This window comes from Hoplias malabaricus, chromosome 16 (assembly GCF_029633855.1).
Source record: "Hoplias malabaricus isolate fHopMal1 chromosome 16, fHopMal1.hap1, whole genome shotgun sequence".
In the NCBI taxonomy this organism is placed as follows: domain Eukaryota; kingdom Metazoa; phylum Chordata; class Actinopteri; order Characiformes; family Erythrinidae; genus Hoplias; species Hoplias malabaricus.
In genome coordinates this window covers 19299589-19443767 of record NC_089815.1, presented here as the reverse complement: position 1 = coordinate 19443767, position 144179 = coordinate 19299589, and the positions used below count along the sequence as shown (strand labels likewise).

At 39.4% G+C, this 144179-nt stretch overlaps 7 protein-coding genes across 8 annotated transcripts; 2 read left to right on the top strand and 5 right to left on the bottom strand.

The window, feature by feature from the left end:
• Positions 1-4026: 4026 nt before the first annotated feature.
• rgmd (RGM domain family, member D) lies at positions 4027-14136 on the bottom strand. The gene is made up of 3 exons (XM_066648385.1): positions 13853-14136; positions 10063-10574; positions 4027-6325 (listed from the first exon to the last, which is right to left on the bottom strand). The coding sequence occupies exons 1-3, from the start codon at positions 13944-13946 to the stop codon at positions 5618-5620; spliced, it is 1314 nt and encodes a 437-aa protein (XP_066504482.1). The 5' UTR covers positions 13947-14136; the 3' UTR covers positions 4027-5617.
• A 56000-nt stretch (positions 14137-70136) lies between these two features.
• hsd11b1la (hydroxysteroid (11-beta) dehydrogenase 1-like a) lies at positions 70137-78847 on the bottom strand. Its single transcript, XM_066647617.1, has 6 exons — positions 78644-78847; positions 75952-76082; positions 75276-75479; positions 74988-75081; positions 74726-74891; positions 70137-73404 (listed from the first exon to the last, which is right to left on the bottom strand). Exons 1-6 carry the CDS (start codon positions 78729-78731, stop codon positions 73221-73223), a joined length of 867 nt encoding a protein of 288 aa, XP_066503714.1. The 5' UTR covers positions 78732-78847; the 3' UTR covers positions 70137-73220.
• Positions 78848-81534: 2687 nt separating this feature from the next.
• Positions 81535-85460, top strand: micos13 (mitochondrial contact site and cristae organizing system subunit 13). The gene is made up of 4 exons (XM_066647927.1): positions 81535-81801; positions 82643-82799; positions 83097-83148; positions 84082-85460. Exons 1-4 carry the CDS (start codon positions 81773-81775, stop codon positions 84177-84179), a joined length of 336 nt encoding a protein of 111 aa, XP_066504024.1. The 5' UTR covers positions 81535-81772; the 3' UTR covers positions 84180-85460.
• Positions 85461-85708: 248 nt separating this feature from the next.
• LOC136671994 (granzyme B-like) lies at positions 85709-87920 on the bottom strand. Of its 2 annotated transcripts, XM_066647925.1 has the most exons (5): positions 87544-87920; positions 87288-87438; positions 87056-87188; positions 86448-86711; positions 85709-86248 (listed from the first exon to the last, which is right to left on the bottom strand). In XM_066647925.1, exons 1-5 carry the CDS (start codon positions 87599-87601, stop codon positions 86093-86095), a joined length of 762 nt encoding a protein of 253 aa, XP_066504022.1. In that variant the 5' UTR covers positions 87602-87920; the 3' UTR covers positions 85709-86092. The 2 variants fall into 2 exon arrangements, with proteins under 2 accessions (XP_066504022.1, XP_066504021.1); XM_066647924.1 differs by having other exon boundaries at positions 87288-87920.
• A 502-nt stretch (positions 87921-88422) lies between these two features.
• LOC136671996 (granzyme-like protein 1) lies at positions 88423-91139 on the bottom strand. Its single transcript, XM_066647926.1, has 6 exons — positions 91053-91139; positions 89696-89866; positions 89461-89611; positions 89247-89379; positions 88871-89134; positions 88423-88613 (listed from the first exon to the last, which is right to left on the bottom strand). The coding sequence occupies exons 2-6, from the start codon at positions 89751-89753 to the stop codon at positions 88455-88457; spliced, it is 765 nt and encodes a 254-aa protein (XP_066504023.1). The 5' UTR covers positions 89754-89866; positions 91053-91139; the 3' UTR covers positions 88423-88454.
• A 16535-nt stretch (positions 91140-107674) lies between these two features.
• Positions 107675-120158, top strand: LOC136672334 (mast cell protease 1A-like). Its single transcript, XM_066648340.1, has 6 exons — positions 107675-107717; positions 115292-115375; positions 116779-116929; positions 118210-118351; positions 119353-119580; positions 119971-120158. Exons 1-6 carry the CDS (start codon positions 107690-107692, stop codon positions 120121-120123), a joined length of 786 nt encoding a protein of 261 aa, XP_066504437.1. The 5' UTR covers positions 107675-107689; the 3' UTR covers positions 120124-120158.
• A 6806-nt stretch (positions 120159-126964) lies between these two features.
• Positions 126965-130023, bottom strand: LOC136671368 (granzyme B-like). The gene is made up of 5 exons (XM_066647041.1): positions 129986-130023; positions 129609-129788; positions 128323-128464; positions 127288-127539; positions 126965-127027 (listed from the first exon to the last, which is right to left on the bottom strand). Exons 1-5 carry the CDS (start codon positions 130021-130023, stop codon positions 126965-126967), a joined length of 675 nt encoding a protein of 224 aa, XP_066503138.1.
• Between the last annotated feature and the right edge of the window lie 14156 nt (positions 130024-144179).

Here is a 144179-nt window from a genome sequence, read left to right as displayed (position 1 = left end):
ATAACATATATATGGTGGGTATTTGAATACACGGTCAGTGAGTCCCGAGCACAAACTCAATGTGGATTTCCCCAACAAACCCTTTCCATACTTTTTTGTACTGGTTTTGAATGTGAACACACATTAATCCAGACATTAATAGTTTATCTGTTTCTCAGTTTCAAGACAGGACCACATAGTGACACAGTGACCAGTTTCAAATAACCATCCATGTAGACTACACTGTATGTCCAGAAGGTTGTAATCTACCCTTTTAATATGTTGTGCAAGTCAGCTTTTATAACATCCACAGAAAAAAAAGTATGTGTAAAAATACAGGTGCTGCCAAATGTTCTTTGAATAATGCCTTAGAAGAACTCAAACAACTCTTTATTTCTAAAAATGTATGAAATTATATGGGATGCTCTGAAGTAACTGCCCGTGACCCTTCGTTCATCACACCATGCTTAAGCTTAATAGCTATAAAGCCAAAGTGGATGAAGTTATTATTATAGAATATGAACGTTTCTTCTTATTATTATTCATTCATCCATCTTCTATAACTGCTCCATCCTTATCAGTGTCTTGAAAGCAAGCCTACCTTTTTTATGCACAGTGCAAAAAACAAACCCTGGACAGGGAACCAGTCGATCACAGAGCATCACACATTTACCCAGACACACACACACTCACACCCCTGGAGTGTTTTAGTTAATCAACCTACCAATATGTATTTTTTTTATTATATTTTTTATTATTTTTTGGACCAGACCACAGCACCCAGACACAGTGACCCACAGCCAGGAATGAACCAAAGACCCCAGGACCCTGGATCTCTCCGACAGGGACTAATCCTGCAACTCAGGTTCCCCAACGCTGAGCGCTCACCTATACACTCATTGTCCATTTTATCCGCTACACTGACCATACAGGAGAACTTTGTAGTTCTTTAAAATTATAGACTGTATTCTACATGTTTCTGTGCTTAACCCCTCTTCAATGGTCAAGACCCCCCACCAGACCACCACAGATCAGGTATGATTTGTTGTGCTGGTAGAAGTGGATCAGACACAGCAGTGCTGCTCGAGATTTAAAATGCCCTCACTTTTACTGCTGGACTGGAAATAGTCCACAAACCAAAAATATCCAGTCAACAGGGAACTGTGGGCGGCGTCCAGTGTCCATTGAAGACTACTGTCTCTGGCTTTACATCTACAAATTAGGACAAATGAGTGGACAGTGTTTAAAAACTCGAGCAGCACTGTTGTGTCTGCACACCTCTACCATGTTAGTGTCACAGTAACGCTGAGAATGACCCACCACCCAAATCATAACTGCTGTGTGGGAGTCCTGACCATTGAAGAGCACGGTGAAGTTTGCAGAAAAACATGTAATTGCAGAACTGCAAATGTTCCTGTATGGTCAGTGGAGCTGAGAGAATGGACACAAGGGGAGACACAAGAGTGTAGACACAAGGTAGGTTCCTAACGCAGGGATCCTTCAGTGTAAAAGGCAATACATATTTTTGGGCTTCCATACTCAGTGGATATTTTACAGTGTGTCACCCCATCGCCGATTGCCAAATGACTATGGAAGAATGAAGATGGTGGTTGTTTTCCAAGTTTATTTTAGTACAAACAAAATACTTAACATTCTCAAATAGAAGAGAAAAGCAGGTCAAGACCAAACTAATTAGAGAGATACATAATTAGAACAAAGTTAAAGCACAAAGCAGTGGAAAAACATCGCCGTCCATCTAGCAATTATCAATCAAGGAGGAGACATCAAGTGGACCATCAATTTATCTTGCCAAATAACCTATTAGTATTAAATTAATTTCTTCATTGTGAATATCAATCACTCCAGAGGGGTTTTATATCATTAACACAATGATTGCCCTTGTTTATTAAAGGAAAGTGAGGATGTTATGAAGGAGATTTTGATTTTTCTTTTTTATGACCGACCACATGCATCCACATCCTGTTTGAGGTCATGGTTGTCCCAGCGTTTACCTGGAATCACAGAGCACAAGATAGGAACCGAACCATTGCAGGGCATTACACACTCACACCTGTGGAGAATATATTTTTGGATTCTGGTAGTAAACAAGAGCACCTGGAGGAAACCCACACAGACACAGGGAGAACACATCAATCACTTCAGCAACCCGAGGTAAGGATTGGATCTAGGACCCAAAGGCTGTTGAGCTGTGCTAACTGTAGCATAAGCGAAGGGAACCCTATGATTAGCTAGAACCGTATTCAGATTGGAGAACACATCTAGAATAAAGGTTCTGTATTGGACGGATAAAACTGAAGAAGTATAAGAGAGGAACACTGATCTGTTTATCTTCGTCACGTTTAAAAACTGAGCTCAACTTTTACAGTCAGTAAGCGGAGTCCCAAATAGCACCCTACTCCCTACATAGTGTGCTTCAATGATTATAAAACTAAGACTACTATTACTTCAACACCCAATGCACTAAACCTTAGGAAAACCTGAAGCCTGTGGGCAGTGCACTATTTTGGGTACAGAAACTTATTTCAGATCATGACAATTGTGCACTACATAGGGTGAATGGAGATGTTTGATGTGCAGCCTGATTCGTAGCTCATATATTCAGACAAGAACTACTTTGTTCAACTTAACGCTCACAAAGAACAAAACATATCCTTCAAGAATCTGTTAAGCAAGCTGGTGTGAAATAGGCTTTGGGCTGTCTCTCATTGGCCTGGCTCACTGCTGTCCAGACAGAATTATTTCTGACAGCTTCTCACTCCTGAGAAATGGCCTCTTCTCCTCTCCTCATGTTGGACGACATTAAAAGAGAGAGTGATGAAGCGCAGTGGAGTCGAGAGAGAATGACCTCGCAGGAGCAGATTTAGCTTTAACACGATGAATGAGGGCTGGAATTATGAGCCATTTAAACCTTTACCTTGAACCTGCACTACATGGGCAAAAGTCTGTGGACACTCATTTACAAAACCCATTTCCACACAAGTTGGGAGACAGAGTGCAATGATGTGCAAAATCATTTAAACTTTATTTAATTGTATGCAGCACAAAGGCAAGATTTCAAACGTGGAAACTGATTTTTAATTTTTTTTTATTAAATAATAGGCCATTTTAAATTTGATGAATGCAACACATTACAAAAATATGGGACAGGGACTTGTTTATTGCTGTGTTGCATCACTGCTCTTAACATTTGGGAACTGAGGAGACAAATTGCTGCAATTCTGAAAGGTAAATGGGAAAAATGCTTAGCTGTTGGGGGTCTTAGGTGTGGTGTTTTTCCATTCATAATGCACCAAATGTTATAAATGGTTCTGAACGACTTTAGCACATCTCTTATTGCTACTGTAATCCATGCTGGCTCTAGATTGGCAGTTTATTATTTTTTAAAAGGCCTTGCCTGAAAAAGACAAGGTCTGGATGGTAGTAGTCTCGCATCGCCAGACTCTCTAGGGAAGCCAGCACAACACACCACCATCATGTTAGTGTCACTGTCGCGCTGATAATGATCCACCACCCAAGTCATACCTGCTCTGTGGGATTCCTGTGGGAATCCTAACCATCAAAGAGCAGGCAAGGGTAACAGGTGGACTTTGTGTGACCATAATATTCAACTACTGCCTGCAGTTCTCGATCTGTGGGCACAGGCTTTGCTCTTTTCTTCTGTGAGGGCAACATTTCCTGTGGATCCACCCCTTGGCAAGTTTGCCACAGTTCCAGATGTTTAAAACTCTTTTTATTGTCCCCTCTGTGGTTTGTGGTATACTCAAGCATTTATGTATTTACTTCCCCATTACCTGCTTGAGTAGGTAAACAACCATCTGTCTCCTGATTTGATTTCCCATGATTCAGTCGTGGCAAACATTATTGTCCTTGGGCAAGGTCCAGAGGTGATTATGTCAGTTTCCAGTGCATTGTACAGCTATTATAACTGTAAATAAGGCAAGATTCCACACAAACTTCATAAGGCGGCAGTAAAACATCAAATAGTCTTGCAATTTTTCATTTTTTTAATTAGGAAAAGAAGGGGATTACATATGTTAGTTTTTACAAAAAGATCTAAGTAAAATAGCTGCAAAACATCACATTTAAAATCATCTATACACAGGACAATGTACATTATAAAACACATATATACACTCTTTCAATATATTATTATATAAAGAATTTGTTTCTTAACCTTTAACATTAACGTTGGAAGTAAAGCAGCTTGACAAATGTGTTTTTTTTTTTGATACGGTATCTGTAGCTTTCTTGATGGAAGTCAACTCAGAACTAGACACATGGGTAGGTAGTATTTACGATCAGTTGTTGGATCAGGTTTGGGAACATAGTTATTGTAAAAGGGTGGGGTTTAAGTGCCACAAACCCCAATGTCTGGCAAAGACCCCGTTTACACCTGGTGGTTTCATGAAGACTACTATTTGGATTGTAAACTGATTTACCCTTGATATTCATTTACACATCCCCAGTAATTCAGATTGAAATCTAATTGCTGTATATTATGAAATATATGCTGACATGGATCATTTTTGGTAAAATATAATTTATTAAGAGGGGAATATGAATAATGTCAAGGTAAAGATTGCCCAAACATGCACTTAATCTTAATTAGCCTCGGCCACTGAAAGCTATTGAGGAGCTTGAGTGAAAGAACACAGAGGCATCTATTTATTGGTAACAGTCCAGCGGGCATTTAATCCTCATGCAGAGCACGAGGAAGGGCTCACAACCTTGAGTTGTAGTTTTGGTCGTTGTTATGAGTACAAATAACTTTTAAAAAGTGTTTGCGTGTAATGAATAATTGTCATGAAAATTCAAACAAACATTCTCCAATTCTTTTCATTTTATTACATATTTGTTTAAAAACGTAGTTTGAAAATTTCATTCGTCACTGCATTCGTTATAAGTTCCATCAAGGAAAAAGCATATGCACTGATTTGTTGTGTGTCAGTTTTGGTTTCGACCATTTAAAAAGGGTGACTTTGAAGCTGGCGATTGTGAATGTAGTGTATTAATACTTAATTTTTAATAATTATAATAATTACTATTATTATTTTTGTGGAACCAAGAGAAATTTACCTTAAAATGATGAGGGGGAGAATGTTTGTATTTACAATTGCGTTACACAAAAATGCCTTTAAAATGATTTGTACACTAATTTTTGTTTTTTTTCTATCCAGTTTGGACACATGAAACAATCAAATGTCAACAGGGTCACTGAGTCTTAAAATCAGCCCACCACTGAGCCCTGAACATATTTCATTTGCCTTCCTCTTGTGGGCTGACATTAGCGAGCATCACTTATAAAACATTAAAACAGTGCTGTTGCACCTGTCCAACCCACAGAGATGTACTTGGTAATGAGAATCAAGAAGCTATTCTCATTAGCTGCCCTCAGCGTTCGTAGACTGTAATACACCCTTCAGGAAACTAGAGATATATTCCAACATCATCCCATGAAATATCAAGGGCCAATAGGGTCTTTCAGTCTTGAGAGTTCCATGGCGTAGTCGGATGGCTATGACTGTGAATGTGAACATTTCTCCTAAACGGAATTGACCGTAAGAAACCGTACAAGAAAGTTCAAGAGCTTAGAAAGGCCAAATAATAAAATCAGTCACTATCCCTTCAACAGGAGAAGCAAGATGACAGTGACGAAAAGGCATGACGACACTGCTGTAGCTCTGTTAGAGACATATGGAGTCCTTGGTGAACTTTGCTTCAGCGTGCTGGGAGGAAGTGCCTTCAGATCCTCCAGGGCCCCGTACGCAGCCATGGAGAACTCCAAATCTCCAGTGGTGAGGATGTCGAAGACGCACGACTGGAAGTAAACGTCCTCCACTTGCAGGGTTTCCCTGCACTTGGTGGTGGCGCGCTCCAGCAAGTCAGCGTGGGGAGTGGAGCCCGGTCGCAACTCCCCTCCGGCCCCTTGCTCATCCTCCTGTTCGTACCAAGAGCCGAGGAGCCTCGGTGGACGAGGGGCTTGTTGCCGAGTCAGCACGTGGGCCTTGATGACCTCACTGCGGGGGCAGCCGTGCAGACACAGCTGAAGGCCGCCGTTCTCCTCCGCTAGCTCCTCTGGGATGCGGATGGCGAAGGTGAGGTAGCGGCCCACCTGACGGACAATGATGGAAGCACCCAAGTAACGAGCTTGGATCATCACCTGGCGGCCCCCCAAGACCCTACCACTGGCTTCTACGATCAACAAACTTCCCCCCTTCCCACCACTGCGTGTGCCATCCTGGAAGGCAGAGGGTAGGTCCTCTGTGGTGGCCTGGTACACCTTCTGTTCAGTGCAGTCGTGGTAGGATTTGAATATGACGGTTATCTGTGAACAAAACGTTTAGAGTCAATTAAAATTCATATTCTTCTTTGAACCCTTAATAGATTATTCAATTATTAACTTCAATAGGAACTCTGACTGGATTATGACTGGTTTTTCCTTAAAAAAATGTACATGCAGAAAAAGAAGCAAATATCTAGACTAATTTTACTCAGATATATCTTTCCTTTTCCTGCTCTAACTTTACAGGGACATAGCGTAGGGAGAACAATTCAGTGCACTTACACATTAAATTTGAGATTTGGAGCTGACCAACCCTCAAACTGTGAAAAAAGACCACCTACTCAGCGTACAATGTTTTGTTTGCTGCCCAAGTCTTGTCATTTTACGCTGCTTCTTATATCAAGCACAGAGACTTTAGAATTGTTCCGCCTCCTCGCCCGAATCTCACCAATCACATCACTCAGCTCGTTTGTGTGAGTGAAGAAAATATAAATAAATAAAAAAAATAACCCGAACAAAACAAATCAACAAGGGCTGAGAAATGTGTACTGAATAAACACAGCAAAAACTAGAACAGAGAACAAAGGAGAACCAAATGAAGACTGAAGTCTGCTCCTCACTCCTGGGCGCTCGCGCTGAACTGAGCTGTGGCTCACTCCCACATAAAGGAAAAGGTGCTGTAACAACTCGTTCTGAACAAGACTGTTTAGACAGGGGGAAGAAAGGTGCTGTGTTTGATGCTTGTGGTATTTTGATTAATATGTTACAAATAAATAAATAAAACGTCATTATGACCCCAGGGAACTCTTTTAATTTTTGGAAAATTGGTACACAATGTGCTTGTTAAAAATGATAAGGGAATTTTAATAGCTGGATCTTTTGTTTGCTTATTTAGTGTTTGGAAATAATATCAGTCTGAGCTCATCTAAAGTCTGTAACTAATAAAGTACGTAGTTAAGTTTGAGGAAACCGAGACCCACAGAAAGGCCCTCAGCGATCTAAGGCCTTATGGGATTCCCACTCCAGGTCCTGGTGCTCCCCGTTTTTGTGCTGACCCTAAACACAGAGTACTTATGAAAGAGGTATCTGAATGAGATAAAAAGCTGGCTGCTATGTGATACATGAGATCAAGCTTAGTAAATATTTGTAGGGTTGACTGATCCAAATTAAAAGGTTTACAACATCATCACATTTGAACTTAGGGTCTACCTAGGTTGGAGTATCATTTCCCGCCACAGTGTGGCAGTACGAGAGAAGAGACTTCAATGAAAGGAGAGGGATGATATCTTAACCCAAGCTGGTAATTCCGAGCAGAGCTATTCACAGCCGATCTTCATTTCGCAACCATATTAGGATTTGGAAAATTGGATGTCATAAAAAGAACATACTTCACTATTGAGAAAGAATGGCCACTGATTAAACATGATCTAATGGCTGTCATCTGTAAACACAAGCATTTGTTAAATGGCACAGCCATTTGTTTTGTTTTAATCTGTGACAACTACACTGATTATTTTTCAGTCAGTTATGGCTTTCATTAATTCATACCCCATCCCACCATCAGGAATACATCAGTGAGACTTGGTTTATATGCAATATGGCAACTTAGCACCCCCTAGAGGCCTCTGTCTTTTGATTTAGTCAGTTAAACAAGACAAAACATTACAAGGAAAGCTGTAAGAATTTTGCCAACAGAAGAGAAAGAACTGGCCAACCCCAATCAAAGACATTTTAATCCACCAATCAAAGAAATAAACACTACACAACACAGATGTGGCTGACCAGCTCAAGAATTTCATGGCTGCACCTTTATTGAACCTCTAGCTATTCTGCTTTCCTGAAAGCCTTATTACACACAAAATGCTTAAAAAAAGAAATTGAGTTATTTATAGACGCCAAATAGTTTTTTTCTTACGAGCAGCACAAAAGAAGCTTGTGCTTCAGACCACATGATTAGGATCTCTCAGGAAGTAAACAGAACACCTGGGCACCAGTCTTGCTGCACACATCTACAAAACAAGCCGCTCCTCTATAGACGGCAGCTGATATTATCCATGTCACAAACTGGCTGTTACAGGCTGTCTACTATATTCATACATTAATATACCATGACTATAAAGAAAAAACATTATGTAGTAAATTTTTACTGTAAACTGGATCTTTTGATGTTTTATTTATTCTTAAAAGGCAAAAGTATTAATGAGTCTTTTAAATATATGACGTTGCATTAGATCCATGTTTCTCTGTAGTGACTGAAATTTATAAACCCAAGAAATTTGGAATTAAACTATCGTACAAAATAACTAATGACAGCTGTTATGTTTTGTCTTCTATTTTTGCCCTAAAGGCAAATCAATGCTTTTTTATGTATTTAATTTAATTGTTAAGATGTATGTTTGGCCATTTATATACTCTACAAGATATATAAACAGTTAACACCATGGTTGCACAGTGGGCGTATTCAGACAGATGGGTTTCTTACATCATAAACCTAAGAAACTAATACAGTAAGACTTCCACATACAAACCTCCAACTTGCAAACTTACAAAGATTGAACCCGACATGTATGTTTGTTTAAAACATGACATTAGAGCCACTCATGAGGCTGCATCGTACCATCTCATCTACAGCCCCTTTCACACATGCATGGGAACCAAGAACTCTCCTGGACATTACCCAGAGGAGCTATATTTCCAAACGCAAATGTACTTAACAGATCTATGACATATTACCTGCACGTAATTCTTCCAGCTACAAAGTCTGGGTAAATGTCAGAAAGAGCACATGTGTGAACAGAGCCTTTAATGTTCCGGAGTATTCACAATGAATTCGTGCCATGCCTCCTGCATACCCTGTACAGGTGCCGCCCCACACCTAAACTACAGAACATGCCCAGCTGTAAGAAGGCATCTGACACAGAAAATCTCAATCTTCCATTACCTCCTCATTTTCCTCCATTTAGCTTTATCTTGCCACTCCAAGCCAGTGTTTATTACCATACAGCGCTATATATGCCTCATCTACAATGCTGAAAGTCTAGACAAACTTGCTTGCCTTCGAATGAGCTCTCAGAAGTGAACTCATTCATATGTAGATTAACCATACTTTCAACTCTTGGGGTTGGGATTTTAAGCTGTCAGCAAATGGTAGTATGGCAAGACTAGATTGCAGGGACTAATTGCAAATTCATAGGTCCACTTGTTCTAAACGAAGGCAAAGTTGTATGGGGAATGTGTACAGTTCTGGGGAAACGCTGTTCTCTGGTTTATGTTCAGAAGCCTTTATGTTCTGAGATTTTAAGGTGAAATGAAGGTGACAAAAAGACTTGTTTGGGGTCTCAAAACAACAAATAAATCAGCATTACTCACATATAGAGCAGGAACAGAGCAATATCCTCATGCTTTTCAACATTTTAAGGTTTTGCCATTTTCTCTGCTGTAAGCCTAACATACCGGTCCGACACCCTTTTATTTTTTATTTCCCCCCTCCCCATTTACTGACACTGGGGATTCATAAACACATTACACCAATTTCAGGCATGCAAAGAGACTAGAGAGCACCAAACAGTGAGGAAACATCCTCAGAATTTTAGTGTTTTGTGATTAAAATTGTGAGTCACCTTTAATGCATTAGAGTTTTATTCTACAAAACAACAACTAAATCTGTAATTTCAATGCACATTACGTTAAAGAGGTTGAACTGATGACAGGAGGGATTTCACATACGAAATGTATCACTTTGCAGTGCATTTAGAACAAAAACACTGCTAAAGACTCACCTTATTGGTGGCTGTTGCACTTGATCCTTCCACAACCGGAACGTTTGTGACCTGTACGGACAGGTAGCGATTATGAATGAGTGGCCAAGCGCCCTCCACTCTACATGTCTGGAACTCATCTCTGAATGTCCGCAAGTGGGGGTCCCCAAATAATCCACAGTGGCCATACTTCTGCTGCTGTGCTGCGGGGCCTGAAGCCAGGGCCCGGCTCTCGTAGTCACACACGTCAACCACGACGGGCCTCGAAGTGCTGGGGGCTTTGGCCGAGGACGTGGGTCCGTCACTGGAGCAGTTGTGCTGGGCAAAGAGCTCCTTGATGCGGAAGACGGCCGAGTGGTACACCAGGTCTCCCCTGCAGCCACGTGCAGTTCGTCTGGTGCACAGCAAGTACGCTCTTAATGCAATGCAATGGTCACTGTCTGGAAGGACCTCTTCTTGAAGACCACCGGAGGGAGAGAATGAGGCCACGTACTCAGTGTTACACCTCTGGATTCGACATGTCTGACAGTACACTACAGGGAACAGAGAGGAAGTAGAGGGTTATTGAAGGATGGCAAATATCAGAGTCAGAACTAAAGATGTCCACCTCATGCGATCTGATACATTCAGAAGCTTTGTCTTCTTTACATTAAAGAGTTGACCGTCCTCTATTATTTACCCATAAATATGTCATTTTTAAGTAATATTTTTATCCAAACAATTTTACAGGACAATCTCTTTATTTGCATAAGGAGGGAAAGGTGTTTTCAAAATGAGGTTTGAGGACAAATTTGAGACAAAAATCAAGTGTTTTCCCTTCGCAGCAGATTTTTTTTTTTAATGCTAAAACAGTCTGGAGTCTAAAACAGGCAGATTCAGACAGCCAGGGATTCCCATGTCACAAATTTAATCAACTAATCCTGTCACCTGGTAGGAGGGGTTTTCAAGATTCAGGCAAGAGGGTGGAGATACAGAAAGGGACAAACAGCATATTAATAGACATTGAAAGTGTAAAGCTTACACCCTTTCTTGTAAGAGTCTATGAAAGCAGCAAATAAAACACAGCAATACTGTAGTCTACAGTAATCTTGACTTAATTCTGTACTTGGGACCAAAATGGTTTAATACACACACAGCTTGAACTAACCATTATTGATTGTGAATGTACAGACATAGCAGGAGTATCAAGCCATGAAAGGCCTAACCTTCTATTAATCAATACAGATTTTAAACTTTATATAAAGTCATCAACCTAGGAACATGTATACACACACTGAACCTAACCTGAAGAGAATATATGGGCACAAATGTATTCGTTAAAATGGTAATGTAATTATTTGTGACTATATAGCTAAACAAGTCCCACTGCATGGGATCAGCTCGACTCACTTTTAGATGGTTGCTTTTCCAATAGCTTATCTCTAATGGGAACCACATGCTTTGAAAACCACAACAACACTGGCGGTAAAGTTAGGCGTTGTTTACTTGTTGTGTATACGCATGTTGTTTTTGTTTTCTAGACTGAACATGGCTCTGTGCCCCAATTCTCACTGATCAGTTTTCCTTGTTGCAAGTTAATCTTTCACTGGAGATTTCCTTCGGACACCAAGCCAAGGAGCGTTTGAACCTCTTCAAAACACCTCAGAGTAACGTTACAAGCTGCCGTTGTGAGTCGGATGAAAGCAAATGTGACAGCTGCTGTAACTTCAGAGATTTTACAAGTGGCTTGTTTGTGCTGGAGATTTGCATTTTGTGGTGACTGACAATTACCTCTGTCCAATCAGCGCTCACAATTTAGTACCTACTTGGCTTGGCTGAAACCGTAATCAAGCAGGGACTAAAAAAGAAAAAGTACGTAGCTCCATGGACCAGGTACCAGATTTCGCTACTGGAAAAGTGAAAGATCAGAGCTGACTTGAGTTGTGTAGGTCCATGCAGCGGAAAAGCACCAAATGTGTACAGATATAGCACCACAATTAAGTACAATGGAGACTTGTTTACAAAAACATTACATATTTTTGCTTAATATGTTGATAGCCATGTTTGTGGTACTTTTGAGAGATACATCTTCAAAGTTAGAAGAATTATAAAAAGATTTGTAAAAAGTTGAGCACTTGGTCCTGAAACAAAGCCAAGCCAAACATTTACAACATTCAGTGTGTGAACTGAACAAGATATCATATTGTTAAGATTATCTCTGAAAGATAAGACACCACCACTGGGCTGAAAGTAAACATTTCTTCTACTGGGGAAACCTGCTCTAAAAACATAGTAAGGATTTTAAAGTGCATTAATCATTGTTTTATGAAGAGAATCCCAAGATAATGCAGAACTGTCAGGAGTACCACTAAACCCACAACAAAACAAAGCATTTGAAATGGAAGAAATATGACCCTGACAGCACCCACGACCTCTGGAGAGGTTTTTTTTTTTTTTTTTGCAGCAAGCAATAAAACAACTCAAGATGCATGTCAAGAGCAGTGCTTAAAAGGCAATAAATATAATGGATTTGAACACAATTACAGTTTGTTTCCTAGAGAGTGAAACATACATATATGTACATATACAGGAGCTGATTAAAACTAAAGAGCAAGAATCACAATTTAAAACTAACCTTGCAGAAATCTAAGATCCTTAACGTAAAACATAAATACGTAATTACTGGAAATATTTTAATCCATAAACAGCGAATATAATAAGCTAATAATGTATTAATTGGCCTGAATTATGTACAGACAAATAGTGCTGCTTGCTTACAATAAAATTTGTGTTCAAGCATTCAACGCTATCAAATGACTTTGTAAAACAATGTTGAGAGGTTACAATTTAGTCTGAAACTTTAGTCTTTAAACACATTGTTACATTGTCATAGACACATCATGGAAACATTGTTTCTATTTTAAAATGACCATTATAACTTATATAAGCAGATAAAATCCAAATAAAACATTAACGATACAGAGAAACAGTTTAACGCTTTGTCCTGGAATGCTGGCTTGTGTTTTGCTACTTGGACTTTCGCATTAATGAGAAAATAATATTCTTGGCTAGCTGTTTGGTTTTTAGAATAAATAGTTAACATTTAACTTGAGAGAAGAAAAAAAACATTAACAGTTGAGTAATGTATGTGCCAAGTAAGCTAGCAGAAGTAGCCCAACTTGAATGAAGTTCGTGAACAGAAAAACGTAAGCGACCAAGCCATAAAGTTATTTTCGTAGCAACACCAGCCATTTCGAGTTAAACAAGGGAACGACGACATGTTTTTGGACAATGAAACCTTGTACCGTTAGCGAATAAGTTCTTACAGAAACATTCTCAGCGCACATTCGGGCTTAGCTTAGCTTAGCACGCCAGCTTTGTTTGCTAGCTGCATAGCTGTGCAGCTTTATGTTTGGTTTGTTTGGTGATAGTTTAAACTTTTAAAATGTTCTAACGTCGAATTGTTTAGCTTTTCCACATGACGTGTTTGAAAAGAGAAACTTGCACAATGTACTTCAGTTGTTTTTCAAAAGGGGCCAGTGCGCTGGGTGTAAAATTGAGAAGCTGTTTTCAAACTTCGAGGCTGCAGTGTTTAAGGTGGAGCGGAGCACGCACGCAGTGAAGAAGTTGGAGAGAAAGGGACACGTTCAGTCTCGCAGCCCATAAACAAAACATTCGATCATTCGAACCGTTTGAGTACGAACCGAATTTCAGTCTCTTCGCGCGCTGTGTTTCGAATTCATTTGATTCGGATTGACTTTATTCGAGAAAGAAAGCATCTTCGACGTGCGCGTCTGTTGTTTTTTCGGCGAAATCAAGCAGCGTGTCTCACCTGGTCGGAAAAGCAGACACAGAGAAAGCATCAGAAGACAAATCCAGTTCCAAAGCTGCAGCTTAGCCAGGTTGAAAGGTCCGCTTCTCCCCATGCCAATCCATTCAGTTTGAATGGGGCTCTCTGGCTCCGGCTGCTGCTGATCTTCGTCGCTGAAGCTGCAAAAAGCCACACAAACTTTTCATGTCCCTCCTAAAGCAGCGACCCTCAAACAGCTCTCAGAGCCTCACGGGTGGAGCCTCGAGTCTGCCAGCCCCCTCTTGGATGAATACTAGACGAGCACTAATCACACACACTGGGCTGCATTAAACTTCACAGTTACTGAACTTTTAAATACTACTTTTCTGTGTCAGTCTTCTATCAGGAGTTCATTTCTCTTATCTAAGGCAATTTATAATTGTTACAGACATAATGTAGTGTTAAGAGTGCTGTGTGGAGGGCAGAGGAGTAAATAGAGGTGGGTATTAGTTGCTTCTACTCTAGTTGGTTACACATACTCAAGTACATTTCTGATATACATCTACTTTTAGGGGCACTCATTTTGAACACACACACACACACACACCTTGCATAACACAAGTTTGTTTTCCTGATCAGACATTTACCAAATCCTGGATTAAATTTTCCTGTGGAGAAGATTCATTCAGAATGTTGTGTAATGTTTAATTGTTGTCCAAAAGACAAAAAGAGTCAGTGTTAACTACAACGAGGCCACACTCAATATTCATTTATGTCTCAGCCACAAAAAAGTACACGAATGGCCATTAAATATTTATTGATTAATGTATTTAGTTATTTATTAATTGCTCAAACTGTTAAGGCCAAGTGACATTAATTTGAGGTAAACAGCAGATTTTTCAAACTGTTTAATAAAAAATGGCACATAAGCTGATGTATTATATGTATATCATATTTCATATATGACCAAATCCACACTGTAAATATTAATAGCTAATTCTATTTTGTAATAACTAACTTCTGAAGATGATATTGTGAGTTTAACCCTTATATCCTCACTGTCCAATGAAAATCTCCCAAAATCATAACTTTTCAAGAGAAGGGAAAATCCTTCTTAAGTTTCAATGAAAGTTAATGTGAAGAGCATTTCTATCGGGCCATTCCTCATGAAATGTTCACACTGTGTGGAGTGAACAATAAGCCTTATCATCAGCTACTGAATTATAAGTCAGTCAGTGAACGTTTATTACTTTTTAGTGTTTTAAAATAAACATTTACTGTATTTTATTGCTATTAAAACATTTAAAAATAGGCTGTTATTTCCTTTACCTCTTTAAAAGCAGGTGTCTAGTGTCCATTTGAAGCAGGCTGATATTCTGTAAGACAGAAAACAACAGCGTCAGTTTCACCACTGAATATTTTGCCTTCAGTTTACGTAACAAATCTGTATTAATCACAAACAACCATCCTTTTTTTGTCATATCACACATGCAAATGTAACAGACAATTAAAGCTAATAGCTTGATAATGAACATAATGGTAATTGGTGGTTGTATTTTTCATTTATTGTTTAGCAGCATTAGCTTCGTTGAATGGAAGTAATCCTTTAATCATTAGATAACCACCACATGGGATTGTTGCTAAAGGCAACTTTTCAGACTTTGCCACAGTAATAAGTACATTAGTGTTGTCTGTGACAGAATTAATTACATGCTTGCTCTAGTTTGAGAGCGCTGGCTGCTTCCGAAAAAGTCATTCCTCTCCCAGGCCCATAAGGGTATTGATACTACAGAGGCATCATTCAGATACAGACCAGTGAAGCAAACATTTTCATTCACTCAGGTGGATGGATGGGTGAGTCTTTTACGAGCAACTCCTGCCAGCGGATGGACGGACGAGGCTGATGGGCGGAGAAAGAGCCCTTTCTTTCTCCTGAGCTCGGGACCATATTACATTGCATGATCCAGTGAATATACATATTGGAAGGGTTGGGGACACGGAGGGAGCAGGGGGAGGGCGGCAGGTCAATTACTGAGAAGAATCAGGTTAAAGAGAACGAAGAAGAAGGAAGAAGAAAAAGAATAGGTCAGTGCCTTCCTCTTGACACTGACTCACTTGTTCTTTATACAATAGAGGAGTGATGTCAGACTGGTAAAATTAGCCCTTCGCTTCACGGCACGTCTGAATGCCAGAGCAGTGAGAGGGCAGGGGAGCCAGCAGAAGAAAGAGCGTGGAATGGATGGACCACATTTATGGCTGGTAAAAGTGAGGAAGACAGCGGGATAAGGGATTTGGCCGCCAGCCGGGAATGTCATCTCTTGAGTAATCATGAAAAAATTGGACAGAGGCTGAAGTGGGATCAGCGAGTATTGACAAAGCACAGCTGAATGTGACAAGGCTGACCAACTGTCCGAACTTTAACTCGGCCCTTAAATGGTAGTGCGAAAAGGAAGGCATATAAGGAGGAAAGGAGAATTGAGGGAAGCAAACAGAGGAGGAGAGAGATACAGAGAAAAAAGTAAAGAAAGAGGAAAAAGTATTGGGTTTCCACTGACTGTATGTCTGGGCAGCTGCATATGGTCCTCATTATGGCGCTCACACGGCGGTGCAGATCCACACCGTTTGGCTTGTTTTTGTTATTAGGGCCATCACACTGTGGAATGGAGGCCAGGCGCACAGGTTTGGTCTACTGACTACACCCAGAGGGCCTTAAAGGGATACTGCAGCATGTTTGAGCTGTGATAGATGCCAATGGGCAGATGCTTCAATGTTTTAGTCAAACATTTTAGTGCCCAAGGAATCTTGAATGTAAAATCCACCATTTAATACAGATGCTGGTGATTTGGAAGTTTATTATTGTTCAGTGTAAACATCATTAGAAGCAAAGGCTGGCTATAAACATAAATAGATACTGTAAATATCCAATCAATGAACTCATCATTAATTTACTTTCTGGTCCAGATGTCTGTTAAGTACAGGTCAGTAACTTCTCAAGAGTTATTTTCCAATATATTATATTTAATATTTGACAAACAAAGGGACACACCAAGCTTAACCCTTGCTCTTGTGCCCATTCTTCAGGTGTGAGAAGAGTAAGTAAATGCTATGAGGCTGAATGCACTAAATTTGTTGGGCTTCTGTCATTTTATGTTATGTTTTCTAATATAATTGAACATCTTTTGCATAATTTCAATATTAAATAAACAGTGGACGTTCTCTAACGTTTAGATTGATTATCAGTTTTACAATCCTTTTTCAAATGATGAATCTGTTGAGCTGGTTGTGTGTATGGTATGTGTAGTACTACTGTGTAATTTGTTTTTAATATTTGACAGGGAGACATACAAATGATGACATTTTTTATTAATAAGAACAGAGCTGTGGAAGGCTCTATAATAACAAGAGGGTTGTAATGTGTAAGGAAATCTGGATGGCCTCATGTCATTCATTCATTCATTGCCTGTAACCGCTTATCCAGTTCAGAGTCGCGGTGGGTCCAGAGCCAGTCTACCCATGTATTATATTTGATTTCCAAAATAGTAGCTTTACAAATTCTTAACTTTTGACGGAAGTCAAAATAAATAAAATTTTATCATTTTGTCATTTTGGAGCATTTCTGTTGGTCCATTCATGATGAAATTTCCACACAATGTCAAGGAGAGCTGCTGTGTTTGAATGATGTAGTTAACTAAAAATCAAGAAAAATGGAGATACATATTTTTCTTTGGACAGCGACAATAATCAACAAGCATTTGCTAAATATTTTGACTGGCTGATATTATCTCAAACTACGTCATAGGAGTTTTTTTAATAGAAAACAATTATCACTATGACCACAGAATCCAATTTTTGGTTTGTGAGGTCAGGTGACCTTCAAAGTCCTGGGCTTACAGTAATGTAGTACATCTGCAAACACTGAAGAAGCCAAAGAAGGGCTAAGATGAATATGCAGCAATAAAGTCTGGGCATGCTACAATAAAGCTGTGTTTATTTTGCATTAGAGAGTGCAGGTTTTACTTTTATGTGTCTCCAGTACAGCTGATTAACAACAGCTCCACCATTAATAAGTGAAGCAAAGAAAAAACAAAAAAACAAATAAAGCCAGATACAACATGTGATGCAAAATATGGAAATGCACACTTGTTCAAACAAGCTTCATCTCGTTTCAGCCACTAAACAAAACTGGACTGGCTGAGTGACTCTGAAGTATAGCTCAGGGATTTGCTTTAGAGGGGAGTGGAGAGTGGGTGTTCAGGGCAATTATCATCGTAGATAACAGAGACAGAAGTGTGAGAGCCTATAAGAGACGGCGCCTGATAGCATCTCGGCTGAAGAATCCCACTTAAACACTTTGATTGATGGCCGACGAGGCTCTTGGGTCTAGGCAAGCTACGGGAAGTGGGGCCTTTTGGGGGTAGTTCAAGTGGCTCTTTTAATCCTTGACAGCAACAATTTGTTATATTCTGATTAGCATACATTCGAAACCTCCACCTGGAAGACAGCTTAGCGTTAGTAATGCTAAATTGTAGAAAAGAGGATACTTTCTAAAGATGCCAAACTTTAAAATGAAATTAGCGTCATCTTCAAAATACACTTCTTATACTTCTTCACTAGTTTATTATTATTGAATTCAGCTATACATTAAGGAGCACCAAATCTGGACAAAGATGTACATAGTGTGAAATGAAATGAGACACTCTGGAGTAGTGGTACATGAGCCTAAGGACTTCTGCTTTGACTCAAAGCAGAGCCTACACTGTAGCCTACACCACCAAATCACTAGGGCTGAATCACAAAGATCTTCCTCTACAAAATGTAGTGGTGTAGTAATATTAGATTTATAATCTGTGAAGTGCACTATTTAGGGAGTAGGGTACTAATTGAAATAGAGCATAGTTTGCATACAGTGCCAGGAAAGAGACATGTCAACATTTATTTATTTATTTATTTTTATTTTTATTTTACCACTGCTGCACCTTTTCTATTGGCTCCATTACATCCAAACCAAACCAATGTCTGATGAAAATATCTCGCCCAGAATCTACTGCAGTCTCTGTAGTGTGGAGGAGTTCATACATTTGGACTTCCTTGGTTCACACTGGTCCACATTGAACCATGCAGTCATCGTGGGATGTGTCAATGTGATGAGTCGATATATTATTGGGGAGCTCTCGCTGGAATGTTGTGTTGGCCGCAAACCCAGAAACGTTAACCTTTTCCTAAGATGATGGCATAATTTTATGACCTGTCATTTTGAGTGGGATAAAAACAAATCTACTATTGTAGCTTGTAGATTTTACAAAGGTCTAGTTTGTGCTATAGATGTCATCGTGAATTTCATCGTGATTTACAAGTCGCTCTGCAAGGTTTACAAGTCATGGCTAAACCCCTTATTTGGTTCGCTTGGAACCAGGAGTGAGCAGGTCCTAAAAATGTACCTGGTTCCCGGTACCAAATTTATCGAATGAAATAGAAAAAAAAAGCCAAGTGCAGTCAAGTAAAACAGGTACCATGCAATGGAAAAGCAGCAGAATTTTCCCTAAGCAAAATTCCATGGAAGTTTCCAACATTTACCCTGCCAACATGTACTTCCATAACCATATTTAAGGATGATACAAGTTGCTACCGTAACTTTGCAGGTGATTTCTAAAGAGTATGAGAAAAGCATTGGAAACCTATTAAATAGTACTTTATACAGTATCACAGCATCGCTGCCCTGTATTTTAGAGCCTCTAACTTAACATTTTGAAAATTAATAATAACCTGTAGGTAAATAATTTGCATGAATGCATTGTACATTTTCTTCCAAATTCCAAAACTCCACAACCATTTTCTTTTTTTATTTTTTTCCTGTATTCTTTTTTCAGTCACGTTCTTCAGTTTCTCTGTGGGCCACAAAGGAAGAGCAATCGGAGGATGAGAAGCAGTGTAAATTCTCCTAAATTCCCTCTCTCCCACTCCAACACCTGCTCTGGATCTCATTTCAAAACCCTCAGCTGTTGCAGGGCAGTGTGTGGGAGCACACAATGGTCAAATAAATCCCTGGAATCAAATAGGACTTCACTCTCTGCTTCTTTTTTGTATTTTTTTTTTTCCTGACCATTCCAGAAATTCAGGCATGGGAACACAATGCACTCTTCACTTCTTAGAGTCTGTAAGAAAATACCTTCGTTATTTGTTCATTTTTGGTTAGTACGTGTGATTATGTTGTAATCTGTAGTAAGTAGAAGGTTTATCTACAGCTCCCGGGTTTCTCCAGTTTTGAGATTCAGTTTATGACCTAAGAATATTTCACTTCTACATCAGTTGTTTTTCAAATTTAGTAAATTTGTGTAACTTATGTAAGCAAATTTAGATTATTTAGCTTCACATGACTTTGTGAAGTAAGCGTTTGATATTTAATCATGCACTTGGCAAAATAAAGGCTAAATGTCCTTTTTTTTGTTAGCTACATTAGCTTTAAAACTCAGTGCAACTCTGTTTGCATTTGTTTGATCTATTTGGGTCGAGTTGAATCTGTCTACATTTTAATTTAATCCAAAGTTTATTTTTTGAAATATTAAATTATAACAAAAACATATCTGTACATGTTGTTATTCTCAGGTTAATAATGGCCCTGGGTAGGCTGGGCATAAGCAGCTGGTGGTTATGAGGTCAGGCCGTAATTCAGTGTGGCTGCAGAAAGTTGGCATCTCAACTCAACCTCAAGTTTAACCTCAGACCTGGAGCATGTTACAAATTACAAAAGGCATCACAGCGAACTCAGAAATGCCCCACATACAAAGTCTAGTCAGTCACCAGGAAAGATGTTCAATTATGATATATCTATTTACTTCATCAGTAGGAGCATGTTAAGACTCTTTTAAACAGATCTGTCTGAACCCATACCAACAGTACTTTTCCAATAGATTTAACATGAATCTACTCTGAGACATATCAGTTCCAGTCCAACATGACAAACAGGTTCAGTAAAGTCAGGAAATCTGAACGGAACTTACCTTGGATTTCTGCATCTGCGGTGTATGGTGTAAAGGCCAGTGGACGAACATTTCACTTGCGAGAGGAGAATTAACCCTGCTTTCCCGGCTGATTATGCCATGCGTCTATGTCCAGCTTTGCTCTGACCAGAGAGATAGCTCCAATTTAATACACATGACAACAGCTGTCTTTTTAAAGAATCGGCACTTTGATTAGCCTCTGCCTGAGCGATGTTCTCTGATTCCTGGTTATTGGCGAAGGGAGATTAGAGGGAAGAGTGAGCGAGAGAGAGCGAGAGAGGGAAAAAAAATTCAAACACATTCACATGCATGCACACAAACATGCACCACAACACACACACACACACACACACATTTGTAGGCTTTAATAACATGTGTCACCCTTGGCCAGCGTCCATGTTCTCCAAAGTCCAGAAAGACAGTCTGAGTGAATGTGCTGTATGGTAAAGCCATGCTGTTAATAGGAGTATGTGAAGATATGTAGCAAATGAATGAGGCGTCTGTACACTATCTGGGTGTTTAACATACTCCGTATGTCGTATAAGCCAGAGGATCAACATCAATCATAAAAATCTGTTTCAAATTTCATGTTTATTTTGTTTATTTATAGCTTTAAAAAAGTTTCCCAAAGTGCTGTACAATAAGAAGTAATGCATGATATTAAGAAGACTGTATAATAAATGTCTATAAATCCGAGATAATATGAAATACACATCATTGCACAGACACAACACAACAAAAAAATATAAATAAATATCAGCTAGTTTCATAGGCCAGAATTAAAAGTATGTTTATAGTTTCTAAACAAGCCTGGAATGTTCTGTTAAAAAAAATACAACCACATTGTCAGTGCATTAGCATGACCAACCCCCAAACCATGAAACAATACCACATCCCAAACATGGGATAAATTAAATAATTCTAATTTTGTGCTGCGGTGAGGAGTTGGTGTGTTCTCCCTGTGTCTGCGTGGGTTTCCTCTGGGTGCTCCAGTTGTCTCCCACAGTCCAAAAACACACGCTGGTAGGTGGATTGGTGACTCAAAAGTGTCCGTAGGTGTGTGAGTGTGTGTCACCCTGTGAAGGACTGGTGCCCCCTCCAGATTGTGTTCCGGCCTTGCGCTCAACGATTCCGGGTAGACCCACTGTGTCCCTGAACTGTGCTGCATGTAACATAGAGTGCAGGCACATTGGAACTGTCCGAGTCTCTCCAATCACAGCACTAGACCTGTGTTTATGTGAGGGCATAACGCAAACCAAACAAAATTGCGGAGACATAATATGGAGAAAATGACAACAGAAGAAAGAAAACCCAGCAAAATTGTCTAAATCCCAGAGGTTCTCATCACTCTTCACTCCTGGGCTTTCACACTGAAACTAAACTGAGCTGTGGCTCATTCACATTTAAAGGAGCCAACACTGAACAAGCCTGTTTTGGAGGGGTGGAGGAGAACAGTGCTGTGGTATTGGATCCTTATGGTGTTTTGACCAAAGCATTTCATTAACACTACAGAACCGAGTACCACTTTAAAATAAGACTCCATTTATGTACGTTTATAAATGGTATAAAATCCTGTTTATTACATGGTTATTAATTAGTTTGTAAACACTTTAAATGTCATTGATAATCATTTATAACCCAGAGATAGGAAGTGAAACAGTGACCTTTGTGTTGTCTAATAGTGAAAGTGTCAGAGAATAACTGAGACCTGAGAATGTGTATTAAGTCATTTCACATGTTTAAGTAAACACCACATTATCATTAAAGTATAAAAATACATTCTGTAAGTTGTTAATTCATTTAATGGTTAATATTATTAACAAATATGTGCTAAAGCCAACATACATATTAACAACCTTATTAATAACTATTCTTAAACTGATTTTAAACCATTTATAAACCTTTCTAAATGCAGTCTTATTCTAAAGTGGTACAGAGAACTGTGTTCACATGTGAAAAGGAATAGAATATGTCCTCTTTCATGTCCCGCGGTAAACTGCCCCAAACTCTTGGGGGTATTCTGCTTATAGAAATGTAGACTAACTCTCATTCTTTAAACCTAACATACTTTTAATTTCAAATTAACAAACAATTTATAGTAGTTTATAATTGTATCAAATCACTGATAGTACTGTAACTACATAATAAACCTCATCTTAAAGTGATAAACCTATGGAACTGAAACTCCTTAGGGGATCCATTTTGAGGAATTAATGTTGGCCCTTTTAACTCATTTCAATTTGCCCCCATAGAATTGAAAGGGGATTCATATCCACCTTTACCACAGTAAATTCTATCAGCGTGTAGAGTCACAACCACAGTCAACGTCTGTGTGTAAAAGATGCACAGGGCTTCCTTTACGGTTGGTTACACTGTGTATTTTGCATTCTGCTGTAATGGCGTCTATGTGATGGGAAAATGCAACACCAATGAGTAATATTGATAATGATAACCCAATATATTCAGTGAAGAATTATACTAAGTCGTCCTAACTAAATATTACTAATAAACTATTAAGAGACATAGGACATATTGTGCTTGTGACCTTAAAGTACTTGTTACATTGTGACCCAGGGCACGACCCAGGGGAAACTGTTGGAGGGGGGAAAGTGCTGAACATCGTACTTCTGAGAATAAAATGGGGAAGCTGGTCCCTAGATAGAAGGAGAAAGCAAGTTGAAGTAAAATTGTCCCATGGCAAAGATCGCATCTAAAGGGGCTATGGTAGCTGCCATACAACAAAAATGTTGTACCAGTTTTTGTACACCAAAGGGTTTACAATCTTTGCACAACGACATTGTGAAAAATGTTTCATATGCGCACAGCACAATGCAGCCTGAGGCATCACAGTAACACCAGGGGCTCACCCTCCACCCAATGAACCATTCGAGCATTTGCAGATGGATTGCACTCACGTAATGTGAAGGGAAAAAGTATTGTCAGGTGGTAGTGGACATGGGTTGAATGTTTCCCTACCAGCAAACAAGACGTTCAGGCAGTAGCTACATTTTTAATTCAGCACATTATTCCTCGTTGGGGTATAAAGGACTTGTTACATTGTGACCCAGGGCACGACCCAGGAGAAACTGTTGGAGGGGGGAACGGGGGAAGTTGGTCCTTAGATAGATTAGAGAAGAGAGAAAGTCCAATCAACAAGTTGAAGAACATCTTGAGCACATCCTGAACCTAACCGTCTGCAATCATTTTGCTGACAGGAGTAAAATAGAAAATAACAGAAATATGCATAGCATAAATGCCAATTAAGGGAATGGGTTTGTGAAATGAGACATGATGTAATAATGTCCGAATGGTACACATGATGCTAGGTGTACGTGCAGAAGGTGCACATGACAGTGGGGTGTACGCGACTGGGGTCCTATATGTACTGCATCAAATATTCAAATAAACTAGAGATGGGAGAGAATTATTGACTTCTTGAATCAATAATGATTGAATTCTTTGAGCATCAATCTTCCTTCCTGGTGACACTCTGACAATTGCCATGACAGTCTACACTCTTGGCAAAGAGTTTGAAACATTTCTGTGAGGATCTGATTGCACTGAGGCTTAAAGGCATTTGTGAGGACAGATACAAACTTGAATGATTACATTTGGATCACAAAAGCCACTCCAACTCACTCTAGATGTATTAGAAGGAATACAATTACTCAAGACATACCTCTGAGGAGGATTTATGTCTCTCTGGACCACTCTTGGCACTGAGCATCGTGACCTTAGGACGGCCAGTTACATTTCATGCTTTTCTGTGGTAATTTTACACACGCTGTCTGTGCACAGTTGTATACTCTGTGTTGGTGGAAGATCCTAATATACATCACTGGGAAAGCAGCTTAAAACGATTATTGAAATGGCTGTATATATACACACACAGGCCCAGTGATATGCTGTGTATTATTGTAATGTCATAAATCTCAGGCACTTGACTGCAGCTCGTCAAGTATTAACTTGACTCAAATGAACAGTTGGACGCCTGCGTGTACGTTAAAAGGAAGGCCATTGGCTATGCCCACTTTGTTCAGATTCCTTTTTGTTTCTGTCAAATATTTTCAAACGAGCAGCTGTTCAAATAGACAGCTGCAGCGGCCTTTCATTCCAATGGCAGTGATTACAAATCAAGCCAATGTTGTCTTTGAGTTGATCCATTGCTATTTCAACAAGTAATCCTCCCTCTCATGCTATCATGCGCTCAGACGCTCACTTGGACACACACACACACACACACACACACACACACACACACACACACATGTTTGTTTTAATACTCTGCTTTTGGTTCATACAATGTCAGAAAAAATCTAATCTCCTGTACTAAGTTTTTCATAAAGGTACAGAGAGAGAAATGTCCATTTAAAGGTGCAGGAGGGGTCTTACAGTGCAGTTGTGTACCTCACAATTATGTTACTTTCTCTCCTCCAGATGGGACGTTGACATATTTGTGTTCATAATATATCTCTTTTAAATACAAAAAAAGAAAAAATGTCTGTATCACTTTATATTAATTGTCTTTAATAACTATGTAATTCCATATTAGCAATGCATGTAACAACGGTGTAACTACTGCTGATATATACACTCTTACCGTAGGACAGACCCTGTAAATGCTCATATTGAATTAAATTTAGCTTTTACTCATTTAATTTGATGTAATTACATGAGTAACTCTGGTACTGATGCATATTTGCATTTACATCCATCTGCTGGAAACATCAGTAGAAGGTACACATTGTTATTGCATGTGTACTTAATGATTAATAACACAGTTAGTAAAAACACAACACAAAGTGCAACCATAAAGACTGAAGTTGGAATGACATATAATGGGTATAATTCAACTTTAAAATCTACAATTGAAATGAAACCCGGTCCCCAATTATGCTCCTGTATTAAAAGTACTAAGACATGCTACTGACGGTCTCACCACAGTGACAGTAAAAGCTACCACTAGTGTGATTTGTTTTTATCTGAGAGTGTGTATACTGTATTTTCCATATGCATAATATACCACTTATTTCTAATACAGTTAGAGAGGGTCCTTGGGCTAGACTCCTAATAACACACAAAGTGATGAAATAGGCTCAGAGTGGCAATGCTAGAAGACATGGCAAACATATTTTCCAGAAACAGAAGGGTCCAGATTGCGGCATGCTGGCACCACTGGCTTTGGGCCATTAGTGGACAGTAATCTCAGCCTTGCTCTACACATTTTTTCCATATCTCACTGAGAGAGAAGAATGGGATCATCCAAAGCCCCCCGGCGACAACCTGGCTTTCAGGAGAGGGTTAAAATGAGCTGAGACCATTTACATACACATCATATGTATGGCACTCCATTCACCCACCCACACACACACTAACATTCTCTAAAGATCAGAAAAAGAGATTTGTTTGTGTCTGTTCTTCCACAGAGAGAAGATGAGAAGATGAGATCCTCTGGGTCTGAAATGATGTGGAACATGAAGATATCGCAGAGAAAATAAACGAGAAAGAAACCTCTGTGCATGTACCCTACACTTTATACTTTATACTTGTGCATTTGATTCTGTGTTGCTCTGCAATTAAACTGCCAAAACACTCCTCCACCCTTTGTAGTGCACAATGTAGTGGTGTAGTACTGTTCTATAATGTATGAAGTGCTCTATTTAGGGAGTAGGGTGCTAATTGGAACAGAACATAGTTTACATGCACTTCCAGGAAAGCTACAAATACAAAACCAGAACCTTTCTCCTCTTTTTTCCACTTTTTACCCCGAGGTGTCAGTATTTTGGGACATAGAAACATAAATTGGCCTTAAGACTGAAATTTGGAGCTAACTCACCCACACAAACACACACTGTATAACTTTGACAAATATATCTGTGTTTTCCACACCCTGAAGATTACCCCACCCCGTCTCCAGTTGTTGCTCAACCTCACTGCACACAGCAGGTGTAGGGTTAATCCTGACACTGCTTCTCTCTCTCCCTTTCTCTATCTCTGGAGAACAGCTCTGCTATTGTTGCGTCTGTGCGTTTGTGCTGTGATGAGGATGGAAGTGTGTATGGCGCTGTTTGCTGCTGAATGGAATGTGGAGAGAGCACAGCTGCACAACAGTGTTTGCAACAATGCCAGCCAATTCCTCATGTGTTCCTCTCAGGCTATAAAACACTGTAGCTCTCCATACAAGGCTTTCTCTTTCTCTCTGTCTCTCTCTCTCTGAGTAAGTTTGGGTTTTGTGTGATGAACTGGTGCCCAAGAGTTTCTAGGCCAGACCCTGGGAGGCCAGCATAAGACATTGATGTAGTACTGAAGGTCAGAGTCTAATTGCCCCTCCGCAGGGGGATATCAAAATGAAGATTCTAGAGGGCATAGTTGTTCAGAAGTATTCCACACTTTCAGAAAAAACTATCGCTCCGGTGGTATCCCCAAGGGCACACGTTCAGTATCTTTAGTTAGGGAACATGATTTTACCTTATTCTATTACAATTGTAGATTTTGAAATTGTATTGATTTTATATGCAGATTTCACCACCAGGACTTATATTATGTTCTTTTATTTTACAGACTTTTGTAATGAGATTCTCAGCTCCTCTGGAGAAGAGAATGTAATGTATATTTAGGGAACGCCACTGGACTTTAATACCACTGCTGTGCCTTTAAACGTATATTTATTACACTGTTTGTTTGTACCTTTTGTGACCATCATGTACCTCTACTGTACCTTTTTGGGGGTTTTTCTCTGTGTGCACCAGGCCATACACCTTGTCTTATCAAAAATGTACTTTGGATTTCAAAATGCTGTTTCAGATCAGTGCTTGTTCCCCCGCTCTATAAAAAACCACAGGTTTTGGGCAAGACTCCTAAAGTAACACTAGGTAAGATTTGGTATTTTTGCTCCTGGGCTCCTCTATACTGTAGCAGAGTGTAATTTACATTCACAGCACTGTTCTGAAATCAAGTTGGACAGGAGAGGGAGTGGGGATGTTTTCCTACCCTACTCTAAAGTTACATAGTGCAGTTTCTGCAGTGTTGAGCTTGCAGAGGCTCTGTTCTCCCTGTTACAGCTCAGTGAAGAATCACAATGATTTGGAAGCTTTCTAAGGTAAAAATTCAATTAGAAAATGTGCACTTAGAATGCCTGGAGTGCTTTGCAGAAGCGATCAAGTTTTATATAAAATACAAATTAAGACTCTTGGAATTTAACATATTTAGCATAGTATTCAGAGGGACTTGTAATTCATGTGATGTTATACATTTAGACAATGCAGTTTAAAGAGTCTTGCCCAAAGACCCATATGTGGAGTGCTTGAGCTGGGATTTACACCTATATTTAAAGGGAACTATTGCTATTGTGAGGAAAAGCTGTTCTTTCTGGTTTGTTTAGGTTCAGAAGCTCCGGATCTTGTAAGTTTGAGGGAGAATAACAACATGTTTGTACATGGCTGAAGTTGAACTTATCTGTAAGCTTTTATTCACTGTTTGAATTACCACAAAAACTCTTTAGTAATTGTAGCTTTGTAGCACTTTTCTTGAATTTGGACTTTTCCACCTTAAAGGTGTATGAATGAATAAAATGCTATGCTATGCTAGTTTCTCTCTCTCTCTCTCTCTCTCTCTCCCTCTCAGCTAATGACAGAGGTATCTGGAGTTTTAGACAATGCAGAGAGCTCCAAACATTGAAAAGCAAGAGGCAAATTGAGGATTGCTTCTATTCCTGCTCTATAGGTGTGTAATATTGGCTTTTTTTTTTTTGCTGTTTCTAATCACTTAAGGTGGAAACGTCTCACCTTTCCACCTCAACAGCTAACTGCATTACTGAAAGTGCTACAAAACTAAACAAATGAGTTTCTGTGGTAACACAAACAGTGATCCTAAACAGCAAAAATAAGTCAATATTACCCACCTATGAAGCAGAAATAGAATAATATCCTCATCTCAGCTTGTTTGAAATGTTTGAAAATCAACTCTCTCAGTTGTCAAAAAAACTCCAGATGCCACTTTTCTTTCATGAACAGAGAGAGAGTGTAAGCCTAATATACCGGACAGAGACACTTCGAGCATGTAAACCGACTGGAGAGCAGCAAATTATAAAGAAACATTTGCAGAATTTTATAAAATGTATTTTTTCATGGCAAATGTTAAACTTTACTTTCCAGTTGCATTTGTGGTGCAGCACAGCTCCAGAATCTCAGAGTCTTGGGTTAAAACCCCACATTGGGTCACTGTCTGTGAGGAGTTTAGTGTGTTCTCCCCAAAACTGTGAAGTTTTCCTCTGAGTGCTCTGGTTCCCCCTCACAGTCGGTAGGAGGACATGAGGGTTCCAATGACTGGCAGAATGTGTGATGCCCTGTTATGGACTGGCGCCCTGTCCAGGGTGTGTCTCTGCCTTGTTCCCAGTGATCCTGGGTAGGCTCCGGACCCACCGTGACTCTGAACTGGATGAAGCAGCTGCAGAAAACTAATGAATTAAAAATGTAATAGGTAATGTAATCCTGCTATAATCTGAGAAGCAATTTGTAATTTATAATTCAGAGTAACAACCCTACACTACCAAAAAAAGCTCATATGCCATGGAGAAATCATTTACTTCTCTCTCAGTACACATGAAGAGCCAGAAGGGCAGATGTTTGAGACATCAAAAATGACCACCACCTTTCTCAGCAAAGATGGACAAGGGGAGAAGGGCAATCACATGAACAAACACACACCAAACTGAAGCAGATGTGACAGGAACCAACATAAAGTGGGTGGGGGGTGATCTTATGAGCCCCCCGCACCTGTTATTATTTAACAAACAATAGAAGTGCAAAAATGAAGGCTAACAGAGTGCATGGGTGACATCAGGGCTGTGTAATGGGTGTGTGGAGGAGGCAGGAGCTAGGGGTGTAACGGTGGGGTCTGCTGAGGGGTTTGGTAGCATGTTGGGGTTGAGGGCAGGAAACGGGATGATGGAATCTGAAACCTGAGAAGCCCAGCAGCTGTGTTGGAAAGGCTGGGCCGGTCAGCTCTGGGCCCATGAGCGAGGCTTTTTGTCCTTGTGGCTGCTCTGAGATGGGGGAAAAGCTGAGGGATGTTAAATTATGATGTCCTTGGTTTAAGCATTTGACTTGCATCCGTCAAACAAAGGGCCCAGCCGTGACTGCATTCCTTTGCTCAAAGAGGACTGGTATCCACATTGCAAAAAATACTTTTACAGCAGACACTCTTATACACAACCACTTAAAATTGTATTCATGTTACATGGGGGCAAAATTTTTGTTAGGACTATTGCCCAAGGACTCTAAATTTATAGCATGGGGTCCTATGATGCATCAATGATGAAAAATATTCACTGACAACCTTTTTTTCACAACAAAACTAGACGAGAACTAATTAAAACCATTTGAAAAATCATTTGAAAATGTGAACTATGACAAAATGTTTTGCCTGTTTTGTCAATGAATATAAAAATTTACAAAAATGTGAAGTACATAAATGATCCATTATTTCTGATATGAACACTGAATATCATGAGGAAATATAACCAGGAAAATGCTCCGTTTGTTTTCTGTTGTCAGGGCAACAGACAACACTCATATAGTAAATGGTCTTGCAGTCTACTCACTTTTTTCCGCCATTTTCAGGAGCCTTGTGCAGCACATTTTGAAAATGAAATGTTAACGTTAAGGAAATACAAAATGTATTTGTACAAATAAAGTGGCCATGTTTCTTCCATAATTTTGGATGTTGCGATTGAAAATTTTAACTTACATTTTAAGTAATTGTTTATGAAAATAGTAATAAATAATACCTCTAAAATAGTAAAACCTAACTTTTCATTTAATGAACTTGATTAAACATTTATGTGTTTACTTCAACTAAAACAAGATTATAACAATAATTAAATGACTAAAATAAGACAAAAACTAATACACATTTTAATCAAAAGATTAAGACTAAATTTGAATTAACATCATCTGCCAAAATTTACACTGAACCAAAGATATTTAATGTACTTTGTGTGAAAAATCTGACCACGTTGTCTGGTTGTTTGTTGTAGTGCTGTGGTGCAGTGGTGAACCAAATGTGGTACCCAGATAAAACATAACAATGATTCTGGCCCTAGTCTGGCCCACATGCCACATTTACATGTCCACATGAACCCCCAGAACTATGAACACATGCCAGTGAGTCACTGTTTGGATGCTTTTGGCTCATGTTCAGTTGGCCAAAACCAGCAGAGCCACATCTTTGCAAGTAATAGTCAAGGTCTGTTTTGTGACATTGAGGCCGGTTCACATTCAGTTTGGCTGTAGCACTGCATGGTACTGACCCTACTTTAATCTACTCTAATAAAAAAATAAATCAATGCTCTGCAAGGTTACATGTCACAAAGTGAACAGGTACTGAAATGTGCCCAGTTCTGGGTACCAGTTATCAAATTTTCCAAATGGAAAAGCAAAAATTGGCACTTTTCTGATGAGAAACGGCAGCCAAATGCACACAGCATACTCTCAACCAGGAACAACCGTCCACCTGGATGACAGCATCAGGCACTAGGGTTTCATCCAGGATAGAGCACCAATCCCTATCTGGGCACATACAGACATTCATTCAAATCAGATCATCAAATCAAATTTATTTGTAGAGCTCATTCACTCACACCAGAACAGTTATTTCAGAAGCTAATTCACCTAATCTCCATTTTTTTGGACTGTGGGAGGAGACCCCAAAAGAAACCCACACAGACAGACAGACAGACAGAACATGGAAACTCCACCCAGATGGCACTTGAACCCAAGATCCCAGTGCTGAGAGGCGAACGTGTTAACCACTAAGCCACCATGTCACCCCAGTGTGATTGGCTTGAGAGACTTGTCAATCCCAACAAAATACAAATATCCAGCATTACTTGTTTTACAAAACAGTAGAGATTACATTTGTTTTTATTTTTTCATTCATAGTAGTAACTCTTATTTTACACCATGGGCTTTTGAAAATGTTCAAACAATCCTTGTAATTGTGCCTGATGAAAGCATCCAGTGAGAGCTGGACTGTGCAGTAAGGAATGTAAAAACTGATGTGTGGCTAAGCTGTGTTCAGTACCAAAAACTAACAACAAAACACGAATGAACAAGGTATAGCAGAGTAGATTCAAGTATAGTGTAGGTACCATGCAGGAGTTTAGCACCATATGCAAGAAATGGCCCACATCTGCCTTGTTTCAGGGTTTGATTCAAGTCAGTGAAGAAAAACAGAACAAAGAAACTCTACAGTAATCCTAAACTCTAGCTAGCGTTCCTATGGCATTTCAAATATTGTATTAACACTGAGCTAACACACGCGACCACTTTTTGTCCATTCTACACTGTCAGAAAAACTTGTCTCTCAAGTGTACATATTCAGTACCTTGAATTAGGGAACATAAGTGTATTAATTTCTTATATATATTACACATTTCTGTAATGAACTCTTACATGCAAATCTCATCTGGAGAAGAGAATGTGATGTACCTTTAGGTGCATTTTGTACTCTTGGGCTAATTTGTTATGGTTGATCCAAAGCTCATCACTCAACATCAGTTTCAAACTTCTTTTATGACTGAATACCATCATAAATTCACAGCAATGATCTTACTGTAAGCATTTCCAGAAGAGTAAAAAGAGAACACCCCAATTTCCAAAGAAATGTTGGCTGAGCAGGTGCCCAGAAACAGTTTTGTAGTTACAGCTATCCAGGACCCAACAGAAGATTGCAACAGCATGAGTGCGCATGGCATCTCAAAAGACCTCCCAGTTCGGTGACTTAAAACAGAGCAGATAAAAGATGCGCAGATATTGTTGACGTATTTGGCAGCACATTGGCCCATACTCAAATGATTAGGGCTTCAAAAGGCCTAGACACCACTGACAGGCTAATGGAGGCTGCAGGCCCTCTGGGTATTAGGCTCCATGGCTGATTATGTGACTTATGCACCAGATGACTTCATGCTCGTGTTTGTGCATTCTGATCGTAGCTCTGAGCTCTGCTGTGCACTAACACTCATTGTTCGCTTTATTAGAGCATTGTACGAGCAAACGTTTACATTCGAGGAGGCTGAAACATCTGTTTTTAGCTTTTCTACACACGTCACCCACATGATTTATAAAGTGCAGTACAAATACTATGAAAACAATCAGATCAGATATTTGTAACGTTTCTAAGAACTGATTCATTGTGGTTTGTGATTATTTTATGAAGACTAAGTGAGCTCCCATCCTCTGGTGGTGCTGTTTCAATAAACCCATAAAATCTATGTGTTATGTAATTGGAGAAAAGTTCCACTCCTGTGGTAGACTTTTACATGAAAGTCCTTCCACTTCTAAATTTGGGGCAAGGCAGAGGCTCTGTTCTCTCCATAAACAGGTCAAAATTAATTAATGTATTCATTCATGAATTCATTTGTTTGTCCCTTCTTTACTTCCTTCCTTACTTCACTAATTAATTCATTCATTCATCTTCCACACCTGCTTCATCCTATACAAGGTCACGGTGACTTTGGGCACACGGCAGGAATGCACCATGGACAGGGCTCTGACCAGTCAAACTTGGGCTCCCCACCATCATCATATTGGACACAACAGAGAGAGAGAGAGATGCCTAGCATACTTTTTTGTGCCATTTACAAACACCAGGGCTTCGTAAACACAGGTTATTTTGTTTGTACAGTATAGAAAAAAAAGAAAAGAGAAATTTTTAAAAAGAGAAAGAAGAGTTAAATTTACTACAACAGTAGAAAGCAAAATAATGTGCAGGGAAAGTATAGTTTCCGTAATAAAATGATATGATTGGCCATATTGAATGCTTTAGATAGGTCAATAAAGACTTCAATGGCTATTTTGTTATTATCAGTGCTTTGAAATGTTGTCTATTAATTGGACCAGGGCCACGGAGGTAGAATGCTTTTCCCTGAACCCATACTGATGATGATGTAACAGTTTGTATTTACTTAATTGACAAATGAGTTGGTTGTACACAACTTTTTCATAGACATTAGAAATGCAAGGCAGTAGAGATATTGGTCTCTAGTTTGGAAATGCAGATGAATCTTCAGATTCAGCTCATCAGGAAATACACCAAGTATGTAAAGATGTTTATAAAGTGAAGTAAATACTCTGCAAATGATGGAAGACTGTTCTTTAGTAACACTGGCTGGAAATCATCCAGAGCAGCAGAATCCTTCTTGAGGTTGTTTCTAATATCATTCAGTTCCATTAGGGCTACAGTATGAAATTTATTTAGTCATTAAGTGTCAGGTAAGAATGTGGTAGTAATAGAGGAGTATCTGGTGTATTATCAGCTATTGAAGGCACAAAAAACATTCTTTAGCAGATTCACAATGCCTAATGATAACTGTATTATGTTTGTGGGATTTAAACTCCTTCACATAAACAGTCTGGCTGCATTCATTTGTGAGTTCATTGATGATTCGCCATATACTCTTCACATTATTATGCACTCTTTGGAATTTATGGTAATAATGTTGTTCAGCTTTCCTGAGCGTTTTCTGGAGATTACTATGTAATGAAGTGTATTTTCTGTGTATTAATGGGATGGGATTTGTTTGTAGTCTTTATAAAGCTTTTGTTTCATTCTGATTGCTTTCTTGAGTGCATTTGTGATCCAGGATCTTGCATGTTCTATTAAGATCATTAGACCAGTTCCGCTAAATGGAAATGGATAGGTCTTAAGGTAACTCTTCCGGTGCTGGGGCCTTCAGGAGTAGGATAGAAGGCCTTAAACCTAGATGATAGGGTCAGGTCCACTGCAGCTCCTCTACAGGCTGAGAGGAGCATGGAGGAACACTCATAGGAGAACATCTGCCAAACCCCAAACAAGAGAGAGAGAGAAAAGGAGAAAAAGAAACAGATAAAGAGAACAAGAGATAAACAGAAAAAATCTCAGATATAAAGAAAGTACAGAGATAGACACCTGGAAAAATAAGAGAGAGAAAGGCAGAGTGTGAGTGTGTGTGTGTGTGTGTGAGAGAGAGTGAGAGAGAGAGAGAGAGAGAGAGAGAGAGAGAGAGAGAGAGAGACATAGTCTGAAAATGAGGAAGAAAGTGTGGTAAAGCTGTGAGGAGGAGAGTTGGGGGTAATGGCGGTGGGAGTAGGTGGGTAAGGGGGGTTGAGTGCTCTTTAGAGGATCCTTTGTGCCCAAATCACATCCAGATGCCGTGAGAGCGTCCAAACAGGAACGAATGCATGTCTGCAATTTTCGGCAATTTGTCAGATTTCAGGGTTCACCCCCTGATACCACCTGATAGACAAATAAAATCCTCCCCGCACCCGCACGCTAATTTAAAACACGCGGGAACCCCCCCAACAGCCACCTTCCAACCCCCACCAAAAATACCTCTGCAGTGTCACAGTTCTGGGACCTTAAACATGGTGAAAGAACAGGTCCAACATTAGCGGCTAGACCCAGAGACTGTAGCCAGAAATGGACTGCAGATACAGATAATGATATAATATACATTAGTTATAACAAATAAATGTTAACATATACACAGCTGACCTCCTTATTTCCACACTTCCAAATGGTGGTGGTGTGTTAGTGTGTTGCATTGGTATGAGTGGATCAGACCCAGCAGTTCTGATGGAGTGTTTAAACATGGTGTCCACTCACTGTCCACTCTTTTTAATGGTCAACAAAGTACAGGTAGAGTATCTCATCTATTTCTGCAAAGTTTGTGTTGATCATCTACTAATACTTCATCAGTGGTCGCTGCATGCTGCCCACAGGACACTGTCAGCTGGATACTCTTGGTTGGTGGACTATTCTCAGTCCTGCAGTGAGGCTGAGGAGTTTAAAAGCTCCAAGACCAATGCTGTGTTTGATCCTCTTTTATCAGCACAACACACACAAACACACCGCCACCACATCAGTGCCCCTGCTGCCCTGAGAATGTCTACTGGTTCTGTGTAGGTCCAGACCATTGAAGGACAAGGTGTAAAAGGGCTAACAATGTATGAAGAGCAACCGATAGATATTGATGTTGGATTGAAGTTCTAGCTCCAAAACCTTGCTTCAGCTCATGTGTTGCTGCTCCATAGCATTCCATTTAGTTTCATGATTTTCTGGGTTGAGAACCTTTTGATTATTAGTGTGAGAGGTTTGATAGTGTGTGTGTGTGATTCAAATCTGAATTAGGGTTTAAATAAGTGGCACAGCAGGTAGTGTCACAGTTACACAGCTCCAAGGACCTGGAGGTTGTGGGTTCGATTCCCGCTCCGGGTGACTGTCTGTGAGGAGTTTGGTGTGTTCTCCCTGTGTCCGCATGGGTTTCCTCCGGGTGCTCCGGTTTCCTCCCACAGTCCAATAACACACGTTGGTAGGTGGATTGGCGACTCAAAAAGTGTCCGTAGGTGTGAATGAATGTGTGTTGCCCTGTGAAGGACTGGCGCCCCCTCCAGGGTGTATTCCCGCCTTGTGCCCAGTGATTCCAGGTAGGCTCTGGACCCACCACGACCCTGAACTGGATAAGGGGTTACAGACAACGAATGAATGAATGAATTATGGCTTAAATGTCCTCTCATACATCTTAAAATCTCTGAATTCACTCATTATGATGGGTGCCTACAAACGTTTGGACACATAGTCTGTGTAGCACTGACTCGCACAAAGCTACTTAATCTGAGACAGAGTCAAAAATCCCATTCCAGCCTCTTGAAATCCCCAAAAATTCACACACACTAAATCCATCATACACCACATGAACTGGATCCACATGTGCAAAATAAAAAGAAGCAAAAACCAAAACAAACACAGGGATAAATAAATAAGACAGCAGAGTTCACTTAATCCCTCCAGCAACACTTCATAAATTCAGCACCATATTTTTTTGGCCCTGGGACGTTATATACATATGCGCTTTCTCTTTTCCACTCTTTACATTTTTAGTTCACATTCATTTTTTGGAGGAACATGTAAGCACTACAGTGCTCGTAAATCAGCATCTTTTTTTAGTGAGGGAAAGAATGTGTCTCATGCTGCTAGATGCTTACAACTCAGTCAAAGCACTTGGAACATTAAGAGAAGTGTGGTGTCCTTGCTTCAAGGTGAGTCAGTGTTGTACGTTGGTGTTGAGTTTTGTTTTAAACAGATCTTCTCTAGTTCCAGCTCTTTGAACCTTCATGCCATTGAAATAGCGCTGGCACTGCAGATCAATAATAAAAGTGTAATGTATGGTAATATAATGGTTTTAAATAAATATATAAATAAATCCAGCTGAATTTTTTTATTAATAAATGAATTATTTTACAAAATTCAAAAAGTGATAATAAGGTGTAATAAAACAGTAGAAAGTGGTAACCATTGTTACCATTATTTTAACAATGTATTACTCATTTATTACTGCTTCATTGCTTAGTTACAACTACAAGGTTTTTATTTAATTAGAGCTTATGCAGTTTCTTAACATAATGTTACATACATCTATAAAGTGTTACCCCAAAAAAATTATTTCCTTCATTAGAACCGCTATCTGACAGGTAGGGTCATGAGAGGTCATGGAAAAAATTTAAAACCAACAAAAAGTTTCAGGGCTAGAATGGCTCTCCATAGAAATGCCATAGAAGAAAAAGCATATTTATTTACAGCCTTTGGCTCCATTGCTATCCAAAGTGACTTCACAATCCTATTACAGATATGGAAAAATGCAGTATTAGGATTCTAGCACTAGACTCTTATTATGATAATGTGGTGTTTCCAAGGTGCAAAGTGAACCCTAGTCTGATGTGTGGAGAGCATTTATGTTACACATTATGCTCCTCCTACTTCTTTTTGGAATCACAATTTGTTCCCCTTTAAAAAATCTAATTAGAGCACCACGTTTGCAAATGCTATGTGCTGGTGTGAGGAAACTTTCTAATAGTCAATTTTATTCCAATGTATACGGGACTGTGCTAATATTTGGCAACCATGGAGTTATCTAAGTAACCCACATATGGAGCTTACACAACGTTGTGGTTGCTACAGGCACAATTGGTAATTTAATGGAATGTGAAAGATGCTGCAGAGCTCAACATCTCAATCTTGTGATGCTCAAAGCAGTGCATACTCCGACTACACTAGTCTGGGTCTCTGCTGAAAGTTCAGAAACTGCCTAATGCTCATAAGAAAGCAGGTGACTGGAGCAGCAGCAACTGAGCCTAAAGGCTGGTTTATACTTCTGCGTCGCTCTTTAATTGCACTGCCACAACACTAGGGCTGAATCTCATACATCTTCCTCTACACTGTAGTACGCCAGGGGTCTTCAAACTACTGCCCTGCTTTAATTTCACCAGCCTCTTTAACTACAGCAAAGAATGAGGTTTGGCCAAGGGCATAGATTCTGTAGAGACAGAATGGACATGTCTCTATATCAATATAGCGATTACTGAATTGTTTCTCACAATAATTTTGGGTGAAAATTATAATACAATGCCCCATCTGTGTCTAGTCAATGTATTTCGTACAAACAGTTAAGATTTCATTCTGTAGTTTGTGCCCCGCCTCCTGAGCCCTGCCTCTTGGGCCCTGCCTCCCCAGCCCACGCAGCAGGAATGGCTTTGTCGTGTACGTAAACTATACAATATATATATATATATATATATATATATATATATATATATATATATATATATATATATATCAACAGTAGAGATTAAAAAATAGTTAAATTATATTCTATAACTAAAACTACTCACGGACATGAAAAGCAGCAGCCCAGTGATGGTACCACTACAGTGACATTGTTTCTGGAAGTGTATATGTTGTTGCCATCACATGTTTCTATTTCTCTTCATGGTTTTGTCATTATAAGCCTTCACCCGGGGCAATGCACCTCCACTGCAGCAGGTCATAGGGAATCTGAGTGGGTGTGAGAACAGGGGAAGGCAGCTTACATTTATTTTCCACACTGTTGAAGGGTTTGTGTGTGTGTGTGTGTGTGTGTGTGTGTGTGTGTGTGTGTGTGTGTGTGTGTGTGTGCGTCTGTGTGTTATGTGTGTGTATGTGTTTGAGAGGGACATGCAAGTATAAGACCAGGTTGTTTTCAGACTAATAAAGACATTAACATTTATCTCTGGTTATATTTTTGGTAGCTCTTAATAAGAAAAAATGGCTTTTCCTTTAAAAATAAATAAATACATAAACATTCATGTGTGTGTGTGCGTCTGTATCTGTGTATTCCACATTTCCTTATGTGTGTGTGAGTGTGTGCTGGCAATTACTGTGCCCCCACACTGGATTCTTTGTTATGTCTACCATGTCTCACTAACCTAATACCTTATTAGCGGAGCACTTTCATTAGTGCCCCTAAGCAGGGGTGGGCAATATGGCCCTAAAATAATATCACAATATTTTAGGGTATTTTGGTGATAACAATATTCTTGGCGATAAAACAAAATACTGAAAAACACTGGAACACACCCTGGAGAGTGGCACCAGTCCTTCACAGGGTGACACACACTCACACATTCACACCTATGGACACTTTTGATTCGCCAATCCACCTCCCAATGTGTGTTTTTGGACCGTGGCAGGACAGCGTGTACACAAGTTCAGAATATGCAGAATGTGCAATCAGGACAGAGTCCTGGAGAGTTCTGGTCATGTTACAGTTTACTCTAAACATGTCCCACTGAACATTTTTCACTGAGGCACTTTCTTGTTTATATATTTACTCTAAATGCATTGATACATTTTTTCAAAAGACATATTTAGAGGTAAAAAAAATAAAAAAATTTTTTTACAGTCACTATTGTGACCGATGGGATAAAATATTAAGAGTATATATCAGTGGGCCTCATGGCTACAACAGGTAGTGTCGCTGTTACATAGCTCCAGGGACCTGGAGGTTGTGGGTTTGAGTCCCGCTCCGGGTGACTGTCTGTGTGGAGTTTGGTGTGTTCTCTCAGTGTCCGTGTGGGTTTCCTCCGGGTGCTCTGGTTTCCTCCAATAGCACATGTTGGTAGGTGGATTGGTGACTCAATAGTGTCCAGAGGAACACTGCATTGAGAATGCTTTGCGTTTTAGTGCTGGTCCCAAAGCCTGGATAAATACAGAGGGTTGCCTCAGGAAGGGCAAATCAGTGGTCTTCATATTTTTATGTTTGGCACAACCTCTACCATTATTTTTTAAAAACTATTGATTCAGTTTTGTCGATTTGTAGTTTACTACATAAATTGAACACCGCAACTACCCTTCACATTGCGTGAAAATGTCATGATGAATGGGCCATTAGAAATGGGCCAAAATGCCTTGGAATACTTTTTGTTGTTGTTGTTGTTGTTTTGTTTTTTAACAATGACTTCCACTATTACATGTTTTATTTGGACAGCAATGATATGATTGAAGCCAGCCCCTGCTTCTTTTAAATATGTAAGCAACATAACATCATTGTAGCTCAACACACTCAGAGGAGAACTCCAATTGTGACTTTTCAGATATTGGCTAACATCATACTCAGTGTTGCAGGGAAATAGAGCCACCTTATACAGCCAGAGGAAGCAGTGACAATAGAGCTGAAGGTTTTTATGAGCCTTCATTAAGAATACACAGCGGCGTATGAAAGATATTGCACAGTATAAAAGACTTTTACTGTGGCATGCCTAAAGGCTTATCACTTAGCATTACCAGTTATCCACTGAGGGAATAAACACTCACCCCTTGCCACAAATAAGCGACTGTTTGTCAGCTAGGCCAAAGCTGGAACAGCAAGGATTTATAGCTTCTGTATTTATTTATTTTTTTCATATTTACTGAATATGCTTACACATATATTTCTGCATCAAAAAATACAATCAAATCTGGTGTGCATGTACACATAGAGCACAATGAATTCTTTATCTTGAGATTGTTTTCCTTTGGGTTCCCTTCTCACACCCAGACTGACAGACATCTATCACTCCTGTCACTAATCCCCCTCCATCCCCCACTTTAAGGAATGGGAACAGGTATTTGACCCCAGAGGTGGCCAGGATCTTGTTCAAGTCCATCACAATTGCACTTAAGTAGGTTACATATCCTACTTAAAGGTTCCACTTTGATCTCCTGGCATTTTTTAAAATATTTTTGTTTTATACAGTCATTGTATGAACATATATTAATAACATATATTCACTTTAGGGCCACTCTTGTTTGCTTGATTCTACATTTACACTCTTTGTACATTTAGTGACTAAAATATACCAACACAGTCACTGACTTTCTGACCATTCCTGGCCAGAACAGCTGAGTCTAGGTGGAATGCTCTTGGACGGCTACAGAGAAAGCAGTGCCCTGGATGTGTTAGTAATTTCAAAGTTGTGGGGGTTCAGCTCCTACAACGCACTGCTGAATTCCTTTAACATATGGCGCATCAGGAAAGGGGTGGTTGACCCCTGGCTTCCAGAGGGTCCCAGGAGAGGGCTGAGCCTGGCTATGCCATCATCACTCGCATTGAGACTGTTTGTGACTGCTGGAGCGATCATTCTGCAGCTTCTACTCACACTCCCCCTCCCACAAACCATTCCTCAGCTCCCCCATCCTATAAATCTAGAGCTTCACTGCAGAAATGAATATCATATCAGGTCAAATCATTGTAAATGAATATATCTAATATTTGTCATCCTGAGATTCTTCCACCTAAGGTATTACACACTGATTTCTGCGTTATTTTGCTTGAAATCCAGCTTTAAAGAATGCAGTCACAATAAAAGTCACATTATTTTGATACAGGTTGCATAACCTTATAATACTTCTCCAACAATATCATAAGACAAAATGAGAAACATTATATTTGTTGACTAGTTTTAAGAGGTAGCTTTATATTTCTTCCAGTGGACTGTTGCTGTCAACAACAGAGTTCTACCTTCTTCTTTGGAGCCGTCATGTAGCCACCGTCGCTCTTTCTTCTGGAGCTATATATCATTTCCACACATGTGATCCATTAAGGTAGAGTCAGGAGAAAGCACAGGAAGCCGTAGCACCAAAAAACCTGTTAGCTCACTTTCAACTGTTTCCAGAGGCAGAGAATCGCCCCTCTGGAAAACCCCCTCCACTTCCTACCCCTGCGATTTTCAGAGCGTTTACGCATGAATACTGTCAGATGTCAATGAATTCTGCTCTTAGCCAGACTGCAAAACAAAGCAGGAGTCCGACCAAGAGTCGAGGAGCGAAAAGCAGGAAGAGGATTCAAGATGGCTGGAAGTCAGAAAGCCTCAGGGTGTGTTAATTAGTACTGATATGACACGTTTACATTATCATATGTATTCTTGGTTGTTTTACAATCACTACGTGTATGCTTTTCCACTGATAGAGCTGCTTCACTAAATGCATTCAAAGTTGGGGCCTAATGGTTAGAAAGGTGGGCTCGGGACTAAAAGAACCCCATGGCAGTTGCCCTTGAGCAAGGCATCTAACATCCAGCTGCTGATTGGCTGCCTGTCATGTTGGGTGGGTATGAGTATAGGTGCTCTCTACCCAGCTGTTGTGGGAGAATGTTATACAGGAGGATGGCAAAAGAAAGTCCTGTCATTTTGAACATAGAGTTCGACTTTTGGCTATGGTTTATGATTATGGTTAATTTTCAGTTTTAAGGGCAGCTCTATGCACCCACAAAGTCTGTTTGTACACATTGTACTAATCCTGGGAATGATATTTTAGTCAAACATGTTCAACTTTGTCTTCAGACCAAGCTGAATTTGTATTTCCCTTGTGGTGCCTTTCCATTGTATGTTGCTTACGTTACTTGGCTCTACTCGCTTTTTGGTCTCTGGTACCGGATTGGTTTGCCACTACAACAGCTCTCCCGTTAAATGTAACTGGTTGCAAAACACTGTCACATATCAGAACTGTGGGCTTTGGAAAACACAATGAGGTCGGCGGGATCGTTAAGCGTTGTTGACTTATTATGTATTTAAGTGTTGTTGTTGTTTATTTGGACTGAATATGGCTCTGCGGATCAGTTCAGACAGATCAGTACAGTTTTTCTGATCCTTGTTGCACTGTTCAGCTCTCACTGGATTCTTTCTTCAGCTACTAGTCCAAGCATTTGAACCACTTTAAAAAAAAACACAATGTATTTTTAAGTCGACATTGTGAGTTGGATAAAAGAAAATGTGATCATTGTAGCTTGGAGATTTTACACAAGGTTTTTTTTTTGTCTACTGAAAATTTGATTTAGGATAAATTAAAATATTGTTATTATGACTAAAATCTTTTATATATATTTTTTAAATATATATAATTTGCTGTGCCCAGTAATTCTACTTGTCATTAAAATACTGATTTTTACTTAGTTGGTAAGCTACTAGATTTTGGAACATTTCTGTGAGTATCAGATGGCATTCTGCCACATAAATATTACTGAGGGCAGATACTGATGCTGGATGATTAGTTCTGGACAAATTCCACTCCAGCTCCTGTCATAGGTATCAGATGAAGCTTGAGAGAACACACGTTTACGGCTTCCCAGCCTAATGCAAGACTCTGTATCCCTGCCTAGTCAACGCTTGGCTTGAAGCATATTATACAATTGTGTGGCTTATCATAATGAGGGCTTAATATTTCTGACAGACATTGTACATGCATTAAGGCAACAATAGCAAAGGTTTTCATCTTTCCTCATTTGAATATAAGATAAATAATGAGTCCACCATTCAAGACTCCAACAGTTAGTTCCTCTCTTCACTTCATCCTTAACAACCTTAACCTCTTCATCTAAAGCCTGGCAGTTTAAACCTGTTGGATCAGCTTTAACCACTCCCTAATGGCTCATGAATCCTTGGTCAGGATAGTCATTCGTCCACCAAAATATAACCGAGCCAAAATGACCCTTGTCAGTGATGGCCCTCGATCGACATGCAGCCGTTCCAACAGGTGCATTTCTCAAGGTGGCCCAGTGGCCTCTAATTGATGACTGCCCCTATATCAAAGGATGGACTAATAACAGCTTAGGGCAGTCTACTGAAGCGAAGGGACCCTGGGGGTTGGAAGAGGTCAGGGCCAGGGGAGGGGGCAGTGAATGGAGCTGTGTTTTGAGGGGTAAGTCCAGTCAGTGGGAGAGGCTGAAGGGGTAAGGCTGTGCTGGAGGCCTGTTAGTGGGGTGCACCACCCTGGGCCTGTGAATGGGACAGCTGCATCAGCCTGAATAGGAGATCTCTTTGTTTCCTGAAAAACAAACAAAAAGAAAAATCTGTGAGCAATTATCTGCGTCCGTTTACCAATAGAAATTCCCAAGCAATTTTCAGACTGTGTTGGACATGGGTGGAGGTGCCCCGTGTGATTTTGGGGATGGGATAAATGGGTGGGGGGGGGTGTAAATCACCAAGCTTTAAGCTAAGGATGAAGTTCAAAACACATATCTCTCCGTAACAGTACAAGATCGAACATGATAGTTTTGTGCAAAAGTCAGACACAACCCTTTATTTGTTCATTTCCTTACTGGTGTGCTTTATTTATTTATTTATATCAGTAACGTACAAGTAACATACTTATGCATACTTTAGCAGACATTTTTGAAGGGGTTAGAGATCTTACAGTGTAGATCAAAAATTGCATTTCAGAGTTCCACAACTCGGGGACCTGGAGATTGTGGGTTCAAGTCCTGCTCCGGGTGGCTGTCCATGTGTTTGGTGTGTTCTCCCTGTGTTTGTGTGGGTTTCTTGTTGGTCAGTTGGTCACAGTTGGATTGTGGTGGCTGTAGTGGTAAAAGCTGGTCAGCGAGGAGACTTGTGGATGAGGTGGTCTGGCAGAAAGATGTGCTTTCACCCATGTGCTAAGCATTAAGTGTTAATTGCGGTTAAAAGCAGAGCGTTTAGCACTGCATCGTTAAGTTGACTTTACTGTCTCCGCTGAAATTCTTCATCTGTGACAGGCACCGCTGGCATTATGATCATTATTAATGAAAGACTGAGTGCTCATGCTATACATCCTTTTAAGAATCACGGCGGACTAGCATTGGACACAGTTGTAAAGCGGTGTTTTTAAATGTTATTACAGTCTTAGAGTTTAATTATCTACTAGAAGTTGGCTGTTGATAAATATATGGCAAAATGTGTTACCTATAGGTAACAGTGAGCTAATGAAAAAAATGACAATGCATATTTTTCAAACGATGATACATTTTCCCCCATCCTTTTCATATCATTTCATTTTTTAATTTGTTTGTATTCCATTGAGATATATTATGGAAACCCACTCAGAATTTAGCATCTCATGATAATGACTCACTATACTGCAGTCATCATTTCTCATTTCTTTCACGTTAAGTCAAAGTTATGAGATACAAATCATAGGTGTATAAAATGACATTCAAAATCACAAATATAAGATTCTAAGACATGAGATTATGAGATACTACAGCATAAATATTGGAGGCTTAGGATCTCATAAATTTGACAGTCATAATCCTAAAATTATCCTTATAAGATTATAAGATGCTAAGACAATATTATAAGTGGTTTAGTCATATGAGATGCAAGGTCAAAATTGTCTAAGCTAAATTGTTATTATAAAAAAAATAAGTCATTGATTTTGAATGTTATATTTATTTATTTATTTATTATTTAGCATTATTTCAGTTTTGAAATTATAACCATTTTGGTGATGTGGGGTATTAAATGTGTCCCTGGGCAGTCACCGGTCAGTAAAACTGGCCATGGCACTGTGTACACACACTGAACTTTAAATTCCAATGTTGGAAATGAAGCCTGGCTGGAGGCTTAGCCCGTCTGTACCTTTTTTTTTTTTAAAGACATGTTAAATTTCCTTTTCAGCGCTCTGGAAGCCACTGTTGTGTCTTTGTCCTTTAGCTGAAACTGACCGCGCTTTGGTGATCCGCAGCTCCTGCTTTTTGGAGAACTTTCCGGAGGGTAAGGTATGTTGTGTGTAACCTCTGAACCCTGAAGAGGGGGTTGTGTTATTGAATAGGTATAGAATGACGGAGCTGCCGATGACCCCATTCTGACCTCCGCTATTCAGACCCACGCGGTGGACCAATAGCAACAGCTCTGGTTGATCTTCACCTGTCAAAGCAAAGGATCCTGACTGAAGACCTGCCGTTTACTAGGAGGAAACCAAAACAAGAGAGAGAGTGAGAGAGAGAGAGAGAGAGAGAGAGAGAGAGAGAGAGAGAGAGAGAGAGAGAGAGAGAGAGAGAGAGAGAAACAATGTGAATAAATTGGTCCCCTGCAGGAATGCAGGAAGAATATTTAGGAACTCAGGTCAATACAAGTACTTCAATAGTTCAATAAAATAATTCAATGTTTGGGCTGTTTTAATTAGTCCTTCAATTTGTAGTGTAGTAGTAGTAGGAATTGTGGATGTAATTATGCACTGTTTTAACCTTATACAAAATGTTTATGATTTGCCATCTAAATAATTTTATCTTTACAAATACTATCCTTGTAAATAAAAAAATTATATATATATATATATATATATATATATATATATATATATATATATATATATATAGTTTAGTCTTCTGTGCTTGTGTTTAAGGCAAATATATTTTTTTCTTTAAAGAAGCACAAAGTAATTTCCTTGAACAGTGTTTCTTCATGCTATGGAAGCCCATTTCCACTGACACCTAGTGGCTGGGATGTTTCAGAGATTATATACCAAACCTATTTTTGTCATAGCCATCCCAATGGGAGACCGTCCCTTAGCCTTTTTCCACCAGTACCGAACCAGTGCAGAACCATTTGCAAAACTAATTTGAAACCGTTTGGCCCAATTCCACCAACATAAATTGGCTGATAGCATGAAAACATGACAAAAAACATCAAATAAGGCATTATGAAGTGAACAGTGGAGCTAAACAAAGTCTTTTGCATTGTGTGTATTTTAAATAAACAAAAGGAAATAAAACAGTAAAGTGCTCTGTGTGATTCTAGGGCTGGGTTCAATGTGTTGGCTACTTTTCTCTTCTGTTCACAAGCTCTATCTATGGAGCAGCAGCTGGATCAACCAGGAAATACAAAGCAATTGGTTATTTATCTCATCAGATTTGTTTTTTTATAGATAATGTTAATATTTACAATATTTTTGGTTGTAAAAATAAAGGATTGCTTCATTTCCCTGCATGCTCTTACTCACACACATTCAGTATGAATTATCTAAACACTTTTGGGATTCTCCAGCACATTCAGTGTAATGTGAGACTCCGGCTGATGACCTGAAGAGCTGTTTGGTGTTATGAACGGTGTTGCCTGTCTTTCACTAAGCTCCAGCTCGCCTTTGAAAAGGGAGTTGTGCACACACACGGTCGGCTGAAAGATGAGTAGAGCTCTGTCAGTGTGGACCCCGCTTCCTCTCACCTCCTTTGTTCCTCTCCCTCTCTTTGTTTGTCTTGGGGCTTCTCCTGTGCCTGGCCTTACCTGTTTAAAGCACAGTGACAAGAAAAGATTTGAGTTGAAATGTAAAGACCACCTTAGGTGTTACTTTTACAGCCAGACTGCCTTAAGCCTCTGCAAAAAAAACAACATAGGCTTTCCAACAAAAGTATAGCATGTTTTCTTGTGTTTATACCATCACTATTTTGGATACATATGTTAGAGTTTGTTGTGAATGAGTATAAATACGAATGTATCAAACACAGCAGTGCTGCTTAAGTTTTAAAAGCCCTCAGTATCACTGTTTGACTGAGAATAGTCCAATCAAAATGACCCAGCCAACAGCGTCTCTTGGGCTGCATCCTAGAGGATGACCAACACAAACTATATGCAGCAACAGATGAGCTACTGACTTTACATCTACGAGGTAGGTGTCTCTAACAGAGTGGACAGACAGTGGACCCAGTGTTTAAAAACCCAAGCAGCCCTGCTGTGTCTGATCCACTCATATCAGAGACCACCTTATTTCCATATATTTATATAGAACATGTTAAATGAACAGGTATCTACAAACTTTTGGCCATGTAGTTTATAGTGATTTGACAAAAATTGCCTTAGAAGACAAAACTTTATGGCCTTAGGTTTGTAGACACCTGTTCTTGGGATCTTGGGGGTTAATAACTATGTAATACACAAGAAATTAAAAGCATATTTTTTAGAAAGTTAAAGGAAACACATTTTGTCCTAAATAACATGATCTCATTCATGACCTGCCACAAAGAACAAAGGACAATGACGTGGACATTGGAAGTGACCAGGCTTGTTTGGACACAATGAAAAACCTCAATGTAAAAAACTAAAAACAGTAATCCCTACTGTTCTGCTTGACTAGCTTAAGATTTACTCTTGATTTCTGAGAGGATCAGAATCAGACATTCCAATCAATGCTGTTCCAAATGGATAGGTCCTTTCTTAAAATGTTGCACATCTGACCCATATTTACACCTATGTTACCTTAAAAAATAAAGACTGAATGCAGTCTTTAAAAAAATGAGAAATATATTTTGATAATTAAAGGCTGTAACAGAATGAAACAATTTACCATCCCCTTCTTAAATGTGACACAGCAAAATAAAATTCTACTCCTTTTTGTGTTCATTCAGGAGCTCTTAATCTTTTAAGGTGGAAGGGTATGTTTGAGTAAGAAGTTGGTTGTAGCTTTTTGAATTAACCTGTTTTTATCCACTTACCATAGAAATTGTTTGTAACTTGAGCTGTTAATTTTGTAGCACTTTCAGTCTGCTTTTGCTTTTATGCAAGGTTGTCCCCTAAAGTTGCAATCAGTTCCACCTTAAGTAATGTAATTTGGGGCCTTTTTTAATGGGGAAAAGTATGTTTGAGTAAGAAACTAACTATAGCTTGTAGGTGGTTGAATTCTAACATGTTTGTAGTTTTTTTAAAATCACTGTCTGATTTACCACAGAAACTTGTCCATAACTCAAGCTTTTAATTTTGTGCATGCATTTCCTTTCTTGCAAATTGAGCAGTGTTCTGAGTTTTGAATCAGATTCACCTTAAATAATGCATCTCAAACAGCAAAAGTAAGTCAGTGTTACCCACCTGTGGAGCAGGAATAGACCAACATCCTCATCTATTTTCATGCTTTTCTACATTTGAAGGTTGGTCCACTGTCCAAACACTTTCAGATGCCATTTCTCAGCAAAGAGAAAATGTTTGGCTGAGCAGGTGTCCATCAAATTATAGTTTACTGATAATGTCTCTAATGGTGTATATACAGATGTTGTGTACAGGCAAAGTTCAGAAGACTTCCAGCTTGTTTTGTCTGTGAGATTGAGAGGTGTGTGTGTATGTGTGTGTGAGAGAGATGTATGTGTGAGCGCAAACACCCGCAACATTTGTCCCAGACTTAACGCAGACTTTTTGCCACTAGCCTATAGTAAAACCTCTGAGTAAAGTCAGAGTGAACACATGTGTGAGTAGAGCTGGTAATGTCCCGGAGTGTCTCAGGCACTCCGGGACATGCTGCACAGGCACTACCCCATGCTTAAAGCATGTGGAACATTTCTAGCTGCAAGAAAAGGCCTGACACCTCGGTGCACCGTGGAAACTACTCCAGAACCTGCTCCAGACCTGATACTCTAGAGTTTCTCTAAAGTTTATCCAGCGCTCATATTGTTGTTGTCCAATTAAAAACATGTATCTCTCAAAATAGTAACTTAACAGGAGAAGGAAAAAAACTTCTTAATCTTCAATAGAAGTGAATATAAAAAGTTTTGTTCCAAGTAATTTTGGAGCATTTTTATTGGTTCATTAATATGAACCCTATGCATATAGCTATTAAAGATAAAAATACACAATGAAGATTTATTTAAGCTTTTTAGTTTATATTTGTTAATCTAATGCATTATTATTTGATGTGAAACCAAAAAAACCCCTTGAAAACCTATAAATCAATAATAGGAATATGTTTTTGCTGATGACTCAGTTTTCTGCCCAGAGACAGCGTGAGATGACGTCATTTGAGTCAAAACGAAACTGAAAGTAAACGCCGTCTGTTTGTTCCTTCGCAGCGTCGTCTTTCTTGATAATAGCGATTATAATTACACCATTTCATGACGAATATGACACACAAATTTTGAAGGAGCACCTTGGTTTTTAGGTGTTTTTTCACACTGGATTACTCCCAGAGGCTTCACAGCACCGCGATGAGAGCGCTATTTTTAGAAACGGTAGGATCTGCGCTTTCTAACGCTATACGGAGCTCACAGACGCATTCAGACATTCAAGACTTACAAAGCTGGTTATATAAGGTGTGTTCTACCCCGCAAAATGCGGGGTTAGACGTGTTTGGGTTAAACATTAAATATGTACATGATATGGTGAGGATAGCTGCTGTGTTCAAATGACATAGTAAACTAAAAATAGACCAAAATGGAGATACATGTTTTTAATTGGACAACGACAATATGTGAAAGTTGCTATAGTGGCGACCTGTCCCCATGATGTCAATCATTACATTTTAAGGTGAAGATGTGTTAGTTATGAGTTATGATTATGGTAGTTGTAGTTAAGCAAATTGTCAGAATAAGTCTCCATTAAATTAAAAGAAGTCTATATAATGTCCCTTTAAATTATAAAAACAAGACCTTATGTGTTTATATTCTGTCTGTGTTTGTGGTCTAGATATAAACCAACATTGTAGGACACACACATTTTTATGGTAAAATTTGGTGTTAAGGTTGGGTAAGGGTTAGAGTAAGACTAGTGTAATCCTCAACAAACTGTATGGAAGTCTATGTAATGTCCCCTGAAACCATGGAAACAAGACTGTGTGTGTGTGTGTGTGTGTGTGTAGAGAGAAGTAGGGAGGGCTACCTGTTGCCTGAAACAGTTGTGCTATTATGTGAGTGTCCCCTGGGGAGGGAGCAGGCTTGTTCCGCTGCTGCTAAAAGACTTGGCAGTAGAGCCAAAGGCACATCTGGTCCATTTGAAGGGTGCAGATGCTTTTTGGAGGCTTCTCCTCTGTTTGAAAAGAATGGGCCTGCACAGAGTAAACTGCAGGAACTAGAGTATGAACAAAATCCAACATCTTCAGCAACTTCCAAATAGAGCAGGCTATTAGTCAAGACTCAAACAGAACATTTCTGTAAGGATTTGATTACATTCATTCATTAATTGTCTGTAACCTCTTGTCCAGTTCAAAGTCACTGTGGGCCCAAAGCCTACCCGGAATAACTGGGTGCAAGGCAGGAACACACCCTGGAGGGGGTGACATGTTGGATGATTAGAACTGGATCACAAACACCACTACATTTGTGAGCGTTACACCCTTCAAACACCATTTATCCTTCTGGTGTTTTTCCACTGCATGGTACCTACTCAACTTGACTAGGCTCTGCTTTTTTGCTTTTCCATTAGGCAAACCTAGTGCCTACAACCTGGAACCTTTTTAGTTCCTGCCCATTCGTTGTTCCAAGTGAGCCGAGTAGAGGCTAAACATGACGTGTAATCCTTGCAGAGCCCTCATTGGTCAGACAGACTTGCAAATCATGATGAAATGCAGACATCCAGCACAAACTAGCTATCTGTTAAATCTCCAAACTACCGTAGAGACCACTTATATTTTTATCTAACTCAAAATGGCAGCTTGTAAAATTACATCATGGTCTTTTGAAGAGGTTCAAACGCGCCTTAGATTTGTGGCCTATGCAAGAGTTCAGTGAGAAATGGATGGTTCAACAAGGAACTAAAAAACTCTATTGATCTTTTTGAACAGATGGCTGCAGCTGTGTTCTGTCCCAAAAAACAGCAACAACGCACAAATACACAATGAGAAAACAAGATTAACATTATAGCCATTGTTCTTTTGGTTTCCAAAGCCGTTTTGTGATATCACCGGCTGCAATTCAGAAGACGACACCTAGGAAAACCAAACAGGTACCAGGTTACCAATCCAGTGTGTCGGATGCACCCATACAAGCACACCACCACATGTCAGTGTCACTGCATCGCTGAGAACCCACCACCCAAATATTACCTGCTCTTTGAGGGTCCTGGCCACTGAAGATGTACTACAGTCTATAACTAGAACCACACAGTGCACCTGTATGATCAGTGAAGCCAAAAAAGGGACTGATGTTCATATAATGGCTGACCAGTGTTTATGTTAACATTTCTAAAAGCTGTCAATGCTATCCTCCATTATCCATTATAGAGGCCATTAAAGTGTCACACAAACATAACTGTGTACACAGTATGAATTTAAACATGATATGATATTTTATGTCTGTGCTTATGCCCATATAACTGAGTTTTCATCAGCTTTCCAACTTAAATAATCATCCTGTAAACAGCAGCTTTCCAGGCCCCCACCCCCAGCCATGCACACACACACACACAAGTACTTTGGAAAACACAGCTGAATGTGTAGTCGGACGGCCGGTGACCTGTTCCACCATCCAGTGTTGATGGAAAAACAAGGCAGTGGTGCGCATAGAGACAGACTTTGTGTGATGTTGCTGGGGGTGGTGGTGGTGAGGGGGGGTGGCTGGGGAGTGGGTGAATGGGAGTGGGGTGGGGTGCCCATGGAGAGTCACTGCGGTGGGGCTGTGTTAGCGTCCAGTCTGAAGGGTCAGTCTGGAATGGAATTTGCTGACCATCTGCTTTAGCCAAACACCACCTTGAGGTTTGATTGGTGGAACGTGGAAACGGGCCAGTCCTGATCACTCTGTGTTTTTTAGAGGAGTTTAGAGAAAGGAATATTCATAAATGGTTGTTTGTTCAGTTCATTTGTTCAACCATCTGTCGGTTCCTTCATCCAGTCCATCTCTCCATTCTTCTATCCATCAATCCATTTCTCCAGAGGCTCATCTGCTTTTCTGTCCTGTATCCATCCATTCAATTATCCATAAATCCATCCATCCATCCATCTATTCATCAGTCCATGTGTTCATCTGTCTGTCCATCCTCCATATATCCATCCCTCCATCCATCATATGGATAGTCACCCATTCATTCGTCTAACAGTCCATCCATCCATCCATCCATCCATCCATTGATTTACCCAGGAGCTCATCTGTCTGTCTGTCCATCCTCTATATATCCATCCCTCCATCCATCATCCTGATGGTCATCTGTCTGTGAGTCATTCATTCAATCTTTGATTCATTCACCCATTCATCCATGTATTCATGCCTAAGGTCTGTGCAATGTAAGGCAAACATAGTGAGTTATTATTTTAACATCAGGCTAGTGGCTTCTCCCATGATTTTGTTGAATTATTGTGAGCTCCCTTCCTATTTTTAAGAATGTAGTTCTTTAAACACAGAAGAGGCTGTAAAGCACTGACAAATGTCTTAGTCAGGATTAGAGAGCTTTTTCAAAGCTGACATGTGATGGTGAATACATAAGACTGGACTAGAACGGCAGAAGAAAGTGAAGAAGCAGATGAAAGTTCTTCTCTCTCACTTTCTCACTGATCTTTTCTTTTACTCTCATTGTCTCCCCCCACCTTTGCTTTGTGTTCTCCTGAGATGAAGGAGGTTGTCTACAGAGGGGCTTGAGTTGGCTGTTCTCCAGTTTTCACATCTGTTGCACTGCTGCTCCTTTCTCACTTGCATATTTTCACAGTTGCTGAGCTGTTAGCTCTGGGTTTCGGTATTCACACACACACACGCACACACACGCACACACACACACACACACACACACACACACACTCTTTCAGCAAGGTCTCTTTATTTCGTAAAGACTGCAGCAGCACTTTAGATTTAACATTAAGTTAAGACTGAGATTTGGGACACGTTGAAATACACAGGAATACTGCTGTGGTACTGGATCAGAGCAGTTTGCTAACGTCTAAAAGGGATCCAAGGCCCCTTCTCAGGGCCACGGTGGAGGTCATCATGTGGCGGCAATTAAACACAAAGGAGCTGAACAAAAAACGTTGACAATGGAAGCTGTAAGACAAATTCTGTTTAAAAACAAAAGCACAACACAAATATATTTCTCTTCAAAAAAGTACAAATAATGCAAATAAAACAACAAACCCAAGCTCATTGAATTTACTGGCATTTAAAACATACAAACAAAAAAGCTTGTAATTTTAAGCACCAAAGGAAACCTCGCTCACATAGTCATTCACTCAATCACTCACTGATTCACACATTCACTCACATACACAGGCTATGTTCACATTACCATGCTCAAATCTGATTTTTTTTTTTGTTTTTTTTGTTTTTTTTTGCCATAATGTGACACAGAACTGATGTATACAGGGCTCTGTGGACATGTCAAATCTGATCTATTAAAACCAAGTTTTTGGTGCTTTTCCACCATATGGGTCCGGCTCTGCACACTTAAAGCTAGTCGCTTGTCCACTGGCAGAGCCCCACCGCGAAATGGAGCCGGCGGCACGTCACAAAACCCCATCTCTAAAAAGAATTGCTGTCTTTGAAAATACACATCGTCTATTCGCTGTTGTTTTTGTTTATTCAACTGAACACGGTTCCACACATCAGTTCTCACAGATCAGTTTTACTTGTTGCACGTTTGCCTTTCACTGGAAATTTTCATCACCCATTGGCCCAAGAAGCGTGTACACTTCTTCAAAACACCTCGAGGTAAACTTACAAGCTGCTTATGAGTCCGATATAAATAAATGTGAAAGCTGCTGTAACTTAAGAGATTATTCAAGCAGCGGTTTCTGCTGGATTTGAATAAGCTGTATATTTTTTGTAGTGATAGACTGTCTCTCTGACCAATCAGTGCTCTGCAGGATTTAAACATCACCATTTAGTACCTACTCGGCATGGTTGGAACCCGGAGTGAGCTGGGACTGAAAACTTACCCGGTTCCAGGGACCAGGTACCTGGTTTGGCCAGTGCTGAATCAAGTAGAGTCATGTAGGTTCTATACAGTGGAAAAGTGCCCTTTCAGAGGTGGTCCTAGATCGGTTGTGAGTCCTATTTGTGGGCATGCGATGAATGTAAACAATCAGATTGGCTTTCATATGTTTAGGCTGTGCCCCAAACTGTTACATTCATTCATTCATTGTCTGTAACCTTTTATGCAGTTCAGGGTCGAGGTGGGTCCAGAGCCTACCCAGAATCACTGGGTGCAAAGACATGGGACCTCCACAGGGTGACACACACTCGCACATTCACACCTATGTACACATTTGAGTCGCCAATCCACCTACCAATATGTGTTTTTGGACCGTGATTTTGGAGCACCCGGAGGAAACCCACATGGACACGGGGAGAACACAGACAGTCAGGTGCTGGACTTGAACCCACAACCTAAAGGTACCTGGAGCTGTGTGACTGCGACACTACCTGCAGCACCACTGTGCCGCCCAACTGCTACAATTCAGTTCAATTCGGTTACATTTTTTGTTGAATCAAATGACAATTGTTATTTTTTCTTACTACAAATTTATCTTAAAATTACAAAAACAAGGAGAAGGTTTGAATTTTGAATTACACTCAAAATGTTAGAGAAACCCACAAAAATGCTTATAAATAAACTTATTTGTACAAATAATACATTAATGTGACAGTGGGGAGACTACCCTTGCTTTGAGTAAGCTTCAACTCATCTTCCAACTTGATATCAGGCCTAAAGCATGTGATACACACATTTACCAGCATTTCAAGGCAATGTGCTAAGGTACTAGGGTGTAGGGTTAGGATTTAGGCTGTGGGTTGTATTAAATGGTATTGTAATGGTGTGCACATTTCATGCTTTAGTGGCTTAGGAACATGACACTGACAGGTTTGTGCACTAGTGTTTCTATTACACGCTTGATACTGCTTTGCATCTGTTGTTGTCACACAGGGGGTGTGCTTTATAAACTTTGTCTCAATGAAGTGTGTATAGTGTGGTTCCCTGGCCACCTCCTGAAGTTACATAGTGCTGTTTCTGCAGTGCTGAACCTGGAGTAGTAATGACAGATGCCATATACACTATTAATACTACTACTATTACAGGTCAGTAAAGCAGCACAATTGTTTTGAAGGTGACATTTTAAGCTACAAATACTCCCTAGCGTTCCTTTAAATGATGACCTCAGGGCTGCTTTGGTAGTTGTGATACAGAAGTGGTCCACAGGATGAAAAAGGTGGGAGTGTACCTTTAAGGAAAGTGAAGACGAGCAAGTACTTAGCAATTAGCGAGGCCTAATCAGCTACTGTTTAACCAAGCACATCTCTTTCTGTCTCCATCTCTCTCTCAGTTTGTCCTGGGTCTTTGATTGCCCCCTTACACACCCCATCCCCCCACCCCACCCACCGGTGCTGGTGCCAGCTTTGCACTGTGTTTGAACCTGCCCCTGAATGGCAGCAGCAGATCAGGCGAAACGCTGCGGGCTGAACTGTTGACCTTCTTCACACACCCCGCGTCTGTTGTGGGCTCTGGGAGGTGCGGGATGGGTCACAGCAAGCTGTGAGGGAGAGTGGGGTGGGAGGGAAGGGGGGGGGCAGGGGGACATGAGGGCAGAGAAAGTAGGAGGGGGAGCGAGAGAGGGGACCAGGAGGGGGCTCTGTATCGGTCTGTATGGTGGGAGGGGACGGTGGGGGCAGTGGCCACTGTAGCCATAAAAAAACCCAGCTATGTCCTGTCCATTCTGGCCAAATAATGGGAAATGACCTGAGTTTTACAAATAGCCTGCTGCAGCAGATGAATGCAGGCAGGTTGCTAGTGAAAACCCTGACTTTATAGTGATTTTAAAACATTAAAAAACAAATCATTAGAAACTGCAAATGAAAATAAGACCTTTCCCATCTTTTTCTAAGACTACACACTTAAAATGTATGGTTCATAGTGAAAATGGTTCTATATAGAACACTTAAAGAACCTTTTGCATGATTAAATGGTTCCTAGCATCATGAAGGGGTTCTTCAGACTGACGGAGAAGACGCTAGAGATGGTTCTATACTGCACCTTTCAGAAAAGGGTACTATACGGCTTTTTTAACATAATCAAAAGACATGGGAGCATTATGGGAAATGTAGTCCCTGCAGTGAATTTGCATGAAATGTTCTGTAGTTCAGCTCAGGAATCCTTGTGATTATTGTGGGGCACAGCAATATTTTATTGGATTGTTATTGTTCTCCCTCAAGTGTGTTGAGCTAAGAAAAAAAAAATCACTGAAATCTACTGTAGGTGATCAGAATCACCACGAGAATCACTGAGCACAAGGCAGGAAAACACCCTGGACAGTGCACCATTCCATCTTAGAATATTACACACACTCATCACTCATGCCTGTAGGCATTTTCGCACAGCCAATACACCTACTAGTCTGCATGTTTGGCTTGTGAGAGGAAACCAGAGCACACTGAGGAAACCTATGCAGGCACAGGAACAACAGAGCAATCTCCTCACAGAGAAAAACCTGAGGAGAGGGTCAAATCTAGATGTTGTATATGTGAATATTGCATCCAAAAGTATGTCTGAGTTGTGTTTTTGATGATATAAAGATGGTGATTTTGATGTAAGAGATTGTGAACTTGAGTATTTATATTTAAAAATCTATTATTATTATTATTATTATTGTTGTTGTTGTTGTTATTGTTGTTGCAGCACGGTGGTTCAGCAGGTAGTGTCACAGTCACATAGCTCCTGGAACTGGAGATTGTGAGTTAAAGTCCCCACCAAGAGTTTGGTGTGTTCTCCCAGTGTTCGTGTGGGTTTCCTCCGGGTGCTCCAGTTTCCTCCCACGGTTCAAAAACACATGTAGGTAGGTGGATTGGTGACTCAAAGTGTCCATAGGCATGACTGAATATGTGAATTTGTGCCACCCTGTGAAGGCTTAGCACCCCCTTCAGGGTGTGTTTCCACCTTGTGCCCAATTATTCCGGGTAGGCTCCAGACCCAACTCCACCTTGAACTGGATAAGCCGTTATAGACAATGAATGAAAGAATGATTGTTATTACATTCTTCTTCTTCTTATTATTATTATTATTGCCCGTCATTTTCAAACTATTTAATTTTTAGGTTACTTTACTTATTGAATAAAATTCATTCATTCATTCATTCATTATCTCTAAGCGCTTATCCAGTTCAGGGTTGTGGTGGGTCCAGAGCCTACTGGGCAACGTGGGAATACACCCTGGAGGGGGCACCAGTCCTACACAGGGCAACACACATGCTTACACACACACACACACACACTCACACCTACGGACACTTTAGAGTCGCCAATCCACCTACCAACATGTGTTTTTGGACTGTGGGAGGAAACCGGAGCACCCGGAGGAATGTTGAATAAAATGACAATTGTCATTTTTATAACTCTGCAAGTGTTACCATAAAAAGACAAAAGAGCAGGAGAACATTAAATTACTATTATACCTTATAAAAATCTGCTTTAAATCTTATTGTACACCTAATACAATGCCATAAAAGAAAAACTTCTCCTGGGTAAAAGTTCTATTAAAAATGTTAATCAAAAATATTATATAAATATATATAAGGTATAAGCATGTAGCACAACTGAATCATAATTAAGAAACTCAGTAAATAAGACACAATGTTGAGCCTGCACTAAGTGGTCAGATTTGTTTGAGAGAGATGGTGAAACAATATGAGGAACAGCTTTGATTCTGAGAGGATACATGAATAAATGTATGAACGCAGTGGGTCAAGGGCCAAAAAAACAAGATGTGAACGGGATGCCAGATTGGCGAATCCTGTGCAATTACTTTTCGCTCTGTCATCTTCATCTGCTTTGAAACTCGTCTTTTAAGGCAATCGCTCCCAGATGGTGAATCTTAGATGCAATTGCTCCCACTGAATCTGCCCTGTGTGTGTGTGTGTGTGTGTGTGATGTGCCATGCCATCTCCACTCCAGGACAAAAACAGAGCAATTTTACTGCCATCAATTGCACAGAGCGCAGTGCTGTTGTGAAAGGCAATTCTGCACAATAAATGAAGATGTTGGCTGTAGCATCTTCTTGTGTATTACTGCTCAGTGAGGACACTATTGGTGGGCAGAAGCTGGACAGGAGGTGAACAGTGGTGATGCATACTGATGTGTTTGAAGCTAAAGCTGATTTCCCCTGTTGGGTAACATTTATATTCAAAATAAAAGGTTCACACATGCACCAGCACTCACAAATAACTGAGCAGGAGAGTACATCTCTTCAAACCTTTCAAAGTGAATATATTTCAGTCCCTGCCATCCTACACTGCATTCAAGGATGGATCTGGAAATGCTTTAAAATATATGTGTACATGGTGGCATTCAGGCATGAGAATGATTAAAGGAACAATAAGTAGAATTTTCACTTAAATTATAGCTTCAAAATCATTGTGATGCTCAGCTCATTGCTACTTCACGCTCAGGACTGCAGAAACTGCACTATGTATGATTTGGAGGAGGGTAGGAACACTAAACCCTAATCAAAGCCTTACTTTATGCTCCAAAATAACGTAAATCAGGAGGATCACCCCCTTCACAACAGTTTAGATCACTGTTTTTATCATTCTTCTTTGGGTATCTAACATAGATTTTGATGGAACTGAGTAAAACAGCGCCACCAGTGGACAGGAGGTGGCTAAGTAATTACATAATAACTATAAATCAAATTCATTCATGCATTCATTACTTTTCTGTCATTACTTCATCCTGTTCAAGGTCACAGTAGGTTAAAAGCCTAGCCTGGACAGGACCCCAGTCCATCACAGAACATCCCACACTCACTCAGATACTCGCACACTCAGTCTACCTACCAACATGTGTCTTTGGACTGTGGGTAGAGACCTGGAGGAAACCCATACAGACACAAGGAAAACACACCAAATTCCTCTCAAACACTGACCCTAGTTCTGGGTTGAACCCAGGACTGTGGAGCCGTGTTTGCAGCAAACTGTAAATATGGGAATACATTGCCATTTTACATATTACATTTTCATTTTAATATTGAGACTGATATACTTCCATAAACAAGCAGCTTCTAAACAACAATAAACTTTGATTCCACACTGAATTAACCCCTAGAACCCTGGCTATATTGGATTTTGCTATTTTATTTATTTTTTACTTTCTTTCAGTGCCTCTTTCAGTTGCATTTAACCCTGGAGCCTGTTGCTTTAGAGGCAGCACTGTGCATTTTGTTTCATGCAAACTAAGGCAAGGCCTTACATGTGTATCTTAACTGATTGTAAATAGCCTGGGACCCATGATATGCTTAATTTTAGTTGGAGTTTCACAATGCTTTATTTCCGTCAGGGTCACACAGTTGTCTCTGCATTTCCAGCCGAGGCCGTGCTAACACTGCGCCACTGGCTCTGTGGCTGTGGCGGAAGAGGTGTTCTTTGTGATCTTTATCACCAGGCCTAGGACAGCATGACTGATCCTGAAGCAGCCTTCGGGGTCAGGAGGATTCCTCAGACAGAAAGGAGGGGGCACGTCTCTCCCGGGGTTTAACCCCTCTCACCCGCTCCTTTATTCAGTGCTGATTTATGGACACGGACAGGGGAGGAAAAACAACCGTGTCACTACCGGCCCTTTGATAAACAACTCAAACCAGCAGCGTCTCACACTCGCCTCGGCCTCTCCAGCCACAGTGCACTTCAGCATGCTCCAGTCTGCAGGCTTTAGCCTTGTTTCAAACATACACAGCAAATTCACTAGTGTTAAATCAACATCATTAGTGTTAACGTAACACTGAGTGTTAAATGATTACACTAACAGTGTATTACTGTGTGTTAATGAAGGTTTGCATCTATTTGCATAAAGCTGTGGTTTGGCTGCAACCTCATGACCCTCAGAACTGTACAATAGTAACTTTACAGGAGAAATGAAAAGTGCTTCATCAAAAGTGCACTATTAGCCTCTTAACATCTAGAGAGCCTGCATAAAAATAGTGGAATGCATAAATATCAATTTTTCCAACCGAGTACAAGTATGTATTTTTGTACTTGCTGATAGTGATACAGAGAGCTGCTTCTAATGAAGCAGTCAGGGGCACTGAGTAATAGTATAGTTATTTATTGAAACATTTTTTTTTTCGTTATATCCAGTTTCCGTTATTCCGTTATATCCAGTTTCCGTTATTCCGTTATATCCAGTTTCCGTTATTCCATTATATCCAATGTTTATTTTAGAGCAGCAGCCTGATCTTTGGCGTTGGATCCAATTCAAAATTCGAGAGCGGAAAAAAAATAAATTCCTTTGAGGAAAAACACGTCAGGCAACGAACAGTGCTCTCGCAAACATTTCCCTGGAGGAAAATCCACCTTGTTCAAGGACAGTCAAGAGACAGCGCGGCATACTCACAGCTCACAGGTTCTCCCTGCAGTCCGCTTTTCTTGGGTTGCCATCACTGATTGTGGAATAATTCCGGATCGCTGACATTTTGAGTTGTCTGTTTATTAACGGCAACGTGAACTGGACACAAGGTATCGGATATTGGTATCGAAGCCTTGTTTGCAATTGCAAGTACGAGTAAATGAACACGGTATCGGGCAATTAGCCCATAATCATTTAAATTTAGTATTAGCTTTAGCATTTTGACTAAAATGTTTTAGTCTCATTTTAAATTTAATTATTGTAGTGTTAGCTGATGAAAACTACAAACATTTTAGTCTAGTTTTAGTCCATTAAACTCCATAATAATGATAATAGTAATAATAAATTGCAGTCGTGTATTTTTTAAGGTTTTAATAGCTTAACCAACAGCTTAAAAGTTATGGTACATTTACAAATGTTAACATCCAAAATTATGGAATTTACATGAAAGTTTTCAAATACATTTAGCATTTGTTTAACATTAATATTTAAAATTCAAAGTGTGCTGTAGAAGGGGCTCACAAACCGAGACTTACTCGAATCTAAGAGTTTCACCTCAATGAATCACTGGACAGCAGTTGATACCAGCGACTCCCAGCTCAAAGAGACGATTCTTTGGGAGTCGACTCCTCTTCACTAAAACTTGTATTTGAAGCGCTTTTGTCATTTCCGCTGCTCTGTTCAGAGATGCTGCTCAGATGCGTCTGAACCACCTTCTGAAATCACTTTATCCACAGCACAAAGAATACACAGCAGTACCTGCCGTTATGTCGCATAATTGTAGAAAGGGGTTTAAGTGAGTGAGGAGATTTGGTTTAAAAATGACATGAGTCACTTCATTTCTATTTTAAAATCCCCTCTTTCTATCTCACATAGGGAAGAAATTATTCAGAAATATCCCAAATTATTTTCCGTTTATGATTCCAAAATCATCCCACTGAACAGCATCTTCTATGTTTTTTAAGGAAGTTCAGGAAGAACTCTGTAATAAACCTGCTGTGAGAACAGTTTTGGCAGTAAATCAGCTTGAATTATTAGTTCATATAAAAAGATTTGGCAGCACTTCACAGTAGGTATTTGCTCATAAGGCTTCCTGACACCTAAACATGACCTTCATAACAACTGGCAGAAGCCTACATAGACATCTAAAAAAGGCTTGTTTCAACATATATCACTTATAATAAGTCTTAATAGGTATTTTGGTCATTTTCTGCCAAGTGTGGACTCTTCAAAACAAACCTAGAGTGAGAACAGTATTGGGATAAGTCAGGAATATCAGGCTGAGATCTGTGAAGGTAAAAGCAGCTAGTGTAGGAAATGTAATACCTACACAATCCTGATCATCTGCTAACTAGTATTGCTTTTATTATATCTCATTGTGCTTCATGCTTTTCTATGGAGATTATAAAAGCTGCATGCACAGAAATGTACCTCACAGTATCAAAATTCACCCAATAGGTGTAAGCTTTTCGACAGTATATCAATGGGACATAAAAACCTGTATAAACACAATACACTCCAAACCAAGGTAGTGGTGATTAACTGAAGGAAGTGTCACTTGTCTGTCTGCCCCCAAGCTTTCTCCTTGGTGTGGTTGCCCTACCCCTTGGTTCTGCCCCTAACCCAGGGCAAGCCTCTCTCTCTCTCTCTCTCTCTCTCTCTCTCTCTCTCTCTCTCTCTCTCTCTCTGCGAACGAACATTCTTTGGAAAGTCATTTTATATCACTCTTTGAACGTGCACTGAACTGTAAAACTACCCCATTGGAAACAAAATAAAGGGATTGTGGAGGAGAGGGTAGGAGAGCAAGGGAGGGAGAGATATATATGTGTGTGTGTGTGTGTTTGGGGAGAGTGGGGGAGGGGGTGGGGGCAGGATGGGGCTGAAGGAGGAGATTTATAATTCTTTGCGGGCCTTTGGTATTAACCCAAACACCATCGCTGTCAGCGGCTCGGCGAGGGAGGTGCGAGGGGCAAACATTCAGTGTTAATTGGCACTTTGTAAGCGCTGAGCCTTCTTTTTGTGAGAGGTGGAGGGGAGGAGAGACACAGAGTGAAAGCGTGTGTGAGCAAGAGAGAGAGAGAGAGAGAGAGAGAGAGAGAGAGAGAGAGAGAGAGAGAGAGAGCTCTTGTTCTTGTTAGGCCTTGTTGAGGGTATTTACGGTTCACTTCTTATCCTTTGTTAATTGGTCTTTCACTCCTCTATGGAGGAGAGAGAGGAAAAAAAAAAAAAAAAGAGAGAGAGAGAGAGAGAGAGAGAGAGAGAGAGAGAAAGAATTCATCTAACCCCCACCCTGCCACCCATGCTCTCTGATCCTGAGACAGAGAGAATAGAACTGAAACTCAAACATGCACCATACAACCCTTAATAAAGAAGGTGCCGTAGGAGCATGGAGAGGAATCCAAAGAGACATACACTGAAACCCAGATAGCCCTTTTTTCCAGCGAACCATTTCCATTCAAGGTTCTTGGAAACTTGGCGCTGTTGAGCGAAATGACATATTTCCACCAGTTTTGAATTTGGGAACCCAGGATACATCATCAGCAGGGTTCATTATAGGGGTGTTCAGTTCCAGCGCCAACACCAGAGCCATAGATCAATGTAGAGTCATGGTTTATCCACTGTTAACAGTGGGTTCGGATACACTGCAGTGCTTGTGAGCAGTGAGAATGGTAGCGAAAATGTGCCTTGAGAACATTTGTGGTCACATGGTGCTGAACACAATGCTTATATATATATATATATATATATATATATATATATTACAATTAAATCCAATTTTCCATTTTCTGTGATACACACCTGTTTGGACTACACAACATGCTGGGTAGCACTACACAAGAGTACATAATTACATTTTACTTAAGACTGTAATAAACTTTATTAAGTGGTTAGTGGTGATGTCATTACTCAATGATTAATTGTGACTTTGCTCAATAGTTAAATAGTTCTTGTTACAGTCGTATTATCTAAAACAGTCTTAAGTACCGTTAATTAATGTACACTTATTGTAAAGTGTTACCACATGTTGTAAATAACCCCATCCATCTCCACTGTGGAGCTCTTTGTGGATCTTCTTTAGCTCAACACGCCTCTGGATGCCATCACGGTTCTCACTGAATGACACATTACTCTCTCGTTCCAGCTGGGTATGAATTTTTCTGGTTAAGTGGTTTATCCACTGTTTACAGCGAGTTCAGATCATAGTGAATACGTCATGAGACATGCTGACCACAGCCCCAGAAAATAAAACAGATGTTTTTATTTCCTTAGCAAAATTCCTGTTCTGTTTTCAACTCATAAAGCTGATAACGGGTGACCCCACCCCGCCTTCTTGTAGGAACTGGTGTCATTGCTAGGTTACATGTGTTTGTGGCAGATTAAAATACAGTTCTTCAGCCAAAGTGCCAATCTCTCAGCCAATCACATTGCAGGGTCAGAACTAACAGCGGAATAATTGCTGTTTCATAACATAAAGAAGAATGACGGGAGGTAAATACATTTTATTCTATGGTTCATCTGCCAGTGGCTACGTAATGGCACCAAAACACAATAATGCAATACATTTAGTCACATGGAAATCAGATTTATGTGTGGTTCATAAAGGACATTTCAAGAAAGAAGATTGAATTGAAGCAAGGGATCATTCATGTGGGCAAAGAAGCAGAGGGGCAACATCATTCCCTTGGTATGAGTGCGGACATGGGTGAGGAGACTTAATTAGAGTGGAGGAGAGAGAGAAAGAGATAGAGAGGGAGGGAGGGGGGTGGCGTCCATGGCTTTGGCCCACTTCACAGCACCTCTGGCCTGTTCCTCCCCTTAGCTGAGTGCATAAACAATAACAGTGAGCACTCTGAAAGGACACAGGTGTCAACCATTGTGTACTTCTGAATAGCGCAGAGGGGGGAGAGAGAGAGAGAGAGAGAGAGAGAGAGAGAGAGAGAGAGAGTAGCAAGTGAGACCACATAGCCTCCCTACAACCGTCCCCACCCTCACACTACCACCATCACATCCTCCTCACAGTGCTGACACTGGCTTCTACAAATGGTTCTGTCCTAAATAAAGGACTGAGGAGTGCTGGGTTTTTCAATGACCATCGACCAGTGGTAACCACAAGAGACTTCACAAATCTTCACACAAAAATTGAGTCACAAGTTACTGAATCCAAGAAATCAATTAGATGCAAATACGAGTTGAGTCACAGAGATTCAAATCTGAGCTGCGACTATGAGTCAAGTCGAGTCAGTTGATTTTCTCTGTTGTTTGATGTTCAGATTCACATATAATAACATGGTCACCCTTATATTTCTAATTATGTTTATGTTTCACCCAATTTTCATACTTCGTTGAATTAAAGGAAGACTAAGTAAGATTTGGTGTTTGGGGTCGGTGAAGTATCACAAAGATTGTGAAGCTGTAATTTTCCTTTAAATGACAATTGTCGCTTTTAATACCACGCAACAGTTATAAAACGACAAAAAGCAGGAGACTGCATGACTTTTTAATTACAAATACACGTTACACAAAAAAAGCTTTAAAGATGATGGTACATCTAATATTTTCCAAACGCAGCAGTAGGGTAAGCTATGATTTAACAGTTTGTTTGGTAGTTATGGCTGATTTCCTTCAGCGACAGAGTGTTAATGTGTCATACAAATGCCTGTTGCTTTGTTAATAAGTTTTGGAAAGTAGTGTCCCAAAAATCTTTTGCTCATCCCCTAGTCACTTCACCAATGCTATATGGTGAATAATAAATGAGTTAATTAGTGAACCATTCAGAAGTGAAGTGACAAGACAGTGAGATGCAAATCCATGTTGAAATTTGACTGTGGGATATCAACCATACACCCCATGAGTAGTTTTAAACTGCCGGTGAAAGTTTTTTCTTTTTCCAAGATAATGTGCAAGACTTTGCTGAGATCACTGACTTGAAAAGCATCAGAGAGAATCAGATTCAGAGTTCAGGGCAATGGTTTAGAGTTCTTCTAGACAGATCTCACAAACTGACGTCTCTGCATATAAATCTAAATTCCCCAAAGCTGCATCTCACGGCTCAGGAAGCTGGCTGGTGGCTTTGCTGCTGTCAGATTACAGTCTGTTCCGTCACATGGGAAAGAACACTGCAGCAGGCCTCATGGTGATGGCCGTTTACAGCTTGGACAGTGATGTATGAGCCATAGCATTGCCCTGCCAGCAGCTCCTGTCTTCTTCTCTCTTCCATGGGAGATTCATGGCGTTCAAGGCCACAAGTATTTTACCAGCTTTTCCTTTACGATGTGGAAGCTTGAGCAGAGCAGCTAGGAGAGGACTTCAGAAGAATAGAGTGAAATGGAGATACTCATAACACACTCACAACAACCGATCTTCTAGAAATTAACCCTTATTATTAGGTAGATATAGTCAATAAAATATACGCTCGAAAAGCAGGTACAGTGCTGCGCAAAAATTCATTTATTTACTTTCCAGTACAAATAGTTCCAGAGAAGATGACACATTTGACCAATTTTACAGAGTTCTTGTGTCTTAATGAAACATCTGTGGCATGCTTTGGTCAAAATGCCCTGTGACTGGCTGTTCCTTAAAATGAAGATGAGCCACACACAGCTCACATTCAGCACGAGCACCCAGGAGTGAGGAGTGAGAGGCAGAAAATATGATCTTTAGCCATTTTCACATAGTTCTCTCTCAGTTCTTCTTTCACTTAGTTCTTCACTTAGTGCTTATTTTCACACAGTTCTTTCTCAGCGGTTCGCTGTGTTTGTTTTGCTCTGTTTAAACTTGTTTTCGTGCTCTCCCTTAAATGCAGCTCCAGCGTTGTGACTGAAGAGACTCATGGCAGGACAATTCTGAAGCATGTGTACTACCAACAAACCAGAACAACTTGCATATCTTTGCATATTCTGCTCCTTTATTTTGCTGTTTTTAGGTTGGAATGAGCTACTGTTAATGAATGCTTTCATAGTATGTCCACTTTAATACATGATTAGTAGATATAGCTAGAAAACTCCCATGCGAGACCAGGTAAACCAACATATATACCTGCATTAGCTCAGGCTTACTTTTAGATAGATAAATAATGCTCCTGTGTTGATTCAGATGAGGGGGAAAATACTTGTGCAAGTTCCTGTTCATGTATCCTTCTTTTAGAAGACACATCAATGCCATAGCTTTGAATAAATATGTAGCTGTCACTGAACCATTACTGAGAAAAGGACATAGACAACAAAGATGTTTGTGCTAGAACTGAAGTAAACAGAAACTAGACGTCTGAGGAGCGTAGAGTAAGACTTAATGGGCTGAAAGCGATAGCTGTTATTACAAGGTTCATCAGGAGCAGAAGATGAAACCAACTTTGTAGATGTAGAAACCTATCCCTGCAGATTTATTTATTAAAGCAAGTATCCAGGATACAGTGAAAGCTGTAATAAATATAAAGAGTCAACATATAAATACTGTCGCTGTCCAATCAAAAACATGTATCTCCCAACATAGTAACTTTACAGCAGAAGGAAAGAAATCTTCTTAAACTTAAATAAAAACCAATGTAAAAAGATTTAATTGAAGTCATTTTGGAGCATTTCTATTGGTCCGTTCATCATGAAATTTACACAGTGTGAAGGACAGCTGCTGTGATCAAATGATGCTGTAAACTAAACATCCACAAACATGGAACTACATGCTTTTGACTGGAAAGCAGCAATATATATAGAATGACTCTTTATTTAAATATAAAAATTAAATAAAAGAATAAAATCTATAAACATATATACAGAAGGACTGGCGCCCCCACCAGGGTGTGTTCTTGCCTTGAGCCCAATAATTCCAGGTAGGCTCCAGACCCACCACGACCCTGAATATTTAGATGTGGGCTTTTTTTTAATTTTGTATTATCCTGTTTTTTCGGATACTGAATAAAGAATTCTAATAAATTATAAATTATACTTAATGGCAGTTTTGACAAGAAAGGAGTGGTATCTGTCTTTCAGCAAAGATAGATAGATAGATAGATAGATAGATAGATAGATAGATAGATAGATAGATAGATAGATAGATGGATGAAATGTCTGTGTGTGGTGTGTGCTGAAGTGCTATCCTACTCACGGTGATGTTAAAGGGGGAGGGGATTTATTGCTCTGCATTAGAAGCACTAATCTGTTGCAGGTGTTACTGGCAGCCAAGCCCACTCTTCACCCCACGAGGCCCCACTCTGTGTGAGTGAGTGTCTGAGGGAGCGAGCAAAAGTGTGTGTGAAAGAAAGGGAGTTGAAAGAAAAAAGGGTGTGCATACGTGTCCATGAGTTTTGTGTCGGTCAGTTTTTCCTTTTTTGGAATCGTGACTCTCCCTTCACTTTCCTTTACAGTTTACTTCATATAATAACACATTATGCACTGGGTCTATGACTGCGGTCTCTGATTTTGCACCGTATATCTGACATATTGATAGATTGACAAAAAGACAGACCAGCTGTTCTTCAGTGTGAGGTTTAAAGGAACACATAGGTAAGATATAGTCTTCTTTTTCTCCTGCGGCTCCCCCTAGGGTAAGTGTATTTACAACACTGTACTGAGATCAGTAGGGAGGGGAGTGAAGGTGTAGGTTTTCTACCCTCCTGCAAAAGTAACATTGCAGTTTTCTGCAGTGCTGAGTGTGCGAGTGAATGTGTGTCACCTTGTGAAGGACTAGTGCCCCCTCCAGGGTGTGTTCCTGCCTTGTGCCCAATGATTCTGGGTGGGGTCCATACCCTCGGTGACTCTGAACTGGATAAGCAGTTACAGAACAAATTTTAAGGTAAAAAAAATGGCATATTTTTTCCATGAATTAGGCAGTATTATGGTTTAATTCTACTTTTAGAAAATTGTAAAAGCTAGCAGTTAATACAGAATTTACAAACTGAGCTAACAGAATAAACAATTATTTATTACTAAATATAATTCAAATTAAATAAACACAAACTAGCAACAGCTCAAGTGCCCTGGGTTGTGGGTTCAAGTCCAGCTCCGGGTGACTGTCTGTGAGAAGTTTAGTGTGTTCTCCCTGTGCCAATGTGGGTTTCCTCCGGGTGCTCCGGTTTCCTCCCACGGTCCAAAAATACATGTTGGTAGGTGGATTGGTCACTTAAAAGTGTCCATAGGTGTGAGTGTGTGACGCCCTGTGAGGGACTGGCATCCCCTCCAGGGTGTGTTCCCACCTTGCACCCAGTGATTCCGTGTAGGCTTCCCTGAACTGGATAAGCGGTTACAGACAATGAATGAATGAAAAAAAAAAAAAAACTGTTAACATTAAGTACCAACATTAGCAGATTTAGCAATAGCATGCTACAAGAAATTGTTCTCTACTCTGGAAAATGAACAATGTGGGTTTTCTGCCCATGACATTGTAAATCATATTGTATAAAAATGACTCTGAAAAAAATTGAAAATGATTTTATTATCAAAACGTTGCTTCCTGGTCCATCTAGACTAAACTAATGTGTTTTACTCATTGAATTGAAACAGATTTTAATTTGTAGATGTTTCAAATAACACAGAACACAGAATTTTACTATAGTTAGCAACTGAATGCTATAAAAAAAACTTAGCTTCCCTTGACTTTTCAGGAAATTGTAATCATTTAAAATTTTCTGCACATGGCAAAGTAAATTACACTGAATTGCTGTGTATTCTAATTTTGAGAATCACAAAGCTAACATTTCCAAAAGGACACCTGAGAGACATTAGCTTGCTAATATTCTGCTCATCAGTGAACACCAATTTTGCATACTATATGAAACAGCATAGCAAACTTAAAATACTGCTATTTTAATTGTTATACAAAGTATAATTATGAGTTATTGCTTCAGGTTTATTGGTGTCAGATTTGAGGGTTTAAATCTATGAGTGGAGATATTCAGTGCATCATTCCAAATGTTCCACGTTTTTTTTCTGTTTAATCTCCTCTGTAACTGGTCAAGTAACGTGCAGACCGACTCCCCAAAACAGGGTTTAAAGTGCTCTCAGTTTTATAACAAATGGAAGACTGACTTCTAGTGGCCAGGCTAGGTCATTACAATCAAAACATTCTGCGAGTGGCTGTTGTAACAATGACTGCATTAGAAAAAAAGGATATAAGACAACATTTCCTGTCAGAGTTGTTCAGTTTCTTTGCAATGATTTATTTCCCATTAATACACTCTGAACATTCAATTCATTTGCTGGTGCAATTTGTTTGAACATATATTCCAGTTTGCTGATGAGGTTTTTCTGGCATAATCATATCTGTACAACTGCAAATTAAGCTTCATCCACTGTTGCCACAGATACAGTAAGTGTTCCATTGTGCATGACCAGCTTGCATAATCAGCAGAAAAGCATGAAATGTAATGAGACACTCTGGAGTAGCTCCATATGATCCTAAGTTCACCAAGTTGAATGCTAAGTGTTGAATCGATGTGTAAAAATCCTTTTTTTGCAGTGATTGGTTCCAGAGAATTAGTTGAGTTGGGATGAGTTGGTGTATTGTTTGTGATTTAAAAACATTCATTATCATTCAGTACCAGTGCCTAATACTAAGGTCCTCGTGGTTGAATGCCACCATTCTTAAAGGAGCAGCACATATTTTTTACCACCAAACATAGCAAATTAACCATTTTTAATATATGAATATGAATGCGATACACTTTTTCATATCTGATATTTCTCTGGGCAGCATGGTGGCGCAGCAGGTAGTGTTGCAGTCACACAGTTCCACACCACAGTTGGTGTGTTCTCCCTGTGTCCGTGTAGATTCCTCCGGGTGCTCCGGTTTCCTCCCACGGTCTGAAAAAACATGTTGGTAGGTTGATTGGTGACTCAAAAGTGTCCATAGGTGTGAGTTTGTGAGTGAATGTGTGTGTGTTGCCCTGTGAAGGGCTGGTGCCCCCTCCAGGGTGTGTTCCTGCCTTGAGCACAGTGATTCTGGGTAGGCTCCAGACCCACCGCAACCCTGAACTGGATAAGCGGATACAGACAATGAATGAATGAATGAATGACATTTCTCTGTGATGAGTACCTCATGTGAAGTAACAGACTGCTTTGTAGTGCCTGAATAAGCAAGTTTGTGCTCCATAGAGAGGGTTGCCAAGATTAAGGTAGCCATGTTTAAAATAGTTCCACCAGGTGTCAGTATAACAGCTCTGTAACATGAAAACAACTATGGGGATAGAATGACTGCTCCTTTAGAGTTGAGCATAGTACAGACTTCAAAAGGGAAGGGAAAGAAAACAGAACAAAAACAGCGCCCTAAATAAATACACAGGCCCAATGTGACTCTGATATATAATCTCAGAGCAGAAACGGATAATTGTGCGGATAAATTTATGAAAAGTCATATCAGCCTTCCTCAATAACTTCAAGCCAAGACATTTTGCTAAAAATGTGCTGAAATAGGGATGATATCTCAAAGAAGTTGTAACGAGAGCACAGTATAACGACTCATTCTCTGTATTTCTGCTGCAGGTTGACAAATGACAGAACAGGACTGTTGTAAATCTGGCTTAAAAACAGCAACACCTTCAGTGATAACAGTGACTCAATGACTGACTGATATGTGAATGAACAGTTTACAATACCCTGGACACCTTTCTTACAAAAGTAAAAAAAGCATTAAGACCTTTTAAATCTGGTGCAGTAGTGCTTGTGTTCATAATATTGCATTCATTTTACTGTAAACATTTCAATATCATCATCACTGTAAACAATAATGAGGAATGAAGGGTTAAATTAACAATCCCATGCTAAATCAAACACATTCTAAAGTAATATGTTGTGACCTGAACACACCAGGCTGTTACACAATACGGCCCAATGTTTATTTTTGGAACAGCAGCCATGGCAACATGAAATCTGAGGATAAACAATGCAACCCCTACTCATCTTAAAGATATTAGTAGCGCAGGTCTGGAAGGCTTCATGCCCCACTAGCCTACAAGTGGCATTGGGCATAGTGGGGTCCTATTGAACAGCTTTGTCTACCAACATTTGTCCATATTTTGTATTTGAACTGTTACTGAGCACCATATATGACAAAAAAATAAAATAAAATCACTTTTCAATCCATGTATTTCATTCATCATAAATGCTCTAACAATGTATTAAATTGCAATTTCACCATTAATTTTCTCAAATGAACTAATGGTTCAGGCATAAGTTTAAAAAACACTTCAGAAATGTTCTGTGAGAATTGTATAGAGAAGTGGTGAATGCAACCAGGCGTCTCGACTTGCACTTAATGAGAGCGAAGTCTATGTCATAAAAAGTTACTACACACACACACACACACACAAAAGTATGGATAAACAGACACACATACTATTTAAGATCCCTTGCACTGCAGGGTGGTATGTGTAGAGTGCTGTAAGGCAAACTATCCACTATCCATTTTAGATAGATAATAAAAGTGTTTTTTAAAATTATTTATAATTATTATTATTATTATTGTTGTTGTTATTATTATTTGTAAACTTTGCAACTCCTTGTTCCTATCATCAACACAGTAATAAAAAAGTAAGTTTCAAATAACATAAAATATTAAGTCAGTCACATTCTACAATAATCCATACAGTAATCCATGGGTAATAATATAGTCATATTACAGTAACATTGTATTTGTTACATGTTTCATTACACAAACCGACATAAATTAAATGTCTGTTTCCTAGATATTACTAAGTAGTGTATGAAGTGATTCTACCTGTACCGGGATGTGTAATTTTAGGACTAATATCCCAAAACATTTGAAATATTGACACTATCTGTTAGTAATCTAGTTACAGCTGTATTTTCTGAATTGTTATTTAGTAACAACTAAGAAAAACAACTAAGTAAATACAACTAGTTACCAAAACGTTACTATATTACTGTACTAAATATTTCTATATTAGTATACCAAGTATGATTACTATATCAAATTGTATTATGCAATAATTATCTACCTGTAAAATGCTACCGTAAAGTCCTATTGTAAAATAGTGAAGTAGCTGAAGTCAGCCAGACTCAGATTTTACCATAGATTTTATGGTAAACTCAGATTTTACTCAGCATTTTACCATAAAAGGGTCTGATGTTGGGGGATCTTGGTAGTGCTGTATGATTTTACAGAACAATTCCACTGCTCCTCAGTCCTGTGCTCCTTATACATACATCTTCATCATCTTTGGCGCTGGACATTGAGTCTATTTTGTTGCATCAAAAGTGATTCTTTTGTGGCACTACTTCATCTTTATATTTTTCAGAGCTTTCTTCATAAGGGAAGAGGAATGTGGAGCTTATGGCTGGTAGGTGTAACTGTTGCGGATCGCCATGTCTCTGTAGTAAGGGAACCAGTCTCTGAAGAGAACAGCGTAGTAGACGTAAGAGGGGTAGAAGATTTCAGTCTGGCGAAGTGCTCCAGCCTTGATGATCTCCCAGGCTGCGTCATGTGCAGGGTAAGGGACCACATCTATGACGCCTCTGTTCAGCGGGTCGACAGAAAACATTTTTATCAGCAAAAAATAACCTTTGCACCTAGAGATTTTTTTTAGAGAGAGTATTTATTATGTTGTGCAAATCTGTAGGCATTCTAGGAGATAGGGAGATTGAATGAGATAGAACAAGCAACAGTGATGATTTACTTGATTTTTTTTGTTTTATGAAATAATATGTACAGTACATATATGCATTCATGATGTGTGATTCAGTGAGTCGTTGAGTGAGTTAATGTAAGTAACTCTCTCACTCTCTGCCATCACTGACCTGCTCTCTCTTGACTAAACCTTGCCCCTGGCAATCTCTATATGGCCTATGCCTTATTCCCTATGTACACACTGTCACAGATTGGTCTATGAACACCCACTATATGGATTATGCCCTTCAACTGACTGATTTATTGAATAGATATTTTCAGGTTTAAAAAAAAAGAAACAAGAGTAAAGAGAACCTATGCAAGCCTAGTTTTGCTGGACCGCCGTTAACCATATAGCCATTATCACAGAGGTGATTCTGGCATTTCAAAAACAGGAAAGCACAAAATACATCCCCTTGTCATTGGGAGGTCTGGAGAAGCTTTGGTGCTTCATATCAATGTCTTTTACATGTGGTTTTTATGTGATTGTGTTGTACAGAAAATATGGAGGGCAGGACTAATTAATGCAGAAATGAAAAAGAGGAGCACAAAGATAACCATAATATATAACGCCAGCATCACTGTTTTTCTTGTTCATTTTATTAAAAAATATATTTCCCAGATGATCTCCCACCAAAGAACAAAGAAGAACAAGAACATTTTGATGATTTAAAGAACTGCAGTTACATATTAATTGAATGTAGCAGGTTAAAGCACTTGAAGTTTAAGGACGCTGTGCACAGCTATATGGAATTTTATAAACACACTAACACCACAGAATGTCTCCCCACCACTTCCCTTTACAATATTTCAGGCAAAGACACACACCACACACTCATGTGCAATAAGACACATTCAGTCCTCCTCTCTCTGTGAGATAGAATACGTATGTCAGTTGTTGCTGAGTTCTGAGCCGTACTGCTGAACTAACCAACACCAAACCAAGGCTCTGGCCAACGCACATTGTGTCGTGCCAAACGCAGCCCCAGAAGCACACACAAACTGAGAGTGATCCTGTCTTACTTCCTATTATTCAGCCTTTTAGGCGGTCTGGCAAATATGCATATTATAATTTCTCTATTTTCTGTTCTCTATTCACTCAAATATAGCATACTGCAATCAAGGAGAGGAAAGGTTTAATCCATGTAACATGGATCAAACATGGCTTACTTGATTTTCTCCATAGCAGAATCTGTGTCGATAAGGCCCAGGATGCAGATACTGATGGACACATTACTGTTCTTCATCATTAGCTCATGCTGGAGACTCCCAAAGAAGCCATTCAGGGCAAACTTTGTAGCAATATATGGCAGAGCAAATGGTGAGCAGAATTTTCCTGTGGACAACAACATTAACATCACAACGTACTATTTATCTGAATGCTTACCTCAGTACATTTAAACAAGCAAAATTCTCAAAGATTTCTACACACCAAGCATGGAGGAGACCACCACTATGGAACCATTACTCTTCTCAAGTGCTGGTAAAGCCTTCACAGCCATTTGCACATAACTGTGGAAATTCACCTGAATAATATACAGAGAAAGGTCAGATTTTCAATTTTCTAATGCTGTATCACTCCAGAGAAATGTGATGTAGAGATTCTAAAAGAAGTCTGCAATAGATTTTTTTAACTCCCTGTCCAATGAAACAAACAGATGTTATGAAAGAACACATTTGTGGGTGGGGCATTAGTCTCACACTTCATTCATTCTCTCACCTGCATTAGCCACCGAGTATGATCCAAATCTCCATCCCACATCTGGTATGGACTGGGCCCAATGTGGTTCAGAACTATGTAGTCCAGCCCTTTCAGCTGCTCTTCTGCGAAGTCCACCACCCGGTCAACATCAGCAGGTTTGGCCATGTCCCCTTCAATGTACAAGGCTTTCTGAGCTCCTAGTTCCTGACATTTCTTCACTACCTGCAAATCAGCAAATTGTCTTAAACACTTCAGCAGCAGCAATCAGCCATTTTCAATCAGCCTCTCTCTGTTTTTGAAAGTATCCCCATCTAGATGAATACAAAAATTGCTGCAGTATCATACCAGTCCATACCACCGTACCTCTTAAAGAGAGGCTTCAAAACACCACGAGGCATAAGAGAAACACAGAGGTTTAATCACGCCATCCTCCCTATGTAGTGATGAAATGACTGAATCTAGATCCTAATAGTCCATTACGTATTTCTAACACAGCATCGTTGGTATTTATTCATGTGGGAACCAAAATCTAATGCTGGCTGCATGTATATAGTATATATATGGAGTTAGGAGGTATTTGCATATCAGTGACAAAAGTCTTGTTTTTCTGTGATCTAAAACACTGTTTTTGTGTGGACGGAAGGCCAAAACACAGACAAAAAAAAAACCTTTTAAATAATAAACAGATACTAACCTCTTTTAAGACGTGCCCTCTTCTTGCTGTAATAACGATTTGGGCCCCTAAGCGGGCATAGTGGTACGCCAACTGCTCCCCGATGCCAGTGCTAGCGCCAGTCACCAACACCCTCACTCCTTTCAGGGACTCTGGATCAAAGAGACATGATATATAGATCATTCACAATGGAAAACAATGCTCAAAGCAGTATCTCTAAAGGCCTGGTTCATGAATGTCAGCATAAGAATGTCTGCCAAGATATATATGCATTATTACAACATTGCTTCTGTGTTGTGTACCATAATGTTTCTTTATGTCAAAGAAAACTAGGTGCCTGTAAGTGAGCATGGTTACAGCATTAATTCATAGACACAGTGCACTGGAAACCTGCTGCCTGACTCAGTGTCTTCTGTAAGAACTCAAATGCAGTGCATTTTCTTGAGTATATTCTTGTACACTGAGGGCAAGACTTTTAATACTGTATTAGTCTGATTTTTGTTACATCACTAAATTAAATTTTTTTAAGTGTTTTACAAATGTCAGAAATGCCAATGAAAAATAATTATTTCATTTTAGACCAAAACGAGAAGAATGGGCCTGAACAAACTCTCAGATTCTGAATGTATTAAGAATAAGAATAGAAGCTCCACAGCATTTTCTTAATTTAGTCTGTGTTTTGAGAGGCAACTTTTTGCTGTAAATTTATTTGGTTATGGAAATCTCTACACAATTCTGATCTCAATATACGTCAATAAAACAATAACTAACATGTAACTAACATGGGCTTAAGTCATATTTAATATTGTTAAAGGTGGGGGTAGTGGGGGAACCCTGGAATAACCCCGCTTATAAAAGCTGAGCTCAGATAATCAAGTGGAAAAAAGAGGTAATGTCAGGCCTTCAAGAAAGGGCTTTTCTAGTCTTACATAAATATAAAAATGCATAACATTTTAATCCCATTTAAAATGAATGAAACATTTAACGGGCTGACATGTGACACTGCCAGAGGAATGGCATGCTATAATCCTTCATATTGTAGTTGAAACAGCTTGTATTTCACTTTGATCACAGTGGGCATCTCCAAACCATTATATTTTGCACAGTTTTTCGCTCTAAAAAATCATCCATGGTTTTATTCAAATAAATATAGCTAGTAACTAATAGCTGAATCTTCAAGTGAGATTGTGATCTGATTAACATTTAAGCTGACTTGGAAAAGAGGTAAAGTAATGATGATATCAGCTATTTCTTTATACATTTCTATCATGCAGCATTCAAATGCCTCAGAACTCTATTTAAACTCCAATTCCCAGTCTGCATAATTAAATATGTATAAATGCTAAATCACAATGGTGGCAATACAGACCAACACTGGAAACTTTAAAGTAGTGTTTTAACACAACTTTAAAGCAACATAGTGTTACAGAGTGTAATTCACATTTAACGTTGGTCTCCTGCTCTCTGTCAAAAGTTACATAGTGCAGTCTCTGCAGTGCTGAGCCTGGAGTAGCCAGGACAGAGACTCTTTTTCCCCTATTACACAACAGTGAAATATCAAAATGGTTTTGAAGCTGTAATTTTGTGGTAAGAATTATAATTAGTGTGTCATTAATGCCTCTAAAATTAACAATTTACAGTTAATTTACTTTCTTTTTTTCTCCAGTTTTATGCTGATACTATATTTTTTACAGGAATTTGAGATAAGGGCTGTTTCTTATTAGCAAGAATGCAAAGATTGGACTTGTGCTCTAAGGAAGAATGATCTTATGAAGAGCATTCTTGAGATGTCAAGAATCATTTGCAAGATAAAACAGAGGCAAGTCAGATCCAGTGCTTCCTCGGAACTTAAAAAGGACACCTTAATTGCTCGTAATGCCTGTTTTTAACATTGGGAATGTTGCCTGGGCAGTGGAACAATACGCCAAACTGGAACACAACAATGTGAGAACACACAACAGTTAAGAAGCAGACAAGTCTTAAACCAGTTTGATGTAATCTGTTCTTGGAGGACAGATACACACAGGTTGTAAAGTAAGTTACTGAGAGTCGGTAGAATGTGTCGGGTGACAGCCGTTACGGCTTAAAAGTGCTCTTTATTAAGTCCTAACAACGGATATTGGAATATTGGAATATATTGGAATAATGGGCTCAAGTACATGTACAACCGTATTCAATCAAGAGGTGTCGACTTCTAAAGACACATCAAGCGTCTGGAAGTCGGAATCAATTATTGGCAAATTATTTAAAGAATCGAAACCCTTGGAGTCGACTCAGTGTCGGTTTGCGAGCGCATTGTGCAGCGTATTTTAATCTTAAACACGAATAACTTGGCATCATTTCAACATGTGTATCATATATCACAATGATCTGAACCCGCTCTATATTGTGGTTTAACGGTGATATCTTCCTGACTGTGCTTTTATCTATGGCGCTTGTACATGTAAATTGTAAACGTACATTCAGTTATCAAATCCCAATTTGTATCATGACTCGTTTATAATTTTTAAATAAAAATCGATTGGCCAATAGTTGACTGAGCCCTGGATTCTTAATTTGATGGCTACATGTGTGGTGCAAATATTATTACACACACCGGTGTAAAGAGTTAGTCTGTTACTGTACAATAAACTATTATACATTAAACACAGTCTAATGTTATGCTTTAAACATTAAAGTAAGGTAATTAGAGTAAAGTAAAAAAAAAACTCACCTTCATTAAAAGATGGACCACTCCATAGAAATGCAATCAAAGCTGCACTTAGAGTCCCAAAGACAAATACTTTCACTAGAAGCTTCATTGATAAAATGAAGGTTTATTCAGTCTCTAAACAATCAGAGCTCAGAGCAACTTCAGTGCTGCAGCGGCTATAAGCACATTAACATTTACAGGCTACACCTTCTGCACACAGCTCACTTACTCTTCCGGTCTGAACCCTAAAGTGAAATCGAGACACTAATCCAGGGCAGTTTTGCAGAAACAGGCGGAGTTTTGAAATAATGGGACTCTTAAAGGAACACTCCAAACAAAACCACCGAGTCATGGGTGTTAAAGGAGCAACAAGTATTTTTTTTTCAATACCAATAAAATGTAATCAATAATTATGAAGGTGATTGTAAATTATTTTGACAACTTACATATCAGTGCAGTCCAATGAAATACATTCATTCATTCATTGTTTGTAACCACTTATCCAATTCAGGGTCGTGGTGGATCTGGAGCCCACCCGGACTCATTGGGTGCAAGGCTGTAATGTTATGGGACCTGGAGGTTGTGGGTTCAAGTCTCGTATGTCAGAATATTGGTAATTTTGTAAAAATCTTCTTTTCCATGGGATATGACTCAATATTTCCCCACATGTCAGTTTGAACGGGATTAATATAAACTGGGGTTATTTTGACTGCTCATTGTACAGTAGGTAAGAGGCTCGGGAATCTTTCCTGAAACGGGAGCCCTGACTCAGGGAAAATGGCTGAAATGGTCTATTAAGATGGAATTAAAACTACTGATATGTTCTGATAATAATTACTTTACCCCAACGTGCAGGTAAAACTAATCCCACCAGATAAGGGTTAGCCACCACCACCATGTCAGGGTCACTGCAGCACTGAGAATGTTCCAGCACCTCAATTATACTGGCACTGTGGTTGTCCTGACCCTTGAAGAACAGGGTGAAAGGTGGGGAAAAGTACAGAGAGCAACAGATGGACTACAGGTCACAACTGTAGAACACCAAAGTGCTCCTGTATGGTCAGTGGAGCTGAGAGCATGGACAGTGAGTGTAGAAACAAGGAGGTGATCTTGCACATAGATGTGTGTTCAATGGCTTTTCTTTCTTTCTTTCTTTTTTTTAAAAACAATTTGTCACACACTGAACTTTATCCACACTAAAGAGTAGGCCATAAGAGAGGCACATGTCTCTTTAGGCCTGTTACAAACTGTTACAGTTCCTGTCTGATTAAAAGGGCAAGTCTAATCACTGTAGGGATTAAAATTTCAGGGTTTTGGTTTTTATCTTGTGAATTTATTGTCAGTGTGTTTATACTCTGCTCTCATTTATTTGTTGATTTATTTTGTATTTGCATTTTAGATTTCCTTGTGCAACCTTCTGCTGATTTGTGTTGAACCTTGAACAGCAACATCTGTTTCAATGTTTAAAAGTCATAATGAAGAATGGCAGTAAAGTTCACTTGACAGACTTTACTAGAGTTTCTTTGCCTGTGTGAATGAGAAACTGGTGTTTGCTCTCGCTTTAAAATCTGTTTGGCTTCATTTCAATGAAAGCAGGTTTTAGCCAGACATTAGGGATATACAATCCTCAAAGTGAATGCTCACTAGGGGGCAGCACTCAAGCCAAAATGTATAAATGAGCAACAAAGAAGAAATTCCTGTACTCTTTTATACAGAATGAAAAAAGCAAGACATTTACCTTCTTTTTTTCTTAATGGATCAAGAAAAAAGTCACTGAACGAGGACTAGAACAGATATCAACACTGAGATTTGGCTGAATAGGAAAGGTGAAAAGATCCTTAAAAACTTCCTTCATTATTTATATTTGTTTGGAATGTGATATGTGATCTGCAAAATATGTCCATCTTGGGCTAAATTTGAACCAAATCAAACTGACAAAACAGCCAAATTGTCCAGGTCTGTTTTGGGTTAATAAAGCCCATGACCGACTGATGGGATTTAACTTAAACTGATCATCAGTCCACATGGCATCTGGTGTTTTGTTGGTCAGGTTGCACAGTGGCACAGCACTTGTCGTGTTGAAACTTTGGGTGATTGTCAGTCCAAAAACACTCTTTTGGGTTGGCCATGCAAAAGTGCACATAAGTGTGAATGTGTACTGTGTTATGCCCTGTGGTGGATTGGTGTCTCAGCCAGCTTTTCCTCTGCCTTGACCCCAATGATTCTGGGTATGTTGAACTTGCTATCTGGTTACAGACAATGAATGAATGTGCTGAATAAGGGGTTACAGATAGTAAATTAATAAATATTTTGTGGGTCTTTGGCAACATTATATTTCTTCTAACAACTGATATTCAAACCCAATTCCATATTTTTGAGATCCGCACAAGATGGAGTTGAAGCATGCTATTCTTCGTGATATTCTGGGTGCTTTGCTTACCCATGACTCTTCTTGGCGTTGCAAATGATACAAAACTACAGGAACTAGTCATTTTTGAGAGTAGATAATTTGTTGTCAAATAGATTTGGGGGCCACTTTGGCCTAATTGTTAGAGGAGGAATGTCCGTGGCTGAAGTTCTCTTGAGCAAGGCACAGACCCCCCCCCAAAGGCTCTGGGTGCACTAGTATATGTGTGTTCACTACCACAGGTGGGTTAAATGCAGAAGACACCTTTCGTTGCACTTTGTCCAATGACAAATACTTGCACATTACACATTGTAGCTGTGGTGGACAGTGAAGGTGTTGTAACTATTTTGGGTCAAATACGCATTTGATAAGCTCTTTTTAAAATAAAAAGTGTTTTATTTCGGTTCTACTCTTTTCTCTGCCTCTTCTTGTGGAGTACGTTGTGTTTAAGGGGGCGGGGCGAAGTTGGAAAGAGGACCCGCCCACTTAAGCAGACAGGAACTGTAACTGTTCGCTACATTGGCCTTGACTGGACATACACCATCTTTACCTGTAACTTTATCTCAGTGCTGCTGCCCTTGTGGATGTTCTTAGCTGTGAACCACGCTATCGCTCAACGAATGTGCAGAAAATAAAGAAACAACAGCGAACTACGGGCCTCTGCTTCTCTCTCTTTTTTTGAATATATAACCTGAATTTTCAGCCGTTTCTGCTCGAGCTCTCTGTAACACCGCGCCGACTCCATGGCTGCCAGGATTTTCCCCGTATTGAAGTAAGATTGTGCTACTAAAAAGAGAACAGGAGTGAAATACAGACAGCTATTAAAACACACGCCTGGAGTTTAAATTGACTAAGATATTTCGTTACATCGAGTTTGTTGCAGCGCATTGGAATAACAACAAACAAAGTTTTCGTTAACATTAGTGTAAGCTAAGCTAACAGCTAGCTCTGTTATGGAGGCTATGAAGGGCTTGCTTAGCTTCAGCTAGAGGTGAAGGTCTCTGTGTTGTGTGTAGACCACGTATGTGTTGCGTTTTGGGGACACATCTGTCACAAGTTCGTCCCCACAAAAAGACACGTTATGGCTAGTAGTATTTATGGATAAGGTAGGAATGGGCCTTCACAAAATGAACGTATTCTGTTTAATGGCTTCAATGTCAATGAATAGGACCGCAGCGCTGCTTGCTGTTTACACACCTAGCTAATGTCCTTATGAGTATTTCTGTCACATACAAAATGATGGACACATGCCACAGAGGCAGGGATACAGTTATTCCTGTTTGGAAATATCCTATAATTTTTTTATAACCTTATTGCTACTGCATATTTATTTATTTTTGAGGTCACAACAATAGTACAACTTCAAACATGAAGCCTATATCCACACCTCTTTGAATATTTATTCACTGTCATTTGTGTCACTTCAATTTTCTGAAAAAGTTCAGTGTAAACCGGATATTAGTTACCTGACAATACCTACAAATTGTGTTGTTATTTAAGACAATATGGTGTTCATAGGTACAAAAATTTACAATAACCCAGTAAAGTATCAGACTGCGAGTGAAATAGAAAATACTGTACGTTATTTACCCCCCTGTCTTTTTCATTTGCAGACTTTTCACCAAAGTGGGCATTGCTGGAGGAGCTGTTTATGTGGCCCATGATTCTGGTCTACTTGGAGGGAGTGAAGAGGGCTCTGTGGCCCTGAACAAAGCTAAAGCGGCTATTCCCCCTGCTGTGGAAGAATGGACAAAGTACTTCGGCTTTGAAGTAAAGACCACTTTTAAGAACTGAGGTTAAGCTATAGTATCAGAGGAGTATTTGCAATGGCAGCATGTTGAAATTGTTCCTATCTTTAAACTAAAGCATTACTAATCTGATGTGCCCAGGGACAGTATAGATAAGGAATGCATGGTCATAAAATGTAAAAATCATGAATTATAAGTATGTCAGTGAAATTGTGCTTTATATGAATGGCACTAGGTATTATTGTTAATATTATTTTTTTATTTAATATTCAAGAAATCTGTCCCTGTTTAACTCCTTTTTTCAATTTTTCTCTTTCAGCTTCCTGCAGCACCAAAAATAGAGTTTTCTCCAGTCGATACATGGAACTCAGGTAATCCCCGGTGGCCTTGCCATGCCTTACACTTTCTTCTGAAATGGATCCTGGCTTGGACATGTGGTTCTAGATGAAGTTTGATCGGATTTAAACCCTTAAATTGGGTTTAATAAACTTTTAAAAAATGTTTTACATCTTTCGTTTATCCTCAGTTTAGATGGCAGATGCAATTTACACAATCTCCCACTTACCTTATTGTAGCCATTCATTCATTATCTGTAACCGCTAATCCAATTCAGGGTCGGGGTGGGTCCACCTGGAATCATTGGGCGCAAGGCCGGAATACATCCTGGAGGTGGCGCCAGTCCTTCACAGGGCAACACAGACACACACACACAAACACACACTCACATCTACGGCCACTTTTGAGTCACCAATCCACCTACCAACGTGTGTTTTTGGACTGTGGGAGGAAGCCGGAGCACCCGGAGGAAACCCACACGGACACAGGGAGAACACACCAACTCCTCACAGTATTGTAGCCATGTTGTCTTAAAATGGCTGCCCATGGTCTTAAACTACACAACAGATTTTTGTTAATATATTTCCAGAAAAAAAGTCTGTGAACATAAGGAAGACCAGGAAGTTGTAGGGCTGTGTTTAAGGAAAATGATTTGGAAACAGTTTTTTTTTTTACAGTTTTTATTTAAAAAGTAGCCTCATTACATTTGATATAACTCAGTGTTTAAAAATAAATTAATAAAATGAATACACTAAAGCACTGGCTGAAAAAGCACATTCTTTCTGGGCTGAACATAGAACTGTACAAGTTAGATTTTTTGCTGATCTATTATCATCTGTTAAAAGGTTATGAAGTAAACCACAAGTGTTTTTGCTATATGTAGTGTCTCTTTTGACATGTTTATTTCTATATTATGACTGAAATATACTTGGCATACCAAATGTAAATTATGTTTTTTTTCTCCACAGGAGTACAGAAGTCCATCCATGCTCTTTCAGTTGCTCCAACTGTTGCGTGTGACTACACAAGCCAAGGCTGGCAATACCTGAAGGGCTTGGCTAAATGAACTAATTTCATCCTGTTAGACATGTGTACTTCATATGGATATCCTTCACCACTTGTACAGGCCCCCTGCCTAGCAAGCTACACGCAAGAGAAAGACTGAAAACATGCTTCTGTGAAGTTCAAATGAAGCACCAATGGTTTGCAACTTTGTTCTGCTCTGTTAAAAGTTGAAAAGATTATGCTTATTCTTCAGGTGTCCATTAGTGAGTAGAATGAATATGGTCGAAACATGGGAAAGAATGCTGCAAATTATATTTCTGTATTTATTTTCTCTATTGCTTCCAGTTTCAAAATGTCATCATCCATAAATTAATATTGACCTACCACATTTAACTGCTTTGTTCAGTGTAAAATTGATCAGGGCTTTATTTGAAACATGTAAATGTTAATAATTTATGAATAATAAAAATCCCAAAGCACTATCTAAACATACTTAACAGCACAGTGTGAAATATATTGTGAGCCATTTATATAAACTGTGTTATACAAAAGTGATATCTATTTGAAAGGAATACCAAACTGACTTGAATAGAGTTGTGTACTAAATTTGAGCACCTTTGACAAATGACATGTTTTGATAACAATAAAAATAAGTGAACGCCCCCTTCTTCAATACCATATTCATATACAAATGGATGGATTTATCTGGCATTTTTCTTTCTGAATGCAGCTGTGACAGAATGCATTTGTGTATTTATATTTCGTGCATATTTCCCAATATTTGTGAAAAAAAAACAGCAGGTTAAACTGATGCAAATTCAGTCAGGCAGGTCCAGCCTCTTTACAACTTGAGCTGGGATGTGAATAAGCCAGGGTCCTTAGGCAAGTTATAACAGACAGCTGAGGTGTATCTAATTACTGATAAGGCTAATCACCAGATGTGGAGAATAATCTAATTTTGTAATGAAGAAAAAAATGCATCGATGGAAACTTTGTCTAAAACATTTGTAGCAGTTATAGCTTGTGCTCTTCTGAGAAAGCTTCGTAACATTGCCTTGCAGATGTGATTGCAGTCACCTGGATAATCATCTGCTAAGTTGATGTATAATGATTACTTCTGGATCACTAATTCTGCTCAGATCTTAAAAGGTATTGGACATTGTCTTTATGCTCCAGAGCGGGGGTCACCAATCTCATCCACACAGGGCTGGTGTGGCTGTAGGTTTTCATTCCGATTAAGCAGGAGCACACCTGATTAGTTTCTAAACTGTTGTACAGGGTGTGTTCGTGTTTGGTTGGAAGCAAAACCTGTAGTCGTTGCACTGACCTCTGCTCCAGAGCATCTCATTCTGTTTGCAGTTGAACACAATGTAACTGTTGCATTTATTTTTACTGTGGCTTCTGTCTCTTGAGTCTGGGTTGAAGTTTTGGTTGCAGTTATCAGACTGAAAGTCATTGTTATGGAAACTGTAATCAGATGTTCACCATACACACAGTTTCCAGTAAACATAATTTTTTTCTTTTTTGCATTTTGTAGTGTTTGAGAATGTGCAGTACTGATACATTTATAATTATTTTTTGTAGAATAAAATGACACTTTATAAAAGCCTTTTAAGAGAAATATCAAGAATAGTTTATTTAGCTGTTGACAGTATGTACAGCAGATATCATCAGCTTCAGCAACACATTCATGGTTAAAATACTTAAGAGACATACATTTTTACCACCAAAATTGCAACCGTTCATTAAAATAATGTGGGTTTTTTTGTATTTTCAATAAAGTGCAGCACACATGAGGTAGTCCCGTTAGTGAAGCAGTTTATAGTGTGTCTGCCTCATATAAGGACAGCCATGTTTAGAATATGTGAAGTACGTAATGCCTTATTCCTCCAGGTCCCTAGGTGTCAGTGAAGCTGCTGATTTTATAATGTGAAGAAGACATGACAAAATCTGACAAAATGACTTATTGGTCCCTTAAGGAACTTTGTTGATTATTTTGTCAATCCAGTTGGTGTATTTTGAAATCTGAGTGTAGACACTGGTTTTATCTCTATCGTCACAACCTTGGTTGTTGAGGGAGAAGATGCCCACCGCTACACCACCACAAACCAAAGGCCCACCTGAATCTCCCTGCAAGAAACATGTATAACTTTTTTAATATTCACCAGAGTAACATTCTACAAATATAAGGAATTTATGTCTGAATTAATGTGTGGTTTGTAAAATATAAAAATACTGGACAAACAAGTGCTTTTCAAATAAGTAAACTTGGAAAAACAAAAATGCTCAACAAGCAGCCATGACATGTCCTTTTGTAAAACCCTCCTACCTGGCATGCCCCTCTTTTTGACTCTTTGCCTCCTGTGCACAGCACATTTGCTGGGAGTTCCATGTTTTTCCACTGCTTCTGGCAGTCTTTCAGACTTATAATGGACACATCAGCCACCATAAGGTCATTTACTGTGTTCTGTTTTTCTGTCTTTCCCCATCCTGCAACCAGGCACTTGGTTCTCGGCTTGACCGCTTTGTCCTTTCTTTGGATTTTGATTATCTTCACGTATTTACTCTTTTTGGAAACTTTACAGCCTGAGAACTTGAATTTACAGTAATAGAGACCTTATTAGATTTTTCATTATTAGAGAGAGTATCATCTTCTGTGCTCTTTAAACCAATTGTATGCTTTAGGGCTGATTGATGATTTGATGCAATTAAATATGAATGTCTTTCTCATTTAACAGTTAAAAGTGCAGTTTTTAAATAGCAAACTAATTTATTTACATCCTCCATTATTCAGCATTAAAATGTTTCAAATTACTGTTCTGAAATTCAAGTTTAGTTGCCATTTACATTTGTTTCCTACTAAATTACACTTAATCCAAATTGTTCCGTGCTATATAATTTGTTATATTTTTGACTGTAAAAATAGCCACACCCTACCTTCAGAAGCATGATGTCATCTCCGGTCTTTTCATTTTTGAAGGACATAAGTTTGTGTTTCTTTTCTACTTCACATCTCTTCAGATTGTTTCCAGAGATGCTGTGAGTGCCCAGAATCACACTCATCCTCCCACTGGATGTTTATAGAGAGAATATATATGTGTCTATTTTAGAACTATTAAGAAACAATGAGAGTGATTATAATTGTGTCAAACAAGTTCCAATGGCCTACCTGCCATCACACTGAGCAGCAGTGAGTACATAGCTCTCACTTATGAGGAATCCTCCACATTTGTGTTTCCCATTGATCTGTACTGAAGCCATGTACTTCTGGGCATCCTTCTTGGCTTTTTTACCATTAATAATGTCCTCTCCGTATGTGGCTGGAACAAGAAATGAAGAGTCATGGCCAGAAATGACCATTATCTCGTAGGTATTCTGGAACATACATCATTTTTTGAGTTGTCAAGCAGTCGACAAGCACTTACCATCATACGCCACTGTGCTATAAGCAGCTGCAAGTAGCACTTGCTGAAGTATGTTCATCTTGCCAGTAAATGAATGTGAGTCAAAGACCAATGCAAGTATTTATACTCATGACAAGATCACCTCATTGTGGCTTTTCTCTGTTGGCTGCACCTTACTCACTTAGACTGCACTTTTGATGAAACATCAAAATGCTGCTTGTCTCTTTAATCATCAGCGCACCCGCCCCCCCAAACACACATTCTCATAAGCATTTGTAGAGTCTCACGTACACGTTTCCTTCAGCAGTATGAACATCGTACCAATGAATGTTTCATGACTGATTTTTATGAACATTTCTGCATTGTATTATTGGTTATTTCTTTGAAATCTCATATAAAAACCCCATTTGTAGGTACTGGACCCTTAAGAATATCTTTGGGCATTAAGAGCACAAGATTGATTTTATTAATTTATTAATTAATAATTTAATTATTCCATTATAACCATGCTGTAGTAGTGCTGAATTACATATTCTTTTGAATAATATACCACTTGTCTTTTTTTTTTTTAGGTTGTTTAGCCTGTTATATTTAAGTTCATATGACATCTGTCCGTTACTCCTGAAAGTGTAGCATGTGGTGGTGATGAGCTTTAGTGTGGTTTCTCATAAGCATGAGCGGCAAGTTTTGGTTTCTATTAAACGATAGCTGCTTGAATGACATTTTAGGAACGTTTCAAAAAAGATATGTGTATACATGTGTATGTGTATATAAGGCATGATTCTGAAATTTCTTGTACCAATTTATACAGCTTTAAATAAAAGAAAAAAAATATCAAGCAAAGATTAAAGTGGTATTGACTTGAGATCTTTATTAAATATTAAAAATGAAAAACAACAGTATATTGCAGGTAAGGAGGAGGCGTGGGCGTGTTAAACACCTTTCTTAATCGTGTCCTTAATCCAGGTGCTGAACTTGGAAATCTGAGTGTAGATATTGGGTACGTTTGGGTAAGCACAGTCACCATTATAATTGAAGGAGACTATACCCACTGCTACATCACTGCACACCAAAGGCCCACCTGAATCCCCCTGTAAGGAATACACAGCAATTAGGGTTGGTTTTCAGAACAGAGATTAAGTCTACTCATTAACTACATCTTCTTTCTATAAAGAATCTCCATTCAGAATGCAGTATAATCCACCAGACTAGTATAAGAATAGTATAGTATAAGACTAGGCTTAATTATTGACCTATTATAAATACTATTATAATTATATAGTACTATTATATAATAAATAGATTTTCTACCAATATGTCAGAAGTTTTCACAGTTTTATTGTCCTACCTGGCAAGCCCCACTTTTGGTTTTATAGCCACCTGCACACAGCACGTTATCTGGGAGTTTAACGTTGACTTTATTCCACTCTTTCTGGCACTCATTGAAGTTTATGACTGGTACATAGGTCATCAGAAGGTCATCAACTCTTTTTTGGTTTTCAGTCTTTCCCCATCCTGCAACGAGGCACTTAGCGTTTGGCTTCACTGGTTTGTCCTTGCTTTGGATTTTGATAGTCTTCACAAATTTGTTCTGTTTAACTTTTTTTGAAAGCTTGAATAATATATGGAACATAAAAACATTCTTTTATCAGTTTCTTTTTCCATGCTATGAATAATACCATACTTATTTTGAATGATGTATAAAAAAAAATCTAAACCTATACCTTCAGAAGCATGATGTCATTTCCAGTTCTAGAACTTCTGTAAGATTGATGTTTATATTTGGTTTTCACCATGTATCTCTTCAGATTGTTTCCAGCGATGTTTTGAGTGCCGAGGATCACACTCATGTTGTTCCTTTACATTTGAGAAGAGAAATTTTATTTCACTGTTACTAATAAAGAAAAATGAGTAGCAGGATGCCAGACAGTGCCCTACCCGAAGTCACAATGGGCCGCGGTAAGTACATAGCTGGGGTCTATGAGAAATCCTCCACATATGTGCACCCCTTTGTTCTGCACCGATGCCATGTACTGCAGGGAGTTCTTTTGGACTTTCTTGCCATTAATGATCTCCTCTCCATGTGTGGCTAGTAAAAGAAATGACCAGTCTAGTTATTTTATGCTACAAACTGCAGCATCTTGAATTCTGAGATTCACAACCAAACACTTACCATCATACGTCAGTGCGCTGAAAACTGCAGCAAGAAGCACTTGGTGATGTATGCTCATCCTGCCAATAAGCAAGTGTGAATCCAAGACCACGCTACATATTTATAGTCATGGCAGGACCACCTCATTGTGGTTTTGTCTCACAAGACCACTTCCCCAGTTAAAATGCAGTTCTGTTGAAATATGAAAAGGCTAGTAAATGACAGTTGTCAGATGGAAATTGCCTCCTAAAACAGAAAGCATTTCTAAAAACCTAAAATTTTGATTTAGGCATATAAAAATGCACACATCTGGACTCCTCACTTAAAATGTTTCCAAATTTGAGCTAGCAAATGGCAGTTAAATTACTGCACTCCCCAAAACCTATGAGAACTTAAAAATGTTAAATAGGATTCTTTGTGCTTAGATTTAGCTACAGGGAAAGAAAGATAAAGCATGTGAGAAAGCAGTGATTAATATCACAAAACCCTTGTGGTTTGCTGTTTGAATGATCTCACCTCTACATGAGAGATAATTACTTCTGATAGTATGAATGTTCTCCGTGCAATGGGGATAAATAAGGGTTTTTCAGACTATTAGGGCCCTGCAGATAGTAAATGTTTATAGTTTACATAGGGGACACTGAATGCCATTGAGTTTGCTGTACATAGGCATTGGGACCTGAAGAAGAAACGGTATGAGAACCACTGTAATGTGCAAACTGCTGCTCTGATGTATTAAAGATGCATGCCAAATAATTCTCCTCCATGAGCTGTGATTTCAGTGAGAGTTAATAAATCCAGACATACCACAGTTAGAAATGATTGCTTGAAATTACTATTTCATGGATTAAATATCTCAATCCTGACCAGGATACTCATTAATTTTTTATTCAAAATGGTTGTTTCATTGCAGTTCACAAGAAGAATGTTCTAACACAGGATATCCTCTCTCAGCTGTGAAATCAACATATACCTTTGATCTCATATCACCTACTTTTATTGAGACTGTTTCTTCTTTCAATGATCTTTACTTTGGTTATCTGAACCTTCACTGAGACCTAAGGCTTGATTTGGTTGAGAATAATTTTAAGACCCTGCATGGGTAAAAAAAAACATTGTGGCTCTGAGGAGCCAGATTATATTAATTAGACAGAAAATTCAGATTTAGGTTCCCATGGGGATTTATTTATTTGTTTATAGTCAGTGCCAAAATTCAAAGGCATTATAGTTTTCTTTTCTATAGTCTACATGGACATAGCTGGTCTGAATGGAAAGTAAATGATAGAGTATTTGATTCAATGTATGAATGTCTTACTAGTTCTAACTGAACAAGACTGTTGTGTTAGAGCTAGAACATGCTGGTCTTTGTGAAACTTACCAGCATGGTACTAACCAGGTGGAATTCTCAGTACATGACATCAGATGGTCTGAGAAACAGTATAGCTAGGGGTGCCACCTGTCCCAGATTCCTCATCGATGCTCTAAGTTTAGGTTGACCATAATGGAATTCAAACATTTTTGTGTGTTGAGTGTTTTTGCTTGGTTCAAATTACCTGTGACATAGGGACAGCTGATTAAAAAAATAAATAAACAAAAATAAGATGATGCTGACGACATTTAGGCAAAGCATTAGTACAAAAAAATTACTAAGACGATTCTATACCTGAGATTATATTATAGGAATCTATGACTGCAATGGTGTGTCAAATAATGCTCCAGGGCTATAGTAGATCTTAAGTACAGATTATTGGTTTAGAATACTCTTCATTTTTTCCTTTTGCCTTCAGAAATGGCCTGTCAATAACCTTGAACAATAAGGAAACCCTGATACATTTGTGACTAATACAGAAAACTAGCTCCGAAGCTCAAAAACCACCAGTAGGAGGTTTCTTTGTTTCCTCTTCTGGTCACTCAGATTTTCCCATCTTAACATGCGTTTCTCTGTGCCTACAGCAATTGTAGGCATGTGTGAAAGTCTGAACAATTCTCATCAAGATATATATTCAGAGTCATGGAATCTTTATATTAGAAAAAGAAAGAAAAAAAAGAAACAAGAAATCATGTTTGATAATCAGTTATTACTGTTTGACCATTAGCTATCAATGGATATTTGATGCTTGTAAGAGATCTTACCATACAGTTTATATACTTGTAAGTAGCACTCCAACACTGACACTTTATGTTTTTGATTCGGCTCCTGAAGGCCTGTTCTGTAGGAGAGCTTGCTTGGCTTCACTGCATTTAGTAACATGTTATTTTTTACATTCTTTATAATTCTTAATGCTGATTCACTTTTCTCTCAGATGCATTATGTAGTGCTGAGTAAAATTTGCTCACCACAGTTTCTTTCTGCTCGGTGCGACACAGACTGACAGTAAAAGGCCCTATACTTGTGAATACCACACTGAGACGAGAGACCACCGACCTGCAAAGAGAGAACGGCAATCCTGCACAGCAAGGTCAACCACATGTTTCCACTGAGACCTTTTTGATGCTGAATAAGATCAGTACTTGAGCTTTTTTGGTGGTGTTAAATTGAAGACGTTTATGATTGTTTTATCACATACATCCTTTCAGAAACTTCACAATGCTGATTGCTTGTTCATTGTGATTGTGACTGATTGTGGTGCAGTATGATGATTGTGCTTTAATTTCTAATAAGAAATTATATTTTTTGGGACTCAATCAGCAGAAATTTAGCCTGGTCACTATAAGTGACCTCTCTTTCCTCTCAATCTTTTTTTTCCACTCCCTTCCCCCAGGTTGGGAATCCAGGTAAAGTTTTGGAGCCAAAAAGTCTGTACCAGGATTCATAAAAACTACACTTTATGCTCATTTATGATGGAACCAGCTCCCACCAGTGGAATGTAGAGACACAGTAACTCACTTCATGATCAACCTTAATTCCCCATTTTATCTCACAAAAATTTTTAAAACATTCTTAATATCAAACTTTATTAATTCCCATAGATGAACTGATTAGACCACTGTTTCACAAGTTTCAGTGTTATAAAATCAAACATGGAATTAAAATCATATGTTTAAAATGATCTTTTGTACAAACATTTATTCAGGAATCAGCAGGATCTTCACATAATATAGATGTGGGTTTTTTTCCCTTTTTGGTTAAGAATTATGTAAAACATGGTTTTATCTGAATGATATCACTTACATAATATTTTATATTGCATCTTAATTAACCTCTCTCTCAAATGTAATCAACTCTAGGCTCTCCTGAAACAATATGCTCATGTGAGAGACTTTCTGGAGGTGTCGTGGGCTAAATGCTGATGAGCATTGGTGCCTGTCTGAAGGGCTAGTGATACAATGGCTGAGTTGGGTACACAAGAGCTGGACTCAGTGGGTAAGCTTCGTGTTTGGTGTAGCTGGTTGCCGATCAGATCTTGCACGACCACAGCAACACCATTGGTTTAGGTTAAGATTTAAGTGGCCAAAGATTACAGAAATGTGGTGGCTGAAAGTAGAAAGAGAGTGGGGTGGGCCCTATGTGAAGCTCAAATGGATCGGTATCTTATCCTTTGTATGATTATAACCATGACCCTGACACATTGGTTCAAATTGGCAAACTGTAGGTGTGAAACTGGGTGTGATATTCTGACACATAAAATAACATTTGTTGATGCTTTTGGGGAAAATATTTAATGATTAGGCTTTAATGATATTTAAAACAATAGAATAAACATAACATTTATTTAATTTTTTTTTCTAAATTGGAACACCCAGACAAAGACATTACAAAGACAAAATGCTGCATAATTTACCATGGAATAGACAACTGATGGTGGCTAAAAAAACAGGAATGGGTAAAAAGATTCTTAATTTGGCAAATAAGCCAAATTATTAGACTGGTGTCATTAAATTATAGCTCGGCCATATTGTAAATGAGGAGACTACCTCAAATTCTTCAGAGATTTAAATAAATAAATGAATTACTCTGATGCCTCATATTTCATTCTAAAGCTGAATACACTGAAATACACGGCTTTTATTTAGATTTACCAGACACCCCTAATAGCAAGCAGATGGCAGACCACGTTTGGCCCACTGAGGGCAAATTTGGAGGTCCACCAGCATTTTGCACAGCGTTTTCTGGGCAGACTACCGGTGATTAAACAGAATTTTAGACACAATGCTACATTTTAGGACTTTTCCATTCACAGTCCAATTTACTAATGTTTCATTCATCAGGTTCTTGTGTTATACTTTACAAAGCAGATTTTTCGTAATTTTATAATTTCATTTTTTAATGTAATTTTATATCAGGCTTATAATCATTATTATAATTGTTGGTAATATTTGTATTAGTTTGTTTTCCAGAATAACATTCTCTGTGAATTTAAAATCTGTTTGAGGGGATACAAATTTAGTTAGATCCTGTACAGGACAGGAACCTGAATTGTCCAATGGTGGACCAGCAGTGGTCTACAGTCAGTGGTGTGCAAACCTTTAAATGCCAGTAGACCAATATATGCTCACTGTCTGGGACATGTATTTGCACAAAGTATTGGTATTGGTATCGCTGATACCAGCCTGAATTTTACTCAGTATTGGATTGGAAAGGAAATCTGTGGTATCGAACTTCACTAGTTTACTGTGGATAAACACCTGAAGTTGTTTCATATAACTGATTCACATAGTGAAGACATCACAGATCTAGTCAGTGTCTTCATCTAATGTGTCTTAATTTTTTGAAATATCATCTTAATTCTGTTAAAATATTGTTATGTATTGTATCCAGACAATGCATAGAAATGTAATCTAAATAAGCCTATAATAACCTTAAAACTACTTTATTATAACAAATAGTATATATAATAATTAAAACCATTGCTAAGACAGCATTAATGAAGTGTACTGGTCCATACCTGGCAAAACCCTCCATGGCCTCCTGCACACAGCATCCTTGACTTGGAGTACTGCCTGTACCAGGACTTAAAGCATGTTTTTTGATCTATAATACTGACGTCTACCTCCATCAGACTTTTACTGGGTGTTCCATTGGTTTTTTGCTTCCCCCAGCCAGCAACACTGCATTTCGATTTGGCCTTGAATTCCTTGTCCTTCTTTGGTAAGGAAATCCAGCTGATCGCTTTGCTCTTTTGGGCAGTTCTGTTTAGCTGAAGTGAAACACATGTTGGTTAACCATTATATTTATTAACCATTAGTGGAACGGTTTTATTAGTGGAGTTGCAAAACCTGCCTTCAACGTGGAAATCTAGGGTTGGCTCTCAATGCAATTCCAATAGGAGTATTGCCATAAGGACTTTTAACACTTGATTGCCTATATCTGTAACATATTTAAACACTAACAGTCACTCAGAATATGAGCATATTCTGTTGCTATTAATATAAATGTATTTGGTCTGAATGTGTCCCCACTATGCCTATTCAAAAATGGGTTTCCACAAATACTTAGTGCTCACTGAAATTGTTTCAAAAGAGATGGATTTTCAGTCTGTTTGCTTCCAGATATTCTGCTTGATTTATGGATTTGTTCAATCAAAAGCACACTTGATTTACATGATGAATTATTTATTAACCTGTAAAACTGGAAATGAAATGATAACTTAAAATAATACTGGTCTGACATGAGGAGAGACACTCACATGTTATATATTTACTTACTGTAATTCTACTAATATTGTTTTTGTTGTTGTTATTGTTTGTTATTTTTGTCTTACTGCTCAGATTACAAACATTCTCTCAATCTAAATTTCTCATTTTCGCACAGTAAATTACAAAATGTAGGATATTTTCACTGGGTACGTTTTTGCCAATACATTATTTTGCAGTGGGGTCTTTGGAACTTTGTGTGTGCTGTTTACCTGTAGCAGCATGATGTCACTGCTCAGAGTTTTGGAGTCATACATTGGATGAATGTGGTAAAACTTCACTGCTATTCGGCCTGGAATTTTGTCACTGTTCGGCAAGTTGTGAGCACCCAACACAACCGTTAGCTCCATACTCCTGTTAGAAACAAGTGAACAGTAGAGAAAATGGTGATTAATTTTTCTTCACCATTGTAATTAAAGGACTATAATTATAATTATACATAAGATGTAAAATTAGAACAATTAGAGCTTCACATAGGGCCCACCACACTCTCTGCCTACCTGCAAACACCAAAATTCCTGTGGAATCCTACACCTCAACAATAAGGAGGCTGTGGTCGTTTATGATCTGATCAGCAACCTGCTATCCATAACAACTACGGTTACTCACTGAGTCCATCACATGAGTATCCAAACCAGCCACTGTATCACTAGCTGTTCACAGGGGTCATCAGGTAGGCACCTCCCCTCATCAGGGTTTCACTGAAGTAAGCCCACAACACCTCCAGAAGACTCAACAGTGAATTCTGGCATCACAGACCCACGCCCTCCAAGCCAGCCTTACAGTCCTACCTTACCATACTGGCCTCCCTGGTGACTAAGGCTGTACCTAGCCCCACTGGAACAGTTAATGCATGCTCAGTGAAACCAGTTCCATGTGAACTTTACATGCTACAAAAATAGTGTTACTAATAAGTGAAGTCTATACTGTCATACATTTAAAATACTAACAGCATTGACTTAACTCTTAAAACTGTAACTTTGCTGTAATAGTTATCAGTTTGTTTATTTTTTATACCAGTTTACTGACACAGGGCTTTATACATATATCTGACACTTTCCCAGCATGCAAACAGACCAGGGAGCCTGCAAATGCTGAGGAAACACCCTCTATATTTTATGAAAATAAATATTTTTTAAATTAAAATCAAAAAATTTGCTTTTAGCTGTTTCTTGCTTTAGAAAATTAACAAACCATTTTACAAAAACACTTTACTAGGATTTACCTAAGTGTACTCCAAAAAAGTCAGCTCTCAACAAAGAAAATTCTCTAATGTCTAATGTCAAAATATCTAATAATTCTAATTTGTAATTATGCTTCACCTGATATAATCACTTAAAACTAGTCAAACTATTCAGAAATATTCTGAAATAATTAACAGCACACATCATTTAGAATGTAATCACATCATGTGCCCTTTATTTCTCTGAAGTCGCAGGCCACAACGTTGAGAATGTGAATGTGAAACTGACTCAATGTGAAAATGTTACTAAGCAAAGAGCTTACCAATTGTAGCAGTGTGCAGCCGTCATGACGAAGTGTTCAGACACCAAGAAGCCACCACAGATGTGTCGACCATTTCTTTGAACTGAAACCATATAGGGTCTGGAGTGTGGTTTAGCCTCTGTGCCATTCACTATGTCCATACCTACAGAAGCTGTTTTGAAGAAAGAGTTCAAATAAAAGCTATGATTCAATCTTCTATGAGACTCCTGTTTAATGATGGTACGACTAGTAATCTGAACTAGAGATTTCAACGTTAACATAATCAGTGGTCATTGGCATTTTATAAAAAGTTAATTTAGTCCATTATTGTGAATTTTTATTAAGACAGAGTAAATGAGGTCAACGGAAGCCTACCAGATTGGCACAAACAATGCTGCAGAGCAACCACCAGCAGAAGCAGCGAGATGAGAGCCATTATGTGACAGCGAAATTTTCTACAGATACATGGGGGTATTTATATCTATCTGGGTGGGTAAGTTAAGCCCACCACAAATACTCACACCTCACAAATGTTGACTCAGCATCCTCTTATGTTTGTGATAATACATGACAAACTGGCATATTCACCTCCCTGCTACAGGAGCGAAAAAGAAACGCATTTCTTGCCATGGTTTCATTTCAAAGACCACTGAGAACAATGACGAGTAAGGGATATCCAGTTCTGTGCAAATGTCAGAGACCACTGTAAGACTGTCAAGCTGTTTGAACAAATTTCACATACTGAGTTTGTGTAGAGGTTGCTGGTACCCTGTCAGAGAAGAGGGAACATAACTGTAGCTTATTCTACTATAATTGGTTTTAGAAATGTGTTTGTTTCATACACCCCATTTAAAATCCTAAATACTGTTTTTTTTGTGTGTGTGTGTGTTTTATATGACACAAATTTGCATCTCACCTTAGGAGAATGTAATGTACCTTTAGGGAACACAGTTGACTGATTGTACCTTAATAATACTGTTACACTCTTTGTACTTTTAGTTAACAATAATGTACCTCTACCATACCGTTTTTCTGAAAGTGTACGTTTTCCTTCTTATGATCGTTCCATAATGATTTTTAGTTTGTACAGGAAATTCCACAAAGAAACACAGCCGAAACTTCATGGGGATTTTTACGGAGCCCCTAAGGTGACATGGTGGGTTTATTTAGCAAGTTGTGGCTACTATATAGTATTTTGAGGTCACAAAATAATATATTGAGGATTTCATAAGGAAAACGCTGCTCTCTGGTTTGTTTACGTTCAGAAGTACTGCATTTTTAAGAGATAAGAGTAATTATTGTCATTATACACGAGTATAATAAAAATTTGTTGACAGTCTTCCAGAAATCAGGAGATATATTTATAAATACAAATTTACATGGACAGCACAATAGTCAGCAGATTTGAGGTAGATGTTGCAGTAGAAATTACAATCACAGGTGCAAGCAGAAATGTGGTAGGGACCCCAAGGTAGAATGGTATGTTAAAGGGGAAAAGGACTGTTGATTGTGCATACCTGAAGTGTAACTTGTCTGTAAGTTTTTCTTCATTGTTTGAATTAGCACAGAAACTCATTTGATACATGAGTTGTTTAGTTTTGAAACAGTTTAGGTCTGTGATTACTTTCTTCCAGGTAGTGCTCTCCCGAATTTAGAGTCAGTGCAATCTACAGCAAAAATAAGTCAATATTACCCACTCGTGGAGCAGGACAAGAGCAATATCCTCATCTCAGTTCATGCTTTTCAACGTTTGGCTGTCTCTTCATTTTCTAAAATCCTCAAATGAGCAGAGAGAAAAAGCCAAGCATATGGACAGAGACACTTTTTCTTACATTTACAGACACTGGGACTTCGCAAACACATTAGACCGGTTTAGAGCATGCCAACACCTTGGAGAGCAGCAAACGTGAGGAAATGTTTTTTGAAGGTAATTACTTAAGTGTGTTGCATAAAATCCCTCAAACACTTAACTAGGGGAAAACAGTAAGGGATTTACTGCACTGACTGTTTTTACTAACTGAGAAATTGTGGCAGTAAAGGTTGACTGTTTCCATGACAACAAGGAAGCGTTCACTCATCGCCGTCGCTGAAGAGCTGTTTTACTAAGTAACTACACATTACTCAGAAGGTTAAGAGTACAGTCTTTATCTTGAAAGGTTACACAATCAAAAATCTCCAATAACAAAAGATGCTTTTGGACCCTGCGTTGAAGTTTGCAAAAGTTTAGAATGATATAGCCCTATAGAACATGATTCAGATCCCCCTGGAATAATGGGCATGTGTTGAAATGTAGGATTTTAGAGTCTGGTTGCCCAGTGACTGAATGGACAAAATATTAAAATTTTTATCTCAAAATAATTACTGTAAAAATAATCTCAAAATTACTATGATGTTATACATAAGTCTTGTATTGTATTTACCAACTGGCTGAAAGTCTTTATACAAAAGTAGGAGTCAATAAGGAAAAAAAAAAATCAACTAAAAATCTTGACTTTTAACGTGGCCTCACAACATCAGTGACATATATCTCTCATGACCCAGAGACAACGCCAGAAGCTTCTTCCCTGGGCCAAGGAGAAAAAGGACTGGACCGTTGTTCCAACGTTCCAATTTTGCATTTCATTTGGAAATCGAGGTCCCAAAATGTCCCAGAGTGGAGAGGCACACAATCCAAGCTGCTTGAGTCTAGTGTGAAGTTTCCACAATCAGTGATGGTTTGGGGAGACATGTGGTCTACTGGTGTTGGTCCACTGTGTTATATCAAGTCCAAAGTCAGTGCAGCCGTCTACCAGGACATTTTAGAGCACTTCATGCTTCCCTCTTCTGACAAGCTTTATGGAGATGTGGGTTTCATTTTCCAGCATGAACTTGCACCTGTCCACACTGCCAAAAGTACCAATACCTAGTTTAATAACCACAGTATCACTGGGCTTTATTGGCCAGCAAACTCGCCTGACCTAAAGCCCATAGAGAATATAAGGAATTGTCAAGAGGAAAATGAGAGACACCAGACCCATCAATACAGACGAGCTGAAGATCCTTATCAAAGCAACCTTGGCTTCTATAACACCTCAGCAGTGCCACAGACTGATCACCTCCATGCCACACTGCATTGATGCATGCAAAAGGATCATTTGTTACATTTCTCTTATATAATATTTTAATTTTCTGAGATAATGACTTTTGGGTTTTGATAATCATCAGCATTAAAATAAATGAATCTATGAAATGAAATGAATCTATGAAAAGAAATGAATCTATGAGTTTCACTTTTTGAATTGAATTACTGAAATAAATATATTTTGATGATATGCTAATTTAGAGAGATGCACCTGTATGTCATATACTTCAGCAGTACTGCTGTGTCTGATCCACATCTCCCAGAATAAGTTATTCATTCATTCATTCATTATCTGTAACCGCTTATCCAATTCAGGGTCGTGGTGGGTCCAGAGCCTACCTGGAATCATTGGGTGCAAGGCAGGAACACACCCTGGAGGGGGCGAAAGTCCTTCACAGGGCAACACACACACACACACTCCTACGGACACTTTTGAGTCGCCAACCCACCTACCAACATGTGTTTTTTGGACTGTGGGAGGAAACCCACACAGACACGGAGAGAACACACCAACTCCCAGAATAAGTTATAATAATTATTATTTATTTTATTATGATTGATCCGCTGAATGGTTCTTGGCCCTCAAATTGAATCTGACCAGAAAGTGAGAATTCTGTACAAGAATCGCACACACACAAATAAATCTCTAAGGATTGGTTTTATCCACACAGCTGGTTTTTTAAATGTAATATTGAACTGGAAGATTGGAAGATTACAATTGTTCATCCAGTAGGGGATTCAACCCACAAGTCAGTTGATTAGTCGTGTGGATGCTCGCTGTGTGAACCATCACAGGCAAATAACTCAAAAACTCAAAACTAAAATATAAACAAATGATGAATGTGGTTTGAAGGAGATTAGATGAGTAATTTTGTTAGATAGAGTAAAAAACAAAAGGGTAGAAAGTAGAAACAAATAACAGGTAAAAACAGTTTATTACAGAAAAGGGAGGCTGTATTACAATGGTTGAAGCTAGAAACAAAACCCACTCAGAGAACAGTGGGTAAAAGTACAACATTTTAAACCAAAAGGATTTCCTAAGTAAAATTATAAAAGGTAAAGGTAAAGCAAAGGGGAGAAATGTGTGAGAGAAACCCCTGTTTAGCCTCACACTTAATAGAGATGTGTTTTTTTTTTTCTTTTTGTTCTTAAAGAAGAGGCTTGAAGAGAATATGTTGAGGGGTATTGCAGGGACACAGCCCTCTACTGTTATCAGCTGTGCTAAAGGCAAACGACTCCAGACAGACAGAGGGTATCTCCCTCTGGTGGTCACAAACAACCATTACACAAATATTGAATATTAATTATTCATTCATTCATTCATAGTCTGTACCCGCTTATCCAGTTCAGGGTTGTGATGGACCTGGAGCCTACCCGGAATCACTGGGTGCAAGGCAGGAACACACCCTGGAGGGGGCGCCAGTCCTTCAAACACTCTCAGAAAGAAAAGGCATGGTACAGGTACAATATTATTCACTAAAGGTACAAACTGTGTAAATGTACCTTTAAAGATACAACAGTGTTTAAAAGTCCAGTATTGTTCCTTAAAGGTACATTACATTCTTTTCTCCAGAAGGAGAGATACATATTTGTAATCTTTTAGTAGAACTGTGTCATGTAAGAACACATTATAAAAGTCCTGGAGATAAAACGGGGCGTATGAAATCAACACGATTTTAAAATCTACAGTTATGTTCCCTAATTAAAGGCACAAATATGTACCCGTGGAGGTATCGCCACAGAGACGGCAAAAGGTAACACCACAGTGACACATTTTCTGAGAGCGCAGGGCAACACACACAAACACATTCACTCACACCCATGGACAATCCACATACCAACGTGTTTTTTTGGACCATGGGAAGAAACCAGAGCACCCAGAGGAAACCCACGCAGACACAGGGAAAACACACACACACCCAGATTTGAACCCACAACCTCCCTGGACTCTAAATTGGAGCTATCATTTATCCCAGACATACACCTGACACCTCTGAGTTATGAAATGAACCACATAACCTTATGTTCTCCCTGGGGTGTGTGTGGGGTGGGGGACAGTGTGAGCAGAGGGCTTCTCAGACGTGCCGAGTATGGACACTCCCAGAGCCATGTCACCTTGGTGCAAACACAGCAGCATGCATCTGGTGTCCCTCTTCTTCCAATGGCTTTGCTCAGAGACACAGCCTTAGTAGGTGACCACTCTGAGGGAGCCGATGGCATTCTCCATCAGTGTTCTTTGGCAATTCAGGGACACGCATCTCTTTTTCTAGGCCACAGACTGAGGCCTGAAGCTCTTGTTTTAACACTTTCAGGGTTCAGAGATCAGAGGTTTCTTTCATGTCCAGGGTGTAGCATCGAGCATCGCTAGACTAAACTACAGCTTCTTAATTTGCTACATAACATAGAAATATATATTTAGCTGTTTAACGACTGCCTTGAGGCAATGGCTCTCTTAGTTGAACCTCTCTGAAATAATGACATTATATTTAATTTACTAGATTTGACAAGACAAAGAATCAGTGTTCTTTTAGGAGTAAATGAACCAAACCAAAATTGTTACATTTCTGAATCATGCCTTTGCAATTATGACCAAACAATTTTGCTTTCACAATCTTCCTACACGAGTTTCTCACAAGAGCATAATTATTTCAGCATAACCTAAAGCAAGTTGATGACACTTGGGAGATTAACTAGGATACAATATAAAAGTTTGTTAAACATTTGTACACACAAAGTAATATCATTCGGACTAAACAATGTTTTACACAATTCTTAACTAAATTATTATGGCACGCACATAATATCTAACAGATAGCTGCATTGTGGAAGTGTTGGTGATTCATGATTAAAAGACACATAAAAAAAACACAATTATAATAGTATATATAATAGTAGTGTTTCATGTGGGCGGCACGGTGGTGCAGCAGGTAGTGTTGCAGTCACACAGCTCCAGGCAACTGGAGGTTGTGGTTTCAAGTCCTGTTCAAGTTTAGTATATTCTCCCCATCTCCTGGTGCTCCGGTTTCCTCCCACTGTTCAAAAACACACGTTGGATCCACCGCAACCCTGAACTGGATAAGCAGTTACAGAAAATGAATGAATGAATGAGGGAGTTTTTCCTTGCCACTGTTGCCCCTGGCTTGCTCATAGGAGGCTTGGACCCGGATCTTTGTAAAGCTGCTTTGTGACAACTTTTTGTTGTGAAAAGCGCTATATAAATAAAATTTGACCCTACTTGATGTATACCATGTGAAACATGAGAATGTTTTTAAAAATCAATGGAAATTGAATTAGAATAAGAATAAGAAGTGAACCAGGAAGAATAAGAATAAGAACTGAATAAGAAGTGCAGACCAATTTGGTTCAGTTACTCTGAGAAACTAGAATAGAGAAGAAAATGTAGCACCCACGTGCAAGTGCAGTGTCACTCCAGAAGAGAAGAGCAGAATGAATCTAGAGAGAAGAAATAGGGATTCACAAAGGGTGCAGATCCAGTGATGGAGAAGACCACAGGCTCCTGCAGAATGGTCCTCTGAATATGGCTGTGTCTCTGGCCAAAGGCATAAGAAGAAGAGGTCAGAACTTTTTGCAGCATGAAAACAAAGTTAGCAAATGGTGAGGAAACTCAATTTTGTTTTTATTCAGATCACAAACATCAGCTTACCAGGTTTACCTAAGTGTTCTACAGAAGAAAAAAAAAAGAACTCTCAACAAAGAAAATTCTCTAGTGTCTGCTCAGTATATTTATGTCATGAGGGTGGGTGTAATGGTGGTCAAGGAGCAAGAAGCAGGAACAGAGGTAATTGCAGGAAACTTTAATGAAAACAAGGGAACTAGACAAATGGGCTAAACACTAGAGCTAGGACACTAAACAGAACTAACGGTAAACAAGAAGGCTGAATGCTAAAAAGTAAACAGAGAGGCTAAACAAAGCAGGAATCAAAAACAAGGACAGAAGTACCACATACCACAATCTCAATACACAGAAACTTCTACAATGACCCACAAACAGGAACCACAAACATGGACTATAAGACAACCACTCAAACAAGAAATACCTGGGAATTCACAAGGAAGAAACAGGAATAAAACAAAACAAAGAACCATGTGCTAATACACAGACAGCAGGAAAACACTAGACAGAGCTATACAAGACAATTTAATAATTATCATTAGGAGACTTTTATAATTATTAAACCTATTGCTTGATGTGTTTAACTTGTTTTCAGGTGGGTAAGTTAAGCCCACCACAAATATTCACACCTCACTATGTTGACTCAGCATTCTCTTCTTCTTGTTAATATATGACAAACCGGCTTATTCACCTCCCTGCTTCGATAGCAGAAAAGAAACTCATTTCTTGCAATGGGTTCATTTCAAAGATCACTGAGAAAGATGACAAGTAAGGGATATCCAGTACTCTGCAAAGGTCAGAAGCCACCTATCAGTTCATTCATTTCCAGTCTCTAGGACAGGTTATTCATTTTCAGGAGATGACTCTGAGGAGATTAGATACGCATAACATTGAAGAACGTAACAGAAAAAGAGGTCTTAACAGGTGATGGCAAAACATGAAAAGTGGACACTACAGAATCAGTACTTAGTAACAACCCACTACCCTTTGACACAGCTTGTCAACACTTTTTTGTAGCACATTAAGTGTCTTAATTATTGTAACTGATATTTCTCCAAATGCCTTTTCTGAAGGCCTCTACTTCTGATATTTTGCTGGGTTGTCTTGCATGCACCGCTTATTATACTAGCCTACATTGTGTATGATGTTAAGGTCAGGGCAGATTGAGCCATGTTCCAAAATGCTTAAGTTGTCTTTTTTAGGTACTCCATGGTGAAGTATGAGGCATGATATTTATTGATACATTTATGGTTCAGAGTTTCAGAGTTTGATATTTGCTTCCAAGATTTTCTGGTATGTTGTGGAACACGTGCAAATCTGTCACTGGTGCAACACAACCCCTAAACATGATACATTTACCCCATGCTTCACAGCTGTCAATGTATATTTTTTTCTCTCTTTGTTTGTTTGTTTTCACACAATTCCTTTAATTCTGTAAATATAGCTTTGCTGATTGTGGCCTAGGAGTTTTTGGAGTGTTTACAAAGCTGAATTGGCTTGACTAGCTGTTTTGTAGCAAATTTCACATAATGAGATGGTGAAAAACTCAGTTTGGAAAGTTGAGAGGAGTTTTTACATCCCTTAAATTTTTCTAAGGGAAGTAAAATGTAAGAAGCTTTTTTGCAACACTTAACAACTAATCATTAACTTTCTATACGATGTGTGCTTGAAACTGATCTAATTTGTTTACAAAGTCCCAGTCTGTAAATGAGTAAAAAAAAAACCTGTCTCAGTCCTGTATGCTAGCCTCTCTCTCTCTCTCTCTCTCTCTCTCTCTCTCTCTCTCTGCTCATGGCAACAGAGAGAACAATCCCAAAAAAAGCACAAACCGAAATGAGGATATTGTTTTATTCCTGCTTCATAGGTGGGTAATTCTGATTCAGAACAAACTTGGTTTGGGGATAAACATTGGATAAAACAACTTGTTCTGATTTTGCTCTTCTGGAGTAGTCTTGAGCTGGGAGGGTTGAACTACCCTGAACTACCAACTCCATGGAGTCTAGACTGGTCTTGTTCAGCTTTCCTGAGTAGTTTGTTTAGTCTGTTACATCTGCTGCATTGATGACTCATTGGCCTTTCTACAGTCCACCGTTTTCTAGAACTTGGTCACACACAAAAACCCTTCTGCCCCCCCCCCTCCCATACCCTGTGTTGAAGTTTGCAGACCACTTGACGTGCAAACCATCACTGCACATTACCACTGATACCACAGATAATACTCCAGGAGTTTGAAAAAAAAAGAAACATGCAGCAATAATAGAGTGGTTCACACTTGTAATCGTAAACTTGTAAACTGTTTGCTTTAGTGCTGCTTTTGTGGAATAAAGTGCATTAATGCCAGTCTCCTGCTGCTCACCTGCTCCCTCATTGTACCAACTGATGGACACTGACCTAGTTTACCCACCATCTATCTGGTAAAAGTAGATTTAGTCTGAACTCTAGTAATGAATTTTAGGTGGTTTCTTGCTGGTGATAATTTTGCTCCAGATGTGGACAGGTTGAACTGATTTGAAGTTATAAAAATGAAGATGTACTTTTCTCAGTTGTTGTCTGTTGCACTGGTATGAATGGAACCAGAGATATGGGAAGTTTGGGTGCTGAGGGTTCTGCAGCACCTCCTGCTTTTCAGTGTTGTTTGAAATTCCACTGATATAAATGTCAAGTATATAACATTGGAAATTATTTACTGTAATTTACTAACATAAACAATCATGGACCCACATAAATGTTATAAAAATTATAAAAGATAGAAAAGCCAACAAGGGGCGGCACGATGGCACAGCAGGTAGTGTCGCAGTCACACAGCTCCAAACCTGGAGGTTGTGTGTTCGAGGCCCGCTCCGGGTGACTGTCTGTGAGGAGTTGGTGTGTTCTCCCCGTGGCTGTGTGGGTTTCCTCCGGGTGCTCCGGTTTCCTCCCACAGTCCAAAAATACACGTTGGTAGGATTGGCGACTCAAAAGTGTCCGTAGGTGTGAATGTGTGTGTGTCTCCAGGGTGTATTCCCGCCTTGCGCCCAATGATTCCAGGTAGGCTCTGGACTCCCGCGACCCTGAATTGAATAAGCGGTTACAGATAATGAATGAATGAATGAATGAATGAAAAGCCAACAAATTAGAGGAAATGCAGTTTTCCTGTTATTGGGATGTTATTAGTAAACCTTACTTTAGCCCTAGAGAACATTGTTTCTGATCCAAAGGGAATAATTGGCATGTGTTTTTACTGTAGAATCTGGAGGCTGGTTGTTCAGTGACTTAATGTCCAAAATGTTACAATTTTAATCTCAAAATAATTACTATATAATAATCTTAAAATATTATGATGTTGTATGAAATTTTGTATTTTACTCAATGACTGGCTCTAAAATTTTGTATAGTTGTAGCCCTATATATACCCCGCAAATTCACATAATTTCCGCGTCAGACAAACTCGCTTCATTTATTTCAGGAGACGATCTCATTTCGACTGCTTCACTACGTCAGCTCGCTCCTCCGCGCTGGGTCATTCCTGCTAATCCCCATATTCTGAGCTGTGTTTGGCCATTATCAAACCCACAGAGCCTCCTGTTAAAATAAAACAACAACAAAAAAAAAAACACTTGCTATGGGACTGCCCGGTACCTGAAGTTACGTACGGCCGTTGTCGCGCCTGCAACCGCTTCGACTGTTCTATTCTCTGCAGTCTTACCCGCACCGGATCGGTGCTCTGCTCTCCTGCTTCTCCGCCCACTGCAACCAGCCTCCTGAGCGACCCCCCGCATCTGCCTCAGACGCTGGCGCACGGCTTTGATCCCCTCACCTTCATCTCTGGCTACGCTGCTATGGGAGTGCATCGTGTTTGGGGAATGTGAATCTACCATCGTCACGGCTGCTGCTTCACAGCTACGAGCTCTACATTTCCTCCCATTTCCTCCTCTCCAGCAGAACAGCCTCGGCATTCCAGTAACATGCTCTGAAACAATGGCGTTCCCTTTGCTCACTCAGCTAACGAGAGAAACCTGTCTGCCGGTGTACGGAGCCCCTGTGTAGCAATGTGATGACGTCACAACCTCCTCTCTCCTCCGACTCAACGCCCCCTGCTGGAGCATTCTTCGTCTTCCTGTTACCCTTCCTGGTTGTGTCTAAGCTGGAGACATTAGCCTCAATGTCTTATAGTCTTTGCTGTCTCACAGGTCGGTGCCTTAGAGGGCTGTTTTTATAATAATATAATTACCTGAGTTGCATTGGATAATGGCTTGGAATCTGTAATATTCATGTGCATCACCAGGGCACTAGTTCACCTACACTGCTTGCCAAGATGGTGATGGTCCTATTTGAAATGTTAGAAAAAAAAGCAGGCAACATATTTAAGCCTTCATTCCGAATCGGCTCCTCCTTCACACTGAATACTGAATTGACTGACAGCATTGCACCCATTTAGACACAGCCCTCCTTGCTTTTTTCATTCTCTCTTATCCTCTCTTTGCATCATCCCACCCCTTCCTTTATCATCCCAACCCCTCCCTTTCTCTTCCTCTACATCTGTCTCTATGCATCACCCCACCCCTCCATTCATCATCCCACCCCTCCCTTTATCATCCCAATCCCTCCCTTTTTCTTCCTCTACACCTGTCTCTGCGCATCACCCCACCCCTCCATTCATCATCCCACCACTCCCTTTATCATCCCACCACTCCCTTTATCATCCCACCCCTTTCTTTATCATCCCCACCCCTCCCTTTATCATCCCCACCCCTCCCTTTCTCTTCCTCTACATCTGTCTCTACGCATCATCCCACCCCTCCCTTCATCATCCCACCTCTTCCCCCATTGCAGCTGCATACCTCGGACCTTCTAGCTCGCACCCCTCTATAGGTGCTGTGGCAGGCCTGTCTCCTGTCAAGCTCTCTGGGCACTCAACGCAGTCTACTCTATGCATCATCCCACCCTTCCCTTCATCATCCCCTGTTGCAGCAGCAGCTGCATGCCTCAGACCTCCTAGCCCACACCCCTCTATAGGTGCTGCAGCGGGCCTGTCTCCTGTCCAGAGCTCTGGGCACTCGACGCGGTCTACTCTTCGGTCTACTTTACGCATCATCCCACACCTCCCTTCATCATCCCACCTCATCCCCCGTTGCAGCAGCAGCTGCATGCCTCATACCTCCTAGCCCACACCCTTCTATAGGTCTTGTGGCGGGCCTGTCTCCTGTCCAGCACTCTGGGCATGCAATGCCGTCTACTCTACTGTAGCATAGTAACAGTATTTGAGTTAGTTATATTTAATAGTGATTATCACTTATAATTATTATTATTATTATTATTATTATTTTTATTACTGAATTTGGATGACAACAATATTAATAATTTATCAAAGATTTAAATACTGTCAACGCTAGGGGTGAGTTTTCAGGATTTTCAGACTCTCAGGAATAAACCCCACACACCGTATTATTTCAAATAATGGAAATACTTTATTAAGAGGAATGATAATAAGTTGATAAACATAGCAAAATCATCAAAATCTCACCAAATCAACGCAGGTGAAACCAGTTTGAATTTAATAATTGGCTAGGCTATATGACTTGTGAATACTAGGTGTTGCTAAATTATTTTATTAGTATGTAAATTTATGAAGAAACTTCAGTAGACATCACCTTCTAAAAATGAGAAATTTTATGCTTGCTTGCTTACTCTTTGTTGCAACTCAACCAATCGATGGATACAGCAGCGCGTTAACTTCTAGTTCAGGGTTGAACTACCTTGAACTACCAACTCCAGGGAGTCCAGACTGGTCTTGTTCAGCTTTCCTGAGTAGTTTGTTTAGTCTGTTACGTCTGCTGCATTGATGACAGTCCCCCAACACAATGCCACATAGAAGATTGATAGACTGCTCTGTGCTTTCCTGCAGACTGTTTTGTTGTTACATGTCCAGTGTTCCAGAAGATCTCCCATGAACTTGTGTTTTCCACCCTCTCTAATCCCTCTTTCATGATAAATACAAAAGATGGTAAGAATTTGGCCTTTCTACAGTCCACCGCCATTTCATTTGTTTTCTAAAACTTGGTCACACACAAAAACCCTTCTGGCCCCACCTCATGTCCTGTGTTGAAGTTTGCAGACCACTTGACGTGCAAACCATCGCTGCACATTACCACTGATACCACAAATAACACTCCAGCACTTTGAAAAACAAAGAAACATGCAGCAATAGCAGAGTGGTTCACACTTGTAATCGAAATCTGTTTGCTTTAGTGCTGCTTTTGTGGAATAAAGTACATTAATGCTAGTCTCCTGCTGCTCACTTGCTCCCTCATTGTACCATCTGATGGCCACTGACCTAGTTTACCCACCATCTATCTGGTAAAATTAGATTTAGTCTGAACTCTGGTAATGAATTTTAGCTGGTTTCTTGCTGGTGATAGTTTTGCTCCAGATGTGGACAGGTTGAACTGATTTGGAGTTATAAAAATGAAGATGCACTTTTCTCAGTTGTTGTCTGTTGCACTGGTATGAATGGAACCAGAGATATGGGAAGTTTGGGTGCTGAGGGTAGTGCAGCACCTCCTGCTTTTCAGTGTTGTTTGAAATTCGATTGATATAAATATCAAGTATATAACATCGCTGCTTCATTGGAAATTATTTACTGTAGTTTACTAACATAAACAATCATGGCCCCTCATAAGTGTTATAAAAATTATAAAAGATAGAAAAGCCAACAATTTAGAGGAAATGCAGTTTTCCTGTTATTGGGATGTTATTAGTAAACCTTACTTTAGCCCTAGTGAACATTGTTTCTGATCCAAAGGGAATAATTGGCATGTTGTTTTACTGTAGAATCTGGAGGCTGGTTGTTCAGTGACTTAATGCCCAAAATGTTACAATTTTAATCTCAAAATAATTACTATATAATAATCTTAAAATATTATGATGTTGTATGCAATTTTGTATGTTACTCAATGACTGGCTCTAAGATTTTTTATAATTGAAATTATGTAATAACATAACTTTGGGAGTAGGACCATGCCCAAACTCCTCCTCTCAGCCCTATATATACCCCGCAAATTCCGCGTCAGACAAAATCGTTTCATTTAGTTCAGGAGACGAATTACGATTCGACTGCTTCTACGTCAGCTCGCTCCTCCGCGCTGGGTCATTCCTGCTGATCCCCATATTTGGAGCCGTGTTCGGCCATTATCAAACCCACCAAGCCTCCCACCTCCACCCCGTCTCCACCCTTTTCTCATATTAATTTATCCAGCGGGGGGATCCAGCTTCATACGCATTCATAAACCACCCTCAGCTCCGGCCCAAAGATTTCTGAGTTCACCTCCCCATTTCAGCCTCTACGGGCGTGTTCCGGACTAGCAAATTGAAGTTATGTAATAACATAAGGTTTATAATAACATAGGGTTTTGCTAAACCTAGCCAAATGTGTGTTGCTTTAAAAGTAGATTTACAAAAGTATAAGTCACTAATGAAGTGCAAAAAAATAAATAAAAAAAGTTTAAATAAAATATTTAATATGATGTCACAACATACATTACATAGGTGCTGCCAGAAGTCACAGCCCCCCAAACCCCCCCCCCCCCAACCTAAAACAGCCCCCCACATCCATGAGTAAATCAGAAACAGTAGTGTGATTGCAATTTTTAAACCCCTGTTTAAAAGAACTGTGGGCAGAATCCAATGACCAATGATGAAGGACTAGAGGATGATCAACACAAACTGTACAGCAACAAATGAGATACTGTTTCTGACTTTGACACATTGTGAATCTATGACAACAATGCGGGTGGGTCTAACTGAATGGACAGTGACTGGACAAAGTGTTCAATAACTCCAACTGCACTGCTGTGTCTTGCCATACATGTTCCATTAGTAGGAAAATGTTTAATTAAGTTGTTTTATGCATCCGGTCACTGGAACATACCAACCCACACTTTAAAATAACAAACCCAGTTTTGGGATAAACATTGGATAAAACAACTTGTTCTGATTTTGCTCTTCTGGAGTAGTCTTGAGCTGGGAGGGGTGAACTACCCTGAACTACCAACTCCAGGGAGTCCAGACTGGTCTTGTTCAGCTTTCCTGAGTAGTTTGTTTAGTCTGTTACGTCTGCTGCATTGATGACACTCCCCCAACACAATGCCACATAGAAGATTGATAGACTGCTCTGTGCTTTCCTGCAGACTGCTTTGTTGTTACATGTCCAGTGTTCCAGAAGATCTCCCATGAATTTGTGTTTTCCACCCTCTCTAATCCCTCTTTCATGATAAATACAAAAGATGGTAAGAATTTGGCCTTTCTACAGTCCACCGCCATTTCATTTGTTTTCTAAAACTTGGTCACACACAAAAACCCTTCTGGCCCCACCTCATGTCCTATGTTGAAGTTTGCAGACCACTTGACGTGCAAACCATCGCTGCACATTACCACTGATACCACAGATAATACTCCAGCACTTTGAAAAACAAAGAAACATGCAGCAATAGCAGAGTGGTTCACACTTGTAATCAAAATCTGTTTGCTTTAGTGCTGCTTTTGTGGAATAAAATACATTAATGCCAGTCTGCTGCTCACTTGCTCCCTCATTGTACCAACTGATGGCCACTGACCTAGTTTCCCCACCATCTATCTGGTAAAATTAGATTTAGTCTGAACTCTGGTAATGAATTTTAGCTGGTTTCTTGCTGGTGATAGTTTTGTCCCAGATGTGGACAGGTTGAACTGATTTGGAGTTATAAAAATGAAGATGTACTTTTCTCAGTTGTTGTCTGTTGCACTGGTATGAATGGAACCAGAGATATGGGAAGTTTGGGTGCTGAGGGTACTGCAGCACCTCCTGCTCTCTGATTGCTGAAGACAGTGTTCAGAGGATGACAGGCATCATCCATAATGTCCAGGATTTTGTGGAGTCTCAGTGTTGTGTGTCACCAGAGTGCCCAGCTTTTCAGCCCAGAGTTGTAGCAGAAGTCTGAGGTGTAAAGGGTGAAGAGAAGAGGGACCAACACTGTGCCCTGGTTTGCTCCATGTTGCTGATCACAGTGTCAGACATGATGTTCTTCTGTCTAATATACTGTGGCTTGTCAGTGAGGTAACTGGAGATCTAGGCACCCTTCTTCCTGTTGAGAACAGCTTTGATTTCTCGTGTTACCCATGGTTTGTTGTTGGGATAACAGTGAATTGTCTTGGCAGGGGAGTCTAGGTAGTCTGTCAGACAGTGCCTCATCCCCTCTGTGTCCTCATCATGCACCATGTTTATCAGCACATCCCAGACCATGGTGTAGTAGCAGTTTCTCAAGGCATCTATCTTCTCTGGGGACCACCTCCTGATGGATCAAGTTGTTACTGGCTGTCTTTGGAGCAGGTCCTTGTACTGTGGCTGCAGGTGGATTAGGTTGTGATCCTACTTACCTAACTGACAATCCCCAGAAATGATAGCCTTTCACTTAGCCCCCGCCTTACAGCTCCTCCTCAGCTCCACCGGAATGGAGTGTTGTAGTTTTGTGCGCCTGATCCCTGAGTTTTGCGAGCAGTTTTGGCACAAACCTCTCGCGTGAGCGGGTTTTCTCAGGGGTACATACACGAATACTCTCTGTGATTTACTGTTTTAAAACGCTGAAATACCTGCAAAGTCCGACGATATCAATGTAGATATTGAGTAGTTTTGTCTAAAAAAATAATTACCGTGAAAACCTGTTTGTCTTACTGATCTGAGGTAAATGCACAGTAGTGTCTGTGTTTACTCAGGATAAAACAATAAATGAGAATTTACTTTTGTTTATTTTTAAAACTTTTATACGAGTGCTTGAGCTCCTGTTCAGAATCCCGTGTACTAACGCATTGAACCTATTTCACAACGGCTATTATGATTTAAAAACTCACATTTTATTTTGATGATGAGAGTTAATCTGTTTTTAACAAATTTCATATGTGCATTTGGTGTTACATGAGGTCGGAGAAAAGAGAAACATGACAGACAAGGAGTGTTCAACATGTTCCTGTTCCTTTAATCAATGTAAATTTAATAAAGTTGTATTAAAGTTCTGCAGTCCATTGTCATTTTCACATTTTGTGAGGAAATGTGAGTGATTCATTAAGAAAAAAAACATTAATCATTATTAACAATCAGCAATAATTATAATAATCAGCATTATTAATATTAATAAACAAGAACAGTTGAAGTGACAAAAATTATAAAATGTTTAATAGTATGCATTCATTCATTCATTCATTATCTGTAAGTGCTTATCCAGTTCAGGGTCGTGGTGGGTCCAGAGCCTACCTGGAATCATTGGGCGCAAGGCAGGAATACACCCTGGAGGGGTACCAGTGCTTCACAGGGCAACACAGACACACACTTTTTGAGTCACCAATCCACCTACCAATGTGTGTTATTTTTTGTACTGTGGGAGGAAACCCACACAGACACAACACACCAACTCCTCACAGACAGTCACCTGGAGCGGGAACCCACAACCTCCAGGTCCCTGGAGTTGTGTGACTGCGACACTACCTGCTGCGCCACCGTGCCGCCCTAATAGTACGCAGTTTAAGCAAAAAGGGGCTATATGTTTAAATATTAGGAAAGGGGAAATTCTATGAGAGCTATTTAGCAACGTTCATATGCGTGATATTCGGCAAATGCGGAGTCCCAAAGCCGAAATACACACGTTTGCTGCAGTTGAGTCGTGAACAATGTCAGTGCTGAGTTGTCATTCAAAAACTCATTAGCCAATGGGAAGACACCCCTGAGAATACTCGCCCACGCGAGAGGTTTGTTCCAAAAATGCTCGCAAAACTCAGGGATCAGACACAGAACTCAGAGAGCTCTCGCACATAACTCGTGCAGCTCGCACACAAAACTCAGAGAACTCGAGCACAAAACTGAGAGAGCACGCGAAGAACTCATGGAGCACAAACGTCAGAGCTGGATATTTTGTTTGCAAGTTTTATGTTTGAGATTATTTTTTTTGTATGATTCTTTTTGGCACAAATCTGATTCCATAGGGGATTTACATTAATGAAATATACATATATAATTACTTACCTTGTGCCTTTGGTTCTGTTCCTGGGGGAATGGTGGCGAGTTTTCTTTCTCTCTTTATACTAGCCAAAGGGCCCACAGTGAAGTATAGAGGTGGTGACATTTAATATCTGTCAACTGTTGCATCGTTGTGTATGAATGAAGTGCACTAACTGTAAATGCAGGCATTCAATTGTGCAGATACACCTTGTCTAAACTCCATAGAAAAGCAGTTTATTGAATGAGCAGCTGCACATCAGTTTAAGATTACCACTCACAAAGCCAAGCGTGGTTAGAGGTATATAAAGCCACCCAGTCGTAGGCTATGGATTAGTAAAACTGGATTCTCTAAACTGATGGAACTACATCAAATACAATGGGTTGAAATAATGAGATGTTTGTGATCAAGAACTAATCATGGAACTTCAGCAACTGACTTCACTAATGGCTCTTGTAGCTCAGTGCAATCATATTCTCAAAGAAACGGTCAGCATCTAGGATAAAGCTTTAGCATGTTACTACAATTATGATTATATACAATCTATATAACACACCTGCAGCAAGGCTTGGGTTTGTGTCACCTGACTGAATCATTTAACCGTATGTGAGGTTTCTGAGGCCACAGTGTGAGTATGGTTGTTTTTTTATAAGTAAATGTCTCATTTCAAACCATGAGAAAATATGTTTGTGGTTAACTGCACTGACCCACCTGGTTATTTAAACTCGTCTTCTTCTTCAAAGAGAACACAAACCCTCCTTACTGCACCATGGCTCTCCTCTCTCTGCTCCTTCTGGCTGCTCTGCTGCTGAACCTCAGCCACTCTGGTAAGAGTCACTTACATATGCCATCCTTGTGTATACAGTTTGGTTTCAGGTTGTTTCATTGTCTGTTTAGACAGTAAATGTATATTTACCTCCTTAAAACCTGAGCGGTATTAACTATGTTACAAATAAAGTTGTACGTTTTAAGAGTTTTGCGGTGTAGTTACAAGCAATCAAATCCATCTGCATAGAAAGCAGTGGTCTTATTCACTACACTACACACTGCAACACTTATTCATACATTACACATAGTGTCAGTCTGTTCTAATTTTAGAAACTGGTACATATCTCTGTGTTTCTACACTTATTATCCATATTATCAGCCCCACTAACCATACAGGTGCATTTGTACAAACTCAGTTTCCAGAAATTGGGATGGACTTTTTGTAAAAAGCAATACAAATAAGAATCTTCAATTTTTTTTAAATTCCACTAAACTTGTATTTAACTGACAAAGGCATGAAGAAGGATTTCCAAATATTTCTCTGACCAACTTGATTTTGTTTTGTAAATATATCCTTTTGAATGTGGTGCCTGCAACACACTCCACAAATTTAGAGTGAAATGCTGACAAAAAATGTGTGTAACAATATTTGTAATATAATGCATGATATGCAGGTACATATAAAAGGTATAAAAGGCTTTAGAACATTTTTGCAAGAAAAATATTTAATTGTTCAATAATTTATGCTGCACTTTATAAGGGGATTGTCAAAGAGTTCAAACCTAACATTTTTGGTTTGAACACATGATAGCAAAAAAATTAGGGATTTTATTATTTATGATGATTTACGAAATCTGGAGAAATACCAGCCCATGTAAGGTAAGGATAGACACTAATGTTGAATGAGCATGAGAGCCCTTGGACTGCATGCTACAATGATAAACATGGCCACTTGATCTTGGGAGTACTTTAAAAAACTGTCGTCTCTTAAGAGTCCCACATAAAGAATTTTTAAAGTTGAGCACTGTTTTGCCCTACACCAAACCACATGTAGTCTAAAGACAGTATCAATGTGTTACTCATTTCCACTGAATACAAATAATATAAATATCAATGGTAACAATGTTTTGCTATTTGATAACTGGTTGTATATCATAGTGAATAACAGATCTGCTCCCTACCCAACAGAATAGGGTTTGGTTCTCCCTCTGGGAAAGCTTGAATCCCTGGGCCAGACTCCCAACACTAAGTTACCATTGTAACATGATTAAACTGGTAGTTGTTCCAGACAAAAGAGTGTTTTATTCAGTTACGTACATTTCACCCAACACCAGATGAAACAGACACAAAGGCAGCTGTTGATGATGTGTTACCAACTCTAAAGTCTGCATGAATTTTATAAAAATACTTTTATTGTTACAATGAAAGTATAATTATAATCTCTCCACTTTCTCTCTTTCAGCTAGTGTTGATGTTGGAATAATAAATGGCACAGAGGCTAAACCCCACTCCAGACCCTATATGGTGTCTCTCCAAGTAAATGAGCGTCACCACTGTGGTGGATTCCTTGTGTCTGAGAAATTTGTGATGACGGCTGCACATTGCTGGAACACGTAAGCTTTGTTTTTTTACAATGTTCTTCTACACAATTACAATATTAATCATTTATTTTATTTTTGGGTCATTTCAGTGTTGTGGCAAATATTTTCCCACAAATTTGAATCTATAGCAATGAAAACTAAATAAGAATAAATCATAACTTGAGGTCTGTGTACTGTTATCACCCTAAATTAACCAGCAAAAAACATAATAACCCAAGGGTGTAAAGTGTTGTAATGTCTTGTCTTGTGTGTCCTTGTCCCTGTCAGTCTTGTTTCTAATCCATGTGTTCCAGTTTCATACACTTTTGTATGCCATGGTCAGTCACCATGGTGACGAATTGTTCCTGTGTGTTGTGTCCTGCCCTGTGTATTTATATCAATTCTGTCTTGCACTGTGTTACTGTTTTGTGGAAGTCCTTTTGTGAGATAATGTAGAATTAGTCTTTGGTTTTTAGACTAGTGTTGTTTTCTTTGTTCTTTTTTCTAAGCCTTGTTTCCTGCTTGTTTAAATATGGATGAATAAAAATCAAAAACACTCATGCATCCTGCCTCCTTGCCTGCACCATTATTACTAATCTGTCATTAAGGACCTACTCCAGTTACCTATTAGAAATATCATGTTTACTCCATATAGCAACAACATTTTTGTAAAAGTTAGCAACTGTGGAAAATTTTATCAGGCTTAATGCCAATGATTCGCAAAACAATGTACTACATAAAACATCATAAATCCTCAGGGCAGTTCAGAAGGGTGTCAGGTGTGGGGTTGGGGGCTTATGTTTGAGGCTGAAGGCCAGTGTATCTTTACCACTCTTTGTCAGTCAGTGCACACTTCTGCTAAACTCTGTGGTAAATATTGTCATTTAACTTTTGTGTGTAAATATATATTTTTATATTCTTACTAATTATCCACATTGGAGCTAAACAAAGGCAGTGAAAGCAACAAAATAAGAAGTTGTAGGAACCATGACAGAGGAGCAAAAAACATCTTTTAACAATAAATGAAAGTGGTGATCATGTGTCAGATCTTGCTACACAGCTCAGTAGGGCGAAATAATATGATAATTATGATTATAAGTTAAGATGCTTAATAATGCATAATTATGGGTCTTGAACAAATGAATCCCATTTAAATTAACTGTATTCGATTAGCCTCCTGGACTAGATTATAGTAGAAAACTGAGGTTCCACTGTACAAGGAAAAACCTGCTGCCTTCCTCAGTGTCTTCTGGGTGAATGCTGTAGAATTTTGTGAATTAATCAGCTTCATATTGAACTCTTTCTTTGAACAGCGTACCTCCACTAACAGCAATGTTGGGAGCCCATAACCTGGAAAACAGTAAAGAAGGATCTATCAGGATGAAGGTGGAGACATACACAGCTCATCCGCATTACAATCCCATTACTCTTGACAATGATATCATGCTTTTAAAGGTAAATATATGCACTGAAACAATTGGTTATTGCTCTATTCTAATGGTGCTTTTCCACTGCATAGAACCTACACGACTCTACACGACTCAGCACGGCTCTTTTGCTTTTCCACTGGCCAAATCTGGTACCTGGTCCTTGGAACAGAGTAGGTTTTCAGTCCCAGCTCCCTCGGGGTTCCAACCATGCCGAGTAGGTACTAAATGGTGACGTGTAAACCCTGCAGAGCGCTGATTGGCCAGAGCCATGCCAATTAACCCAAAATGCAGATCTCATTCAAATCCAGCACAAACTCAAATCTCTAAAATTACAGCAGCTTTCACATTTATTTTTATTGGACTCACAACAGCGGCTTGTAACTTTACCTCAAGGTGTTTTGAAGAGGTTTATATGCTTTTTAGGTCGGTGGCAGACAAAAATTTCAAGTGAAAACCAAACGTGCAACAAGTAAAAAAAACTGATCTGTGAGAACTGGGGCACGGAGCCGTGTTCAATCCAAACAACAAAAACAACACGCGAATACATGTTGAGTAAACAGTGCCTAACTTTTCCCCTGCCGTTGTGGGTTTTGAAAAGCCAGAGATTCCTGTTAGAGAAGGATTTACAACATCACTGGGTCCATTTCGCTCTGCCAGTGGAAACGTGGAAAGCTTTAAGAATGCCGTGCTGAGCTGTGTAGTGGCTTGAAAAAAAAAAAAAAAAAATAAAAAAATATATATATATATATATATATATATATAAGAGAACATGTCTCTCATGCTCCCAGCCTGGTTTATGGACAGAAGATTCAGTACATGAACATGATCAGTTTTGCTAGCAGTTCAGTCATGTCCAGACAGCGCAGTACACGTGAAGACCTTGGTTCATTAAGATAAAGTCATCATCATCATTTTAAAATCATCATTTCTAAATCCCACTCAATGTCAATGAATTACTATTTATTTCTGCACACAGACATTGAGACAGTTGCAGTGTAATTTTTAAACTTTCTGACATTGCTACAGCTCAAGAAAACTGTACCACTGGGTCCAACAATCAAAACCATTCCCATCCCCAAAAAAGAGGAGGACATCCCAGTTGGTACCAAGTGCAGTGTAGCTGGATGGGGACAAACCGGTGACAATAAGTCCACAAGTAAACGTCTGATGAAAACAAGTATCACAGTCACAGATTGTAAGGGGTATGATGCACAACAGAGAGTGTGTGCAGTTCATCCAGGAGGAGTGTGCAGTGTAAGTAAAAAATGACTGATAAATGTGTTTCTTGTTTTGATCTGACTTAGAATAATAGCTAAACTTATTTCACTATTGTCAGAGTATAACTTCTACTTGTTTTCCACACCTTCTGAGCTAGTGCTGGTCTCAAGGCTATTCTGAGCATGTTTTGTTGAAAACTATTTCCTGTAACTGGCACTTGTAAAATGTGTACTAATGGTTTTTGTGAATGTTTATATGAATTTCTAGCAACTCAATGAATTAAAACCAACCTTATAACTTTCCTTATAACCGTAACCCCTAAACCTAACCCTAACTCTAACACTCATACTAAACTTAACAGTAAACCAATTGCAAGCTCCAGATGACCACTACTAGGACACTAATGCCTTTGTGTGTTTTTAACAGGGAGATTCTGGAGGTCCTTTAGTGTTTAAGAACACTGCAGTGGGTATTGTTTCTTTCATTGTGGGAAAGTGTGAGACACCATTGGGTCCAAATGGTTTTGTCAAAATATCTGCATTCCTGCCCTGGATCAGGTCTATTCTTGACCATGTGTAGCCCACATTTAACACATGAGTAAAGCAAGAGCATTTGGCTGATTTTATTTTAATAAAAGCATTTTCTCAAGCATGATTTCTCTTGTCTCAAATGTTGTTTCTTATAGCTAATGAACTAAATGAAGCAAAAAAAGCAAACAATGCTTTTAAACATTTTAATAAAACATAAATATGAAGCAGGCAGTTTTTTCAAATATATATTTTGATGTCTAATTGCTTTGCAAAGGGTGGACTTTCCTAATAACCCAATTTCCTAACCGTCTAATTCATGTTAATTCTGGGTAGGCTCCGGACCCACCATGACCATGAAATGGATAAGCAGTTTCAGACAATGAATGAATGAATGAATGAATGAATAATTAATGTTAGGATGGCAGCACTGTGGCACTTGAATGCTTTCAGAGAAAAATGGTAATGTACAGTTATGCTTTTTTCACTGAAAGTATAAACAGTGAAAATGTGCAGCTGTTATTTTTAAAGTCCAGTTGTGTTCCCTAAATGCACAATACAGTCTCTCCCTGAAGTGACTATTTGTAAACTTTCCTTATAGAGATGGAAGTATTTCAGAGTGGTCCTGGAGATTAAATGGGGCATATAAAGTCAATACATGTTTAAAACCTCCAGTAAGCGTAAGGTACAATTAAATTCCTTAATTAAAAGTACTGAAAATGTATTCTTGATGTTACCACCACACTGACAGAAAAAGGTACTACCACAGTGACAGTTTTTCTGAAAGTGTAGGGTCATTGTTTTTAAGGAATTCAGTATTTTCTCCCCATATCTAAAACCCCATATCAGGTGAAATGCTCTCCTCCCACAGTCCAAAAACACACTGTGTTAGGTGGAATGTCTGTGGGAAATTATCCACAGCTGTGAGAGTATGACTGAATTGGTGAGTGTGTGATTCCTTCACAATGGGGAATCACATGTAACTATTAGGAGCAACAACAAGAGAGTGGGACTACAGACTAAACACAGGTTTAATTATTACAGTGGTGAAGGGTCATGACCTTAAATTAATATCAAATACACAATAGCACACTGAATAAGGAAAACAGACCCAGTGGAGTGTTCTCCCGGTGTCCGCGTGGGTTTCCCCCAGGTGCTCCTGTTACTTCCCACAGTCCACAAACATGGTAGTAGATGGATTGGCCACTAAAAAAGTATCCATAGGTGTGAGTGAATGTGTGTGTGTGTGTGTGTGTGTGTGTGTCACACTGTGAAGGACTGGGGCCCCCTCCAGGGTGTGTTCTTGCCTTGCGCCCAATGATTCCAGGTAGGCTCTGGACCCACACCCGACCTTGAACTGGATAAGCGGTTACAGATAATGAATGAATGAATAAGATAATGCAGGAAATACTTACATATGAAAGGCATTTTAAAACCCCTATGAATCTAGTGGGCTTTCTATAACTATGGCATGTAGTTGTAATAAAAGTGAATAGAGATTTTTCAAGAGGACCTGCTCAATTAAATCTCTAATTAAATTTTATAAAGCTGGAATCAGCCATGATTTGAATCCAGAAGTCAAAATTAACTGTTAAATATGTATAAAACATGTGAACAAACAACAGAAAAAATAAAGTGACACTTTATGGATCAGAAACAAAGTGGCAACAGATTATAACATCAGCCCTTACTGATCTGTGTTTACCCGAGAAGGGAGTCGAGCCCTAGTCATCAGTTCTTACTTCCTGTGCTTTACCTGAGCAAAGAGGTTCTAGGTTACTGCTTGGCCCCTCAGGTAATCAGATCAGTTCCTGCTGTAGCATTTACTTGGGTTAATGTGAAAAGTAAATATCTTCTAATTTATACAGTAAATTAACAAAACCCTACAGACTTTACCCTCATTATTGTGAAAAATCACCTAAAGTGATTTTAACCATTTTTCAACAAGATAATGCCAGACCACATTCTGCAGCGATCACAACATCATGGCTACGTAGGAGAAGGATCCGGGTATTGAAATGGCCAGCCTGCAGTCCAGATCTTTCACCTATAAAGAACATTTGGCGCATCATAAAGAGGAACTCTGGTAAGAGTCACTTACACATACCATTCTTGTGTATACTGTTTGGTTTCAAGTTGTTTTGTTGTCTGTTTAGACAATAAATGTATATTTACCTCATTAAAACTTGAGTGACATTAACTATGTTACAGATTCAGGTGAATGAAATGTTAAGAGTCTTGCCCAACATCTTCATTTGTGTTGTTAAATGAAGTTACAGGGAATAAAATCCTTCTGCATAGAAGTAGCAGTCTTAGCCACTACACTATACACTGCAACACATATTCATACATTACACATACTGTCAGTCTGTTCTGACTTTGGTACATAACTCTGTGTATTTAGACTTATTATTCATATTATCACCCCCATTTACCATACAGGTGCGTTAGTAAAAACTCACTTTTCCAGAAAAGTTGGGATGGACTTTTTGTAAAAAGGAATAAAAACAAGAACCTGTATTTAACTGACAAAAGCATGAAGAAGAATTTCCAAAGATTTCTCTGACCAACTTGATGTTGTTTTGTATGTATATGTATATATACATACATACATATATACATATATATATATATGTATATGTATATGTATGTATAACATTTTGAATGTGGTGTTGTCACGATTAGTGGATGGCGGACTGACGGAGGCGGAGGCAAACGCTAAAACACAGTGATTTTATTAATGAAGCAATATAACAAAACAAACACAAACGAACTTGAGAGCAAACACGACGAGTGGATAAATGAAAGGACTCGAAATAACAACAAGAAATGAGGCAACGAAAACAAGGAACAACTGACCAGAAAGTACCACATAAAACAAATGACCGATCAAAGGAAGTGACACAAGGGAACTTAAATACATGAACAAACGAGACACACCTGAAACAGATAACAAGGGTTAAGGACAAGGAGGCGGGACAAAAGCGGGCATGGGCGGAGACAAGGACAATAACAGACAGAGCCATGTGCAGAGAGAGCACATGGCGGGGAAAACAGGCATGACAGAATGAGGGCGTGACATGTGTCTCTAACCCACTCCACATAAGTTGGAACAGGGGCAAAATTAGAGTGAAAAGCTTACAGAAAATGTGTGTAACCATATTTAAAAGAAAATAAGCAGGTGAATATAAAAGGTATAAAAACTAGTAAAAATAATTAATTGCTCAATAATTTGTGCTGCACTTCATGAGGGAATTGTCAAGAGTTCAAACAAAATATTTTTCAAAATATTTTCTCAATAATAAAATTATTGAGCACAAGGCAGTAACACACACTGGACAGGACATTAATCCATCACACACACACAGACACACACACACACACACACACACACACACACACATACACACACACACGCACGAGTTAATGAACGATGCTGCGAGCGGAGCCATGCTGGGAGCCAAAGTACAGCTTATATTTTACAACGGGCACTGAGTGCTGATTTTCTGAACAATAGGACTGGCCCCAAATATTCAGGCATTCAGATATTTGTTCATTGGGTATATATTCAGTTTCTAATTTTTAGATTCTGATATTTTCGGATAAATGTGATAAAGGCAATGCTCCACCACATTCAGGCTCCAGCAGTGAAAACAGTGCTCTCCCCACTCCACCCATATCAGACTCATCGACATAAAAGTCATTGTGCAAGTGAAGACTAAAACAACACACTTACAATGAAGTGAGGCAATGCCACCGTTTTTTTTTTTTTCAGTTTTGTGCCTGAAATTCGAGCACCTCCGCTCAAACTAAATTATATTTAGTGTATGCTCTGTGTCCTTAGTTAGCGAGCTAGTTAGCAAGCCAAGGCACAGCTTGGAGAGACGGATATTAAATCAGGGGTCAGAAGCAGATTTTGTTAATGACAACAATATACACCACCTCACTATCTGAGTATTTGAATATTCGCTGAATATCCCAAACCGAGGTTCAGAAGCCCAAAAAATGGTATTGGGGTCAGACCTCATGCACTGGAGTAATCCACACCAGCAAAAATAATTCAATATTACCAACTATGCAGCAGGAATGGAGCAATATCCTCATCATGATTCGTGCTTTTCAATGTTTGGAGGTTCAGTTTAGTCTTTTTACACATTTAAAGACACTGGGGAATTTGTAAACACATTAGACCGGTTTCCAGCATAGGGCTTTCATTTCCATGTATTGTATTTGTGTACCACTTCACAATAAGACTGAATACTTTCAGATTCATTGTTGAATTATTATTTAGGTAATTCATGTAAAATTTCAAGAAATTACATAACATTAGTCCAAGGATATTTTAAAGAATCATTAATACAAAAGGCAAGTGAACTCACATTCATTTAAATTCATCCAAGCCCTTTTTAATCGGATTTACTTATTCATTATTTTAATTATATTAGATAAATATATACTTATCAAATTATTCATGAATTAATGTTATTGTGTTTTTGAATATGAATTCACTTCTTTTAAGTCACTGATTAATTCTTTCTATGGAAAGTCTTATTATAAATTAGTACTACTGAACACAACTGATTTCAAAATTGAAATAATTGCAACAATAACAGAAAATTGACGTTTGTGTATTCAGACAGTGCACCTAAAAGTAGCTGATTTATTATAAATAGTGTCTAGAAAGATTTGGACATATAGTGTTTATGGTCAGGAGAGAGATAGCTGATCTGCCTCTATGTTTTTCCACTGTTTCTCAGCTGAACCAAATGTTGGAAAAATAAATGGTAAAGAGGGTACACCCCACTCCAGACATTATGGTGTCTATCCAGAAAAATGGAAAACACCACTGTGGTGGGATCCTTGTGTTTGATCAGTTCATCATGATAGCAGCAAACTGTTGGGCCTGGTAAGCTATTTCTTATGTTATTTCCCCTCAGATATTTACACAGCAGACATATTTGGACAGTGATCTTTTTCCCTATCCCCCTGCACTTATACTTGATGCACTGGATCACTTGGACTGCAGGCATGAGTGTGAGTAGGAAAACAGGATGTGGGAAATAATATTCCTTTAAATATTCATTCATTCATTCATTCATTATCTGTAAGCGCTTATCCAATTCAGGGTCCCGGTGGTTCCAGAGCCTACCTGGAATCATTGGGCGCAAGGCGGGAATAGACCCTGGAGGGGGCTCCTTTATATATTTCCAAATTATATTCTTATTAAATCTCTTACACAATACACAATAAGAAGGCATACATGATTGGTCAGTTTCTGACATGGAAAACAGGATTAAAAGATGAATATAGAAAGGAACAGATATGCCATATACCATATGCTGGGTGAACTGCTGGCAACAGGGAAAGGGGCTTTTCATCCTTCATTTAATTCTTCCCTTAATTTTATTTTCTCTTGTGTTAGATTCTGTTTAATGTCAATACATTTCAGTTGTTTTCTGTCCTCTTCTAAATTTTCTCTCGTTTTTATTTTATTTTTTACGGAGCTCCTAAGGTGACTTGGTGGGTTTATTTAGCAAGTCATAGCCACTATATTGTATTTTGAGGCCTCAATATATAGTAATATATATATATATATATATATATATATATATATATATATATATATATATATCTTTTGAAATTTTACATGAAATAACACTGCATATAACAGGTTTTTTTTTTTTTTTTTTTTTTTGCGTTTGTGCTATGTATAAACAAACTATACTGTGTTACATTTATGAATTTAATGAACGACTGCAGAAAAATGAAATAATATTTCTGCATGCAATAAAACATTTTAACTCAGAAAATAAGACGTTGTGTTGATGGTTACCGTATTTTCCGCACTATAAGGCGCACCGGATTATAAGGCGCACCTTCATTGAATGACCTATTTTAAAACTTTGTCCATATATAAGGCGCACCGGATTATAAGGCGCATACAATAGACGCTACAGTAGAGGCTGGGGGTTACGTTATGCATCAATTAGATGGAGCTGCGCTAAAGGGAATGTCAACAAAACAGTCAGATAGGTCAGTTCAACTTTATTAATAGATTACAACCCAGCGTAGTTTAAGGTAAAACATGTAGTGCAATGTTAATGTACCCCACATAGTGGGGGGGGGGGACTTTTCCTCGATTCAATAATAATAATAATCACAATATAGTAACACTCGAAATAGTGCAAAGCGATAACAATATATCAATAACTCAACGTTGCTCAAACGTTAAAATCACACAACACACAAAATAAACGCGTAAAGCTCACTTTACTAAGTTATTCCTCTATTCCCGTGTTCTTCTGCGTGACTGATCGCCTTGAGTTTAAACTCTGCGTCATATGCGTGTCTCTTAATAGGAGCCACTTTGGGGTCTTTACATAAAAAACAAATGGAAATGAGATATATATAACGGTATATATCCAGCATGCACCGCGCGCGGAAGAAAATGAAGTAGGCGGCTGCTTACCGTAGTTGCGAGACCTGGCTCAATATTGGTCCATATATAAGGCGCACCGGATTATAAGGCGCACTGTCAGCTTTTGAGATAATTTGAGTTTTTTAGGTGCGCCTTATAGTGCGGAAAATACGGTAATTTTATATCAGGCTTATAATCATTATTATAACTCTCATAATTGTTGGTAATATTTGTATTAGTTTGTTTTCCAGAATAACATTCTCTGTGAATTTAAAATCTGTTTGAGGGGATAAAAAATTAGTTAGATCCTGTACAGGACAGGAACCTGAATTGTCCAATGGTGGACCAGCAGTGGTCTACAGTCAGTGGTGTGCAAACCTTTAAATGCCAGTAGACCAATATATGCTCACTGTCTGGGACATGTATTTGCACAATGTATTGGTATCGGTATCGCTGATACCATCCTGAATTTTACTCAGTATTGGAAAATCTGGAAATCTGTGGTATCGAACTTCACTAGTTTACTGTGGATAAACACCTGAAGTTGTTTCATATAACTGATTCACATAGTGAAGACATCACAGATCTAGTCAGTGTCTTCATCTAATGTGTTTTAATTCTTTGAAATATCATATTTATTCTGTTAAAATATTGTTATGTATTGTATCCAGACAACGCATAGAAATGTAATCTAAATAAGCCTATAATAACCTTACAACTACTTTATTATAACAAATAGTATATATAATAATTAAAACCATTGCTAAGACAGCATTAATGAAGTGTACTGGTCCATACCTGACAAAGCCCTCCATGGCCTCCTGCACACAGCATCCTTGACTTGGAGTACTGCCTGTACCAGGACTTAAAGCATGTTTTTTGATCTATAATACTGACGTCTACCTCCATCAGACTTTTACTGGGTGTTCCATTGGTTTTTTGCTTCCCCCAGCCAGCAACACTGCATTTCGATTTGGCCTTGAATTCCTTGTCCTTCTTTGGTAAGGAAATGCAGCTGATTGCTTTGCTCTTTTGGGCAGTTCTGTTTAGCTGAAGTGAAACACATGTTGGTTAACCATTCTATTTATTAACTTTTGTTTATGACACTTTATATATTAGTCTAAGTCCTTCTGGCAAATGTGAATGTCCATTAGTGGAATGGTTTAGTTACTGGAGTGGCAAACCCTGTCTTCAACGCAGAAATCTAGGGTTCAATTCCCTGCCCAGGTAGGCTCACAATGCTATTCCAATAGGAGTATTGCCATAAGGACTTTTAACACTTGATTGCCTATATCTGTAACATATTTAAACACTAACAGTCACTCAGAATATGAGCATATTCTGTTGCTATTAATATAAATGTATTTGGTCTGAATGTGTCCCCACTATGCCTATTCAAAAATGGGTTTCCACAAATACTTAGTGCTCACTGAAATTGTTTCAAAAGACATGGATTTTCAGTCTGTTTGCTTCCAGATATTCTGTTTGATTTATGGATTTGTTCAATCAAAAGCACACTTGATTTAACATGATGAATTATTTATTAACCTGTAAAACTGGAAATGAAATGATAACTTAAAATAATACTGGTCTGACATGAGGAGAGACACTCACATGTTATATATTTACTTACTGTAATTCTACTAATATTGTTTTTGTTGTTATTATTGGTTGTTATTTTTGTCTTACTGCTCAGATTACAAACGTTCTCTCAATCTGATTTTCTCATTTTCACACAGTAATTTACAAAGTGTAGGATATTTTCACTGCGTACGTTTTTGCCAATTCATTATTGTGCAGTGGGGTCTTTGGAACTTTGTGTGTGCTGTTTACCTGTAGCAGCATGATGTCACTGCTCAGAGTTTTGGAGTCATACATTGGATGAATGTGGTAAAACTTCACTGCAATTCGGCCTGGAATTTTGTCACTGTTCGGCAAGTTGTGAGCACCCAACACAACCGTTAGCTCTGTACTCCTGTTAGAAACAAGTGAACAGTAGAGAAAATGGTGATTATTTTTTCTTCACCCTGTGTTTACAATGTAATTAAAGGACTATAGTTATAATTATACATAAGATGTAAAATATCCTGTGTCAATCAATTAGAGCTTCACATAGGGCCCACCACACTCTCTGCCTACCTGCAAACACCAAAATTCCTGTGGAATCCTACACCTCAACAAGAAGGAGGCTGTGGTCGTTTATGATCTGATCAGCAACCTGCTATCCATAACAACTACGGTTACTCACTGAGTCCATCACATGAGTATCCAAACCAGCCACTGTATCACTAGCTCTTCACAGGGGTCATCAGGTAGGCACCTCCCCTCATCAGGGTTTCACTGAATTAAGCCCACAACACCTGGCATCACAGACCCACCCCCTCCAAGCCAGCCTTACAGTCCTACCTTACCATACTGGCCTCCCTGGTGACTAAGGCTGTACCTAGCCCCACTGGAACAGTTAATGCATGCTCAGTGCAACCAGTTTCATGTGAACTTTACATGCTACAAAAATAGTGTTACTAATAAGTGAAGTCTATACTGTCATACATTTAAAACAGCATTGATTTAACTCTTAACACTGTAACTTTGCTGTAAAACTTATCAAATTATTTATTTATTTATTAATTTTTATACCAGTTTACTGACACAGGGCTTTATACATATATCTGACACTTTTCCATTATGCAAACAGACCGGGGAGCCTGCAAATGCTGAGGAAACACCCTCTATATTTTATGAAAATAAATATTTTTTAAATTAAAATCACAAAATTTGCTTTTAGTTGTTTCTTGCTTTACAAAATTAACAAACCATTTTACAAAAAGACTTTACTAGGATTTACCTAAGTGTACTCCAAAAAAGTCAGCTCGCAACAAAGAAAATTCTCTAATGTCAAAATATCTAATAATTCTAATTTGTAATTATGCTTCACCTGATATAATCGCTTAAAACTAGTCAAACTATTCAGAAATATTCTGAAATAATTAACAGCACACATCATTTAGAATGTAATCACATCATGTGCCCTTTATTTCTCTGAAGTCGCAGGCCACAACGTTGAGAATGGGAATGTGAAACTGACTCAATGTGAAAATGTTACTAAGCATAGAGCTTACCAATTGTAGCAGTGTGCAGCCGTCATGACGAAGTGTTCAGACACCAAGAAGCCACCACAGATGTGTCGACCATTTCTTTGAACTGAAACCATATAGGGTCTGGAGTGTGGTTTAGCCTCTGTGCCATTCACTATGTCCATACCTACAGAAGCTGTTTTGAAGAAAGAGTTCAAATAAAAGCTGTGATTCAATCTTCTATGAGACTCCTGTTTAATGATGGTACGACAAGTAATCTGAACTAGAGATTTCAACGTTAACATAATCAGTGGTCATTGGCATTTTATAAAAAGTTAATTTAGTCCATTATTGTGAATTTTTATTAAGACAGAGTAAATGAGGTCAACGGAAGCCTACCAGATTGGCACAAACAATGCTGCAGAGCAACCACCAGCAGAAGCAGCGAGATGAGAGCCATTATGTGACAGCGAAATTTTCTACAGATACATGGGGTTATTTATATATATCTGGGTGGGTAAGTTAAGCCCACCACAAATACTCACACCTCACAAATGTTGACTCAGCATCCTCTTATGTTTGTGATAATATATGACAAACCGGCATATTCACCCCCCTGCTACAGGAGCGAAAAAGAAACGCATTTCTTGCCATGGTTTCATTTCAAAGACCAGTAAGGGATATCCAGTTGTGTGCAAAGGTCAGAGACCACTGTAAGACTGTCAAGCTGTTTGAAGCAAATTTTACATACTGAGTTTGTGAAGAGGTTGCTGGTACCCTGTCAGAGAAGAGGGAACATAAATGTAGCTTATTCTATTACAGTTGGTTTTAGAAATGTGTTTGTTTCATACACCCCATTTAAAATCCTAAATACTGTTTTTTTTTGTGTGTTTTATATGACACAAATTTGCATCTCACCTTAGGAGAATGTAATGTACCTTTAGGGAACACAGTTGACTGATTGTACCTTAATAATACTGTTACACTCTTTGTACTTTTAGTTAACAATAATGTACCTCTACCATACCGTTTTTCTGAGAGTGTTCGTTTTCCTTCTTATGACCGTTCCATAATGATTTTTAGTTTGTACAGGAAATTCCACACAGAAACACAACCGAAACTTCATGGGGATTTTTACGGAGCCCCTAAAGTGACATGGTGGGTTTATTTAGCAAGTCGTGGCTACTATATAGTATTTTGAGGCCACAAAATAATATATTGAGGACACAAAAGGATTTCATAAGGAAAGCGTTGCTCTCTGGTTGTTTATGTTCAGAAGTACTGCATTTTTAAGAGATAAGAGTAATTATTGTCATTATACACTAGTATAATAAAAATTTATTGACAGTCTTCCAGAAATCAGGAGATATATTTATACATACAAATTTACATGGACAGCACATTAGTCAGCAGATTTGAGGTAGATGTTGCAGTAGACATTACAATCACAGGTGCAAGCAGAAATGTGGTAGGGACCCCAAGGTAGAATGGTATGTTAAAGGGGAAAAGGACTGTTGATTGTGCATACCTGAAGTGTAACTTGTCTGTAGGTTTTTCTTCATTGTTTGAATTAGCACAGAAACTCATTTGATACATGAGTTGTTTAGTTTTGAAACACTTTAGGTCTGTGATTACTTTCTTCCAGGTCAGTGCTCTCCCGAATTTAGAGTCAGTGCAATCTACAGCAAAAATAAGTCAATATTACCCACTCGTGGAGCAGGACAAGAGCAATATCCTCATCTCAGTTCATGCTTTTCAACGTTTGGCTGTCTCTTCATTTTCTAAAATCCTCAAATGAGCAGAGAGAAAAAGCCAAGCATACGGACAGAGACACTTTTTTTTACATTTACAGACACTGGGACTTCGCAAACACATTAGACCGGTTTAGAGCATGCCAACACCTTGGAGAGCAGCAAACGTGAGGAAATGTTTTTTGAAGGTAATTACTTAAGTGTGTTGCATAAAATCCCTCAAACGCTTAACTAGGGGAAAACAGTAAGGGATTTACTGCACTTACTGTTTTTACTAACTGAGAAATTGTGGCAGTAAAGGTTGACTGTTTCCATGACAACAAGGAAGCGTTCACTCATTGCCGTTGCTGAAGAGCTGTTTTACTAAGTAACTACACATTACTCAGAAGGTTAAGAGTACAGTCTTTATCTTGAAAGGTTACACAATCAAAAATCTCCAATAACAAAAGATGCTTTTGGACCCTGCGTTGAAGTTTGCAAAAGTTTAGAATGATATAGCCCTATAGAACATGATTCAGATCCCCCTGGAATAATGGGCATGTGTTGAAATGTAGGATTTTAGAGTCTGGTTGCCCAGTGACTGAATGGACAAAATATTACAATTTTTAACTCAAAATAATTACTGTAAAAATAATCTCAAAATTACTATGATGTTATATATAAGTCTTGTATTGTATTTACCAACTGGCTGAAAGTCTTTATACAAAAGTAGGAGTCAATAAGAAAAAAAAAAAGAAAAAAAATCAACTAAAAATCTTGGCTTTTAACGTGGCCTCACAACATCAGTGACATATATCTCTCATGACCCAGAGACAACGCCAGAAGCTTCTTCCCTGGGCCAAGGAGAAAAAAGGACTGGACTGTTGTTCATTCGTCTTGTTTTCAGATTAATGTAAATTTAGCATTTCATTTGGAAATCGAGGTCCCAAAATGTCCCAGAATGGAGAGGCACACAATCCAAGCTGCTTGAGTCTAGTGTGAAGTTTCCACAATCAGTGATGGTTTGGGGAGACATGTGGTCTACTGGTGTTGGTCCACTGTGTTATATCAAGTCCAAAGTCAGTGCAGCCGTCTACCAGGACATTTTAGAGCACTTCATGCTTCCCTCTTCTGACAAGCTTTATGGAGATGTGGGTTTCATTTTCCAGCATGAACTTGCACCTGTCCACACTGCCAAAAGTACCAATACCTAGTTTAATAACCACAGTATCACTGGGCTTTATTGGCCAGCAAACTCGCCCGAACTAAAACCCATAGAGAATATAAGGAATTGTCAAGAGGAAAATGAGAGACACCAGACCCATCAATACAGACGAGCTGAAGATCCTTATCAAAGCAACCTTGGCTTCTATAACACCTCAGCAGTGCCACAGACTGATCACCTCCATGCCACACTGCATTGATGCATGCAAAAGGATCATTTGTTACATTTCTCTTATATAATATTCTAATTTTCTGAAATAATGACTTTTGGGTTTTGATAATCATCAGCATTAAAATAAATGAATCTATGAAATGAAATGAATCTATGAAAAGAAATGAATCTATGAGTTTCACTTTTTGAATTGAATTACTGAAATAAATATATTTTGATGATATGCTAATTTAGAGAGATGCACCTGTATGTCATATACTTCAGCAGTACTGCTGTGTCTGATCCACATCTCCCAGAATAAGTTATTCATTCATTCATTCATTATCTGTAACCGCTTATCCAATTCAGGGTCGTGGTGGGTCCAGAGCCTACCTGGAATCATTGGGTGCAAGGCAGGAACACACCCTGGAGGGGGCGAAAGTCCTTCACAGGGCAACACACACACACACACTCCTACGGACACTTTTGAGTCGCCAACCCACCTACCAACATGTGTTTTTTGGACTGTGGGAGGAAACCCACACAGACACGGGGAGAACAAACCAACTCCCAGAATAAGTTATAATAATTATTATTTATTTTATTATGATTGATCCGCTGAATGGTTCTTGGCCCTCAAATTGAATCTGACCAGAAAGTGAGAATTCTGTACAAGAATCGCACACACACAAATAAATCTCTAAGGATTGGTTTTATCCACACAGCTGGTTTTTTAAATGTAATATTGAACTGGAAGATTGGAAGATTACAATTGTTCATCCAGTAGGGGATTCAACCCACAAGTCAGTTGATTAGTCGTGTGGATGCTCGCCGTTTGAACCATCACAGGCAAGTGACTCAAAGACTCAAAACTAAAATAAAGACAAATTATGAATGTGGTGTGAAGGAGATTAGATGAGTAATTTTGTTAGATAGAATAAAAAACAAAAGCGTAGAAAGTAGAAACAAATAACAGGTAAAAACAGTTTATTACAGAAAAGGGAGGCTGTAATACAATGGTTGAAGCTAGGAACAAAACCCACTCAGAGAACAGTGGGTAAAAGTACAACATTTTAAACCAAAAGGATTTCCTAAGTAAAATTATAAAAGGTAAAGGTAAAGCAAAGGGGAGAAATGTGTGAGAGAAACCTCTGTTTAGCCTCACACTGGATAGAGATGTGTTTTTTTCTTTCTTTTTGTTCTTAGAGAAGAGGCTACCAGAGCCTACCCGGAATCACTGGGTGCAAGGCAGGAACACACCCTGGAGGGAGCGCCAGTCCTTCAAACACTCTCCGAAAGAAAAGGCATGGTACAGGTACAATATTATTCACTAAAGGTACAAACTGTGTAAATGTACCTTTAAAGATACAACAGTGTTTAAAAGTCCAGTATTGCTCCTTAAAGGTACATTACACACATAAAACGAACCACATAACCTTATGTTCTCCCTGGGGTGTGTGTGGGGTGGGGGACAGTGTGAGTAGAGGGCTTCTCAGACGTGCCGAGTATGGACACTCCCAGAGCCATGTCACCTTGGTGCAAACACAGCAGCATGCATCCGCTGTTCCTCTTCTTCCAATGGCTTTGCTCAGAGACACAGCCTTAGTAGGTGACCACTCTGAGGGAGCCGATGGCATTCTCCATCAGTGTTCTTTGGCAATTCAGGGACACGCACCTCTTTTTCTAGGCCACAGACTGAGGCCTGAAGCTCTTGTTCTAACACTTTCAGGGTTCAGAGATCAGAGGTTTCTTTCATGTCCAGGGTGTAGCATCGAGCATCGCTGGACTAAACTACAGCTTCTTAATTTGCTACATAACATAGAAATATATATTTAGCTGTTTAACGAGTGCCTTGAGGCAATGGCTCTCTTAGTTGAACCTCTCTGAAATGATGACATTATATTTAATTTACTAGATTTGACAAGACAAAGAATCAGTGTTCTTTTAGGAGTAAATGAACCAAACCAAAATTGTTACATTTCTGAATCATGCCTTTGCAATTATGACCAAACAATTTTGCTTTCACAATCTTCCTACACGAGTTTCTCACAAGAGCATAATTATTTCAGCATAACCTAAAGTCATTCAGAGAACTTCAACACTGAGCTGGATAAGCAGTTACAGAAAACTAATGAATGAATGTATACCATGTGAAACATGAGAATGTTTTTATAAATCAGTGGAAATTATGGAAGGTTCAATTACATGGTTTGAAAAGCTTTTGAATAAGCATTTTTTCAGAGGGAATATGTTGAATTCATGTTCCTTTCTTGCCCCCTGGAGACCTTATGACCCCTTATCCAGATTTATCCAGAAGAGTGCCTATCTCGTTGGAAAATCTAAGGCTCAGGGACGCAGAAGAGAGCTGAATAAGAAGTGCAGACCAATTTGGATCAGTTACTCTGAGAAACTAGAATAGAGAAGAAAATGTAGCACCCATGTGCAATTGCAGTGTCACTCCAGAAGAGAAGAGCAGAATGAATCGAGAGAGAAGAAATAGGGATTCACTCCAGCATGAATCTATTTTAAATAAGTTTACAGCCATTGCCTCAAAACAATAGAACATTTTTCAGCCAATGTTTTATTTCTGTGTTTATATTAGCAAATTAGGAAGCAGCCCAGCATCACTAGATTCCATGCCCCAAGCATGAAAGAAACCTCCAACGTTTGAGCCTGGAGTCCAGGACAGACGTGCCTGTGGTTTGCCAAAGGGTGCAGATCCAGTGATGAGAAGGCCACAGGCTCCTGCAGAATGGTCCTCTGAATATGACTGTGTCTCTGGCCAAAGGCATAAGAAGAAGAGCTCAGAACTTTTGCAGCATGAAACACTAAATAAAGCAGGAATCAAAAACAAGGACAGAAATACAGACCACAAACATACCACAATCTCAATACACAGAATCTTCTACAATGACCCACAAACAGGAACCACAGACATGGACTATAAGACAACCACTCAAACAAGAAACACCTGAGAATTCATAAGGAGGGGGCAGACCACAAAGAAGACAAGGAGACAACGGAGCAAAGGTGGAGACAAGGAAGAAACAGGAACAAAACAAAACAAAGAGCCATGTGCTAATACATACTTGACAAACACAAGAAACAATGAGACACAGACAGCAGGAAAACACTAGACAGAGCTATACATGACAATTTAATAATTATCATTAGGAGACTTTTAGAATTATTAAACCTATTATTAAACTCAGCATTCTCTTCTTCTTGTTAATATATGACAAACCGGCTTATTCACCTCCCTGCTTCGATAGCAGAAAAGAAACTCATTTCTTGCAATGGGTTCATTTCAAAGACCACTAAGAAAGATGACAAGTAAAGGATTGTCTGTTGCACTGGTATGAATGGAACCAGAGATATGGGAAGTTTGGGTGCTGAGGGTACTGCAGCACCTCCTGCTTTTCAGTGTTGTTTGAAATTCCACTGATATAAATATCAAGTATATAACATCGCTGCTTCATTGGAATTATTTACTGTAGTTTACTAACATAAACAATCATGGCCCCTCATAAGTGTTATAAAAATTATAAAAGATAGAAAAGCCAACAATTTAGAGGAAATTCAGTTTTCCTGTTATTGGGATGTTATTAGTAAACCTTACTTTAGCCCTAGAGAACATTGTTTCTGATCCAAAGGGAATAATTGGCATGTGTTTTTACTGTAGAATCTGGAGGCTGGTTGTTCAGTGACTTAATGCCCAAAATATTACAATTTTAATCTCAAAATAATTACTATATAATAATCTTAAAATATTATGATGTCGTATGAAGTTTTGTATTTTACTCAGTGACTGGCTCTAAAATTTTGTAGAAATGTGTGTTGCTTTAAAAGTAGATTTACAAAAGTAGAAGTCACTAATGAAGTGAAAAAAACTAAATGAAAAATGTTTAAATAAAATATTTCATTTGATGTCACAACATACATTACATATGTGCTGCCAAAAATTACAGCAGCATTAATGAAAAATGATAGGTCCTCAGTTGGCAAGTATGTCATTTAAAGATGACGTTCCAGTAACATACAAGGAAAAGTGAAAACAATGAGATGGGAAATGAAAAGATGATATAGAGGGATGACGTGAAAATGAGAAGCCCAAAAGGGGAGCTGACATTTGGCACCACCAAAGGTCCGAAGCAGGAGAGAGCAAGTTTTTCCAACATGGAAATGATGTGAGTTTGCAGGGTAAATACAGTATAGGACTCAGGAGGAGGTGGGTGTGGTCCAACTTCTAAAGTTTTGTTATTACTTAACTCAGAGGCTCTCAGGCTTTTTAGACCAAGTACCACCCATTATCAAACCAAAACCTCCAAATACCACCTTTGATTTTTACCACATAAATATGTGGCCCCTGGTTCTTCTTCTGTTCCAGGGGCATAAGGCCAAATCCTGCCTGAAATTTTGCATGTGTTTTTTGCTTTTTATGTATTTGAAATGTGCATGCTAAACACAAAATTAACTAAATTTTTTACTAAGAATTATTGAAGATTAAATTGTTCTCTTGGACCGTTCTCAAAGTAATTATAATTTAAAAATATCCAAAAGGTCCAAAATACACCCTCCCTCTTCGGGGAGACGTGTTCGTTCCGGAAGAGTCGCAGAAACAAGTCGAGTGAAGTTCTAAGCAAATCAAAGTATTTATTTAACAATACTGGATCCAGGAGAACTTAATACATGAAAAAACAGTCTAATGCCCTTTCCAAGTAAAGCTCTGACCTCTTCCAAATCTGACTCCACAGTTATACCCCATATGATGTATCCCCTTGCTGGTGAGGCGTTTCTGGCTGATTAGCATATGTTAATATGCATATTTTCACGTTAGTACTCAGGTCGTTCGCGTGCAAGTTTCACATGCATCCCTTGACCCCAAAAACATTCATCACATCCAGTCTTGACAATGGACCTTTTCTTCCCATGCCTCCTTCTCCTGGAGGAAAATTTAGAGAGTCCCTAATGGACTTCAGGGTCACCCCGTGCCCCTACACTTCAGCCGTGCTGACCAACGCTTGTGATTAATGTGAGCATGCTAAAAGCCTATAGTGCACGTGTTCAAGGTTAGATGTTTAAGAATTTAAGAAGGTGAGCCATAATGCCAGTTAGTCGTGCAGAATCTAAAATGTTTACTACATGTGTAAATACTGGTTAGTCATTCATATGAGTGCATATAAGATACAAGATTTCACACAATGAATATGTAGTTATAATTTCTAGTTTTAACTAATCATCATTTAAGGATATTTGTCCACTAACACAAAGTAATAAAATTGTTTCCTACAACATTATTAACAATAATTACTACAGTAACAATAACAACAACTAGGCCTAAACTGAATGTTTTAAACACAATTATACATTTATGAGAACACATAAATATTATGGGGAATAAGCATGCTACAGGTGAAAACAGCACAGCAGAGGCTTGAGGCAGGTGCTAACATCGGCTCTCTGCACTTGTGGCAGTAGGTGAAGGAGGGGCGGTGTTAAACCTTGTTTTAGGGCTGTAATTTTGTGAAGAATGGCCACATTTTCTTCTATTTTGTCTTCGGGTGTACATAATTCTTATGTAATACTTTTTCTCTATTTTTGCCTCTGGATTTAGTCTTCTGAGTATTTCTTGGGCTTGGTCTTGGCTTGTTTTTCTCAATTTTGCTTTGCTCTTTTTATAATAAAATCCAAATTGCTCACGTCTGCCACTAGCTTTTGGTTACATCCAGTAAGCAACTGAAACTGGGCTTTCTTTACATTTGATACATCTCCTCAAAATACTAGGGGATCGCATTCCCTCCTTGAAAAAAAAAGAGGAGGAACACTGTCCCCCAACACGCCATTCCCTTACAGACGTAACTACGGTGTATGTAAAGCACTCCCTGTGAAACTCCACATCATGTAATCCTGGGTTCTGAAAAAGCTCAAAAACCTAAATTTAAATCAACAGCCTGATTTCGATCTGTTAAATATTTTGAGGCTCCTGGGGTAAAATATTTACTGCAGTTTTCATCACCAAATGAAACAATCCCAACTGCAGTGCCGTTTGTCACATCCTGGCACTTTTTTGGTTGTTTTCCCCTTCTATGTGGCTCTTTCTGTCTATCATTGCTCATTTCTCCGTTGTCTTCAGTTCTGTCGGTCATGTTATCTGTCTATCTCCGTAGTTTTCCCCGTTGTCGTTTCATTTCCTTTGTCGTCGTTTAGCTTTGTTTTCTGTCTGTCCTATTTACCCCGTTTATTTCTTAGTGTCCAGTCAAGCTTGTTTACCTTCTGTCGAAAGTGTCTTTGTTTTGTTAATTTTCCGTGAATAAACGTTTACTGTGTTTTAGCGAATGCGTCCGCCTCCGTCAGTCCGCCCCTCCGTGATCCTGACAGAATGACCGATCACAATACGGACACAGCTAGCACGGACTACTCGTTTAAGGGATGTGTTATTCACCGGACTCCGTTTCTCACAGGCCTCAGAGATCCCGTGGAGGAGGCTTTAAGAGCAGCCTCTGAATGGAGTCAACGGCTGCAGCTCATGCCCGGTGCGGTTCCTTTCCCCCGAACAGAGGACTCGATTCATGAATCGAGTAATTGCTCCAGCGGGAATCGACGGATCCGGAGGAGAAAGCGGGCTGGAGTCTCCCCCTCGCTGGAGGATTATCCCCTCAGGTCCGGGGAAATTCTTGGGGGGGGTTAAGGGTAGGGGCTGTTAGCCTCCTACCTCAGGACAACGGAGGTGAGGCTAACAGGGGCGCACCTCTGGGGGAATCCCTCAAAAGTGCACCCATCAGACCCCCTAAACCCGCTAAATCTGCAACTCGTGCTCGGCGAGCAGCACGAGCACCTTCTTCGCTGGACGTCTCAGCTTCTGTTCCCATGAGAGCGGCGCCAACGGCCGCTCCAGTCTCCGTAAGCGCGGCTCCTCCAGCCGCTTCTGTCTCCTTGAATGCGGCGTCCGCCTCTCCTGTCTTCGTGAGCGCGACACCCGCCTCTCCTGCCTCCGTGGACAACATAGCAGATTCCTCTGCCTCCGTGGACGTCGTCGCACATCCTCCTGCCTCCGTGGACGACGTCGCAGATCCTTCTGCCTCCAGTGTCTGTTCCTGTCTCTGTCCTTGTCCCTGTGCCCGTGTCAGCCTTTGTCTCCGTTCCAGTCCCTGTCACTGTATTCATGTCTGTCCCTCTGAATGTCTTGGTTCCTGTTCCCCTGCCTAGTCCTGTCCAGTACCCTGTAAGCCCAGTCCAGTACCCTGTTAAACCCTCTGTCCAGTCTCATGTTCAATTCCCTGTTAGTCCTGTCCAGTCAACAGTTAAACCCTCTGTCCAGTTCCCAGTCCCGTCATGTGTATCTGCTCCTGTTCCATCTCAGTTTCCGTTTAGTGTTCAATCAAATGTCCAGTCTATCTTTCAGTCCCCTGTCTCTACTCCTGTCTTCTCTCGTTCCCCATCTATTCTTTCTGGTTCTGTCCGATGTCCGTTTAAGTCCAGTCTCTTATCTCCATTTCCATTTCCTGTCCTATCATAAGTCTTCTAGTTTAGTTTTTTGTCTTGTTCTTCTGGCCCCCTCCTGCGCCAGCTCCTGGAGAGTCTAGTTTTTCGCGCTCCGGGAGTTGCGCGTCTTGGGGGGGGGCGTCTGTCACATTCTGGGACTTTTTTGGTTGTTTTCCCCTTCTATGTGGCTCTTTCTGTCTATCATTGCTAATTTCTCTGTTGTCTTCAGTCCTGTCGGTCATGTTATCTGTCTATCTCCATAGTTTTCCCCGTTGTCGTTTCATTTCCTTTGTCGTCGTTTAGCTTTGTTTTCTGTCTGTCCTATTTACCCCGTTTATTTCTTAGTGTCCAGTCAAGCTTGTTTACCTTCTGTCGAAAGTGTCTTTGTTTTGTTAATTTTCCGTGAATAAACGTTTACTGTGTTTTAGCGAATGCGTCCGCCTCCGTCAGTCTGCCCCTCCGTGATCCTGACACCGTTTCACACCAAAAGGCCCTTGCTGAGTCTTGCTGTAACACAAGGAATATGCACTTCCACAGGAGTCAGTTCTAAATGTCTTTCCAATATGTGTACTCTTATGAAAGTCTGTTTAGGCCAAATTTCAAACTTTCCTCTCATACACATGATCTGTTCTCACACACACTATAAATCCTCTCACACACACTATCAAACCCTCACACACACACCACCAAACTGTATCATACTACGGAATGAACGAGACTTTGATAGTAAGTGTATATGAGTTTGACAGTCAATAAAGAGACTTTTGATGGTAAGTGTGTGAGAGTTTGATGATCTTGTTTTCTGATTGGTCCACAGAGCTGTTATTTAAATGTTCTGTTTCTGAGTTGCTAATAGTAAAATATGTCCCTCCCCTGTGCGTGGGTATTTTCCTAAATGGAAACTGATACAAAAAAATCATAAATATCAAATATGAATAAACAGCCAAACTCACTTTCATTTCATCTATGGCAGAGAGATTCCCCAGACAGTGACACATCTGAAATGCATTAAGCAGAATACATGATGGTGATGATGAATGAACCTAAACAAATGCTTCGAATAAAATCTTTGTACTGTGACTTCCACTGAAACTTAAGAAAGCAAGTGCAGCATAAAATTATTGGTAGATGGGTGAAGCCCAAAACTGGAAATTGCTAGTAGACCTAGATAAAAAAACTACAGATCCTGCTGTGTATTGCATTAACTACACTGAGGCCAAACGGAAGCTAAAGCTAAACTGATTTATTAAAAATTAATAAGAATGAAATTATTGCCCATTGTCCATGGCTACTGGATAGTAGCTCCTGCTACTGCTCCTCCCATCCGTCCACCACCCCCACCCACCTGACCCCAGCAAGGAGTTATACAGTCTGATGGCATAAGGGACAAAGGAGTGTCGGAGTCTGTTGGTCCTTCACTTGGGAAGGAGCAGTCTTGCACTGAAGAGGCTCTCTGATTGCTGAAGACAGTGTTCAGAGGATGACAGGCATCATCCATAATGTCCAGGATTTTGTGGAGTCTCAGTGTTCTATGTCACCAGAGTGCCCAGCTTCATGCCAACCACAGAGCCGGCTTGCCTGATTAGTTGTCCAACTTACATGAGCTCCCCAGCACACCACAGTGTAAATAAGCATACTGGCGAATACAGACTGGTAGAACAGGAGTTTCCTGCAAATGTTAAAAGACTGTAACCTCCTCAGAAAGTACAAACTGCTCTCCCCCATTTTTGTACAGGTAGTTGGTGTACGTAGTCTAGTCCACTTAGCTGTCCAGCCACTGCCTGAGGTACTTGTATGAATCTACAGCCTCCACCTCAACTCCCTCTATTAGAACTGGTCGCAATCTTGGCCTGGACTTACCAAAATCAATGACTAGCTCCTCAGTCTTTGAGATATTAAGCTGTTATTAGTCAGTGAAATCCCTCACCAAGCTCTGATACTCCTCCTCCTTGTTTTTTCCATGATTAATTAAACTATGGCTGTGTCATCTGTAAACTTCTGAATGTGGCACAGCCCAGAGTTGTAGAAGTCTGAGGTGTAAAGGGTGAAGAGAAAAGGGGCCAACACTGTGCCCTGGGGTGCTCCATATTGCTGATCAGTGTCAGACATGATGTTCTTCTGTCTAATATAATGTGGCCTGTCAGTGAGGTAACTGGAGATCCAGGCTACCAGGCATTTGCTTCATCCATTGTCCCCACCTATGACCCTGGTTTTTGTCTTGTGATGGTTTTCACACCCTCTCAGACCTCCCTCATGTTGTTTTCTGCCAGCTACTGCTCTACCTTCCTCCTGCAGCTGTCCTTTGCTTGGCGGTAGGGCCCCAGGGGTGGATGAGGTTCACCCCGGGTTCCTCAAGGGTCTGGATGTTGTGGGGCTGTCTTGGCTGACACGTCTTTGCAACATCGCGTGGACATCAGGGGCAGTGCCTCTGGACTGGCAGACTGGGGTGGTGGTTCCCCTTAAAAAGGGGGATCGGAGGGTGTGTTCCAACTATAGGGGGATCACACACCTCAGCCTCCCTGGTAAGGTCTATGCGGGGGTACTGGAGAAGAGAGTCCGACTGATAGTTGAAACTCGGCTCCAGGAGGAACAATGCGGATTTCGCCCCTGTCATGGAACACAGGACCAGCCCTTTACCCTCGCTAGGATGCTGGAGGGTGCATGGGAGTTTGCTCAACCAGTCTACATGTGTTTTGTGGATCTGGAGAAGGCATTTGACCATGTCCCTCGGGGTATTCTGTGGGGGGTGCTCAGGGAGTATGGGGTACTGGGCTCTTTGCTACAAGCTATCCAGTCCCTGTACAAACAGAGCAGGAGTCTGGTTCGTATGGCTGGCAGTAAGTCCGACTGGTTTCCAGTCGGAGTTGGACTCCGTCAGGGCTGCCCGTTGTCACCGGTTCTGTTCACAATTTTTATGGACAGAATTTCTCGGCATAGCCAAGTGGCGGAGGGTGTCCGGTTTGGTGGTCTCAGGATTCCATGTCTGCTTTTTGCAGATGATGTGGTCTTGTTGGCTTCATCGAGCCGGGACCTCCAGGACCAGTTTGCAGCAGAGTGTGAAGCGGTAGGGATGAGGATCAGCACCTCCAAGTCCGAGTCCATGGTACTCAGTCGGAAAAGGGTGGAGTGCTCTCTCCAGGTTGGAAGTGAGATCCTGCCTCAAGTGGAGGAGTTTAAATACCTCGGGGTCTTGTTCACGAGTGAAGGAATGATGGAGTGTGAGATTGACAGGTGGATCGGTGCAGTGTCAGCAGTAATGCGGGCTCTGTACCGGTCCGTTGTGGTGAGAAGAGAGATCTGAACAGAAAAGCAAAGCTCTCAATTTACCGTTCAATCTACGTCCCAACCCTCACCGATGGTCACGAGCTTTGGGTAGTGACCGAAAGAATGAGATCGCGGGTACAAGCGGCTGAAATGAGTTTTCTCTGCAGGATGTCTGGACTCTCCCTTAGAGACAGGATTAGGAGCTCGGACATCTGGGAGAGACTCGGAGTGGAGCCGCTGCTCCTCCACGTTGAGAGGAGCCAGTTGAGGTGGTTCGGGCATCTGGTTCGGATGCCTCCTGGACGCCTTCCTGGTGAGGTGTTCCGGGCATGTCCAACGGGGAGGAGGCCCCGGGGCAGACCAAGAACACGCTGGAGAGACTACATGTCTCGACTGGCCTGGGAACGCCTCGGTATACCCCCGGAGGAGCTGGAGGCGGTGGCTGGGGAGAGGGAGGTCTGGGTTTCTTTGCTCTGACTGCTTCCCCCGCGACCCGGACCCGGATAAGCGGTGGATAATGGATGGATGGATGGATGGATGGACTTTTGCGCATGAGCTCTGAGTTCTGTACGTGCTCTCTCAGTTTTGTGTGCCTGATCCCTGAGTTTTGTGAGCAGTTTTGGCACAAACCTCTCGCGTGAGCTGGTTTTCTCAGGGGTACCTTCCCATTGGCTAATGATTTTTTCAGTGACAACTCAGTTTCCAAGGTATTTTGGACTGCGCATGCGAACTCCACGTTGCAGCTCAGCAGTCTAAAAAAATAAA

What these genes read in the sequence shown, in the direction of transcription:
- LOC136671368 (XM_066647041.1), bottom strand. Translation starts at nt 130,023, where the DNA reads ATGGCTCTCATCTCGCTGCTTCTGCTGGTGGTTGCTCT. An exon ending in CTTCTGCTGGTGGTTGCTCT is followed by an intron (nt 129,789 to 129,985) that starts GCAGCATTGTTT and finishes ATTGAATCACAG; the next exon opens with CTTTTATTTGAACTCTTTCT. An exon ending in GCTGCACACTGCTACAATTG is followed by an intron (nt 128,465 to 129,608) that starts GTAAGCTCTATG and finishes TGTTTCTAACAG; the next exon opens with GAGTACAGAGCTAACGGTTG.
- micos13 (XM_066647927.1), top strand. Translation starts at nt 81,773, where the DNA reads ATGGCTGCCAGGATTTTCCCCGTATTGAA. An exon ending in AGGATTTTCCCCGTATTGAA is followed by an intron (nt 81,802 to 82,642) that starts GTAAGATTGTGC and finishes TTTCATTTGCAG; the next exon opens with ACTTTTCACCAAAGTGGGCA. An exon ending in AGTCGATACATGGAACTCAG is followed by an intron (nt 83,149 to 84,081) that starts GTAATCCCCGGT and finishes TTTTCTCCACAG; the next exon opens with GAGTACAGAAGTCCATCCAT.
- LOC136671994 (XM_066647924.1), bottom strand. Translation starts at nt 87,502, where the DNA reads ATGTTCCAGAATACCTACGAGATAATGGTCATTTCTGGCCATGACTCT. An exon ending in ATGACATCATGCTTCTGAAG is followed by an intron (nt 86,712 to 87,055) that starts GTAGGGTGTGGC and finishes TGTAAATTCAAG; the next exon opens with TTCTCAGGCTGTAAAGTTTC. An exon ending in CAAAAAGAGGGGCATGCCAG is followed by an intron (nt 86,249 to 86,447) that starts GTAGGAGGGTTT and finishes TGTTTCTTGCAG; the next exon opens with GGAGATTCAGGTGGGCCTTT.
- rgmd (XM_066648385.1), bottom strand. Translation starts at nt 13,946, where the DNA reads ATGGGGAGAAGCGGACCTTTCAACCTGGCTAAGCTGCAGCTTTGGAAC. An exon ending in GTGTCTGCTTTTCCGACCAG is followed by an intron (nt 10,575 to 13,852) that starts GTGAGACACGCT and finishes TGTTCCCTGTAG; the next exon opens with TGTACTGTCAGACATGTCGA. An exon ending in GTGCAACAGCCACCAATAAG is followed by an intron (nt 6,326 to 10,062) that starts GTGAGTCTTTAG and finishes TTTTGTTCACAG; the next exon opens with ATAACCGTCATATTCAAATC.
- hsd11b1la (XM_066647617.1), bottom strand. Translation starts at nt 78,731, where the DNA reads ATGAAGCTTCTAGTGAAAGTATTTGTCTTTGGGACTCTAAGTGCAGCT. An exon ending in GAGGGCACGTCTTAAAAGAG is followed by an intron (nt 75,480 to 75,951) that starts GTTAGTATCTGT and finishes GCTGATTTGCAG; the next exon opens with GTAGTGAAGAAATGTCAGGA. An exon ending in ATACTCGGTGGCTAATGCAG is followed by an intron (nt 75,082 to 75,275) that starts GTGAGAGAATGA and finishes TATATTATTCAG; the next exon opens with GTGAATTTCCACAGTTATGT.
- LOC136671996 (XM_066647926.1), bottom strand. Translation starts at nt 89,753, where the DNA reads ATGAGCATACATCACCAAGTGCTTCTTGCTGCAGTTTTCAGCGCACTG. An exon ending in CAGCGCACTGACGTATGATG is followed by an intron (nt 89,612 to 89,695) that starts GTAAGTGTTTGG and finishes TTCTTTTACTAG; the next exon opens with CCACACATGGAGAGGAGATC. An exon ending in ATGACATCATGCTTCTGAAG is followed by an intron (nt 89,135 to 89,246) that starts GTATAGGTTTAG and finishes ATATTATTCAAG; the next exon opens with CTTTCAAAAAAAGTTAAACA.
- LOC136672334 (XM_066648340.1), top strand. Translation starts at nt 107,690, where the DNA reads ATGTCTTATAGTCTTTGCTGTCTCACAG. An exon ending in GCTGAACCTCAGCCACTCTG is followed by an intron (nt 115,376 to 116,778) that starts GTAAGAGTCACT and finishes TCTCTCTTTCAG; the next exon opens with CTAGTGTTGATGTTGGAATA. An exon ending in GCTGCACATTGCTGGAACAC is followed by an intron (nt 116,930 to 118,209) that starts GTAAGCTTTGTT and finishes TTCTTTGAACAG; the next exon opens with CGTACCTCCACTAACAGCAA.